The sequence below is a fragment of the Mustela erminea genome, chromosome 6, assembly GCF_009829155.1.
Source record: "Mustela erminea isolate mMusErm1 chromosome 6, mMusErm1.Pri, whole genome shotgun sequence".
Classification (NCBI taxonomy): Eukaryota; Metazoa; Chordata; class Mammalia; order Carnivora; family Mustelidae; genus Mustela; species Mustela erminea.
Genome location: NC_045619.1, coordinates 45,573,746 through 45,691,059, shown reverse-complemented (window position 1 = coordinate 45,691,059; position 117,314 = coordinate 45,573,746). Strand labels below are relative to the sequence as shown.

At 36.3% G+C, this 117,314-nt stretch overlaps 1 protein-coding gene and 1 non-coding gene across 3 annotated transcripts; one reads left to right on the top strand and one right to left on the bottom strand.

Moving 5' to 3' along the window:
• The first annotated feature begins 41,256 nt into the window (after positions 1-41,256).
• TBC1D15 (TBC1 domain family member 15) lies at positions 41,257-114,823 on the top strand. 2 transcript variants are annotated; one of them, XM_032347014.1, is made up of 18 exons: positions 41,257-41,383; positions 67,704-67,802; positions 68,398-68,472; positions 71,511-71,649; positions 76,649-76,859; positions 86,151-86,253; positions 87,212-87,262; positions 87,565-87,762; positions 88,813-88,941; positions 89,497-89,600; positions 90,834-90,928; positions 98,868-98,984; positions 104,900-105,000; positions 109,275-109,374; positions 109,762-109,859; positions 112,666-112,782; positions 113,308-113,394; positions 114,443-114,823. In XM_032347014.1, exons 1-18 carry the CDS (start codon positions 41,354-41,356, stop codon positions 114,659-114,661), a joined length of 2,073 nt encoding a protein of 690 aa, XP_032202905.1. In that variant the 5' UTR covers positions 41,257-41,353; the 3' UTR covers positions 114,662-114,823. The 2 variants fall into 2 exon arrangements, with proteins under 2 accessions (XP_032202905.1, XP_032202906.1); XM_032347015.1 differs by lacking the exon at positions 87,212-87,262.
• Positions 75,571-75,676, bottom strand: LOC116594566. The gene has a single exon (XR_004287281.1). It is a non-coding gene; the product is annotated as a U6 spliceosomal RNA (small nuclear RNA).
• Positions 114,824-117,314: the final 2,491 nt, after the last annotated feature.

The window sequence follows — 117,314 nt, the reverse complement described above, 5'->3', positions numbered from 1 at the left end:
TCTTTATAGATGCAGTTTGGCAAAGAGGGAATGCATACTCTGACCATTGAAGATGTTGAGCTCTTCTAGAAAAGTGTATGGATGGTGGCAATCATTAGGAGCCTTACAATAATGTCTGGAGATACAGAGACTAAGTAGATCTTTTTTCTTAATTACAAAATGTATTACCTAGATTTTAATAACTAAAAGTTGAATATATATTTACTTGACTTCACGATAGGTATTGATTCTAGTATGTTGCTGTTCCGTGATTTTCAGTTAACAAAAGCAATAATATATTTGGTGTTTGTGGACCAAAATTCATGTTACACATGTTTGGCTTTGATGGCGTTTCCCTTTTCAAAGGAAGCAAATTAGAATTCTGGGCAAATTTCCTAAATGCAAGTATTTTAGCATTAATCATACATAATGAAAAAAATCTAGAAATACTCTTAAGAGTTTCTAATTTCAAGCAACAATGCTTTTGCTTCTAAACAAATGCCACTTTAATTTGATAGACTTTTAGCACTGCTTGTGCTCTTTGGGATTCATATATCATCTCTTTTCTGAGAAGCTGAGTGTGCTTTTATATGTTAACTTTGCTACCACAACTTTTTCTCTGCAGTAGATAAATGAACACAGCAAGTTGATGTTACACGGCACTCCCAGTAAGAAACTTACTCTTAAAGCATCTTGTCCTCTTCAGAGGCCTGCTCATACTTCCAAATGTATAGCATTAAAGCCAAAAGATGAAACTGCTTACCTTTATTTTCACTGTATCAGTTCTCAAATACTCAAGAAAAAGCTAAAATTGACTTCCTTAAATTTGAGCTTGTGTAGAGCAATGAGAGGAAAGGTGAGGGAAGGCAGGGATAACGTATGGTAATAGTGAAATGTAGACAGCAGTGGCATTTGCTAAACTGTATTTTCAGTAGCAAACTATTTTAAGGAGATCATCATATGTAGTACTTCTAGAAATAGAAAAGTTCTTCACGTTGCATTTAATTATCTGAGAATATACTCCAGGAAAAAGAATAAAAAGTACTCCCCTCCCAGATGGAAAATAATTGCTCTGTAGTATATACTCTTCAATTACCTTTTTGCTGTGCATTTATATAAATATATTTACCTAGAGAAATACATAGTTTTATGGGTTTTAAATTTTTACATAAATGCTGTCTTACTATGCATATGTTTTGTAACTTGCTTTTTCTCTTACCATCGTGTCTAGGAACTGTTATGTCAGTATATGCAGACTTTCTTTTTATCTTCTCCCACATGTTTGGAGTGTTTGCCTTTCAAAATAACTTCTGACTCTCTATGAAACCTTCCCAAAAGGAATCTTGTCAATTAGATGGATTTCAGGAGAATCAGAATTTAAGTGCAAGCCAGTGATTAGACAGAATCAGGATATTAGAAAGACATCTGCTTATAATTCATTTGAAGTACATTACTTTTGGCCTACTGTTGACTGATTAACATGTAAAATTTAAGAATTCAGCAGGTTGTTTATTTAGAATAGGTTTTTATTTGAGGGAAGTAGAAAAAGGGGGAGGAATAGCTGATAAAGAGTACAGATAAACTAAAGTCTTTCTAGACCTAGTCCTTCTAGTCTTTCAAGTAGTTACATAACATAGGACTTTGTGTGGCCAAAAATTAAAACTTCTGTTTGGCTGGTGCCTTTAATGAAAAAATGAAAAGTCCCTTTTCAGATTTCCCTTCCCCAACATCCCACATCCCTATCCTTCTTAAGAGATATGGTTAACAGTGTGTGTCTCTATCTCTCATTTTTATTTATACTTGGCCTTTATGAATTTTTAGTGTTCCCTGAAATCAACTTCTACCCTATGTCAAATTCCATCTTCAGTCAACTGCTAAATTCACCAAGCGCAAACCAGAATCATACTTCTTTAAAGAAAGTTTACATCAGTGGTGACAGTTCTTGAACTGGAAATTAACTACTTGATTCTTAATATGTTTTATGTTTATCATAAATTAAGCTTAAAGAGAAACCATCATTCTGTGAAAGTCAAATCATTGGTTTCTGTACCCTGTGGAAATAGGGTAGGGAAAGAGAAGTGTGCTAGTACCTGTGTAATTCTGAGTTGGGCTCATTCTCGGCATATTCTCTTACTTGAGTGTGCAGTTGTCCCCCACAGTTACTTTACAGTTATTTCTCACTATTCAGGCTATAGCTTAGCCTGAGAGTGTCTTGACACAGAGTTAGCTGTACATGCCCCAGAACAACAAATTTGTTCATATTTGACTTCTAATGAAAATAATTCAGAGGCGGAAATTAAGTACAAGTGTACATGATTTTGTTAATTGTTTCTGGATGGTCTTTTAAAAAATTCAAAACACATTCCGCTCATCATGACTGTTTATCAGTTTCCCTCATTTATTGAGTACCTGTTCTGTGCCCAGTGAACATATAGCAGGGGAACCAGCTTCCTCTGTAGTTAGAACTTGGAGATGGGGAACAGATGACCATTGTCTATAGTCAAGGGTGTAAGTAGTTTATCTGTATATATGAGGTTGACTGAGCACATGTGTTCACATTCTCTATTTGATCAGATACATACACATCAGTTTTTGAGGTGAGGTAATTAGAATGATAGTAGTTGGAGCTGATCGTGAATTTGAGGTAAAGCTGGACAGTTTGATTTTTGAGTTTTGCAAATAATACATTTTCAAGCCAAATTAAAATAGAGTAACTTGGGACACCTGGTGGCTCAGTGGGTTAAAGCCTCTGCTTTCGGCTCAGGTCATGATCCCAGGGTTCTGGAATCGAGCCCCACATCAAGCTCTCTGCTCAGCAGGGAGCCTGCTTCCTCCTTTCTCTCTGCCTGCCTCTCTGCCTACTTGCGATCTCTCTCTGTCAAGTAAATAAATAAAATATTTAAAAAAAAATAGAGTAACTTGTTTTCTAGCTTCAGGGGCGACAATTAAATGATCCTTAAGTTCAAACTGCTTTTCCAGGTTTTGTAGGAGCAGTGAAGAAATAGATGCTTTTTGCTTATTTTGACAGCTGTTTTTTTTAAACCTAGAAAAAATACATTTAAAAAAGTAGTGGTATTATTTTCTTTGTTTTTGACAGATGTTATCTTGTCACCAGGTAATAACCCAGAACACAATCCAGTCCTAAGTCATAGGCCCATTTGGAGAATGTATCGTAGTGTAATTTGTATATATGTATACATTTTCTTTTTAAGTAGGCTCTACATGGGCTTGAACTGAGCCCCACGATCACGTGTCACATGCTCTACTGACTGGGCCCCTAATTTGTGTATTTCTAAAAACATTTTTCAAATGGGAAGTAAGTCCCTGTTTATCTACCTGAAGTTGAAGACAAAGACCAGAAGGATTAAGCTAGAAAGCTTAATGAATATCTGAATTTTCTGATAATCCTCCCAGTGCCCTTTAAGAATATTTTTTTTAAAGATTTTATTTATTTATTTGACAGAGATCACAAGTAGGCAGAGAGGCAGGCAGAGAGAAAGAGGAGGAAGCAGGCTCCCTGCTGAGCATAGAGCCCGATGCGGGACTCGATCCCAGGACTCCGAGATCATGACCTGAGCCGAAGGCAGCGGCCCAACCCACTGAGCCACCCAGGCACCCCAAGAATATTTTTGATATTACAGTGTATTGTTAAAATTAACTCAAATTATCAGGTCTCTTCTTGGCCTTTTTGGGAAAAAACAGAGTGAAATCAGTTTTTAAATAACTATTTCATAGTCCAGTTATCAAGAAGTAATTACATTCATGGGGCATCTACGTGGCTCAGTTGGTTAAGTGACTGCCTTTGGCTCAGGTCATGATCCCAGGGTCCTGGGATCGAGTTTTGCATCAGTCTCCCTGCTCAGCTGGGAACATGCTTCTCCCTCTGACCCTCTCCTCTCTTGTGGTCTCTCACACTCTCTCAAATAAATAAAAGAAAAGAAATAACACTCATCTGTATTAATTCATCTGCACTGACTTGCAAAAGATGAATTATTTTATTTTTCCAAGTTTGTTTTTATTCATTTGTCAGCACAAGCCGCAGTGGAGCGGCAGGCAGAGGGAGAAGCAGGATCCCTGCTGAGCAAGGATTCTGATGGCAGGAGTCGCTTCCAGGACCCCAGGATCATGACCTGAATGGAAGGCAGACGCTTAACCGACTGAGCCAACCAGGTGTCCCAAAAGGTGAACAGTTTTAATGACCTAGTGACAGTTCTTCAAAATGTAAAGTCCCATGAAAGAAAAACTATATAGCAAGGACAAGATACTTTGAGAACTTTTTACAGAATTATTCATCTTGTCCAAAGCTATCCAATAGTAGCTCCCCCCACCACAACTGAATCCTGTATTAGTATTTTTAAAAACCTGAAAAGTTTAAATGAAGAAGTGACGTGGGTGGTTTCTCCCCTTCAAAGATTTTAAAGCCAACATTAGTGACACAGAATTATTTAAGAAGGATGTAATTTTGGCAGAACCTTATTGAGGATGGTCAGGGTACTATTAATTCACTGATTATTTATCTTTGGAGTGTCACTTTGGGGCTGACATTTGGCAGTCCTAATTTCCCCAAAATTAGTCTACTGCTTTGCCAGAACTAAGGCCGGCCTGCTGCCTCTAACAATCAAACATTTAAAAGATTATTAACGTTATAGAATGATCTGCCAAATAATCACCATGTATAAGAAACTTTCACCTGTGGAATGTTTGACAAAGATATGATTCTAAAAAATGAGGAATTTCCTTAAATGCAGAATGAAGAGCTAAAGCTTAAGCGTGGTATTGATTGAGAGCTTCATTATATCTGGTAAGTGACTTATTTGTCCCTTTCTATTGACTGCATCATAGGGCTATGGGTGGCTTTAAGTAGAGAAAGAAAAATTGGCAACATTTGTGATTCAGAATATTAAGCGCCAAGAATCCAAAAACAGGCTTTTAAAAATATATTGTCAGGCGGCGGGGAGGCTCCTGGGTGGCTGAGTTGGTTAAGCCTCTGCCTTCGGCCCAGGTCATGATCCCAGAGTCCTGGGATTGAGTCCGGAATTGAGCTTCTTGGTCAGTGGGGAGCCTACTTCTCCCCCTGCCTGCTGCTCCCCCTGCTTGTGCGCTTGCTCACTCTCACTCACCCTCTTGCAAGTGAATGAATAAAATCTTAAAAAATAATATATATGTGGGACGCCTGGGTGGCTCAGTTGGTTAAGCAGCTGCCTTCGGCTCAGGTCATGATCCCAGCGTCCTGGGATCGAGTCCCACATCGGGCTCCTTGCTCTGCAGGGAGCCTGCTTCTCCCTCTGACTCTGCCTTCCACTCTGTCTGCCTGTGCTCGCTCTCGCTCACTCTCTCTGACAAATAAATAAAATGTTTAAAAAAAAAAAAAAAACCTTTAAAAAAAAATAATATATATGTATGTAGAGAGAGAAAATGAGAGTGTCAGGGTGTCTGGGTGGCTCAGTCAGTTGAGCATCTGACTCCTTTTTTTTTTAAGATTTTATTTATTTATTTGACAGAGATCACAAGTAAGCAGAGAGGCAGGCAGAGAAAGGGGGGGAAGCAGGCCCCCTGCCGAGCAGGGAGCCCCATGTGGATCTCAATGCAGGGCTCCATCCCAGGACGCTGGGATCATAACCAGAGCCAAAGGCAGAGGTTTTAACCCACTGAGCCACCCAGGCGCCTTGAGCATCTGACTCTTGATTTTGGCTCAGGCCATGATCTCAGGGTATGGGATCAAGGACGGGTCAGGCTCTGCACTCAGCATGGAGTCTGCTTGAGATTCTCTCCCTCTCCCTCTGTCTCTACCATCTCTCAAATAAATAAATCTTTTCAAAAGACACTCTAGAAAATACATATTGCCAAAGGGTCACAGTATTTTTAGTGGTGCTTAAAAAGAAGAAGGAAAGGAAGTGAGGAAGGAAGGAGGGACAGAAGGAAAAAGAAAAAGATAAAGAAGCTTTAAGCTAAGCACTGCTTTAAAAAAATGTATTTAATGATTATAGAGAAACTTGGGGATATCCCTAGCCTAATAATGACTTACGCTGACATTTTAAGGGAAGGTTTTTAAATTTTATTTATTTTTAATTGAATGTACTTAACATATGACATTAGTATTTAAGGTCAGTTTTAACATCACTAGGGAAGATTGAGATAGCTAAGGTTAACTAATAGCTTGTAAACCTCACCCTAAATTCTGCCTTTCTTTGTGCTTAAGTAAATTACTAATTACTTAGTATCTTCCAGATACTTGACATTTGTATGATGAATTCTAAATTTTTCATATGCCACAATTTTTGCTAAAGCTGTTCTTGAATTCCCTTACCATCTTTGCTCTTTTTTTTCCAATCTGACTTGGGCACTGCCTGTTATCTTCTAAAACTTGAACTAGAAAGCTTGAGCTGTTCACCATTTGGGGCTTAGTGTTGAAAACAATTTAAGTTACTGTCCCCAAATTCTTAATCTCTAATAGAAATTTTTAAAAAATATATATTAAGATTTTAGATTCAGTTTTTCAAGATGATTTCGGCTGTTTTGCTTTCTGGCTATTTTGCAATGAAAAATTACATGTGCCAGTTATTTATTAATTCACTATATTGAATGGGATATTCAAAGTAAATCATACTTACCGTATTAAGTCACGTGAATTTTTATGCCATCTTTAGTTACATACTCACTAAGAAACGCTAAAAGGAGTCTCTGCATGTCCTTAATGGGGGGCCCCAGGTGAGAACTAAGCAGTGAATGGACAGGAAAAGAGATAAAACGTAAAATAACCTTGAGTCATGATCTCAGGTTGTCACACTGATTAGCCTTGTAGGTAGACATTTATTTATCTGAAAAATAATTGAAACTAATTTCACTTATTTAAGTATTGTGGTCAGGATTCACATGCTGGTGTTACACAGTCATTGGTTAGATCTTTAATCTCTGCCTTTGATGGTCTTTGATGGTAGTCTTAAAAACTAGCACAATTTATGCCTCAGTTTTTGAAAATTGGGGTGCGGCAAATACAGTTAATAAAAGATTCAGGAGATATGAGGTCCAATATAAGGTATGAGGAAGATTTAGTTACTAGAGAAAGAACCTCATCATGATGTTTGAGAAAAGCTTTAGAGTTAGGCTGAGGGAGTGTCTCATAGCCCTGTGAGGAAAATCTACAAATATTTATCCATTTTGCTAGGTAGTTTTAAGAGCTGCTATTTATCTGTACTTTCCTGAATTTTCATCTTAATTCACTGTATCACACAGTTGTTTTCTGTACCCTATAAAAATTTAATGTAGAACTTTGAATTTTTACCATACTTGAAAATGGCCTAGGGAAGAAACATTTGCTTTATCAAATGGAATTTCTGTTCTTTTTCTTTTCATTTTTTAAGATTTTATTTGTTTATTAGAAAGCAGTGTGAGGAGCAGAGAGGGACGAGCAGACTCCATGCTGAGGTCGGAGGTCGGAGACCAGTGCAGGGCTCAATCTCATGACCCTGAGGTCATAACCTAAGCCAAAATCAAAAGTCAGATGTTTAACCAACTGAGCCACCCAGGAGCCTCAGGAACTTCTGTTCTGATGTAGTATTTTTAAGATGCACACATGAACGATTTACCCTTTCTATGTAAGTAACTAGTATAGTTTGGAAATATTTTAACATAAGATTCCTAGCTATAAAATAAGAAGACTAATTTTCTTTCTTTCTTTCTCCTTCCTTCCTTCCTTCCTTCCTTTCTCTCTCTCTCTCTCTTTCTTTCTTTCTTTTTTAGATTATTCAAGAGAGAGACAGACAGAGACCACGGGGAGAAGCAGAGGGAAATGGATAAACAGACTCTGCTGAGTGCAAAGCCTAATGCAGGGCTTGATTCCAGGACCCTGAGGTGATGACCTGACCCTAAGCCAAGAGCCAGCTGCTTTACTGACTGAGCCACCCAGGCACCAGAAGACGGATTTTCTTGTATAGTATATAGAATAAAATCTGTTTCATGCGTTTGCTTTTAAACCTTAATGTCCATGCTACCCCTCCTCACATTTCACCTAATATATGTAGTTTTTTTTAAAGGAAGATTTTATTTATTTCTTAATTTGAGACAGAGAGAGTAGTAGGAGTAGGGAGAAGGGCCAGGAAGGAGGAAGAGGGAGAGAATCTCAAGCAAACTCCCACAGAGCATGGAGCCCATGCAGGGCTTGATCCCACCACTCTGAGACGATCTCAGTGGAAACCAAGAGTGGGATGCTTAACCAACTGAGCCGCCCAAGGGCCCCTAATATATGACGTTTTTAAGTGAAATTATGCATGGCTTTAGGAAAACTGCTATAGACAATGTATAAATTTTACCAATAATGTTTAAGCAAAACTGAGACTAAACATTTTAGATTTTGCATGCAATTTCATACCTAAATCCAATTAAAAAAAAAAAAAAACCTTGTAGCTAAATGACCTACTTTGTTGCAAAACACTTCAAAAGGTTTTCAGTTTTTGGTTCATTTGGGAGTGGGGACCTGACAAAAGGATATGAATAAATAAATAGAGTCAGAATTTAGCAGGCACTGTGTGTTTCTGTTTTCCTACTGGTCTCTGAAAGATAAACAAAATGTACTACTATAACTCATGTCCTCAAGGAACTTAAAAACCTGGGGGAGAATTAACTAACAAATGGGAGAGAACTTAAGAGACATTAAAGATGGAGGAAGTAAAATTAGTACTTGTAGAAGATAGTGCAAAGCTTAAGAGTCAACCGAAAATATCTTAATAAAGTCAAAGTGTATAAAATTAGTCATACAAATCAAAAGTTTTTATTTATATAAACAATAGCCAATTAGAGGACACAATGGAAGACAAAGCTCCTTTTAAAGCAAGAACAAAGGGGATGCCTGGGTGGCTGAGTTGGTTAAGAGGCTTCTTTTGGCTCAGGTCATGATCCCAGAATTCTGGGATTGAGTCCCATATGGAGCTCCTTGCTCAGCAGGGAGTCTGCTTCTCCCTCTGCTGCTCTCCCTGCTTGTGCTCTTTCTCTCTCTCTCTCTGACAAATGAACAAATAAAATCCTTTTTTTTTTTTTTTTAAAGTATAGGAAGAACAAAGCAGGAGCACCTGGGTGGCTCAGGTGGTTAAGTGGTTTCACCTCAGGTTGATGATATCAGGGTCATGGGATCAAGTCCAGCGTGGGGCTCCATGCTCCGTACTGAGTCTTTTGAGATTCTCTTTCCCTCTGCCCCTCCCCCTGCTTGCTCTCTCTCCTCTCTCTCTCTCAAATAAAATAAATAAATAAGATCTTTTAAAAAAAAATAAAGAGCAAAGGAGAAAAGAATACCTAGGAATAGGCAGTATGCAAGATCACCAAAAAAAGCTTTGTTTCTCCTGAAAAGAAAGCACAAACACATAGAGAGGCACATCATATTCTTGGATAGGAAGACTTGCCAATATCTACATGTCAGTTCTTTTTAAGTTAATCTATAAATTTAATGCAATCTCAATAAAAATACCAGGATTTTCTAAAACTAGAATGCTGATTGTAAAGTTCCTATGAAAAAGAAATAAGACTAGCTAGGAAAGCTCTGAAAAAAGCAGTGAGGACAGACTAGTCTTATAAAATACTAAAAATAGAAAATGACAGTAATTAAAACAGTTTGGTACTGGCATATGACTAGAGATACCATTGGAATAAAGTAGGTCTAAAACAGACTCAGATATGGGAATCTAGCACAAGATAAAGAGGACATTTAATTCAGTGAGGAAAATACGGCTTGCTCAGTAAAAGGTGTTAGGACACCTGGGTAGCTATTTGCAGGAAAAAAAAAAGTTGGATTCATACCTCATACCAAAATAAAATCCAGTTTTGTTTTGTTTTTTTAAGATTTTTATTTATTTGTCAGAGAGAGGGAGAGAGAGCGAGTGAGCACAAGCAGAGTGGCAGGCAGAGGCAGAGGGAGAAGCAGGCTCCCCGCCAAGCAAGGAGCCTGATTTAGGACTCGATCCTAGGCCGCTGGGATCATGACCTGAGCCGAAGGCAGCCACCCAACCAACTGAGCCACCCAGGCATCCCTAAAATCCAGTTTTAAATGTGAAAACAAATATTTAAAATACTTGAAGAAATCATGGGAGAATCTTAAAAGATTTTAGTGTGGTGAAGACTTTTCTAAATTTGTTATAGAATCCAGAAACACTAAAAAAGTTTTCAGTATAAATTTATGATAATGTATGATATATATAATGATAATAATATAATTATATATGTGTATATATGTAATAAATTCTTCATCTCAAAAACCACCATAAGCAAAAAGAAACTACAGATTTGGAAAAAAAAATTTGCAAATCATATCATGCATTGCTTAATATATAAAGAAGTCCTAGAGTTTAATAAGAAAAAAAATTCAACAATCCAAAAGGAAAAAGATCCTAACCTATAAACAGTTTTCACAGAAAAGGATATAAATGACACAAATTGAAAATAAAATTCAATTTCACTGTTAAGTACAAAATAAAAACTATCCTGAGATACAAGTTTTTAACCTATTTGATCAGGAAGGATTTTTTTTTTAATTTTATAAAACATTGTGTTACATCCTAGATATTATTGATAAGAATTGGAGAACAAGTATTTTTGCTTGCAGAGGTGTAAATAATTAGAACAACCACTGAAAATGGTGTGCTATCTATTCTAGATTTACTCTTTCACCTACCAGTTTTCCTTCCTAGTCGGGTTGGAAAATACATTTCCCAGATTTGTTTGTACAGCTACTGTTCTGGAAGCTAATTAGATTTTCCCAATTATTTGTTCCCCGCATGATCTGAAAACAGACATGAGGCAGAGGCCCTCTTTTTGGGGTTTTTGAATGTTGCAAGATTTTGAGAAACATGTTCCCATGCAACAGTGATCAAAGGTCCATCCTCCAACTTCCTGGATATGGAGAAGCAGTGATGGTGGCAGAAGCTCCTTAAAATGATATTTTAATCCCTGGATTGTGGTATCAGATCTTCTTTCTCTAGTTTCCCAGGAGTGGGGAGAAGGTGATGGTAGTCTCTGGCTTCCAGCATGGCTTCACAACGACTCCAGAGGTAGTAGACCCCAGTAAGTCAGTTCTGTATCACGTTGGGATTCATTCTGGGAGGTTCAGCCTATATCCCTAAACTTTGCTCTTTCAACCCTTTCAATGACCTTTTAAGTACCAAAGTCCCTATGACAAGTGCCTTCCTGTTCAAAAATCTCTAGAATGACTTCTGTTTCCTGCACTGAAAACTGACTGATCCATTCGGCAATGGCAATCAGAACTGTAAATGTATTTCCTCTTGACCTCACAGTTTTACTTATAAGACTATATTCTACAGATATGCTTGTATCTGAAAGTAAAGAAGGTTTTTCAATGGATTGTAAACTGACATCAGTAGGGGAATCATAAAATGGATTATAGTACATGTATATAATAGAATCCTAAGGTAAAAAAAAGAATGAGAAAGCTTTATATATTTAAAAGAAACAATAAACAAGGCATATCAAGTTAAAAAAAAGAAGAAGAAGAAGAAAGAGGCCAGGGAGCAGAACAGTGTATACGTTTTAAAAGAAATTAATTAGCTTTGTTGAAGTATAATAGACATAAAATAAAGCTCATATTTAAAGTGTGCAGTTTGACAAATCTGACTCATGAAACTATCATCACAGTCAAAATAGTGAATATATTCTTCACCCCAGAAAGTCTTCTGTTGCTTCTTTGTAATCCCTTCCTCCCATTCCCTCTTTCCTTTACGGTGGTTTGAATTATCTAGAATTTTATATAAATGGACTCAGACAGTGTATATACTTTTGAGTCTGACTTCTTTCAGTCTACATAATTATGTTAAGATTCTTCCATGTTGTGTTTATTAACATCTCACTCCTTATTCTATCCCTTTGTATGGATATACTTCTTTTTGTTTATTCATTCACTTGTTGGTGGAATTTGGGTTGTTTTCCATTTGTGGCTATTACAAATAAAGCTTCTGTAGAGGTGGCTGGCTGACTCAGTAGGTGGAGAGTGCAACTCTTGATATTGGGGTTGTGAGTTTGGGCCTCACATTGGGTGTGGAGATTACTTAAAAATAAAATCTTTAAAAACAAAAAACAAATAAAGCTTTTGTGAACATTTGTATACAACTTTTTGTAAAGACAGATGCTTTTATTTCTCTTCCATTGGGTAACTACCTAGGAGTAAAATGGTTGAACTATTTGGTAGGTGTATGTTTAACTTTTCAAGAAACTGCCAAGGTGTTTTCCAAACTAGTTGTACCACTTTATATTTCCACCAGTATCAGTTCTTCCACATTCTGGCCAACACTTGATATGGGCATTTTTTAAAGTTACAGCCATCTTAATAGATGTATATATCATTGTGGGTTTTTTTTAATCATTGTGGCTTTAATTTGTATTTCCCTAAAGACAAATGATATTGAGCATTTTTTCATGTGCTTATTTGACTTCTGTATATCTTCTTAGTGACATGTCTGTTCAAATCATTTGTTCATATTTGTTGACTTTTTTGTTATTTAGTTTGAGACTTCTTTATATATTTTGGATACAGGCTCTTTATCAGATATGCAATTTGGAAATATTTCCTCCTGGTCTGACTTCTTTTTCTGTTCTCTAATATCTTTAAAAGAGAAATTTTAAATTCTGATGAAATCTGAGAGCTTTTCCTTTATGGATTGTGTTTTGGTGTTGTTTGTAAGAACTCTTTGCTTAGCTTATGGTCGCAACAATTTTCTCCTATGTATTCTACCAAAAATTCTACAGTTTTAGGTCCATGACTCATTTGGAGTTACTTTTTTGTATGATACAAGGTAAATATTGAAGTTAATTTTTTTCTTTTTGCTGTAGCACCATTTGTTTAAAAGACTATTTTCTCTTTATTGCTTTGTGTTTGCTTCTTTGTTGAAAATCAGTTGTCTACAGATGAGTGGTTCTACTTTTTAAAAAAATATTTTTCTTGTTTATTAGAGACAGAGAGCGAGTGAGAGAGCAGGAGCACGGGAGCAGAGGAAGAGGGAGAAGCAGGTTCCCCACTGAGCAGGGAGCACAGCACAGGGCTTGATCCCAGGACCCTGAGATCTTGACTGAGCCAAAGGTAGATGCTTAACTGACTAAGGCACCCAGGTGCCCCAGATGAGTGCTTCTATTTCTGAACACCATTCTATTCCATTGATTTGTCTACCTTGATACAATACCATACTGTACTGATTAGTGCAGTTGTATAGTTGGTGTTGATGTGTTGGTCCTTCACCTCTGTTTTTTTCCAAAATTGTTTTTGGCTATTTTAGACTCATTTATATGTGAATTTTAGAATCAGCTTGTTATGTCCATAAAAATAATTTTTAAATACTTTTCTAGAATGCTGATTGCAATTTCATTGAATCTATAGATCAATTTGGGAAGAGTTGACTAAACTATTGAATCTTTCAACCAATAAAAATAATATAGCTGTCCATTTACTTAGGTCTTCTTTATTTCTTTCAGCAGTGTTTTACAGTGTTTAGTTAGTTAGTTTAGTTTAGTGTACAGGTCTTTTGCCAGATGTTTTTCTAATTATTTCATGTGTTTGATGTTATTTTAAATGATGTTTTAAATTTCAATTTCTAATTATTTATTGCTAGCATATAGAAACAAATTATTTTTCTCTTGATCTTGCATTCTATAACTTTGCTGAACTTACTTATCAGTTCTAATACCTTCTTTGTAGATTATGTAAATTTTTTTTACATTATTACATCATCAGTCAGTAAACACAGATTTCTTTCTTTCTAATTTGGATGTGTTTTTCTTTTTTTTTTTTTAATTTTATTTATTTAACACACAGAGATCACAAGTAGGCATAGAGGCAGGCAGAGAGAGAGGGGGAGGCAGGCTCCCCGCGGAAAGCCCGATGCAGGGCTCGATCCCAGGACCCTGGGACCATGACCTGAGCCAAAGGCAGAGGCTTTAACCCACTGAGCCACCCAGGCGTCCCTGGATGTGTTTTTCTTTTTCTTGCCTTCTTGCACTGGCTATAACTCCCAGTACAATGTTGAATAGAAGTGGTTAGAATTGACATCTTTGCCTTCTTCCTGATATTTTTTGTTGTTGAAAAATAAAAAAAAAAGAGGGCACCTTGGTGGCTCAGTTGGTTAGACATCTGCCTTTGGCTAAGGTCATGATCCTGGGCATCCTGGGATTGAGCCCCACATTGGGCTCCCTGTTCAGTGGGGAGTCTGCTTCTGCTGCTCCCCCTGCTTCTGCTTTCTTTCTCTGTCTTTCTCTGTCATATAAATAAAGATAAAAAGAGTAACCATACACATTTTTGTCTCCATAGGCCTTGAATATCTCAAAAAAGATAAGTATTGGTTGTCTTTGAAGAGAGAAATAGGGTTGGATTGGAAAAGGGACAAGAAGCATACTTTTTGTTGTTGTTGTTAAGAACAGGGAGCAGGGACCCTGATGCGTGGCTCCATCCCTAGACCCTGGGATCATGACCTCGCCATTCTGAGGTACTTAACTGACTGAGCCACCCAGGCACCCCTGAGAAGCATACTTCTCACTGGATACCTTTTGGTATATTTTTTTTAAAAGTAGGAGTCATGTAAATATATTGCCTATTCCAGAAAATAAATAAAGCTTAAGAAAGAAAAATTAAGTGTATAAACAGAGAATTTGCTTAAAAAATGACTTTTTTTTTTGCAAAGAAACATCTTAAGAATGTGACACAAGGGATCATAAAGTTAAAAATTAACAAATGTAGATTTAATCATTTCTGAATACTTGAGAGTAGATAAATAATTTTTGCAGCAGACTTTGAAAGAGAGACATGAACAGAGGGTGAAGTAGACATTTTAAGAGGAAGATATATGCAATGGCATGAAAATGGGAAGTGGCAAGTTTTAGCAAACAAATTGACTTGGCTGGGGTGGGGAGGGCACGGGGCCTGGTACAAGAAATAGGAAGGAAAAGGTAAGTGCTTTGCAGAAGAATTAAGACTAATATAAATGGTAATTTTGAAACATTCAACCCAGTACCAACCTAACCAAGGCACATATTTAATGTCATTATCTTAATTCAGCTAACAGAAATTTTAATAAGTGCCTGCTGTTATTCACCGGGTCCAGAGCTAGGTGTTACATAGACATGATCCCTGTTCTAATAGAGTTTAGTCTAGTGGGCACCTCTGGGCTTCAACAGAGTAAACAACCTCCATGGTCCCCCAAATTCTGGCTATGTATTTAGTCTAACATTCTCTGAACACCCCTAACCCTTTGTCCATCCTTAGACATCTCCATCTCTGTAACAATTTAAGTCATTACTCCAATTGCTTGACCCTCCCTCCTCCTTTCTTTCCACATTTATCAGTATAGGATAAGGATTGAGACTGAAGACTGAGGCCAGATGCCTGGATTTGACATTTTATGTTGCATTTCCTGGTGAGACTTGGGCCATTTACTTAACTTTCTTTGCCCAGCTTCTTCATTTATAAAATAAAGATAATAATAGTTTGTACCTCATACGGATGCTGAGAATGTTAAATGAGTCATTACATATAAAGTGCTTAGAACACCCCCATGATGGTAAATTATTAATAAATATTAGCAGTTATTACTATTAGCAAAAGGTTTTGCTTGTGTCATTTCACCCAAGTGTGTCATGTCACTAATCCTTCCCACCAACTCGTTCCCACCTCCTCCCACCTGGTGATCTTTTAATAGATGATCTCATTTTCCCCACAGCATATTGAACAACATTCTCCCTACTCACCATTCTTCTAGAATTATAAACATGATCAAGAACCTCCCACTTAAAATCTATCCTTAATTGTGAGCATCTCTTTTTTTTAATTTTATAATCAAATTTATTAAAAGTCCATACTGGAACCTCCATGTTCTTCTATTTTCCCTTCATTCCTCAAACTACTACAGTCTTCTGCTTGACCCTAATGTCACAAAATTGCTTTTACCAAGTTCAACTATTTTCACAATGCCTCTCCTATGTTTTTCCATTGTATCCTAAGTGCTCCTGACTACCTTAAAATTATAACTTTTTCAACAGTTCATATCCCCTCTAACAGTATAATTTTTACTTCTTTATTTGGTTTATATCTGTTTTCCCTGGTTAGAATGTAAAATCAGGGAGAACAGGAATTTTGTCTCCTTTGTTTATTGTTATATCCGCAAGACCTAAAATAATGCTGGAGCATCATAGGCACTCACTAAATATGCATTGAATGAATGAACACTAAATTGTGATTATTTTTCTGTCTGCTACTTTAGGTCAGGAGCTACTTTGAAGACTGGAAGTGTTCCTCCTATCTCTTTACTGGCCGTTAACTTAGAGCCTGACCCAAATGAGAGTATGAATATGATGGGTTCATGGGGAGTCAGTATGGTTCCAGTATTTTTGGCAAACACTTCTGGAGGATACTCTAAGGCCTGAGAAAGTGTTTTTTAAATTCTTTTCTGCAATCCTCAGCTCTAATGAGCTAGTATGAAGATTTTGCAAATAATGGAGATTTAAGTTGCCTAAAGAAACTGCATTGGTCAGTGGTCTCCAGAAAGACAGGACCAATAGGAGATTATCTATCTATCTATCTATCTATCATCTATCATCTGTCTAGAGTTTTATTAAGACAAATTGGCTCGTGATTATGGAAACTGAGAAGGCTCACAATCTGGATAAGACAAACAAAAAACCATACAGTATAGAGAACAAATAGATGGTAACCAGAGGAGAGGTCGGTGGGAGGAGTGGGTGAAATAGTTAAAGGCATTAAGAGTGCACTTACTATCTGAGCACTGAGTATTATTATATGGTACTGTTGAGTCACTATCTTATATATCTGAAGCTAACATAACATTGTATATTAACTACACTGGAATTAAAATAAAAGCTTAATAAAAAAATAGTTCTCCTGCTAAAATAAGTTTGAAAATGGTAAGTTTAAACCAAAGACAGAGGAAGGAGGGGTACCTGGGTGGCTCAGTTGGTTGGGCTTCCAACTCTTGATTTTTGCCTCAGTAATGATCTCAGGGTCATAAGATGGAGTCCTACACTGGGCTTCATGCTGGCCATGGAACCTGCTCCCTCTGCGCCTACCCCTGCACTCTCTCTCTCTAAAAACAACAACAACAAACAGAGGAAGAAAGGAAGTACAAAGAAAGAACAGAGGACATAGAGCTCTCAGTGCACATTCAGATCACTTGGGGAATTTCCATACTGATACCTGGGCCCCATTCCCAGAAGTGTCAGTCAAGGCTAAGGATTGCGCATAGACAGTTTTAAAATTCTTCAGGTGATTCTAATTATCAGCCAGGGTTGAGAACCACTGGAATAGGTCATCCTTGAGAAATGGAACAAGGCAACAAGGGAAGATGTAGGTTAGTCTGTTGAGAGAGACAAAATGTCCCCAGTGGCTGCTTAAAGTCCTCTTTAGTAATACTGAACCATAGAGAGTCCTGTTACTGGCATTTTATAGGGATCACTAGTAATTGGATCCAGACACTCGAAGGGACATAAGAGCAAAACTAAGTAAGTACTTAATGGTTACTTTATGGGACACTAATAAGAGCTAAAAAATCAAAAAAACCATCCTTCTTCCTTGAAGCTTTCTAAAAGGTTAATTATCAACCAGTTCTTTCAACCCTTAAATTACTTTCTGAAAGTGAATTAGAGAGAGGAGCCTGAATTCTATTAGGAGATTGTGGTACTACCATAGATTAATTCTTCTTATTAAATGGTACTCTGTTGTTCATTTGTCACCATGAAGCAGCTAACTTAATCCTTGTTTTGAGCTTGCATATTGAACAATTCTGGATAATTGCATGTAGAATGATAACCTTTATAACAGGCACAATCCAATACAGAGGAAAATTCACTCTTGGAATGCAATTTCAAATTCATAAAATGAAATTTAACATCTTAGAAAGAGGTATATGAGTTTTATGTTGTAGTATTATTATTCCCAAGGGAAATTTCCAATATTCTGTGATTCGGTATAGACTCAGGATAAACATATGCTACTCACACTGCATGAGGCATTCTAACAACCACATTTGATTTATTAGTAGATAAGTATTATTAATCAAAGTTTACACAATGTTGATCACAGGTGCCTTGTTTTTGTTATTATCCTCGTTATGAAATACATTTCAATAATAGAAAAGCTCTCCATATAAAGAAGGACATATTATAATCCAGTTCTTTGTAAAGAATATTTTCATAAAATATATTGGACTTTTTTTCCTTTCAAATAACAGGTTCTTGTGAGCAAATCTGATGAAATGGTTTACCACGGGAATTGCCTTTTAAATTCCAAAATAAAAGTATTAAACAAGTTGACTTTAGCAGAAATGGATATTGCATTTTTTCTTCCACAAGTGCCAGTACTTTTTATTCTGCAATGATTTGTGTTCCCTGATATGCTTTATCTCATGCTTGACTGATTACAAGTGTGAAGGAGGGTTAAATGTATTTGCTATTGGCAATTTAGCATTAATTGTAATATGCTGTAATCCAAATTACAATCTGTCATTTCCAGTCAAATTGTGAAGCACTGTAATTGTATTTTAGAGTTCCACCGCCATTGATTATAGCTACCTCATTTGTGTTTTAATATACCATGACGAATTTGCAAATGGAAATACAATCTTGTAACAAGCCAGGAAACAAGTATTGTTCTTCCTATTATAACAGCTAGAAAATTATATCTTAACAAATAAAAAGAGAAGGAGATGGTAAGGCAGTAAAGAGAATTCATTTAAGGATGAAAAGGACACAAAACTACTTCAGTTTTCTAGCAGTGCAAAAAAATAACTGAGCCATAGATTTTTTGAAAAAAATTTTTTAACAAAACATTACAAAAATATTTTTAAAATTTTTGAAATCTACCCATACTAATACAGATCGCTCTAGTTTATTGATTTGAATTGGTGTACAATATTTTTTCCTTGGTGATCATTCACATTGTTTTTACTATTACAAATAATGCTGCAGTGAGCATTCTTATATAGGACTCCTCAACATGGGGAAGATCACTAGGGAATATACTTAGTAGTGGGATCTCTGGGTTGCAGAGTATGCCTATCTTCTATTTCACTTAAAAAAAATTCTGGTAGGGGGTCCCTGGGTCATTCAGTCAGTAAAGTGTCCAACTCTAGATTTCACCAAAGGTCATAATTGCAGGGTTGTGAGATCAAGCCCCTTGTCAGACTCCATCTCATCAGGGAGTCAGCCTGAGATCCTCTTTCTCCTCTTCCCTCTGCCCCCTCCCCCAGTCACACTCTCTCTTTAATGTAAATAAGTAAGTAAATAAATAAATACAATTTTGAAAAAATTCTGATAAGAACACTTAACAAGATATCTACCCTCCTGACAATTAAAAAAAAAAAAGATTCATTATTTGAGAGAGAGTATTTTGGGGAGAGGTTGAGGAAGAGGGAGAGAGAATCTTTTTTCCCTTCTCTCTTATAATAGTTTTTTATTTAAATTCAATTTACTTAACATGTAGTGTATTATCAGTTTCAGGGGTAGAATTTAGTGATTCATCAGTTGCATTTAATACCCAGTAGAAGGAGAGAGAATCTTAAGTACACTTTGCACTAAGTGAAGAGCCTATTTGGGGCTTGATGTCACAACCCTGAGATCACTGCCTGAGCCCAAAGCAAGAGTCAGGTGCTTAACTGGCTGTGGCAACCAGGTACTCCAAATTTTCAAGTATATATTATTGTTGACTAGAAGTATAATTGTACAACTAGATCTCTAGAGCCCATTCATCTTGTTTAGATGAAACTCTATGTATGTTGATTAGCATCTCCCCATTTACCCTTCCTCCCATTCCCTGGTAACCACTGTTCACTCTTTGGTTCTGTGAGTTTGACTGTTTTAGATAGCTCATGTAAGTAGAACCATGTAGTAGTTGTTTTTCCGTGACTGGCTTATTTCACTTGGCTTCACTTCACTTATTTTTCTGTTCTTAAATGTTCACTCATGTTGTCACATATTTCAGATTTCCTTCTTTTTTTAAGGCTGAATAGTATTCTTATAGGTATATGCCACATTCTTTATCCATTTATCCATCAATGTACATTTAGCTTGTTTCCACGTCTTGGTTATTGTGACTAATGCTGCAATGAACATAACAGTGTTAATATCTACTTAAGATTCTGATTGCATTTCTTTGGATAAATACCCAGAGTAGGATTGTTGGATCATATGATAGTTCTATTTTTTAATATTTTGAGGAATTTCCATACAGTTTCCCATGCATTGTTTTGCATTCCCACCAACACTGTGTAAGAGTTCAGTTTCCCCACATCCTCACCAACATTTTTTGTGTTTTTGTCTTTTTGATAATAGCCATCCTGACAGGTATGAGGTGATAACTCATTGTAGTTTTGATTTGCATTTCCCTGATGATTTGTAACAATGAGCATTTCATATGTCGGTTGGCATTTTGTATGTTTTGTTTGGAGAAATGTCTATTCAAGTTCTTATCCCATTGTTTTGTTTTGGGGTCTTTTTTTTTTTTGGCTTTTTACATTTTTATTTTATTTATTTATTTATTTATTTTCAAGATTTTATTTATCTGTCAGAGAGAGAGAGCATGCACAAGCAGGCAGAGGTAGAGAGAGAAGAAGGCTCACCGCCGAGCAAGGAGCCTGATGCGGAACTTTTTCCCAAAACCCTGGGATCATGACCTGAGCAGGAGACAGCAGCCTAATGGACTGAGCTACCCAGGTGTTCCTAAGTTTTAATTTTTATTCCAACTAATTAACATACAATGTTATATTAGTTTCAGGTGTACATTATAGTGATTCAACAATTCTATACACCACTCTTCATGACAAGTGCACTTCTTAATCCCTATCACTTATTTAACCCATTACTCTACCCACCTCCCCTCTGGTAACCATCAGTTTGTTCTCTATGATAGGGAACATTTCTGGATTTCTCACTTTCTCTCTTTTCCCTCTGCTCTTTTGATTTGTTTCTTAAATTCCATATATCAGTGAAATCATAGAGTATTTCTTAAATTCCATATATGAGTGAAATCATACAGTATTTGTCTTTCTCTGACTGACTTTTTTCACTTAGCATTATCCTCTCTAGCTTCATCCATGTTGTTGCAAATGGCAAGATTTCATTCTTTTTAATGGCTGAATAATATTCCACTGTAAATGAATAACACATCTTCTTCATCTATTCATCATTCAATGGATACTTGGGCTGCTTATATCTTGGCTATTATAAATAAGGCTGCTATAAACATAGGGATCCATGTATCCCTTTGAATTAGTGTTTTTGTATTCTTTGGGTAAAAATCTAGCAGTGTGATTGTTAGATCATAGGATAGATCTTTTTAACTTTTTAAGGAACCTCCACAGTGTTTTCTACAGTGGCTGCACAAGTTTGCATTCCCACCAACAGTAAATAAGGATTCCTTTTTCTCCACATCACCCCAAACTCTTGTTTTTTCTTGAGTTGTTGATTTTAGCCATTCTGACAGGTGTGAGGTGATATCTCATTGTAGTTTTGATGTGCATTTCCCTGATGGTCTAAGTGATGATGAACATTTTTTTATATGTCTGTTGGCCATCTTTTTTTTTTTTTAAAGATTTTATTTATTTATTTGACAGAGATCACAAGTAGGCAGAGAGGCAGGCAGAGAGAGAGGGGGAAGCAGGCTCCCCACTGGGCAGAGAGCCCCAGGTGGGGCTCAGTCCCAGGACCCTGGATCATGGCCTGAGCTGAAAGCAGAGGCTTAACCCACTGAGCACTTAACCCACTGAGCACCCACTGAGCACCCAGGGGCCCCTGGATGTCTTCTTTGGAGAAATGTCTGTTCATGTCTTTTGTCCATTTTTTAAATTGGTTTATTATTATTATTTTTGTATTGAGTTGCATAAGTTCTTTATATATTTTGAATTATTAACTCTTTATCAAATATGTCATTTGGGGAGTATAGCTCATATTTGCAGTCAAATATGTCATTTGCAGATATCTTCTCCCATTCCATAGGTTGCCTTTTAGTTTTGTTGATTATTTCCTTTGCTGTGCAGAAGCTTTTTATTTTGATGTAGTCTCAATAGTTTGTTTTTGTTTTTGTTTTCCTTGCCTCAAGGGACATATCTAAAATAGCTACTATCGCTGATGTCAGAGAGGTTACTGCCTGTGTTCTCCTCTAAGATTTTTATGATTTTAGGTCTCATATTTAGGTCTTTAATCCATTTTTAATTTATTTTTGTGTATGGTATAAGAAAGTGGTCTAGTTTCATTCTTTTGTTGTCCAGTTTTCCCAACACCATATGTTGAAGAGATTATCTTTTTCCCATTGGATATTCTTTCCTGCTTTATCTAAGACTAATTGGCCATAGAGTTGTGGTCAAGTTCTTAGCATTTTTAATTAATAATTAATAGTTCTTCTACTGTTGAGTTCCAGTACTTCCTTGGAGATTTTGGAGATGAGTCCCATTTCATATATATGATTTGCAAATATTTTCTTCTCTTTCGTAGATTGCCTTTTCACTCTGTTGTTGCTATTGCTGTTCAGAAGCTCTTAGTTTGATGAAGTCCCACTTACTTATTTTTGTTTATATTGCCTGTTCTTTTGATGTCATATCCATAAAAGCTATTTCCAAGACCAATGCCATGAAGATCTTCCCCTATGTGTTCTTCTAGAAATTTTAGTTTGGGGTAGTCTCTAATTCATTTTGAGTTGATTTTTGTGTATGGTGTAAGATAAGAGTCCAAAATGTCATTCTTTTGCGTGTGGATATCCAGTTTTCCATCACCATCTGTTTAAGAAACTACACTTTCTCAATTTTGTATTCTTGAGGCCCTTGTTGAAGATGAGTTGACCTTATAGGTGGTGATTTGTTTCCAAACTCTCTATTCTGTTCCATTGGTCTATATGACTGTCTTTATGTTAGTATCATACTGTTTTGATTACTGTAGCTTTGCAATACATTTTGAAATCAGAGAGTGTAAAGCCTCCCATTTTTTTTTTAAAAAAAATTTATTTGAGAGACTGACTGAGAAAGAGAGAAAGTATGAATGGGGCTAAGGGCCAGAGACCACCCATAGGGCTCGATCCCAGGACTCTGATATCATGACCTGAGCCAAAGGCAAATGCTTAACTGGTGCTCCAAGCCTCCAATTTTGTTGTTCTTTCTCAAGATTGATTTGATTATATGTGATGTAGTCTTTTGTGCTTTCATATGAATTTTAGAATTTTCTTCTATTCCTGTAAAAAAAAAAAGCCAATGAGGCTTTGAGCCTCATTAAAAAATATTACATGTTTTAATCCATGAACACAAGATTTTTTTCCATTTGTTTGTGTCTTGCTTGATTTCTTTCTTCAGTGTTTTGTAGTTGTCAGTGTACACGTTTTTCAGCTCTTTAGTTAAATTTATTGCTAGGTATTTTACTCATTTTGTTGCTATTATAAATGAGATTTTCCCCAAATTACCTTTCTGGAAAGTTTGTTGTTTGCATATTGAAATGCAACTGATGTATTAAAAAATTGTTTATTTAAGTAATCTCTATACCCAGTGTGGGGCTCAAACTCATGACCCCAAGATCAAGAGTCACATGCTCTTCTGAGCCAGCTAAGTACCCTAAAATACAACTGATTTTTGTGTGTTCAATTTGTATCTCATAATCTTAATGAATTTATTTAATCATTATAAGTTTTTTATGTAGTGTTTAGAGTTTTCTATATATAAGATCATATTGTCTGCAAACAGGGATAATTTTCTTTCTTTCTTTCTTTCCATTGTGGGTGCTTTTTATTTCTTTTCTTACCTAATTGCTCTGGCTAGGAGATTTAGTACTATGTCGAATAAAAGTGAACAGCCTTGCCTTGTTCCTGATCTTAGAGGAAAAGCTTTCAGTTTTTTGTTTTATTTTGTTTTGTTTTTTACCACTGAACATGATATTTAGTTGTGGCTTTTCATATATGGTCTTTAGTGTGTTAAGGTAATTTCCTTCTATTCCTAGTTTGTTGAAAGTTTTTGTTATGAAAAGGTATTGAATTTTGTTAAATTTTTTTTTCTACATCTACTGGGTGAATCATGTGCTTTTATTCTTTATTCTGTTTATTGTGGTGTATCACATTAGTTGATTTTCATGTTGAACCATCCTTACACACAAGGGATAAATCCCACTTGACCATGTTATATGATCCTTTTAATGTGATGTTAGTTTCTGTTGGATAGTATTTCATTGAGGATTTTTTCATGTATTTTCATCAGGGATATTGGCCTATAGTTTTCTTTTCTTGTGCTACTTTGTCTGGCTTTGGTATCAAGGTAATTGTGCCTTGTAAAATGAGTTTGGAAATGCTTCTTCATCTTCTACTTTTTGGAACTTTTTGAGATAAGTTGGCATTAATTCTTCTTTAAATATTATTAAAATATACCAGTGAAGCCATGTGGTCCTGGGCTTTTCTTTCTTGAGAGGTCCTTGATTAGTGATTCAGTCTTCTTACTAATAATCGGTATATTCAGACTTTCTCTTTCTTCATGATTAAATTATGGTATGTTATATGTTTCTAGGAATTTTTGATTACTAATTCAATCTTCTTATTAATTACAGGTCTCTTTAGACTTTCTATTTCTTCATGATTTAAATGGTATGTTGTATGTTTCTATGAATTTATCCATTTCTCCTAACTTATCCAATTTGTTGGCATGTAATTGTTCATAATTATCTTTGGTGAGCATTTTTATTTCTGTGCCATCAGTTATAACGTCTCTTACTTTTTATTTTGAGTCTTCTTTCTTTTTTTTTAGTCTAACTAAGAGTTTGTGAGTCTTTCCAAAAGCTAACTCCCAGTTTTGTTGATTTTTTTTTCTATTTTCTGTTTCATATATTTTTGTTCTGATTTATTTCCTTCCTTCTGCTAACTTTGGGTTTAGTTTGCTCTTCTATAAGATTTCGATGAAAGAAATTGAACAAGACACAAATAAATAGAAAGGTATACTATATTTATAGATTAGAAGAATTAGTATTGTTAGACTGTCCATACTATTCAAAGCTACCTATAGACTCAATGCAACCCTACCACAATTTCAATGGCATTTTGAAATAGAAAAAAGAAATCTTAAAATTTATATGGAACCAAAGAAGACCTTGATTAGCTAAAGTAATCCTAGAAAGAACAAAGCTAGAAGCACACTTTCTGATTCAAACTATACTACAAAGCTGTAATAATCAAAATATGATACTGGCAATAAAAACTGATATATAACTTAATGGAACAGAATTGAGAGCCCAGAAATAAACCCATGCATAATACAGTCAGCTACTATTTGAAAGGGAGTCAAGAATACTCAAGAGGGGGGCGCCTGGGTGGCTCAGTGGGTTAAGCCGCTGCCTTCGGCTCAGGTCATGATCTCAGGGTCCTGGGATTGAGCCCCGCATTGGGCTCTCTGCTCAGCAGGGAGCCTGCTTCCTCCTCTCTCTCTGCCTGCCTCTCTGCCTGCTTGTCATCTCTCTCTGTCAAATAAATAAATAAATCTTTAAAAAAATACTCAATAGGAGAAAAGATAGTCTATTTGATTTTTTTAAGATTTTACTTTTTTTTTTTTTTTAGATTTTACTTATTTATTTATTTGTCAGAGAGAGAGTGTGCTCACAGCAGGCAGAGTGGTAGGCAGAGGCAGAGAGAGAAGCCAGCTCCCCACCGAGCAAGGAGCCCAATGTGGGGCTCGATCCTAGGACCCTAGGATCATGACCTGAGCCCAAGGCAGATGCTTAACTGACTGAGCCACCCAGATGCCCCAAGACAGTCTATTTAATAAATGGTATTGAGAAAACTGAATAATCATATGCAGAATGACATTTAACCCCTATCTTATACCACTCACAAAAATTAACTTGAAATGGATTAAAGACTTATATGTAAGATTTGAAACTGTAAAACTCCTAGAAGAAAACATAGGCACAAATTTTCTTTGTGTAAGTCTCAGCAAGGATTTTAGGATATGGTAGCAAAAGAAACTAAATAAAGGAATTTATCAAACTAAAAATCTTCTGTACAGCAAAAGAAATAATCAACAAGATGCCCAACCTATTGAATGGGATAAAAAATGTGCAAATCATATATCTGGTAAAGGGTTAATATACAAAAGAGAGAGAAACTTATACAATTGTATGGGGGGTGCTCAATCTGATTAAAAGTTTTGGAGGGGAGGGGGTGAGGGTTGGGAGGACCTGGTGGTGGGTACTTTTTTTAAGATTTTATTTATTAATTTGACAGAGAGAAATCACAAGTAGTCAGAGAGGCAGGCAGAGGTGGGAGGTGGGGGGAAGCAGACTCCCTGCTGAGAGTAGAGTCCAGTGCGGGGCTTTATCCCAGGACCCTGAGATCATGACCTGAGCCAAAGGCAGAGGTTTAACCTACTGAGCCCCTCAGGTGTCCGTCCCTTGGTGGTGGGTATTAAGGAGGGCACATATTGCATGGAGCACTGGATGTGGTGCATAAACAATGAATATTGGAACGCTGAAAAAAAAGATAGGCTGAGGAACTGAGTAAACATTTTTCCAAAGAAGACATATAGATTGCCAACAGGTACATGAAAAGATATACAACATCACTGATGAAAGATGCTCAGCATCACTAATCATTAGGGAAATGCAAATCAAAAGCACAATGTGACATTACTTCACACCTGTTAGAATGGCTATCATCAAAATGATAAGATACCAAGTGTTGGTCAGGATGTGGAGAAAAGGCAACTCTTGTGCACTGCTGGTAGAATATAAATTCGTCCAGTTACTATGGAAAATAGTATGGAGCTTACTCAAAAATTAAACATAGGTCTATCATATGATCCAACAATCTCACTTCTGCATATATATCCAAAGGAAAGGAAATCAATACCTTGAAGAGATACATGCTCTCCCATTGGAGCATTATACATAATAGCTAAAATATGGAATCAAACCATGTGTCCATCTACAGATTAGTGGATAAATAAAATGTAGTATATGTATATATTTATATATGTAACACACAATATAAAATTGTTCAGCCACAATGAAGAAGGAAATGTTGCCATTTATGATAACATGGATGGAACTTGAAGACATTATGCTAAGTGAAATAAGTCAAACAGAGAAAGACAAATACTGTATGATATCACTTATATGGGGAATCTAAAATAGCTAAACTCTTAGAGACATTAGAATGGCAACCTGGCAACCGCCAGGGCCTGGATGTTGGGGGAAATGAATTGTTGATCAAAGGGTACAAACTTCCAGTTATAACTTATAATGAATAAGTTCTGTGAATCTAACGTATAACATGGTAGTTATAGTTAATAATACAATGTTACATACTTAAAGGTTGCTAAGAGGATAGATGTTGAATGATCTCACTACAAATAGAAATGGTAATTATGTGAGTTGATGGAGGTGTTATCTAATGCTACTGTGGTAATCATTTTTTTAAAAAGATTTTTATTTACTTATTTGACAGACAGATCACAAGTAGTGAGAGAGGCAGGCAGGGAGAGAGGAGGAAGCAGGCTCTCCACTGAGCAGAGAGCCCAATGTGGGGCTTGATCCCAGGACCCTGAGACCATGACCTGAGTGGAAGGCAGAGGTTTTAGCCCACTGAGCCACCCCGGCACCCCTGTGCTAATCATTTTGAATATATATTGTACCAAATCAATATGTTGTACATCTTAAACTTACACAATGTTTTATGCCAATTATATGTTAGTAGTACTAGAAGGAAGTAAAAATAAAAACAAATAACCCCCCCAATAATATAAAGCATTTAAAAACACATATAGGGGCGCCTGGGTGGCTCAGTGGGTTAAGCCACTGCCTTCGGCTCGGGTCATGATCTCAGGGTCCTGGGATCGAGTCCCGCATCGGCTCTCTGCTCATCGGGGAGCCTGCTTCCCTCTCTCTCTCTCTGCCTGCCTCTCCGTCTACTTGTGGTTTCTCTCTGTCAAATAAATAAATAAAATCTTAAAAAAAATAAAAAAAATAAAAACACATATAAAATAGCTTATGGGTCAAAAAAGAAATCATACAGAAAACTAAAAAAATACTTAGAATTGAATGATAAGTGAAAATGCTACATACTGTGGGATGCAGAAGAAGTGGTTCTCCTGGCACCAGATTTAAAGTTTGTATTAGAGATTTAAATCTGTCTTACAGATTTAAAGTTTGTATTAGAGAAGAAATAAGGCTGAATAATAAAGAGTTAACTTAAGAAATTAGAAAAGGGGGGTGCCTGGATGGCTCAGTCATCAAGCAGCTGCCTTTGGCTCAGGTCATGATCCCAGGGTCCTGGGATAGAGCCCACATCGGGCTCCCTGCTCAGCGGGAAGCCTGCTTCTCCCTCTCCAGCTCCCCGGTGCTTGTGTTCTCTCTCTTGCTATCTCTCTCTGCCAAATAAATAAAATATTTTTAAAAAATGAGAAAAAGAACAAAAGAATAAAATCCAAAGAAAACAGAAGGCAGAAGGAAGGAAATAATAAGAGCAGAATTCAATGAGAGAGAAAGCTGAAATATAATAAGGAGAAAAAATAAGTTCCGAAATTGGTTCTACGAAAATCTTAAAATACAAAACGTTTGGAAAATTTTTCAAAGAAGAGGAAAGCACACCCAAGCAATGTCAGGAATGAGAGAGAAAACATAACTATAGTTACATTAGAAATGTACAAGATAACAAGAAACTATTATCAGGGGTGCCTGGGTGGTTCAGAGGGTTAAAGCCTCTGCCTTCAGCTCAGGTCATGATCCCACCACAGTCCTGGGATCGAGCCCTGCATCGGGCTCTCTGCTCTGCACAGAGCCTGCTTCCTCCTTTCTCTTTCTACCTGCCTCTCTGCCTATGTGTGATCTCTCTCTATCAAATAAATAAAATCTTAAAAAAAATAAAAAAGAAACTATTATCAATAATTTTATGCCCATAAAGTTGAAATGCACTAAAAATTGAGAGTATGTGTGACAATATGACTTAAGTAAGACTGTAGACCACCTACGTCAACTTGACTTAGCTGGTTGTTCAAGGAAATTTTGCCTGAAATGGATGTTACTATAAACAGTAGTTAGTTTCACTTCTTTAGAAAATTCCCACAGATCAATTTATCTGAGATAGTAGACTATGCACTTCCACAATTAGCTTGCAGGCATCCACAACAATTTGTACTTGCAGCAAGTGACAACAAAAGTCACTTCAGGATCCTCTCTCTCTGTCACCAAATTTTAAATAATTATACCACATATTTGCCTGATCCCAATCATTTCCTTGCCTTGAAAGACCCATCTTAAACCAGTTGAACTCAGAACCCAAAACTCAGTAAGTATTCCATTTCTGAATTCTCCTTTCTGATACATTGCTAAGATCTGCCAAGTTGTGTTCTCTCTTACTGAAATAACTTTTGGTTAATGGCTTTGCTTTAATAGCAGGGCTAGTGATGTTTTGGGGAGCTCAAAAGGATTAATTCCTTCTTTTTAAAAAGTCTCTCTCTATGTATTAAAAAATTCTGGTGCTCTTCATTCTTTGCCAAAGCCACATCACAGGGATAGCTCAGGTCCACTGGGTAAGGAAATATATTTCACCTTTTGATTTAAGGAAATATAAAGTCACCTTGAGAAGAGGTGGGCATATGGAAGGGATAGGTAAGTTTGGCTGTTTTGGCAATCTACCACAAGGATGGAGAAATCCTTTACCTCCATCCCTGCATTTTACTAAAATCTCTAATTTAGAGATTGGTTGATTTGTCAACGGTTAAACACTAGTTAAGTGGTATCACCGTTCTTGAGTCCATTCCTAGATATTCCTCTTCAGGGCTTCTCCCATGTGTTCTTGATTCCCATAGTTCTTAGCACAGTGTACTGACACAGTAAGTACTCCAAGTACTAACTCAGTACTGACACAGTAAGCACACAGTAAGCACTCAGAAAACACGGGGGCTTCTCCCACGTGTTCTTGATTCCCATAGTTCTTAGCACAGTGTACTGACACAGTAAGCACTCAGAAAATGTAGAATTAGTGAGGGGCGCCTGGGTGACTCTGTTTGTTAAGCATCTGCCTTTGGCTCAGGTCATAATCCTGGAGTCCAGCATCGGGCTCCCTGCTCAGCAGGAAATCTGCTTCTCCTTCTCCCTCTTCTCTTCCTCTGCTCATGCTCTCTCTCTTTTGCTCATTCTGTTTCTGAAATAAAAATAAAATCCTGGGGGGTGGGTGGGACATAGAATTAGTGAATATCTACATTTTTTAAAAGATTTATTTATTTTTTAGAGAGACAGAGAGTGAGAGATGAGAGCACAAGCAGGGGGAGGGTCAGGCCAAGGGAGAGAGAGAAGTAGGTTCCCCACTGAGCAGAGAGCCCCAGGTAGGACTCGAGCCTAGGACCCTGGGATCATGACCTGAGCCAAAGGCGACGCTTAATTGACTGAGCCACCTAGGTATTCTGAATATTTACATTTTAAAGGAAGAGAACAAACTCAATTTAGAAATTCTTACTGATATCCCACCCTTCAAGTAAAACATTTATATTTGTATAGAATAAATGGAGGGAAGTTTTGTGGCTTGAATTCCTCAGTTTTCCTCATAAAAGAATAGATAGAATTATCAGGCATATCTTCAAAATATTCTTTTAAAAAAAGATTTTATTTATTTGAGAGAGAGAGAGAACACTAGCAGGGAGAGGGGCAGGAGGAGTGGGGGAGAGGGAGAAGCAGACTCCTCTCTGAGCAGGGAGCCCAAAGCAGGCTCCATCCCAGGATGCTGGCTGGGGTCATGACCTGAGCCATAGGCAGATGCTTAACCAACTGAGCCACCCTGGTACCCTCTTTAAAATATTCTGATTATAAAATATATAGATATATATTCTGATTATTAGATGATTTTGAAAGTAATATAGAGGCAGTGTTATGGATAGGGGGTGCTTTCCCTGGGTTCTTCCCACCCTCGAACATTATGAGAATCTGGCAGGGTTTCCAGAGGGAAAATTCAGTGGGAAGGTGGAAACACCCCCTACTCCCTGGCCCCAGAGCTATAGCCCCCGGAACTTCATATCTGCAGCTGGTCTATGCCTGGCCTCCAGCAATTCATACAGATTTCTAGTTTGGACTTCCTGCTCATTTGTGTGGTGCTTGATGACTTTTCCAGTTCAGTTGCCAAAACTTCTGACGCAAAAGAACATAAGTTCAGAACTTGCATGCCATAACATTTAAAGATTAAACCACTGATGGGTTGAGGAGATAAATTTCAGAAGATTAAACCATGGGCCCCACTGTATTGTGGGTAATACGGATTCACCCAAGACTGTCTCCAGATACCATATTCTCTACCACCCTCTACTGCCAAAAGGAAATCCAATTTCAGTATAAGAACTTTCTGGCAAGAGGGAAGAAAACCAATATAAAATTTCAGACAATAAAACCTCCTCAAAGTAAAGAATGGAATTCTTCATACAGTCTTAGCACTTTGGCATTTGGTATAGAATCTATACTGTAGATCCTTAGGGCTTTTTGTTTTTTCTCTTGTATTCTTTATGCCCTTAATAAATAAAGAAATCCGTGGGGCACCTGGGTGGCTCAGTGGGTTAAAGCCTCTGCCTTCGGCTCGGGTCATGATCCCAGAGTCCTGGGATCGAGCCCCACATCGGGCTCTCTGATCAGCAGGGAGCCTGCTTCCTCCTCTCTCTCTCTGCCTGCCTCTCTGCCTACTTGTGATCTCTGTCTGTCAAATAAATAAATAAAATCTTTAAAAAAAATAAATAAGGAAATCCAATAGTTCACTTAAAACATTCACTCTAAAATATTCTTAAATTTTAATAACAGGATTAGAAGATATGATTCTTGAGTCTATTTGTTAACTGAATTAGGTCCCATGTATACCATATGTCTTAATGTTTAATATTGACTCAAGGTTGGGGGCATGAAGTAAGAGAAAGTATGCTTACTATGCATGCATATGCTGTTATGTAGGAAATGTTCACATATAATGCTTAAAAAGCTTTTACACATAAACATACATTGAAATTTTGGATGGAGTAGTTAGATGGCAACAACTGTTACTTTCAAGTGTTCAGTTTATGTAGATATTTGAATTTGCTAGTTTTATTTTCCATTAGCTTCATCAGAGTATGGAAGAGAAATGTTGTAGATTCATGCTAATATAATTTTAAATGATTGTTACATTGATAATCCCTTTTCTTCCCAAGTAGCTTATAAATTTCCTGTTTTCTTTCTTCATTTTATAGACAGTAAAAAAAAAAAAAAGCATTTAACATAAAGTTTCATGACATATTAAAGGAGAGAAAAATGTGGCTGGGCAAGCAATGAAGCTGAGAAGGAAATATGTGATAGTGGGTAATATGTGCCTTGATAGAAGGAAACAAGAATACCTCCTCAGGCTTAAACAATAACTACATTTCTCAATAGTTAGCTCTGTTATGATTCAGAGATAAATGGAATGATACGCAGTTTGGGAAGCTATTTGTTATTATTTGCCTGCAGATCTTTTATTTCCAAAGCATCATAGTGCCAGAGAAGAAATATGGTATATTCAGGCTGTCACTGAGTCAATTGTCACAAACAATTGATGATTTTTCAGAAACTCTCTTCATATAGGCATGCCTCAGATTCAGAGTTTTTGTTGGTGTTTCAGTAGCTCTTTGCTTTTCCAGTTCACTCCTGCAATTCTATACAGACTCCTGACTATCACTGCTATCATGAAGAATTGTGGAGAAGACTTCCAGAGATTTGATGTCCAGGCTGATTCTTAAAAGGATGAGGGGCCATTTCCTGTTTGAAATGGGGAAAGCAAGGGCATGCCAGGCTAAAAGGGCTTCATAAGCAAAGGAAGAAATAGCATAGGAGTTCAGAGAACCATAAATGGTTTGGCGTCATGAATGGTAGAAAATAGGCTGAGGAGTTAAGTCAAGGAAGGGGCCTGGCTTTCACCTCATCAGATGTGGATGAAAAATTAACAAATGATTTTAAGGGGCCAATGACATTGTTATTTGAAAAAGAAAAAGATATTATCACTGTGTTTCATTGTAAAGAAAGGATTATAAGAGAGCAATACTTTAGGCAGGGAGTACAAGGAGGTTGGTATAGTCATTATGGGTGAGATGGCAGTGGCCTTAGATATAAGGATAACTAAAGCTATTACTTTTCTTTTTTATTTTTTTAAGATTTTTATTTATTGATTTGACAGAGAGAGATCACAAGTGGGCAAAGAGGCAGGCAGAGAGAGAGGGGGAAGCAGGCTCCCTGCTGAGCAGAGAGCCTGATGCGGGGCTCGATCCCAGGACCCTGAGATCATGACCTGAGCTGAAGGCAGAGGCTTAAACTACTGAGCCACCCAGGCGCCCCAAGCTATTACTTTTCAATTGCATTAAGGTTGAAGCAAACTTTTCAATTCCACCCCATTTTCCACCATTCTACAATGGTGGTGCAGACGTAGAGGCTGTTGACCCAATAAGCATCTTTCCCTTCTCTGTTAACTGCTTTCTGATATGAAGCAAATATACTTCAGTATATTCCCAGAGCCATACTAATCTATGAATGAGAATGAGATGCAATTCTGGCCAGTAAGATTTGAGAAAAAGAATCTTAAGGACTTTTCATTAGTCTTACCAAAGGAACCCACGAAAGCAAATATCTCTCTTCTGGCCTTTGCATGTTTTTGTAGAAGGATGTGATTAAGAGGGCTGCAGTAGCCATCCTGAGACCGAGTGAACAATTTTAAGACAAAAGACAACATTCTGCAAATGAAAGAGCAGAAATATGGCAAGAAATTTGATCTTTGATGGCTGTGTTGAAGTGGTGAATTAATCAGTCCTGAAACTACCCTATCTCTTGAATTTTTATGTAAGATAAATATCTACTAATTACAATTTTATTTGGATGTTCTGCTTCTTGCAGCCAAAGGCAGCCAAACTGACATGTATGTAAAAATATGTAACTGAATTAAGAAATACCCCAAATACAAACTTGAAATTTGCAAAAGAAGTATGGGTATGTCCATATACCTTTCACCCACTCTTCCCTAAAGGTAATGTCTCACACCAGGAAATTGATATTGGTACAATCCATAGAATCTACTCAGATTTCACATTTTATATGCACTTATTTATAACTGTATGTACATGGTGTATATAGTGTGCAACTTTATCATGTGTGGATTCATGTAGCCATCACTATGATCAAGATATAAAACTGTTTCATCACTATCAGCACCTCCACACTCACCCATTTTCCTTCCTCTCCAATCCCAAACTCCTGGAACCACTAATCTGTTCTCTGTATCTATAATTTTGCTATCTTGAGCATGTTATGTGAATGGAATCACACAGCATGTAACCATTTGACATTGTTTTCACTCAGCATCAGCATCTTGAGATCCATCCAAGTTGTTGCATATATCAATAGTTCATTCCTTTTTATTGCTATGTAGTATTCCATAGTATAGATGTACCACAGTGTTAAAGGACATTTGGTTTGTTTCCAGCTTTGGCTATTAAAAATAATGCTTCTATGAATATTAGTTTAAAGGTTTCTGTGTGTACCTAATTTTCATTTCTCTGGGTAAATGCTCAAGTGTACACTTAATTGCTGGGTCATATGGTGAGTACATGTTTAGTTTTAAGGAACTGTCAAACTGTTTTTCCCATAGTGGCTGCACAATTTTATATTCCCACCAGCAATGTATTAATGATTCCATTTCTCTACATCCTTACAAGGATTTGGTGTTACCACTATTTTTATTTTAGACACTCTAGTAAGTATGTTTTGATAACTCATTGTAGATTTAATGTGCATTTTCCTAATGACTAATGAAGTTGAACATCTTTTTTTTTTAAAAGAGATTTTATTTATTTATTTGACAGAGAGAGAGAGAATGCATAAGCAGCAAAGGGAGAGGAAGCAGCAGAATCCCCACTGAGCAGGGAGCCCAATGTGGGGCTTGATCCCTGGACCCCAGGACCATGACCGGAGTTGAAGGCAGATGCTCAATCGACTCAGCCACCCAGGCCCCCTGATGTTGAACATCTTTTATGTGCTTATTTTGTCAACTTTATGTCCTCTTTAATGAAATATCTGTTTATGTATATGATAGGCAAAATAATGGCCTACCAAAGATACCATGCCATAATCCCCAGAACCTCAGAATATTTATCTCATACAGCTAAGATACTTCACTGATGTGATTAAGGGTACAGTCCTTGAGATGAGGAGACTGTTGTGAATTATCCAAGTGGAACCAATCTAATCCCCTGAGTCTTTAAGTGGAAAAACTTTCAGGGAGAGATTTGACTAAGAAATAAAGATCAGAGGCAAAGATTGCAGAGAGATGGAATATTGCTAGCTTTGAGGAAAGTAGGTGACCTCTAGAAACTCAAATGTCAAGAAAATTGTTTTGTGCTGGTCTCAGCCTATCAATGATCAGTGTCGTAGTTGGACTGACCCTGTGGTTCTTATTATGATTGCAAGATGCCCCTTAGGAATAACCATCAGGAAACTTTGAAAGAATAAAGGTTTATTACTTACAAGATCTAGATATTACATAGCACACCTGGGGCCACACATCATGGATGAAAGGAGAGAGGGAGGAGAGAGTGCATGTCACATGCTAGCAAGAGAGAGCACATGAGTCCCAGGGGTTCATCCCTAGTATCAAGGATGAGAGTCAAGGGTTTTCCAGGCTCACTCTTTAGTAGTAAATTTAAAACAGAACAGTAGGAATTTAAAGTGCAGGAAGAGAAAAAAACAAGTGGCCCAAATTGTCAGTTATTAAATCAACCAAGATCTCTAAAACAAAGGAACCTTACTTAGTACAGGGAGTTAACTAGCTCTTTACCTAGTACCGTGGCTGGCCACGTGTTTATTTGAAATAGCCATCACTGAAGAGGATGTCTCTTTGCAGTGGATGCCTCTGCAGTCAAAGCTTAAGTCAGGCACCTGCATTACAAAAAGAAGAAAGAGAAAAGGAAAAACAACCCAACTGTCAAGGTTTATGCCAAGAAATAGAATGCCCTTGAAAGCTTCTAGAAAGAAATACTGTCCTGCTGACACTCTGATCTTAGGCCAATAAGACCTGTGTTTGATATCTGATGTGTTTTTTTCCAGCAACTAAATTTCTGGTAATATTTTAGAGCAGCAATGGAAAATTGATACACTTTCTTTTACCCATTTTCTAATTGGATTTTTTTTTTTTTAATGCTGAGTTTTGAGAGTTCCTTATAAAGGTTAGGTACTAGTCCTTTGTTGGGTTTGTGATTTGCAAATGTTTTACCCTACTCTATAGCTTTTTTTCATTCTTTTCATCTGAAGAGCAAAAGTTTTTAATTTTGATAAAGTCCAATCTTATCCACTATTCCTTTATGGATCAGGATTTTGATGTCAAGTCTCAGAATTCTGCTTAACCCTACGTTCTGAGTATTCTCCTCTATTTTTCCAATTATTTAAAAATTGTGGTAAAATATACATAAAATTTACCATTTCAGCCACTTTTTAAGTGTACAATTCGGTGGTATTTATTTATTTTTAAAGATGATATTTAAAATAAAAAAATTGAAAAAAAATTTAAAAAAATTAAAAAAATTTTATTTTTTAAATTTAAAAAGATGATATTTATTTGACAGAGAGCACAAGCAGGGGGATAGTGGCAGGCAGAGGGAGAAGCAGGCTCCCTACTGAGCTGGGGGAGCCCTATGTGGGACTTGATCTCAGGACCCCTGGATCATGACCTGAGCAGAAGGCAGTCACTTAACCAACTGAGCCACCCAGGCACCCTTCAGTGGTATTTATTGTAATTAAAATGTTTCCTTCTGTTCTTTGTACTGTTTGTATCAAATTAGTTTTTGTTTTGTTTTTTTGTTGTTGTTCATTTTGGTCTCTTGTCTTTCAACTTAAAGACTTTCTTCAAATGAGGACTGATCCATGGTTGTCTGTCCATATTTGAGGAACTAAAACCAAAAGCTGATTGGAAGTTTTAGGTATACAGGTGGGGTTTGTTGATTTTTGGTCTTCACTGTAGGATGATATGGTTGGTTATTTCAACGGAGATCACCGACTATCAGTACCTATCAGTCTGATTTCTTCAGCTGCTCAATTTATCCAGAGGGAAATCCTACAGTCTTCTGACCATCAGTTCTCTTCATGTTACTATTTTGCATAGTTAAGCACAGAAACAAAGTTTTTAGTTTGATTGTTCTTTTAAAAAAGTTTTAAAAAAGATTTTATTTATTTATTTGAGAGAGAGTGAAAGCGAGAGAGATCACAGAGCTCTGGAGAGGGAGAAGTAGACTTGCTGCTGAGCAGAGAGTGGGATGTGAGGCTTGGTCCCAGGGTCCTGGGATCAAGCCACCCAGGATGAGTCACCCCTTAGTCTGACCTAAGAATTCAGAAAATGTAGAGGTCAATGACAAGTGGCAAAGTTGGGAAGTCTTAAGAGATGATGTGTGACATGGGATGAGTCCTGAAAGACAAATAGTTTGGTCAGAATCTGAGTAAGAGGGAATCAAACTGAACGGGTAATTAATGTTGTAGTTTACAAGGGGAGTAAACTTTCAGCTGATAGTGTGGCACAGCAGACTAAGACGTATCAGTAATGAAGTCTAATTCAGTAATAAAGCAGCTTGTGACTTTGGCAAATCATTAATCTCTTAAGAGTCTCAGTTTCTTCAAATGAAAACCATGGGGAGACATGCTAAAGTTCTGCCTAGGTCTAGAGTTGTAAGTTCCTGGTTTAGGATTTATTAAGATTCTTTTACATCAGATGGCTTTTTGAGTGATAAGTTATAATTAGTGAATGACTACATAGTTCATGGGAGTGAACTCAGGAACTATAGAATTACTCCCATGAAAACAGTAATTATTTTAAGTGATAGAGAGCCCCATAACTTTATTAACATTAAATTTACATGATGCTGCTTTTAAAAACCTGTTCACTTATTTTGTGTAAGTGTACTATGATTTTTTCTTCCAACATAGTAAAAAACTAAAACATGAAACAAACTACACTGAAATCCTGACCTTGTCTCTTCCCTTTGCATATAGAGAATATCACTATAAATGGAATATGGTTTCTTTCTTCTTGAATGTAAAGCATAATTGTGCCATTTGTAGAGAATTGGTTTAATTTGTTAAACAAACCTTTATTTAGTATCTTCTGTGGGTCAGGCATTTGTGCCAGGAGTGATGATTCATAGCAATTAAAAGTATAGTTCCTACCCTCCATTAGTTCACAGCCTAGCAGGGAAAGGACGGCAGGTCAGTAAGCCAGTTATTTTACAGTCTGATACCATGGGAGTGCAAAGATGGATCCTCTGTAATTAATGTCTCCTTTGACCTGCCCAGAAACCACTCCTTCCTTCTAGAATGGTTCATGAATTTTTCACTTGGAATTACACCAAGTGAATTACACCATAGGGTGTAAGAAATGTCTGTTAAAAATCCCTCTAACCAGGGGTGCCTGGGTGGCTCTCTCCTATCATTCTCTGTACTTTGACTGGGGCTGTAGGGATATGAGTCAAATCTGGCCAATTAGAACATCTATATATTTTGGGTCACAGTGATTAGTTAAGGGACGGTCCCATGACCCAAGCCAATCTGTTACAGTTACAAGGACTCTTGGGACATGGCATGGTATATGCAAGGAAAAAGAGATATTTGGCTATGGTGGGCAGCTTGGGTCTGAGTGTGTAAGGTTGGGAGATAAAGCTAAAACAGGCAAGAAAAGTTTATGAAAGGAATTGTATGTTATGCTGGGGAATTTGGACTTTTTCCTTGAAGAGATGGAAAGCCATTAAAGGATTTTAAGCAGGGAGTTCACCTGATCAGATTTATGCTTTCAGAAGACAAATCTGGTGGGGTTATGAATTATTAGGGGGAAGTTGAAACAGAAAGGAGGAGAATGAATTAAGATGCCACAGTAGTTGTCCAAACCGGGGGTAACCAGAGACCTCAACTGGAGGAGTGGTAGTGGGGATAGGAAGGAGAGACACAGTGGGGATGTTTGCCATTTCTCCAGAAGACTCATGCCATGAGTTACCCAGAACTGAGTAACATGATAGCAACACTTTGGGGAAATTGTGCTCTGTCTGTATCTCTAATTCAGCAAATAGTAGTCAATTTCAGAGAACAAAAGCAAAATTTAAGGCTGCTTCTCAAAGTTTAACGTGCACAAAAATCACCTGGAGATCTTGTTAAAGTGCAGCTTTTGATTCAGTAGTTCTGGGACTCAAGATTCTGCATTTTTTTTTCTCTTTTAAAAAATTTAAATTCAATTAATTAACATACAATGTATTATTTATTTCATGGGTACAGGTCTGTGATTCATTAGTCTTATAGAATACCCACTGCTAACCCCAGTGTGAGATTCTGCATTTATAACAAGCTTCCAGATGCTACTGGTCTGCAGACTACATTTTGAGGAGCAAAGATTTAGGATTTTTTGGGGTGTGATGGCTCATTCAAGTAAAAAGTTACAGCAGACAACAGGTGTAGGCCCTATATTTTAGGAAAGAGAAGCTTGGGCTGGAGATATTTCAGTCATGAGTACATAGCAGGTAGTGATGTCAGAATATATAATGTCTAGGAATGTGCTTGGAAAAAAGTAAAAGAAACCCAAGAATAGCCTATGGGTAGTTAGTGCCAGCATTTAAGCGGCATCTGGAGGATGAGGCTTTAAAATATGGAACAAACAGATGAAACTAGGATGCCAAGTTTTCAGTGAGAAACTGTTAATTCCCAGACTTTATATAAATAATAGCTGCATTTACTGAGCATTTTATTCCAGACAGTGTACTAAGGGCTTCAACTTTTCTCCAAACCACAGGGTGTAAGAAATGTCTGTTAAAAATCGCTCTAACCGGGGGCGCCTGGGTGGCTCAGTGGGTTAAAGCCTCTGCCTTTGGCTATGTCATGATCCCAGGGTCCTGGGATCCAGCAGGGAGCCTGCTTCCTCCTCTCTCTCTGCCTGCCTCTCTGCCTACTTGTGATCAGTCTGTCAAATAAATAAGTAAAATATTTTAAAAAAAATCCTTTAACCACACCCAATTACTTTGAGCTGGTGGAGTGTTTAATGTGGGTCACTATTAAGGAGCTACACACCACATCTAGGGTTGTATGAAGGTTCTAGGGGGTCTTACTCCAACCAGTACTTTTGGGAAAGGTCTCAAGTCTTCACTCAATGCTGGTTACTATATGCTCACTTCTCCAGCTCATTTATCCTTTCAGGGTGACCTGCTTTGCTGATTCAGTGCCAAACTTGGACATGGGGTCCTGGCAGTGATTGGAATCTCTGATGCCTGGAGAGCGGCCTCCCTTACGGATACTACAAATCTATTCCCTTGGAAGGTCTTGCCACTTCCCTTACCCATTATGTTCCTGATATTCACAGAACTTTCAACCTTCCTTTTCTGTTACTCCCTTTGGTTGCCACTTAACCAACCTGAGAAGTCTCTAACCTCTCTCCTCGAAGTACCTCAGTGGGTACTGCAGTTTTAACACAAAGGGGCCATTTATTCTGCCCTGGGGCAAGGAAAGTCCCAGGGATCAGGATGGTATCCAATCATCCTCTGGCATACTGCTCCTCTGTACTCCCTCTCCCCCCTGCATTCTTTTACAGCCTTGAGAACAAAACAGTACCTTGGTATCTTGATAACTTATCACAAGCACACACCCGGCAGATCTCTACAACCAGTCCATGGGTAATCTTCATTTTACATCCTCAAGCTTGGATGAATTTAGAAACTTGTTTCAAGTCACGCAGCTATTAAGTAACTGTGTAGGAGCTGTGAGCTACGTGCTTCGGATTCTGGAGCAACGAAGGCGTGGTATTATCGCAGTTCCTATCGAAATACCTACTCAAGGTCATGTGTGAGTTGCAGTGATCAGACTCAAATTCAGAAACTTCACATACAGAAGGGGAAAGTCTCCGTGTGGGTGCTCAAATAGAGGGTTGGGATTCCTTTAACCTTCTCCATAGTCTTAAACCGATTTTCAGATGAGAAACAGAGGCTGAAGGTGTGACAAATATAACTACAAAGCTATAGCTACAAAGCCAGGACCATGTTTACTGGCTCCCAATATATGTTCTTCCCATCGTACCAAACAGAAACGGCCCGTGAGCGGCTCAAAATTTCGTCCCCAGGAAAACACAACGCAAAAACACTTTAATTCAGCTTGCCTCCACGGAAAAATTTGGCGCATGCGCGGTATGCACCAGAGCCTCCCTGGCGCCCTGAGTTCCATTCCACTACGCATGCGTTAGGCTACTCCTGTCACCCGCCCCTTCGCTCTGCGCAGTTCCCGCCGCTCACCGCCCCTTTTCCGCCCGGATATCAGCCTAGTTTTGGCGGATGTTGTTGTGAATCCGAGAGACACGTGAGGCGCTGCTACGTCATCACAGGCACGCGAAGGAAACATGGCGGCGGCGGGTGTTGTGAGCGGGAAGGTAAGTAACGGCCCCGGCGAACGTACCTGCTTTTCTCTGGGATGGGGTACTTCTGTTGCTTGGAGGCCGGTCGGGGAGGGACGTGAAGGCCATTCGCGATCACGAACAGCTTGTGGCGGATGTAAGACACGAAGACTTGGTCGTGTCACCTGTTCTCTGGAGATTGTCGGCTCAGTCTGGGAATTAAAGACCGGCTCCTTCTCCAAGACCAGCTAGGCCTCGGCGCTGTTCTGCTCTGCACTGCCCCGCAGTAGGGGGTCTTTATTTTTTATTGCTTTTTCTAAGAGACAGGTTGCCTAATTCCTTTCCTTTTGTGGTTCACTTTTTCCTGAATTTGGTTCTTTAGATCTACTCTGACTCCAGCGTCTTTTTTTTCTTTCCCCTTGGGGCGTTAATCTAACTTGGGTGTCTTTCTCTGCATCACTCTGGTGAAGGTATCTTTGCCCTCTTTGGAAGGAGCTGAAACAGGTGCTGTGCAGCTGAGCACTTAGAAGAAAAGAGTGTTTTGGATTCATTTTACCAGTCTGCCGAGTTGGCTGGTGCTTGTGAGCAGCAGGGCATGTTTCCACTCAGGGAGCAGGAGATTTACACCATCCCACGTTTGTCTAAGAAGGCGTTAGTTAAGGTATTTATTTCTTAGAGGTTTTTATGATGTTTTCTTGGGGAGTATCTGTGATGCTGTCATAACTTGCTCGTAGTTCGTTAGGAACTAGGATTACGTGCGGGGGAGATTTCGTTGTACATTGCCTGTATACGTGCCGAGGGCACATCTTAATGCGTGTTACTTAGGACTATCATGACATGCCACAGGCAGCATTTCCTAGTGCGGGAGTGTTTCGTAAACAGTTGGGTCTGGTGATGACTCATGGAAAACTAATGACTGCTTATTTACTTGTCACTGATAGCTTGCTCTGTGCCCCGAATTTTGGTCATTTTCTCTATGCTGCCCTCCTTAATGCACTTTGAATTATTTGACGATTGTGGTTTGGTGTATGGACCACTAGACTTGGCGGCAGAATAACACATATGGTCTTGGTTTTGCTGTTACTTTGAAGGGTGACCTTGGGAAACTGAGCAAGTATGACTTCCTTGTCCTTCATAAAATTTTTTCTCCAGAATAGTGGTGGTGCCAGTTATTATTTTTTTATTGGGGTTGTTAGGATTACATGAAATAATTAAAACATTAAGAAAGTTTTCATACTTCTACATATTGGCTGTCTTAAATGATAGATTGGTCATAGTTTTTTGGATTATTCATGCTCTTTGATTGTCTTAGTTTTTAAGTCTTCATAATGGATGCTGATTTTCTGTTTGAGTCATTACATATTTGAAAGTTACCCTGCTTGATTTTCTGCCTGGACCCATCCAATTTAGGTCTCTCTAAGGAGGGATCCTTTCCATTTGAGCTACGCTTCCCTCTTTCAGGTGTGGGCTGTTTTTGAGAGAATCCTTAAGATGATGAAGCTCAGTTGTGAAATGTAAGACTTTTTTCACTCTTTCCTTCCAGTCACTCTCTTTCATAATCTGACATTAAAAAAAAATATATATATTTATTTATTTATTTTAGAGAAAGGTAGCATGCACAGGGGGAGGGGGAGGACGAGAGGGAGAGAGAGAATCTCAAGCAGGATCCCGGCTGTGCATAGAGCCCCACACAGGGCTTGATGCCATGACTCAGAGATCAGGACCCAAGTCAGTATCAAGAGTTACACATTTAGCTGAGTGAACCACCCAGGAGCCCCCATAATCTGACTTCTTAAAATTAGTCTTTTGTTAGATAACTGTGCTTCATCATCTCATTTCTTCCCACTCATTGTAAATTGACACACGTTACCATCATACCACCTAAACTATTTTCCTATGCCAAAAGCTGCCCCTTTCCCAAATAATATTATCATGACCTGCAAAACTCATTTATTCTTCCCTCAGTAAGTTCACATCTAGTTTAATGGTATCATCATTCAGTGGTTGCGTGTAAAATAAACTTGGAGACATCCATTTCAATAAAAATTTATGAACAACCAAGTCCTACCAGTTTACCTCAAAGAACTTTCTTAAATTTCTTCATACTTTTCATTCTCTGTGTTTAGTACATTTAGGCTGTCATTAGTCTTGCGTTCTTAGCTGCTTTTTCTGATTTGTTGCAGTTTCTTTGCCCACAGTCCCCTCTTTCACTGCCACTGGAGGATTTTTGTTTTTTTTTGGTGATGAACATATCTGATTGTCTCTTCTTTTAAAAAATAACAAAATCTGGGGTGCCTGGGTAGCTTGGTCGATTAAGTATCAGATTCTTAATTTTGGCTCTGGTGGTGATCTCAGGATCATGTTGTAGAGCCCTGCATTGGCTCTGCACTCAGCATGGAGTCTGCTTCCGATTTTTTCTTCCCCCCTGCCCTTTCTCCACTTGTGCATGCTCGCTCCCTTCTCAAAATAAATAAAATTAAAGAAAAAAATCTTTATTTTGTTACTGTCACCATTAGAATAATATTACAGAAAAAAAAACTTAAATAAAAAAAAAAGAAAAAAAAGAATAATATTACAGGCTGCTTAACATGGCATTAAAGTCCATGTTTCCTTTCTGGCTTTATCTTACTCTTCCCTCCTTTCCATTTTTGTTTTTTTGGGAAAGGGGAATAAGGAAAAATATAGATGTGAGAGAGTGAGTGTGTGTGTATATGCATGTGTATTTCTTTGTCTCCACACCCTTCCCACCCAAAGGTTCAGCTAAGACCTATCTAGCTTAGAAATCTAGAGCAGTGGATGTTAACCAAGGCTCACAAGAACCACATGTGGTTCTTTTAAAAAAAAATGCAGATGATGGTGTATAGAATCAGTGTTGAGATCTAGGATGTAGAGTAATTTTTCTAACAATTGTGTTTTGCTTGCTTTGAACTTTGAGTGTAGGAAGTAATTGAGGAGTTAATCTCTGTCATATGGAGAAGCAGTGTAAGGTAACAGTTAAAAGAGTTTGGATTTTGGATCCAAACCAGTTTCAAAATTAACTTCTCACTTACTGGTGACTTCAAATTACTTAGTATTTCTGTGCTTCAGTCTCCTCATTTGTGATATGGGGATGATATAGTACCTACTTTATGAGATTGTGAAGAGAATAAATAAATAGAACAAAGCCTGGCATGTGGTAGATGCTGTGTAGGTGTTACTCATAATCTCAGTTTCTCTGCAAGTCACTATTATATGGTTTTGGTATGGGTATAAACTTCATTTGAAGTCAGTTCTAGCTCTAATTCTCATTGTTACTTTAGGAATTAAAAAATACCTTGTTTTAGAAATCACATAGTTTTGATGAATGAAAAATCATCACAGCTGGGCAGTGGTTAAGGAGATGGAACTTGATGGGTTCAAATTCTGACTCCTCTGCTTTATGGCTGTATACTTCGGGCACATTTCTTTCTTTCTTTTTTAAATTTTTTTAAATAAACATATAATGTATTTTTATCCCCAGGGGTACAGGTCTGTGAATTGCCAGGTTTACACACTTCACAGCATTCACCATAGCACATACCCTCCCCAATGTCCATAACCCCACCCCCCTCTCCCTCCCCGCCCCCGCCGCAGAAACCCTCAGTTTGTTTTGTGAGATTAAGAGTCACTTATAGTTTGTCTCCCTCCCGATCCCATCTTGTTTCGTTTATTCTTTTCCTACCCCCCTAACCCCCCATGTTGCATCTTTACTTCCTCATATCAGGGAGATCATATGATAGTTGTCTTTCTCCGATTGACTCATTTCACTAAGCATGATACCCTCTAGTTCCATCCACGTCATTGCAAATGGCAAGATTTCATTTCTTTTGATGGCTACATAGTATTCCTTGTGTATATATACCACATCTTTATCCATTCATCTGTTGTTGGACATCTAGGTTCTTTCCATAGCTTGGCTATTGTAAATATTGCTGCTATAAACATTTGGGTGCATGTGCCCCTTTGGATCACTACATTCCTATCTTTAGGGTAAATACCCAGTAGTGCAATTGCTGGGTCATAGGGTAGTTCTATTTTCAACTTTTTGAGGAACCTCCATGCTGTTTTCCAGAGTGGTTGCACCAGCTTGCATTCCCACCAACAGTGTAGGAGGGTTCCCCTTTCTCCACATCCTCGCCAGCATCTGTCATTTCCTGACTTGTTAATTTTAGCCATTTTGACTGGTGTGAGGTGATATCTCATTGTGGTTTTGATTTGTATTTCCCTGATGCCAAGTGATGTGGAGCAGTTTTTCATGTGTCTGTTGGCCATCTGGATGTCTTCTTTGCAGAAATGTCTGTTTATGTCTTCTGCCCATTTCTTGATTGGATTATTTGTTCTTTGGGTGTTGAGTTTGCTAAGTTCTTTATAGATTTTGGACACTAGCCCTTTATCTGATATGTCGTTTGCAAATATCTTCTCCCATTCTGTCAGTTGTCTTTTGGTTTTGTTAACTGTTTTGGGGCACATTTCTTAACTTCCTTGTGCCCAGTTTTCTCATTTGTAAATGAGGAATAATTATATTTCCATCATGGAATTGTAAAGAGGATTTATAAGTGAGTTAAATGTAAATGTAAGTTGTAAATGTAAAGTTGTAAATGAGTTAATATTTGCATAGCATTCAAAACAGTGCCTGGTGTCAACTAAGTGCCCAGTAAATGTTAGCTGCTGCTATAACTAAGGAAAATCTTTCAGACTTCCTAAACATTATAAGGTTATTATTGGTTAGGAAGTAGTTGAATGTTTATTTTTGCTGCCATTTTCCACAGATTTAAGCTGCTCACCTATATAAAAGTAGTATAGTTATGTAAAATATATTAGAAAAAAGGTAAAAGGAAAGTAGGGATAAAAAAGGTAAATGGTACTGGAAGTACGTTTATTAAATAAACTGTATGCTTTAAGGGGCCACAGTTCAGCTCTAAGTTTTTTACCAGCCTAAGAGGGTAACCTGATCCATTATAAGGATTATAGGACCCACTCTCAAATAAAACCCAAAAGCAAAACTCCAGAAAACTAGTTTCTTTTTTTTTTTTTTTTAAAGATTTTATTTATTTATTTGACAGAGAGACATCACAAGTAGGCAGAGAGGCAGGCAGAGAGAGAGAGAGAGAGGAGGAAGCAGGCTCCCTGCTGAGCAGAGAGCCCTATGTGGGACTCGATCCCAGGACCCTGAGATCATGACCTGAGCTGAAGGCAGCGGCTTAACCCACTGAGCCACCCAGGCGCCCCAGAAAACTAGTTTCTTTAGGGTAGACCAGAGAATAAAGTCTTGTCTAGGTTCTTTGTACTATATAATACAATGTACTTATGTGGCATAGTGCATCTTTTTTTTTTTTTTTTTTAAGAGATTTATTTATTTGAGGAAGAGGGGAAAGTGTGTGAGTGTTTTAGGGAGGGGCAGACGGAGAGAGAATCTCAAGCAGATGCCATGATGAATGCATAGCCTGATGTGGGACTCCATTCCATGGCCCCTGAGATGATGACCTGAGCAGAAACCAGAAGTTGGATGCTCAACCGACTGCACCACTAGGTGCCCCTGTATCCTTTTGGTAAGAAAAAGGACCCTCTAATACCTCTAGTATGCTGTTCGTTTTATGCCAGCAGGTAGTTAGTAAATACAGGATACCAATTTGATGCCCTCAGTTCTCTGATGATTTGACTTAATGAAGAGTAGGTTTTTGTTAGCATGAGTGGGTGAATTCAGTTTTGCATAAATACTGTTCTTAGCAGAGCTTTTGAAAGTAGATTTGAATTTGATTATAAACCCTGATTAGTTCTTAAGTTCAGCATTTTTTTTTCTTTAACTGTCTGTAGAACAATATTTTAACAGTCAACCAAACAGAAAGTGACATTCTATTGTGAATATTGTGGGGAGTTATAGGGACACTGCCTGTATGGACGATCTTTTGTTTTCTATAACTGGTGGACAGATTTGAGTCGAATTACATTAATAATTTAACAGAATGAGTTGAATTTACCTATCACAGAAAAGGCAGGAAAAAGGAGATAGCCTGAAGTAGGTTTTGGCCTTAGACACACTGCCCTGATTGTTTGTTTACTTTCATTCACTTATTCAGCAGATACTTACTAATCATCTGATTTGTTTCAGGCACCATAGTAGGCTTTGGGTGTATATTAGATAACCCTTACCTTCTATCTTAAAGACTTAAGTTCTTTAGGGGAAAAATACTCAGTAGCATCCACTTCTTTGCCTTGTCTAAATAAGAAATGCAAAATGAATTTCAAGTCCTTGAAGTAAGTGCTATTTTTCCTGACTGTATTCTGAAGACCAGTAAACTGACTCATCATGAGGGCAGGGCCTGACATGTTTCACCTGCATCTAGCCAAAATTCTGGCACATAGTATGTATTCAGTGAGTACGAATGATCAAGAAGGTTGAGAAAATGAGTGGGGATTGGAGTGGGAGAGATGGAGTCACTAAGAGTGCTCTTGTTTTGGAGTTAAAAAGTCCTATTTTAGTACACTTGGGTTTCACTCTGTTTTTACAGTGATTGTTTTAGAATTTAGTTCTGTTGGAAAAAAAACCATGAAACAATTAGGAAATCAGCTGTTACTTTTTAAGAGTTTGTTGTGATGACATTCTTAGTAGGAATTCATTTTGTAACTTAGATTTAGTCCCTTCTGATTCCCTTTAGATATGCTTATAATGCTGTGAAACCCTTCTGCTTAAGAAATGGAAAGGATATTCTAGTATCTAGATTTTCCTGGAGAACTTTTCTTTTCCTAGACTAGATTTTATAACATGGTAGTGTATTCCTGGTGTAAAATACAAAATGAGTGTGTCTTTTTTTTTTTTTTTTTTTTTTTAAAGATTTTGTTTATCAGAGAGAGAGAGAGAGGACATGCACAAATAGGGGCAGCTGCAGGCAGAGGACCAAGCAGGCTTCCTGCTGAGCAAGAAGAAGCCTGACGCAGGAGTCTCTCGCAGGACCCTGGAATCATGACCTGAGCCAAAGGCAGACATTTAACCCACTGAGCCACCCAGATGTCCCTTTTCTGGCATTCTTTAGCAGACATTTAAGTACCTGTTGTTTGTTCTTTGGATACTGAGTGGATAAGCATAGACTTTATTTTTGACACAGTACAGTAGTTTGCAAATTTAACAAGTTTATGAATTAATAAAAACATGGCTTTTATTGGGGAAAGAATTAAAATGTTAGGTCTTTGGTGGGACATAGCTGCTGGAATTAAATGAAAAATTATGACCCAGCTTTTTTATTTTTACTTTTTGGTGGAGGGTAATCCTTATGAGATCTATTTACTGTCTCAGTGTAGAATACTAAAATGTATATGTAGTCCTTACTATAAGAGAAGTAATTCATTTATTCCTCCTTGTACCTCCCCAGGCAGCTAAATTATTCCTGTTCTCTCGTCTGAGATTGTTTGGCATACTGTTGCCCTTAAGAAGCAATAATACGGGGTGCCTGGGTGGCTCAGTGGGTTAAGCCGCTGCCTTCGGCTCAGGTCATGATCTCAGGGTCCTGGGATCGAGTCCCGCATCGGGCTCTCTGCTCAGAGGGAGCCTGCTTCCCTCTCTCTCTCTCTGCCTGCCTCTCTGTCTACTTGTGATTTCTCTCTGTCAAATGGATAAATAAAATCTTTAAAAAAAAAAAGAAGCAATAATAGTTCTGCTGCCTGCCCTTTGAGACTTGTAACATCCTTAATATTTCAACATCTCTGTATCTTCGCTCTCAGAATTTCTGTGACTTGTTACTCTTAAAACCATTTATGTTCTACATTTCTTTAGTTCCGCAGTCATTACTGATTGACTTGTCCAAATAAAACTCACTGTTTACTTTTTTCCTTCTGTATTCCCTCTCTCAGTGAATAACCTCATCCACTCAGTTTGTCCCTGATTTCTCTTCCTCTCCCACGTCTTAGTCAGTCCTGAAGTCTTATCATTTTGACCTTCTAAATATTTTTCTGAGCCTCTGCCTTTCTTCATCCCCACTGCCACTGCTGTTCTTGCTACTGTGAATCTCTTCCTCCCTGGATTACTGCAGCTCTTCATTCTTGGCTCTGCAGCCAGTGTGTGTGCTTAGAAAAGGCAAGTCTGACCATGGCATCCCCCTGCTAGAACTTTTTAATGGCTTTCTAGTGGCAAATTCCAAACTTAAGGACAAATTCCAGACTCCCAGATTTTTGAGCATGGTTTATAAAACTCTTTGTGATCTCATATGGTCTCTACTCTTGTCTCTAAGCTCTTTTAAAAAAAAAAAAAAGATTTATTTATTTATTTATTTATTTATTTGACAGAGATCACAAGTAGGCAGAGAGACAGGCAGAGAGAAAGGAGGAAGCAGGCTCCCCGCTGAGCAGAAAGCCCGACTCGGGGTTCGATCCCAGGACCCCGGGATCATGACCTGATCCGAAGGCAGAGGCTTCACCCACTGAGCCACCCAGGTGCCCCTCTAAGGTCTTTAACCTCTACTCTCTGGTCTGCATGCTAGCCCTGCACTAAACTACTGTTGTCTGTATAGAATATACACTCTTTGCAAAGAGCATCAACCCCCTTCTAGTTAATATTGTCACTCTTCAGGTCTCAGCTTATATGTCCCTCTAGTTAAGTCTTTCTGATTTCTCATCTTGCTGAGTCCTTAGGTCTAGATTAGATATCATTTATTAGGTCCTACTGTGGTAGCCTATTCATGTTTGTATCATATATTGTAATTATTTGTTTTCTTATTCTAATCCCTTCTTAGATTGTAAGTGCTATGAAGTCAGTGACTGAATCTTACATATTTATACTAGAAACATGCGCTGTGCCTGGCACATTGTATGCATTCATTATATATTTTTTTGGAGAAGTAACTGAAAATGATCTCTCATTCAGGAGCCTGTGCATAGTTCCCTCACACTCTGCTGTGACCATTTATTTGCTGGTTTACATGACATGAGTAGTTTAGGCAGATCCTTCTTTTTTTTTGGTGTTTGGTTTTCCACCAAAATCTCTTTATTCCCAACATTTAGTTGAAGCTCAATAAATGTGTTGAGTGTATATGAGTAAAGAACTTTTAAATCAGATTAGGTGGAGTGGAGGTGGTGGGAATAGTTCATACGGGCTGTTGCTCTTTTGAAGGATTTAAGAAGTTATTTGCAGAGAGACTGTGTAATGAAGAGAACAGAGAGCACACATAAAAAGGCACAGGCTTTGAGGGAACAGGTGACTTAAGAGTGGCCCTAGGCAGGAAGTTTGTATGTATTGGGGAGTGTCAGGTGTTGATTAGCTGCAGAAAAATATAGTCAGAAGGATTTTTAAGCTCAGGCATGACATGGTCAGATGTATATTTTATAAAGACTAATTTTTGCAGTGTTTACAACATTATACACTTTACCAAATTATTGGAAGGTGACTTGATTGGGAGAAGAGAGACTAAAATGTTATTTTAGCAACTCATGATAGAAATGATGAGGGGTCAAGATCAGAGATGAAGGTTTGAGGAATTTAGGAGACAGGGTGGGGATGATGAAGAAAAAGTTAGGACAACTCAGTGGAGGGGATGTCTTTGATAGAGCTGGGAATATCAGAAGAGCAGATTTAGGGTAAAACATACTGAGTTTAAGAGGACTGGGTAATTCAGATGAAAATATCAAGGAGATGCTTAGATATTTGGGTGTGGAATTCATTAGAATTTCTGGGTTCAGGGGCACCTGGGTGGCTCAGTGGGTTAAAGCCTCTGCCTTTGGCTCAGGTCATGTTCCCAGGGTCCTGGGATTGAGCCGTACATTGGGTTCTCTGCTCAGCCGGGAGCCTGCATCCCCCCTCTCTGTCTGCCTGCTCTCTGCCTACTTGTGATCTCTGTCAAGTAAATAAATAAAATCTTAAAAAAAAACCTGTTTTAAAAAAAAAATTTCTGGGTTCACTCTGGTATTTTGTGGAGATACCTTCATTAACCAATGTTTAAAATTTCAATATGCTTAATGGTTTTAAAGAAACTGAATTTTTATAACTTTTCTTGTTAAATTTAAGTTGTAAAATTCACGTAGCTACTGCAGTTCAAGAATGTATATTAGGCATAGTAGGAGTTAGATTTACATATTCGAACAGATATTTAGGGCAAGAATTTTATCCGTAAGCTTAAAGTAAATTTAAAATATCTGGGTTGGGCGCCTGGGTGGCTCAGTGGGTTAAGCCGCTGCCTTCAGCTCAGGTCATGATCTCAGGGTCCTGGGATCGAGTCCCGCATCGGGCTCTCTGCTCAGCAGAGAGCCTGCTTCCTCCTCTCTCTCTCTCTGCCTGCCTCTCTGCCTACTTGTGATCTCTCTCTGTCAAATAAATAAATAAAATCTTTTGAAAAAAAAAAATCTGGGTTGAATTGTAAAATTTTGAAAATAAAGATTATGATAATCAAAATACAAATAAAAATCTAATCTCATGCAAGTGTAGGTACACTATAAACAATTACTTGCTGCTATATTGTGCAGCTTGCCTTTTCAGCTTTTTTTTTGGTCAGAAAGTAGCATGATCTTGAGTTGGATTGTCCCAAGTACATTTCTCTTTATCTAGAAAATTGAGTTTATTTGTTTGCTTGCCCCATTTTTGCCTTTTATTTTTTAACTTTTGCTAAATTAGAGGTTAGCAAGTTTATTCTAAAACATTTGCTGGGTGTAGAGTTCTTTTATTTATTTATTATTATTATTTTTTAAAGATTTTATTTATTTACTTGAGAGAGAGACAGTGAGAGAGAGCATGAACGAGGAGAAGGTCAGAGAGAGAAGCAGACTCTCCATGGAGCTGGGAACCCGATGCGGGACTCGATCCTGGGACTCCAGGATCATGACCTGAGCCGAAGGCAGTCGTCCAACCAACTGAGCCACCCAGGCATCCCTAGAGTTCTTTTAATAAGTTATATCTGGAAGAGTTCCTTTACTAAAGGAAAAAATTTGCAGCTTATTTTGCCGTCAGCAGGCCATCATCACTGAGAGTTTAATAAATATAGTTACCTCCTTAGGCATCTTAGCAGATATTAAAGAATAGATAACAGCTGGAGGGTATGAGGCAGTTTTATTCCACGTGGACTCTCCTTTTTTTTAGTACTTTAATACATTGTTCTTTTTTTACCCTTCCCAAGAAGGTGGGTAGCACTTAGAATATTCTAACTCAAGATTTTACCTTTTTTATAACATTGCCAGGTACATGCAAGGAGCTTTATCTTGTTTATTTTTCTGTTCTTCATGTTGTCTGGCACATAATAAGTGCCTTAAAAAAGTATCAGTTTGAATCAGTTTTATATAATTAGCCTAATACCACTAAGTCTTAATACCACAAATTTTTGTTGATAGTATTTTGCTCCCTATGGACACCTAATCTGCAGTGAAAACAGGTGTAATCTAAAAAATTTTTTTGAGGCCAGGATCAACTTCCCTTTATTTTCTTTCTTTCTTTTTTAAGAGTACTATCTTGACTTACGTATTTACTTTTATATGGAGTTTTAGAGTTTAAAACAACAGACCTTTCATGTAACTCATTTTTCATGCAGTTTTGAGGTACAATTGACAATAAGCTGTACATATACATTGTGTAATTTGATAACTTATGAGGTATATATAGACTGTGAACCCATCAACACAATCAAAATGATGATATTTTTGCCAGAGTGTCCTCTTGACTGTCAGTAATCTGTCACTACCTTTACCCTGTCCATAGGCAACCACTGAGCTTCTTTTTGTTACTGTAGATTCGTTTACATTTTCTAGAATTTTATATAAATGGAATTACATAGTTTGTACTCTGTTTTTGATTTTCATTCAGCATAATTAGTTTAAGATTCATTAGTGTTGCATGTATCATTAGTTTATTCATTTTAATTGCCAAATAGTATCCCATTGTGGATATACCAAGATTTATTCATTCATTAACCTGTTCATAGAGATTTGGATTTTTTCTGGTTTTGGTTGTTATAAATAGAGCTTCTGTGAAAATTGGTATAGTCTTTGTATGAACAGATGCTTCCTCTTTTCTTGGGCAAATACCAAAGGGTAGAACGGCTGGTCATAATGTTAGTTGCACGCTTAGCATTTTAAGAAACTTCCAAGCTGTTTTCTCAAGTAGATGTACCATTTTACATTCTCACTGTGCTGTATGAAAGTTCCAACTGTTCCACATCTCTGTCAAAATTGGGCATGTTAGTCTTTTTATTTATAGCCATTGTAATAAATGTGTTGTATTTCATTATGGTCTCTGTTTGCATTTCCCTAATAATTAATGATGTTGAGCATCTTTTCCTGTGATTACATGCCGTCCTATATTTTTCTTGGTGAAGTGTCTGTCTGTTCAAACCTTTTGCTCATTTTATTTTAAACTGTTACTAGTTTTCTTGTTCCTGAATTTTTTGAGAGTTTTTAATGTTCTGGATATAAGTCCTTTATTAGATACGTGATGTGATTTGCAAATGTATTTTCCCTGCCTGAACCTTGGCTTTTCATTTTCTTGATAATGTCTTTTAAAGAGCAGAAATGTTCAGTTTTGTTGATGTGTCAGTGTTTTTCTTTTATGCTTTTGTTGTCATTTCTAAAACATTCTTGCTGAACCAAGGGCCATATCTTTTTCTTCCTCAATTTTGTAGTTTTCATGTTTTTTTTTTTTTTTTTTTTTTTTTAAGATTTATTTCTTTGAGGGCGCCTGGGTGGCTCAGTGGGTTAAGCCGCTGCCTTCAGCTCAGGTCATGACCTCAGGGTCCTGGGATCGAGGCCCGCATCGGGCTCTCTGCTCAGCAGGGAGCCTGCTTCCCTCTCTCTCTCTCTGCCTGCCTCTCCGTCTACTTGTGATTTCTGTCTGTCAAATAAATAAATAAAATCTAAAAAAAAAAAAAAAAGATTTATTTCTTTGAAAGAGAGAACACATGCATGTAAGCACAGGGGAAGGGGCAGAGGGAGAGAGAGAATCTCAAGCAGACTCCCTGCTGAGTGTGGTGCCCAACATAGGGTTTGATCTTGCCACCCAGAGATCACAACCTGAGCCTAAACCATAAGTCATATGCTTAACTGACTGCCACCCAAGTGCCCCTGTATATTTACTTTTACACTTAAATCTGTGATCCATTTCAATTTAATTTGTGTATATGGTACAGTGTATGAAATTTATATTTTGCACACTGGTATGCAGTTTTTCAAGTGCTGTTTGTTGAAAAGACTATTGCTGAATTGCTTTTATACTCCTTTTTTTTTTTTTAAAGATTTGATTTATTTGACAGAGGGAGAGAGATTACAAGTAGGCAGAGAGAAAGGAAGGGAAGCAGGCTCCCCGCTGAGCAGAGAGCCTGTTGTGGGGCTCTATCCCAGGACTCTGGGATTATGACCTGAGTCGAAGGCAGAGGCTTTAACCCACTGAGCCACCCAGGCGCCCCTGCTTTTGTACTTCCATCAAAAATAAATTTACCGTGTGTGTGTGTGTGTGTGTGCGCGCGCTTATGTTGATTTTGGAACTCTTTATTCTGTACTGTTGGTCTATTTATTTCTCTTTACATCAATATTACATTTTCTTGTTTACTGTGAATTTATATTGAGTCTTATAGTGAGATATGTCTGTGCTCCACCATTATTCTCTTTCAAGGCTGATTTGATTATTCTGGGATATTTGACTTTCCACCAAATTTAGAATCAGCTTGTTAATATCTCCAGAAGATCCTGTGGGGATTTTGATAGGCATTGCAATCCATATAGGGGTCATTTTCGGGAAGAATGGACATCTTAACAGTATTTTGTATTTAATTTAGGTCTTCTTTCATTTCTCTCAAATACTTTTATAATCTTTAGAGGTCTTGCACATTTTCTTTTAAATTTATACCTGAGCAGAGAAAGACAATTACATGGTCTCATTCATATGTGGAGTAGAAGAAACAGCATAGAGGATCATAGGAGAGGGGAGGGAAAATGGAAAGAAATCAGAGAGGAAGACAAACCCTGAGAGGCTCGTAACTGTAGGAAACAAACAAGGTTGCTGGAGGGGAGATTGGTGGGGGATGGGGTAATTGGGTGATGGGCATTAAGGAGGGCATGTGATTTGATGAGCACTGGGTGTTATATGAAACTGGTAAGTTATTGAATACTACACATCTGAAACTAATGTATTATCATCTGAAACTAATGTACTATATGTTGACTAATTGCATTTATTTTTTTTTTAATTTTATTTTTAAATTTTATTTATTTATTTGACAGAGATCACAAGTAGACAGAGAGGCAGGCAGAGAGAGAGAGGGAAGTAGGCTCCCTGCTGAGCAGAGAGCCTGATGCGGGACTCGATCCCAGGACCCTGAGATCATGACCTGAGCCGAAGGCAGCGGCTTAACCCACTGAGTCACCCAGGCGCCCGACTAATTGCATTTAAATCAAAAAGGATTTATACCTGAGTATTTGATATTTTTTGATGTTGTTGTAAATGCTGTATTTAATATCTATTTTTATATAAATAAAATATATAATTGATTTTTGTATATTGATCTTGAGTCCTGGGTCTTTGTAAATAAATTCGCTTAGTTTTAATAGCTTTTATGTAGTCTACTGGATTTTCTACAAGGACAATCATATCATTTACAAATAAGTTGTTTTACCTCTTCGTCCTAGTCTAGATGCCTTTAATTTATTTTTTCTTTATTGTGATATCTAAAACCTTAAGTACAATGTTGAATATAGTAGTAAGGTTGGACATCCTTACCTTGTTCTTGATCTTAGGAAAAAAGCATTTAGTCTTTATACAGTATTTAGTATCAGCTGTAGTGTTTTATAGATGCTCCTTATCGGACTGAGAAGGGTTCCTTCTGTTCTTTATTTGCTGAGAGTTTGTTAGAGATGGATGTTGGATTTTGTTGAATGCTTTTCCTGCACTTTTTGAGATGATTGTATGGTTTTTCTTTAAAATTTTTTTTCACTATGATGATTTTACAGGGATTGACTTTTGAATATAAAACCAACCTCAAGTAGGGTGTAAACCCCATTTGGTCATGAAGTATTTTCTTTTTTACATATTGTTGGATTCAGTTTGCTAAATTTTGTTTAGAATTTTTTGCATCTAAGTTCATGAGATACATTGGTCTATAGTCTATATGGTCTATAGTTTTATATTTTTGTGATGCTTTAGTGTAATTTTGGTGTCAGGGTAATGCTGGCCTCATAGAATGAGTTGACAAGTTACTCTTTGTTTTTCTGGAAGAGTTTGTGTAGGATTGGTATATACTTCTTAAATATTTGGCAAGACTCATCAGTAGAAGTATCTGGGCCTGGAATTTTCTTTGAAGGTTTTTAACTACAAATTCAATTTCTTTCATTGATACTGAGCTACTCAGGTTACCTATTTCATCTTTTTTTCTTTTTTTTAAAGATTTTATTTATTCACTCGACAGAGAGAAATCACAAGTAGTCGGAGAGGCAGGCAGAGAGAGAGAGAGGGAAGCAGGCTCCCTGCTGAGCAGAGAGCCCAATGCGGGACTCGATCCCAGGACCCCGAGATCATGACCTGAGCCGAAGGCAGCGGCTCAACCCACTGAGCCACCCAGGCGCCCCTACCTATTTCATCTTGAGTGAGCTTTGACAGCTATGTTTCTTAGAAATTTATCTGTTTTGTCTGAGTTGTCTAATGTATTAGTCTAAGTTGTTTAAGAAATTTCTTAGTATCTTTTCCTCCATTTTTCCCTTAGTGTCTTTTTTCTATGTGTAAATCTGTATTTATGTTAATGCTCTAATTCTTAATATTGGTTAATTTGTGTCTTTTTTTTTTTTTTTCCTTACCAGTCTGGCTAGAGTTTTACCAAATTTATTCTTTTTTTTTTTTAAGATTTTATTTATTTATTGGCAGAGATCACAAGTAGGCAGAGATGCAGGCAGAGAGAGAAAGAGGGAAGCAGACTCCCTGCTGAGCAGAGAGCCGGATGTGGGGCCCCTGAGATCATGACCTGAGCCGAAGGCAGCAGCCTAACCCACTGAGCCACCCAGGCAGCCCTACCAAATTTATTCTTAACTCGTTTTTGGTTTCATTGATTTTTCCCTCCCACCATTTTTCTTTTTTTCTATTTTTATTGATTTCTACTCTGATTATTATTTCTTTCTGCTTACTTTGGGTTTAATTTACAATTCTTTTTCTAGTGTCTTAAGGTAGAAGCTGAGGTTATTAATTTGAGGCCTTTTTTTCTTTTCTAATAATGGCATGTAGTGCTATATATTTCCCACTCACTAAGCACTGCTTAGTGACATTGCATAAATTTTGATATGTGTTTGCATTTTCTTTTTTTTTTTTAAGATTTTATTTATTTTTTTGAGATAGAGAGCCAGAGAGAGTACAAGGGGTGGGAGGCCCAGAAGGAGAGGGAGAAGCAGGCTCCCCACTGAGCAGGGGAGCCTGAGTTGGGGCTCCATCCCAGGAAACCAGCTGAGCCACCCATGTGCCCCTGTGTTTGCATTTTCATTCAGTTCAAGTATTTCCTAATTTTCCTTTTGAATTTTTCTTTGGTCCTTGGATTATTTAGAAGTAGGTTATTAATTTCTAGATATGAGGGAATGTTCTGAAGATATTTTAATCACTGATTTATAATTTAATTCTGTTATTGTCACATAACAGATGTGTTAAATTTACCAAGATGGCCCAAAGTATGATTTTTTGGGTAAGTGTTTTGTATACACTTGAAAAGAATGTGTATTCTGTTGTTGGGTAGAGTGTTTTGTAAGTGCCAGTCAGGTCAAGTTGTTTGATATTGTTATTCAAGTCTTGCATTGAGACTGGTTTCTTAACTATTTTAGGAGTTATTGAAAGAGGTGTGTTGAAATCTGACTCTAATTGTGGAATGTTTATTTGTGCAATTCTATCAGTTTATGTTTAAAATTTTTGAAATTCTGTTATTAGGTGCATAAACATTTAGGTTTGTTAGATTGTCTTGAGATCAAGCTAATCTAATCTAGATGTTATTGACTACTTTATCATTGTGAAATTATCTTTGTACCTGCTAGTATTTCTTTTGCTGTGAAATTTACTTTTGTCTGATATTAATAAAGCCATTCTAGCTTTCTTTTCATTGTGTTCATATGATATATCTTTCTACCTTTTTTAAAAGCCTGTTTGTCTCTATATTTAAAATACTTTTAGGTAGGATAGAGTTTGGGCTTATTTTCTGTCCAGTCTGGCAACCTCTTTTTGGTTGGAGTCTTTAGATGATTTACATTTAATGAAGTTACTGATGTGGTTAAGTTTAAATCTGTCATTTGCTATTTGTTTCTATTTGTCCCATATTTGTTTCATTTTCTATTTCTGCCTTCTTTGTGGTTAACAAAGTAGTTTTAATTGTGTTAAAAAGTAATTTTTGTTAACTTTGTTGACTTATTAGCTATATCTTAGTGATTGCTTTAGGGTTTATAGTATATATCTTTTACTTTAACTTACCTTAATTTTTACATCTTTAACATTTATCTTTAAGAGTTCTACTACTTGGTGTAAAGGATAAGAACTTAGAATAATATGCTTCCATATCTCTTCTCCTGAACTTCCCAGCTCTGTGTCCTCAGTTCCAGGAGACTGCTAGGTATCTGTTGGGTTTTCTCTGTCTTTGCCAGCTAGAAACTCTCAAGATAGTAAGCTCTGACAGTGGCATGGCTCACCTCATTTGTTTCTTTGAGCAGTCATTGTCTTTTATTACCTGATTAAAAAAACATTGTTTCATAGGTTTGGCTGGTTTGCTTCCTTTTTTGTTTTTGTTTTTGTTTTCTGGTGAGAGGGTAAATCCAGTCTCTTTTACTCTATCTTGGCGGCATGTATATTATAGGGTTTTTTTTCCCCCTCTTTTTTTGGTGGGATTAATTCCTACTTCTGCTATCCATGTTTTTTTTTTTTCTCAATCTCAGGGTGAGTATTTGACTGTGTTCCAAATTTGTTTCATTGATTGTTAGGAACTCTGAGATGATCTTTTTCTTCCAGAGGTTTTTTTGTTTGTTTGTTTGTTTGTTTTTAGAGATTTATTTATTTGAGAGAGAGAGCTCGGGAGGGCACACACATGACCTGCGGGGAGGGGCAGAGGAAGAGGGAGAAGCAGACTCCTTTCTGAGCAGGGAGCCAGTCATTGGGCTCTATTCCAGGACCCTGAGATCATGACCCGGATGAAGGCAGACTCTTAACTGACTGCTACCCAGGCACCCCTCTTCCAGAGTTTTTATAATAGCCATTTCATTCTTGTTATTCTGTACTGGTTTTCTTCTGCTCTGTGTTTTCTGAGAGGTGATGTTGTCAATAATACATTTAAGAATTTTATCAGGTGCTAAGTATTTAGAGAATGTCAGTAGATATTTGGGTGGTTGAAGGTCATCATCACCTCTATAGAGTGGGTTATGCCAGTTTGTGATTTATATTAAAGTATGTTTTTTCCCCATTTCATTGGTAGTTTGTGTATCATCTCTGTAATGATAACATTCTTTCCCCTCCTCTGCTTCCTTTTATTTTGCTGGTATGCTTAGTGATAGGTGGTGCCGTTCCCTCAAATCTGCTAGATGTATCCTTTGGTTTAGTTTCTCAGTGTATGTCCTTTCATTGTTGAATTCATGTCATGATTTCCATCTGACAGTATTCCTTCACTGCCTGTGAGATTTGGCTTAAATTGTTTTTAAAACTACACATTTTGCTTTTATTGCCAATGATTTTTAGCATTTTGGTTGTAAAACAAAATGTACGTACAGAAAAATGGCACGTCTATAACTTCATACAGCAAATTTCTTTGTAACCACTGCTTCAGTCAAGAAATAGACCTTAACAGCCCCTCCAGGAGACCTTCCATGTACCATTTTCCCCCAGGTTAACCACTGTCGTAACTTTTATAGTACTTATTTTCTTGCATTTTGTAATTGGTACTAGTATTTTTAAAACACTTCTGTCTTGTCTTTTTTTGCTTGTATTTAAATTCTTCTTTTCTGTCCCCTACTTAGTATTACTGGATACTTCTTTCAGTTTTTTTTGTCTTAGTCTTGCACTTTTTATCTTTTATGGTATTTGATACTTATTTTCTTTAGGTAGTTTGTTTATTCTCCTGTTTCATTTTAAATTCCTCAGCAAACACAGTATTTGATTTCGAGAAATTGATCCACACAGGAATCATGGTCCTAAAACCAAAACCTCAAACCACCCAAATCCTGATTTTGACAACTATATATCCTGTTGCATACAGTTTTCATACTTCATTTTCCCTGCCAAATAAATTGGAAGATGAAGTGAAAACACCCTTTATATCTTCACTAGAGATGTATTGCAGATATGTTTTTGCCATATAATATGTTCTATTGTAGAATATCATAAATTAGTAAGTTATTAGGCTTGGAGACTCTGATACAGACTTTTTATAGTATCTCAGATATGTGTGCTAGAGAAATGATTAGGCTGTTATATTTTTACATTCAGTGCCTGTGTCCCTAGGGTAGCAATCATGGGATGTCTTTGTGCATTGTGTTCCTATTAGGGATGCTTGGTGCAGGTAACAGAGTTTCTCTTTGAAAGGAGTCTTAAACATGCTGTGCATGTCTAGTAGCACAGACTTTTGTCTCAGTCTTTTTCTTCTCCTGGCTTTCCATTTGCCAGCTTCCCATGCTTGCTTTGGCAGCACAAATACCATTTGCCAACTTCCTGATGTTAGTTTTCATTGCCTTTTACTTCATTGGAATATGATTTTTTTCTTGTTTTTCTTTCTGACTTGTTTGTTTTCCTATAAAGTGTAGAAATTCTTTCTCTTTCAAATTTAAGTAGTAGAAAGAGAGGCATTGCATTGCTGGTGTCCTTTCTTTACTTTCTGTAGCACAGAGGACCTACTAATGTTCACAGTATTGGAATTGCTGACTTCTTCAGATTGGAGTATGAGCATATAGTATACTAGAATAATTTTGTCGGTGTCTTTATATTATGCACCTTATGCTGATTGGCTTGTTATTGTATATCCTTTGATCAAATAAAACTTGTCAGAGCAGATCTTTGGATCTCAGCCCCAGACTAGTGTAAGAACCTTGATCAAATCACTTAACGTCCCTTGCATTTTTTTCTCAGTTACAAAGTGGGGATGGTAACACATATCTAATTGTGTTACAACATCAAATGTGATAATATACAAATGCTGTGTAAAGTAATGCTTAATGGAAACATTATGTGCTGATAATAGAATTTTAACTTTTCTTTTTATTTGGCACTAGAGATTATGAAGAAAACCCGAGGAAAGAAATTGGAAGCCTGTTTTACTAAATGTATTGCTTCAGATGAAATGCCTGATATCATAATTATCCCCTGTAACACAATAATTTTTCATATCAAACAAGCTTGGAGATAGCTTTTCAAATTCTAATTATTACTATTGATGGAGATAGGAAGCAGAATGTCCTATGGCAGAGATACTCCTCAGGAATCAATTCACTTACAGAGTCTAAGGAAGAAGAAATACTGTTTTTTATATTGTGTAAGATCAAAATTTTAGTTGGCCTTCTGTTTTTGTGTTTTGAGCTATTGAAGGTAGTTGATATCTGTAGAGTAGTGTTTTATTAGGCACATGTACCCGGAAGTTGGAGTGATGAGCAGGTATAGGCTGTAAAAAAAAAAAAAAAGTAAAATCACTCTCGCAAAAGTAGAGTGAAGTACTATATTAAAATCAGTGATTCAAATCAAGATGATATAAAGGGGAGTACTAAGCTTTTTATGTTTAATATTTAGAAGTACAGAAGGGAGAAAACCAAAGATTTTTGTTTGAAGATTATATTATTAAATAGTTAGCTGCTGCATTGGTTTATAAATTAAAGACATTTAAAAATTGTTTTTAGTCCTAAGCAGCATTATTTTCTACATCTGTGTCTATCAGAAACTGCTTTCCTCTAGGGAAGCCACATGGAATTTTTTTTAGTAGGTTCTTGAGGCAGTAACAGTTGAAATTTAATGGATAAAGGCATTGGGAAATCTCCACTCCTTCCTTTGGTATGCATATGGTCTTGAGTAAAGTCACTGAACAGCTTTGTGTCACAGTTTATTCTTCTGTAAGATAGAGATGGAAATAAGGTCTATTTCTGACACATTCAATTTTTTGAGGATTAAATCTTTGAGGATTAAATGAGATGAAAATGCTTTGAAAACAATAAATAGTTAAAACTGTTATTCAGTTGTTTCCTATTTGAAATAAATTTTGTACTGATGCAACTAGTTTGGTCCCTTTAAATCTCATAAGACTTCATAAGGTTTAGGAGCTCAGGAAGGTAAGTTTATTAATTTCATTCTATTTTTGTCAGAATTAGTAATTTGTATTGGTTAACATCACACCCTTCAAATGAGAAAGCTGAACATGACTGCTTTCTAAAGACAGTACCTAAGTCTGGGTTTGGAGTGGTGGATTTTTAGGCATGTAATTTGTGCTAAAGAGTTGAGGAACACAGAACCCAGAATGAGTGCAGCTTGGATTTTTTTTTTGAGATGCCTGGTACTTAAATGCTTTTAAATATTTTCTCAGCTGAATTACTTAGGAAACTCAACTTTTTCTTAAATGAAAAAGAGTAAGTAACACTTGACCAATATATGCATGGGAAAGAAAGTTCTTTAATGTGCTTCAGTTAGGTAAAGTGTTTTATTAATGGTCCTTTAGTATTCACTAACTGTATTAAAGTTCCAGAGTCTGTTAGTCTGTTTAGTGTTAATAGTAGCACAGAACCTTAGGTTGCATTGTTAATGATACCAAGCTTTTCTGGTCTAATGAGTCTCCCTCCTTCTGCTATGAGAACTTTGAAGCTCCTTTTTTTTTTTTTTTTTTTTTTAAAAACATTTATTTTTTTTATTTGAGAGAGAGTGTGTGTGTTGGGGGGAAGGAGTAGAGGGAAAGAATTTCAAGTAGACTCCCCACTGAGCGGGGAGCATGATGTGGGGCTTGATCCTATGACCCATAAGATCATGATCTCAGCTGAAACCAAGAATGGTGGCTTAACCAACTGAGCCACTCAGGAGACCTGAAAACTGTGAAGCTTTTAACTACTGTTTTAGCTGAGACTTAGGTGAAAGTATGCTAACCTGTGCTTTCCAGATATGTCTTTGATTTGTTTCTGTTTCAAGCTTGAAATTTTAATGGATTTCTTTCCCTTAACTATTCCATACTTCCATATTGTGGTCCCAGATATAATTATCTAGTTTAACCTCTTGTTTTAGAAATTGATAAAGTGAAGTCTGCAAAGGTTATAGTTTATACTGCTGCAATTTCCTTTTTTACTTATTAAAAATATTTTTTTTTCAAAAATTTTTAATGATTTTATTTATTTGAGAGAGAGAGAGAGAGCATGGGAGGAGTGAGGTCGGCGGGAGAAGCAGACTCCCAGCCAAGCAGGGAGCCCTATGTGGGACTCAATCCCAGGACTCCAGGATCATGACCTGAGCCGAAGGCAGTCGCTTAACCAACTGAGCCACCCAGGTGCCCCTAAAATTGTTTTTTATTACTAAGCAATGTGTAACTGTATTTTAACTTCGAAATAGTCAAGTAGGTTAGAGGCATTAACGTAGACAATTACAGTTTTTCTTTCAGTCTTTAAGTATCCCATTCTCTTTTACAAGTAATCTGTTAACATCTTAAAGTGTGTCCTTCCAGAACTTGTTCTGGGTATTTTACAGTGATTTAGAGAAGCTTTAAAAAAAAAATAAAAATGTCATCATACTATATATAACTGGCAGTTTTTTTCCATGTTTGATCATTTGATCTATCATTTCCTTTATTAATTTCCAAATAGTATTCCCCATAGAATGACTGTCCCAGGATATATTTCATCATTTCACTCTGTGTGGATTTTTAGATTCCTCACTTTCCTTTTTTCCTCCCTCCCTCACCCAACCTGATGCTATAAATAATAGTATTGTGAATAGTCTTAAGCATATCTTTATGCACATTTATGAGTAAATCTGTGTACTTTAAAGCTTTTTATTTTTATGCAAACAGTACAGAATTGTCTCTCACTGCTTCCCAACTCATACCATACCATCCCCAGTTTTTGCCTTCTGCTTAATGCTGGTCTGGTGCTTAACAACTATTTCATTGAAGGCTATCTTGGGTTTTTGAAATCAGAACTTCTCTGGTGAGCTTGTTTACTAGAAGGACTCTTTTCCTGACATATAACTTCATATCACAAGTGATAACATAACATGGGAATAACAGTAAAAGTAGTGTACTTTATAATGTAGTAGCAGAGTTCTCTGGTACGAGATTGCCTGGATTTTAACCTCCACTCATTAACAATCCCTTACTATTTGCATCAGTGATCTGAGGCATTTAACCTCTGTTTCAGTTTTCTCATTAACACAAATGGGCTTTCCATTCTAATGATAAAGTAGGATACAGTTATAGAGCCTGTGGTCTAGGGTTTTGGGAGTTAAACTATAACCTGTGGAGTTCCTGGTGCGTAAGTATTTCATAAATGTTAGTTAAAAACAGGAAGATGCATACCCATTTACATTGATAACTAGGGCATGATGGTGATGGGTTGTGATAGTGCTTGTCTTGCATGTCCATGGTATACTGAATAATGATGTGGTAAACATAAAATGTCCACACTACCCAAAGCAGTCTACAGATTTAATACAATCCCTGTCAAAATACCAACAGCATTTTTCATAGAACTAAAATAAATAATCCTAAAATTTGTATGGAATCACAAAAGACCCTGACTGGCCAAAGCAGTCTTGAAAAAGAACAGAATTGGAGATATCACTGTCCCAGGTTTCAAGATACACTGCAAAGCTGTTGTAATCAAAACAGTATGTTACTGGCACAAAAATAGACACACAGCTGGGTGGAACAGAACAGAAACCCTAGAAATAAACCCATGTCAATTAATCTTCAACAGAGGAGGCAAGAGTATGCATTGGGGGAAAGACAGTCTCTTCAGCAAGTAGTGTTGGGAAAATGGGCAGCTATATGTAGAAGAATGAAACTGGAGCATTTTCTTATACCATACACAAAAATAAGCCCCAAATGGATTAAAGACCTAAAGATGAGTCCTGAAACCATAGAAGTCCTAGAAGAAAGCATAGGTAATAATTTCTTTGACATCATTTATAACAACATTTTTCTAGACATGTCTCCTCAGGCAAGGAAAACAAAAGCAAAAATAAACTATTGGAACTGCATCAAGGTAAAAAGCTTCTGCACAGCAAAGGAAACAATCAATAACACTTAAAGGTAGCATATAGAATGGGAGAGGATTTTTGCAAATGAATATCTGATAAAGGGTTAGCACCCAAAATATATAAAGAACTTATGCAGCTCAATACCAAAGCAACCAAATAATCCAATTAAATGGGCAGAAGACAAGAACAGACATTTCTCCTAAGAAGATATACAGATGGCCAAAAGACACATGAAAAGATCTCATCATCACTTATCATCAGGGAAATGCAAATCAAAACCATGATGAGATACCATCTCATGCCTGTCAGAATGACTAATCAATACAAGAAACAACTGTTGGCAAGGATGTGGAGAAAAAGAACCTTTGTGCACTGTTGGTGGGAGTACAGACTGGTGCAGCCACCGTGGAAAACAGTATGGCGATTTCTCAAAACATTAATGGAATTACCATAAGCTCCAGTAATTCCACTACTGGGTATTTACCGAAAGAATACAGAAACACTAATTCAGAGAGATACATGCATCTCTATGTTTATAGCAGCATTATTTACAATAGCTAAAATATGGAAGCATCCCAAGTATCCATTCACAGATGAATGGATAAAGAAGATGTGATATACACCCCCCCATGCACAAATGCAAATATTACTCAGCTATAAAAAGATGAAGTTTTGCCATTTACAACAACATGCATGGATCTAGAGAGTGTAATGCTAAGTGAAATAAGTCATTCAGGGAAAGACACCATATGATTTCACTTATATGTGGTATTTGACAAACAAATGAACAAAGAAAAAGAGACAGACAAAAAAAGAAGGACCTTAAATATAGAGAACAAACTGGTGGCTACTAAAGAGCAGGTGCGTGGGGGATGGGTGAAATAGGTGAAGGGGATTAAGAGAGGGTATCTGTTGTAGTGGGCACTGGGTGTGATATAAGACTGATGAATCACAGACCTGTACCCCTGAAACAGATAAGATACTACATGTTAATTGAATTAATTAAAAAAAAATAAGAGTGCAGTTATCATGATGAGCACTGAGTTATGTATAGAATTGTTGAATCACTATGTTGTATACCTAAAACTAATATAATTGTATGTTAATTATACTAGAATTAAGAAAAAAAGAAAAAGGTTAACAGAAACAGAAATTTACACTCTATTCCAAACTTGTATATGTCAGAAGTACTTAGATCTCAAAGTGATGATTTTATTTCTCTTATTTCTGTCATAAAAAAAGTTCATTTTTGAAGTGGGTCCCAGAACTGGAATCTTAATTTATAATATTATGCTAATAGAAGATAAGTCTTAACTTGACATGGTTCAGTTTACTCAGGAGTTAAGTTCAGTCTCCCTTATATTTTTATAGAATATTATTGTTCAGGACCATGTTTTAATTATATCTAACTGTGGTCGCATGATTTTACATATATACGCACTCAGTAAATATTTGTGTGGATGAGCTACTTTAATCATTCCTAGAAATCCTCATCATTACTCTTTTTTTTTTAAATCTTTTTTTTTTTTAAAGATTTTATTTATTTATATGACAGAGATCACAGGTAGGCAGAGAGAGAGAGAGAGAGAGAGAGAGAGAGAGAGAGAGAAACAGGCTCCCTGCCGAGCAGAGAGCCTGATGTGGGACTCGATCCCAGGACCCTGAGATCATGACCTGAGCCGAAGGCAGAGGCTCAACCCACTGAGCCACCCAGGCGCCCCTCATCATTACTCTTGAAAACTCCCATATTATTCCCTGAGTTCTATGCTACTGTGCTACAAAACTCACTGAAATGATCTTAGTGTAAAACATGTGCTGTTCTAGGAATGGTTAGAAAGCATTGATTCCTTATTGTATTTCATCTGTTCTTATTTTTGAATATTTTCATGGCCTTTTTCAGTTTGAAACCAGTATCTTGCTTAACGTTAAGAATATATTTTAAGTGGAATTCACTTGAGACATGTATTAATTAATGTGACATCTTTGTTTATGGAGATGATCAAGATTGTGATTATCGCTAAACAAGCAAACTTCCGTACGGCAAACTTCCTTCCAATTTATCTTAGTTTGAAGTGCTCTTAAGCCTGAGTGGTATTTTTAAAATAATACGTTTGTATATGAAATAATCAGAATGTGGCTTTGTATGAAAACATCTAATTTTTTTTAAACAAATGTCAAAATATTACTGTATAATAATGGTGTGATTTTTTTTTGTTGTTGTTCCAGATTATATATGAACAGGAAGGGGTCTATATTCATTCATCTTGTGGAAAAACCAATGACCAAGACAGCTTGATCTCAGGAATATTACGTGTGTTAGAAAAGGTATGCTTTTAGTAAATTATTTTATTTAATAATTGTTTATGGCAATGGTTTATCTTCGGGGCATTATCAATAAGTTTGAATTTTATGTGTAAGGTAAATTTTGTAATTGAACAGCGATGAAAATGAAACATGAAAATGTTTGTTAAAATGAAAATGATGTTAACTTGGAAATGATGTTAAAAGGTGCTTTATTAAAAAAATTTTTTTTAAGGTTTTATTTTTAAGTAATTTCTACAGTCAGTGTGGGGCTTAAACTCACAAGCCTCTTATCAAGAGTCTTGTACTTCACTGACTGAGCCAGCCAGGCACCCAAGGAAAAAAATATTTCCAATAGACCCATAAAGTGGCATGGAATATTAAAAACTTATATAAAAGTTTCAGTATTATAAATTTTTTGTCATGAAAAATAAGCAGAATTTAAAAATATACATAACATTTATTGTCAAATAGTGGTTTAGTTATGATATTGCATATTTAAAATGCTAATATTTAAGGGTTTAATAATTTCATTTTGGGTTCAGGGAATTAAAAATAGGTAACTGAGAATGTAAGATGCTGCTGAATAGTAAATATAGTCCCTAATTTCTTTTTCCAGGATGCTGAAGTAATAGTGGACTGGAGACCATTGGACGATGCTTTAGATTCTTCTAGTATTCTCTATGCTGGAAAGGTACTTAAAGGGAGTGGCTAAAGGAAGTACCACTTTCATTTTTATTTTTTTGTTTTTGTGTTTATTCATCATTCACGTATTCATTTATTCATTCCAGTGTAAGGAATGCCATTTTTATTTTTATTTTTATTTTTATTTTTTTTTAAGATTTTATTTATTTATTTGACAGAAATCACAAGTAGGCAGAGTAGCAGGCAGAGAGAAAGGGGGAAGCAGGCTCCCTGCTGAGCAGAGAGCCCGATGCGGGTTTTGATCCCAGGGTCCTGTGACCATGACCTGAGCCGAAGGCAGAGGCTCAACCCACTGAGCCACCCAGGCACCCCAGGAATGCCATTTTTTTTTTTTAAACATTTTTATTTATTTATTTGATAGACAGAAATCACAAGTAGGCAGAGAGGCAGGCAGAGAGAGAGGGGGAAGCAGGCTCCCCGCTGGGCAGAGAGCCCAATGTGGGGCTCGATCCCAGGACCCTGAGATCATGACCTGAGCCGAAGGCAGAGGCCTAAACCACTGAGCCACCCAGGCGCCCCAGGAATGCCATTTTTAAAATAACTTTTTTGAACTGTAATTCATATGCCATAGTATTTCTCTTTTAAAGTGTGTAAATCACTGGTATTAATACATATAGAGTTGTGTAACCATTACCAGTATCTAATTTTAAAACACTTCCGTTCCTCCTTAAAAAAGAAACTCTACCTTTTAGTAGTATACCCCTCATTCCCACTTAACTCCAGCCTCTTGCAACCAGTAATCTACTTTTTGCTTCTGAGAATTTGTCTGTTGTGGACATTTCATGTAAATGGAATCATACAATATGTGATCTTTCATGACTGGCTTCTTTCTCTTAGCCTATTGTTTTCAGGGTTTATCCATGTTATAGCATATCTCAGTTCATTCTTTTCCTTTTCCTTTTTCTTTTTCCTTTCTTTCCTTTCTTTCTCTTTCTCTTTCACTCTCTCTCTTTCTTGCTTTCTTGCCCACCTGCCGAACAGCATTGCAATTATGGAAATACAGTAGTCTCCCCTTATCCATGGGGGTTGCATTCTAAGACCCCCCCGCATTGGATGCCTGAAACCACAGATAGTATTGAACTCTATACATACTGTCTTTTTTCCTGTGCATACCTATAATAAAGTTTATAAGTTAGGCAAATGACATAGGCATTGTGACGTGGTGTTAGGCTATTAAGTGTATGTACATACTGTCAGAAGGTAGATCATCTGCTTCTAGTTGGACCTTTCTGAGCACAGGTAACTCTTTGTGGAAGAGAGAAACCATGGATATGTGGTGGGAAGGACTACTATACCACATTTTGTTCATTCATCAGTTGATGGATTTTTGGTGGTTTTTTTTTAGTTTAAATAATGCTGACATGAACATTCACATACAAGTTTCTGTGGGGACATATATTTTTCTCTTAAAAACCTAGCAGTGGAATTGTCGGGTTATATGACAGCAGTGAGTTTGCAGTTTGTATTGTATATTGACTTACTGTGGAATGTAGAGATTTCTGTTTTATCTCTAATTCACCCTGAAACTCGGGCTTAGTTCTCTGCATATCTTCTCAAAAATATCTATTTTCTTATTTTTAAAAGATTTTATTTATTTATTTGTGAGAAAGGAAAAGAGAGAGGACAGGCAGGGGGATTCCCAGGCAGAGGGAGAAGCAGGCTCCCTACTGAGCAAGGAGTCCCATGCAGGACTCTGATCCCAGGACCCTGAGATCATGACCTGAGCCGAAGGCAGATGCTTGGCTGGCTGAGCCACCCAGACAACCCTCTTCTCAAAATACTTCAACATGTATATGATCTTTGGATTTCATTTTTTTTTTTTAAAGGATTAATTTATTTATTTGAGAGAGAGGAAGAGAGCCATTCACATGAGTTGGGGGAGATGGTCACAGACAGAGAGGGGGAGAAAGAGAATCCCAAGCAGACTCCCTGCTGAGTACAGAGCCTGACTGGCCCTGAGATCCATGACCTGAACCCAAATCAAGAGCTGGTTGCTCAGCCAGCTGAGCCACCCAGGTGCCTCCAGTTTTCACCTTCTAGAGACATTTCTTCCTGAACCGCCTTACAAGCTTGTTCTGAACTGGCTGCCCTTTCGGTTTGCTGTGTAGCAGTTGTCTTGAAGATTCTTTTTGCCTCTTCCTCATATTTTTATCCCCATTTCTTATATCCTGTGCTGTTTTTTATTTTGTTTTTTAAGATTTTATTTATTTGTGAGAGAGAGTGTGCATGTGCAGGGGGAGGGGCGGAGGAGGAAGGAGAGCAGACAGCCCGATGTGGGGCTCCATCCCAGGACCCTGGGATCATGACCTGAGCTGAAGGCAGAGGCTTTAACCCACTGAGCCACCCAGGCACCCTGGAATTAAATATTTTTATTTAAATTATTAATATTGAATTTTAGACTTTTGGTTTTATTCTCTTTTAAAATGTTAAGTTCTGTAGAACTATACATGTGGATATGTTATTTGTAGCTCTTAGCAAATTTTGACTGAGAGATATGCAACCAGTGGTGGCTTAAATAAAATTGCTACCTTGGTTATTTTTGTCAAATAACTACAGATCTACTGGTTTAGAGTGATTCTCCTGTTTTTTCTCTTGCAGTCATAACATGGCTGCCATATTTTTAGGCATCATAGCTACATTCAAAGTAGGGGAAAGTGGAAAAGGGTTGAGGCTTTTTTATTAGGAAAGCAAAAGCATTTCCAAAAGCCCTGCAGTTGACCTCTGCTTTTATTTCATTGGCAACACTAACTGCATGGGCAAGCTTTTCTTTCTTGGCGGGGGCGGGGCATGGGTGGGGGGGATGACCACGTGGTATGGGGTGGGGAAGCGGGGGTGGAGAAGTGGTGGGATGGAGTGGGTAGGTGAAGATAGAAAAGGATAGGAAATAGTGGTTGGTCCTCCCACCAGTGATGTCTGTCATAATCTCCAGACTTTATGGAGAAGTTGAGAATATGTTGTTAAATGAAATTAAATTCTAGTTTTAGTCCCTAAATATTTTATATGTTTTTTTTTTTTTTTTTTTTTTAGGATTCCAGTTCAGTTGTAGAGTGGACGCAGGCCCCAAAGGAAAGAGGTCATCGGGGGTCGGAACATCTGAACAGTTATGAAGCAGAGTGGGACATGGTCAGTACAGTTCCATCTAAAAAGAAACCACATACCACTGGAGGTATGAAGTAAATCTTTTGAAATCTTAAACTGATCTGCTACAATATAATAAAAATAAAAGTGCAGAGAAAATTCTTTAATGTTTCTCTTTCACAAGGATGATTTGGTTCTTTAATACATTGAACTCCTATTTTAGTTATATTCCCTCTTCATATCTTTTTGTTGGTTGTAACTTTGTAAAAAAAAAAAAAGTCCTTAAAAATACATATTCTGTTTTGTAGTTATTCATGGCAGAAAATAGAAACACTTTAAAAAATTGCTTTAGATTTCTCTCATGCACATTTTTCTAGCCTTAAAAAAAAAAAAAATCATGTTATTTCATCCTAAAGCACCAGGGGGAGATGGAGTATACCACTAAATCATACTGTTCTAACTTCAGTGCTTACTGAGACCTTGACAGCTCATTATAGTCTCCCATTTATGTATGTCCAGTGACTTTTTTCCTTTATGTATTACATGTGTATATTTAAATCTGTGTTGCTTTGTGGTGATAATTTACATGTAGATAACAAAAAAGAGCCAAGCTAACAGCCTGATAGAACATATATACTACACCAAATATGATTTAGATAGCCCATTTAATGATGTAGTCACATCTATTTGTGATTCCTTTAAAAATAGTAAATACTCATACAGAGTTAAAATGGTTTTTTTCCTTATTGATTAATTTGTGTTTTATAACTAAAAGGACATATAATCTCTTGCTGACTTTAGTCTGAGTTTATGATTTATCCACATTTCCCAATTCAGAAAACCTGGCCAAAATTGGCTAGAATGTGTAATGCTACATTTATACATCATTGTTACCCAGTGAATCTGATTTTTATGTATGGCCTGGGGAATCATTCTCATATACAATAGTTACACTTTGTACTATATCATTTCTTGGAAACAGTGGCAATTAAGAAGTTAATAGTAACTCATAAGCTTTTGGTGAATTAAAATCAGGTCATTCCGGTGTGTTGCTTTGGTTTTTGTTTTTTTCCTTTTTGGCATTCTTTTTCTATTGAAAGGGAAGGTTCTTACCAAAACAATACTAAGTGTTAAGATAAGACCACAGGGTTTTAGTATAGTTAGCATGTGAAGTGATTTTTAACTGCTCTACACTAGATTTTCAGGATTAAGTTATATGAATTGTTCCTTTTTTCTTTGTTGTTGCCTAATATTGTTGATTTCTTGAAAATGAAAATGTCAGGCAATTGGAAAGAGCAAGGGAGTGATTTTCAGAATTCCATAAAAGAAAGAAGCATTACGTGTATGAGAAAAGCATAATCTGACAATAAACATCTTTTTAGATTAGCAGTTTTCAGCTTTGGCTGCACATTGAAATAACCTGGGGAGGTTGATATTTTTTAAAAAGTACTAATGCCTTTGTTTCATCCCAATGAATTAAATCAGACTCTAGGGATGGAAACTGGGCATTTGTATTTTTTAAATGCTGTCCTGTTGATTTTAATGTGCAGAACCGAGAACCTGTGTGTAACTGTGTAGTTTAGCAAAAAAACCACAGATGTAAATACTGCTTATATGGCTTGGCCATGCACTGTGACTTATAAAGAGCCTTTATCAATTATTATAAAAGTTAAGGAGACATTTTCTTTTCTTAGTGTTGAAAAAAATTTATGAGTGTATACAGTAGTAGAAAATGGTATTGAACATAATATGGCCCAGTATGCATACATGGCACGTATTTGGCAGGAGTTATGAAGTAGAGTACATTCTATCCCATGCCATCCGTTCTTCCCCCAGACTATCTCATCCAATTATATCTCCTAAAAAGTTCTTCCTAAAGGAGATACTTTCTGAACTTGATGTTTCAGAGTTCAAATTTATGCCATTATGAAACATTTTTATATGTTTAAAAAGCATTTTTTCTAATTTTATTCATCATTGTATAGTTTTCCTATTTTATACTTTTTACTTTTTTGTGTGACAAAGGAAATTGGGACAAAACTTAAAAAATTGACTATTAAAAACTTAACTTTCTTTATATTTTTTAAGAGTTTCTATTACAGATTCTTTGTTTTCATATACCAGATTAAATGTTTTAAAAATGTTTCTTCCCAGAACAACAGACTCCCATCATATTCTGTACACCCATCCAAATAAAATGTCATGTCCTTGGTGTTAATTCTGTTCAAGACATATAGGGACTTACTGAACTGTTTTAGTTTTACTCTTCTTCTGTTATGGTTAGTTGTCCCATGTCATTGTGTTGGCAATACTTCTTAACATGTATTTGGTAACATCATTCATCAAAATAATTCATTTTTTTAAAGATTTTTATTAATTTGAGAGGGAGAGTATGCATTCAGGCACATGCATGGGAGGGAGAAGCAGACTCCCTGCTGAGCAGGGAGCCTGATGTGGGACTTGATCCCAGGACTCCAGGATCAGAAGCATGACCAAAGGCAGGTGCTTAACCAACTGAGCCACCCAGGTGCCACAGAACTAATTAGTTTTATTTACCTATTTAAGAGAGAAAAGGAAATTTTGAGTTAACTCGAATTTGTTTGTTTTCTTTTTGTAACCCTATTTTCGGTTAGCTATTGGTGGTAAACTAAATTGCAGGTTTCTTTTATGTTGACTTTGGTACTAGATTATTCATTTATTCATTGCATCTTTGAGTACCTGCTATGTGCTAGTTACTCTTCTAGGCATTGAGAATATAATTACGAACAAATTAAAGTTCTTATTCTCATGAAGCTTATTATGTTCAAGTACTAAAGAGGCTTCCAGAATTGACCTGTAATGTTTCTTTCATTGTTTATCAGAGCTTCAAGTGAGGAAATGTATAAGGCATTTCCTATTTCATATGTGATGTGTTTCTTCCATTAACATGGGAAAAATATGTGTAAAAGTTTTACTTTTGAATATGCACAAACTCCTGATAATTCATATAGCTTGCATGTATTTATATTTTTCATATGATTTTCTTGCATTAATTTATAGTCTTTCTATGTAATTTAAGAACTTAATTTTAAAAATTGTCTATATCTAGTTTTTCATTTGCTTTGAAAGTATTTTTAGTCTTTGAAAATAATCTAGTAGTCCTAAATACACTCACATGTAAATGATTCAGGAAGACATTGGAATTCTCTAATTTTCACTTTGATATTAGCTTGTAGTGGTGTTAAGAGCTCTGGTATAAATTCCAGTGAAATATGATGTAGTCAAGTGGGCACGTGGCACTTAATCTAGTATCAGACTTAGGTGTGAGTGCATCATCTGAACTGGTATGGAACCTAGGCAGGATACTGTAGAGATAAATCATTTTATAGTCTTTCTGGACTTCTTTCAAATGATACTTAAGTGTCCATGGAATAGTGATAATGCATGTATTTTTTGTAGGTAGAGTTTCTGTACGCTGTAGATTTCTTTGTGTCATATTAGGAGATCTGTTTGTTGGAGCTGATGGAGCTATGGTGTTCCTGACTATTATAGGAAGGTGACATATATGCAGGTCAACACTGATCTCCCCTTTTATTAAATTCTGTAAGCACATATCTTCTATGCAGTTTATGTTTGTGGAGCTGATAGTGTGAAGTTGAGTTAAGATCTTGAATAACAGGATAGTGTAACTGTTCTTAGGAAATAACATTACAGAAATGGATTTTTAAAATTTCAGAGATACGATATGCTTATGTCCAAGTTAAAATAGGTAAAAATGGCATTTTTGGATAGAAATTATAAGTAGTAGTGGGAAAGTAACATTTTTCCCCTAAGTTTTATTTATTTATGTATTTTTTAAGCTGCTTGTTATCAGGTATACTATTGTTCACAAACCTAAGTTTTTTTAATCTTCTGTAACTAGCCCTCAAACTCAGGAAATAATTTATGTTACTATAGTTTGGATTGAACTGAGGTCTTACTTTAGTAGATTGAATTTGTGGAAGATTGAATATATTCATTCTTTTTTCTTAAAAATATGGAATGATTCACAAATTCACGTGTCATCCTTGCATAGGAGCCATGCTAATCTTCTCTGTATCGTTCCAATTTTATATATGTGCTGCTGAAGCAAGCACTGTATTCATTCTCTTTGAAGCACTCACAACTTAGTTATATTTTCATCCTCAACTCCCCACTGCTCTTTGGGTTTTTGCAAATAAACTGTCTGTTGGTATATTTACTCCACTGTTATTATTTTTTTTGAAGATTTTATTTATTCATTTGACAGACAGAGATCAAAAATAGGCAGAGAGGCAGGCAGAGAGAGAGGAGGAAGCAGACTCCCTGCTGAGCAGAGAGCCTGATGTGAGGCTCGATCCCAGGACCCTGGGACCATGACCTAAGCTGAAGGCAGAGGCTTTAACCCATTGAGCCACCCAGGCACCCTCCAGTGTTATTTTTTTATACCAGTGTATTTACCTTCACTCAGTGTAGTCTAGTAAAAATAATTGTAAAAGGAAGTGAGGAAGTAAAGGGTTTTTGTTTTATTTTTAATGACTCTCCAGGAGCATCATGCCATTTGTATTTGGCAGGGGATGGGGGGAGTGGGCTGTGGAAAAGAGTAACATTTATTGAGTATTTGCTATATAATTGGCACTATACTAATTAGTGAAAGGTATGATCTCTTTTAATTCTTAGAGTAACATTGGGAGGTAAGTATAATTATCTCCATTTTTACAGATGAAGAAACCAAGGCTCAGAGATTTTCAGTTATTTGCTCCAGATCATTCAGTTAGTAAGATGGTGGTGCTATAATTTGAATCCAGCCCGCATACTTCCAAAGCCATAGTCATTTTTGGACAAGCTTTTACTTGAAATAGAGATAATGTTTTTTTCACTTTGTATTGCAGTAAGATGATTATTTTCAGAACTATTCTTTTAAGAAAATGTATGTTCCCATTTCTAATACAGGTAGAAGCCATAGTAACGTGAATGCTATAGTCATTCTCTAGGTTCAACTATTATCTGTTAGGCCGTCATGAAGAGCGCTGTCAGTACCTTTTGAAAGGGTGAACAAAAATATTTTGCCCCACTTTCTTGTTTTTAAGATGCTCCAAGTCATAGAAATGGGAAAAGCAAATGGTCATTCCTGTTCAGTTTGACAGACCTGAAATCAATCAAGCAAAACAAAGAGGGTATGGGCTGGTCGTATTTGGTATTCTGTCTAAAGGATGACGTCGTTCTCCCTGCTCTGCACTTTCATCAAGGAGATAGCAAACTACTGATTGACTCTCTTGAAAAATATGTGGTATTGTGTGAGTAAGTATCAAATTATTTTCTACTTATTGAAACTGGATTGTTGTATTGGTCCCAAGACAGACAGTTTTTACTTGTCATTGGGCATCAGTGACCTGTGTGCAGACAAGGGCACAAGCAGCATTGTTCTTTCTTGGATATTGACTTCTTTGGATGAGTGGTTGAATAAAATTTTGCCATTTTGGTGCTTTGGATCTGCAACTTATCACCTTATTACTGTTCTAAAGAAAAGAGTGGTCCCATATTTTTTATACACATTTAAATGAATGATGATGCATCAGTAACTTATGGATTATATATTTAGGCAATTAACCTTTTATTACATATTGTCTGTTAAAGATAGAATTTTATTTGTAATGTTGTATATTTAAATACAGCAAGTCTAAGGCCTTTATAAAATTTTTATAGGTGTGGAAGATAGGGCTTTCTCACTTTCCAAAAATCTGGAGTATATTTATATATATTTTATATATATTTTTGTGTGTGTATGTGTGTATACATATATATTTATTTATATATTTTATCCATTCATTCATTCATTCATTCATTCATTCACCTGTGTGCATTTGTACTCTCATATTCTTTCTTGCTTTCACTTCCTACAAATATATATTGAGTATCAAAGCTCTGAGCACTGTGCTAGTTGCTTGATAGTTAGTAGTGAACATAACAGGCTGTTCCTGGATATCTCAGAGTTTATGGTTTTGTGAAGGATGCCAACCAGTAAATGGCAATAAAACTCAAGATGAAGTACAAGGTGCTTTGCGAGATCCTAGGAAGTGAAGAAGGTCCCTCATTCAGACTAGGGTTTGGGTGGGATTCAGGGAAGACTTTCTGGAGGAAGTAGTATCTGTGTTAGACCTGACAAATGAGTAAATGTTAGCACAAAAGAGAAGGAAATTAATTTAGAGGAAGAGATGTTTTAGATAGAGGGAAGAATATAAAACATGATGTAATCACAGAACAGAGTAGTTGAATAACAGGTCTGCATACTGGGGGACAGAGGGTACCAAATTTAAAGATGAAGCTGGAGAGCTGAGTAAATGTCAGAGCATGAGGATCTTGTAAATCATTTTAGCTGTTTGTTCCAGTCATCTAGGTGAGATTATAGTAGCATGAATTAGGGGAGTGACAAGAAAGATAGATGTATTGGAGAAAAATATTTAGGGTTTGATTTTGTGATTGAGTGGTATGTGGACGTGAGAAGAAGGGAGAAGTTGAGGATTTTAGCTTGGGGAACTGTAGGGATGAGTGTTAACCTTATTAATAATGTCACTTTATAATAGTGTAATATATCTAAATTTAGATTATATAAATATAGTGGTCATCCAAAAGTTGGAAAATACTGGCTGTGTTTTCTGATATGAAATTTTCCCTCCTGCCATCTTGAACATCTCTGGCTGGCACTAGGTGTAGATTAGTACCAATATCCGTAAGAAAGTTAGGCCTGGTTGGCAGCATGTGGGTCTTGAATCTTGAAGTGGGAAGCTTTGAATAGGTTACCCCCCGGGGGTGGTGGTAGGGGGTTTAAGTAGATTTTAAGAGGGGCATGATTAGAGCAAAAGGTTTGGTTGTTGAATAGCAGGTGTTAAAGGCTTGGGGGGTTTAGTACTATAGCAAGTTCTGTATCGGTCAGTGTTGTGTTGTAACTGTCAGAAAAGAGTTCATTCAATTTGAGACCATTGATGAAAGCATAATGTTGAGGATGAAATGGTAGTTCCTCTCTACCCTTTACTGGTGTTTACCTTGGAGAACCAGGGTTGGTGTTAAATGTACTAGACTATACTGTATAGAAAAGATGACCAGTGTGTATTGAGAGGGATCAGAGTGGTATGAAGAACATTAGAAGGATGTGGAGATTTAACTTACAGAGGAGGAGTTTTGGTGCAACATTAAATAAAATCCAAACTTACTAGGGTTGATGGAGTCCTGCACTGCCTTATTAACTCTGTTTATCTCTTAAGTCTCACCTCATGCTGTTCTCTTTTATATTCTAGCCATATAGTTTCTTTCCGTTCCTGAAACATACCAGACTCTTGAGTTAGGGTCCTGTATGTAGGCTGTGTTCTTTTTGTTTGTTTTATTTGTTGCCTGGACTATTTTTCTCCCTTTCTGATCCTGACATCTCAGTTTAATGTCACTTCCTCAGAGAGGCTTATCTGGATACCCCTCCCATGTAATGTAGGTTCCCACCCCAATTTCTTTTTCATTGTCTCATTTCCTTGTTTGCATCATAATTCTTAATAGAATAATGTTAACTCTTTACTTTTTAAGTATTCTACTCTAGAATGTATGCCCACAAAAGCAGAGATTACATCTGTTTTGTTTACATTTTAGGTTCCTAGCCACAGTACCTGGCACATAATATCTGCACAATAAATTTTAGTGGAATGAATAAATGGCATAGTACTTAACCAGTTCTACAAATAATTTTGAAAGAGTTGTTATAAGAACTATACCATGGATTTGTTTTGTATGACTTCAAAGAGCAATTAGAAGAAACAGGTTGTAGCTCAGGGATTAGAGAGTTTTGTATCCTGGATGGGTTCAGTGATAGACTCTGCAATCACTTAGGTGCTTTTGAGAGTATGTGTACCTTGAATGTGTGTTGGTGGTGTTTTAATGAGGGTTGTAAATGAAACTTCTTTACAAATGCAGAAAAGGAAACAAAAGTAAGGAACAAATATAGGAATCAGATGATGGTAAAAATACCATTATTGGTGAGGTTTAGATGTGCAGCGTCATAATAATTCACTCCAATGTAATTTTGAAGTCACTCGGTTATCATTTTTGAACAACTACAGGTCTTCCTATTGAGGATAGACCAAGAGATGTGAATGAAAGCAGACTGGAAAGCCCCTTCTATGTTGGTAGGCAAATCCAAGAGAGAGAGAGAGAGAGATGCGTGCGCACCTGGAAAGGATAATTTATGCCAAGCATGCACCTAACTCTCTGCTGATCTCAGTATCAGATATATCCTAGCAAAAAGGAGAGTTTAATAGAAGTTCCTCTTTCCATTTAAATACAGGAAGCCATGGGAATGGTGTTACTCCATATATATATAAATATTACATATATACATTTAATTTTTTATTCAACAGGTTTATTTTTGAGGACCTCTTAGTTCTAGACAGTCTGTGCTAACTTGCTGGAAAAAGCAATAAAAAAAAAATAGGGGCTCTGCCTTCATGAAGTCTGTACTATTGTGGGAGAAACAGACATTACTTATGCAAATAAATTTAGCATTTTAGCTGCAATAAATACTCCAAATAAGAGATGTGTAGAACTTTAACAGCATAGAATAGGATATTTTTAAAGTTGTTTTGTGTGTCAGTAGTAATTGAACTCTGAGAGAGAATGAAATTAAGGGGAGGATAAAATGGGACATGATGTCCGCATCAGTGATTAACTGCAACCTTTAATGACCTGGTCAAAGAGAAGAACTAACAAAGGAGAATGAACTCCCCCCCCCCCCATACTTGTTCTTTTGTCTTTTCCTTTTGGGCTTTGTTGTTCAATTTATGGTCAACCAGGGTTATGGCCATTCTTGGTGGGCGGGGGTGGGGTGGGGTGGTTGTCGGGGTGGTGGTAGAGAGAAATGGCCTAAAGTGAGTTCTTCAAAAACCACTGCTAATACCAGCCACTTTTCCACTGTGTATTTTTCTTTGATACTGGGGGCTAATTTATTCTTTGTCCCCTAGATGGTCTGAAATATATAAAAATAATTTATCAGATATTTTATCTCCAAGGCCCCTCTGTACCCTAAGCTGAAAATAAACTCTTCCTCTTCTCTTTCCCATCATAAACTATACCCAATTATATTGCACGATAGAACTCACCAGAGATCATATGTTGAGCCTAAGTGGTAGAATATAGATACTCCAAATAAATTGTCATTGACATTAAGAAAATTCCCTATTTGTGTAAGCCATCTCTGTCAAATTCTTAGGGAAATATTAAAGATCCTTATTCTTTATTTCCTTAGTTGTGATCTAAGTAAATGGAATTCTCGATTAAGTTGAACTCCAAAGAAATGAAAATTCCCAAGTATTCTTGGTTTTTCACTCTATTAGATGTCAGCCACGGCAATCTCATTTCCTGTTCCCAGAGCAGTTATTTCAAGCAAAATCATGTTTCCAGAGTCACATTCCTGAGGCCAGAGATTGTTGTAGAGACTAGAAGGAAGAAGAATAGTGCCAGAAAACCTTGGTTTCTGCAGCCTGACTGGGGTGCCAAGCAGTCTAAGCCAGGGTCACCCTTCTTGTCTTCTTTTCAATTCAGAACCAACAGAGAGAGTCAGACCATATTCTCATTTGTCTCTGGTTAACTTAGATTGCATAATGCGTTTGCATTTGTGACCGTCTTCTCTTCCTAATACTGCCCTAACGAATTAAGGGCCTTAGCATACAGATTAATGAAGTCACGAAGTCCTAGGGATGTGCAGCCTTATAAGAGAGAGAATGAGGCTGGGCCAGCTGTGCACACATAGTTCCTTCTTTCATTCTCATCAGCTGGATCAGGGAGTGCAAAATAGGCTAGCTTCTTGAGACCTGTTATTTCTCAAATGGTTCTTTTATCTCCTGGGAAAAACATGTTGTCCTTTTTATTCATGTTTGTTAGTGTTCTTTGATTTATCACCATTTAAAACATGATACTTGGGTAAAGAATGAATCATAAATTTATGTTAACCTTTCTGGAACCAAGTTGGTTGCTAGGATATGAATGAAGGTTGTGATATGAAGGTTCCATTAAAATTATTTTATATATTGGGCTATTTTTACGTTAATGTATAAGCAGTAGGATATTTCCTAAAAAGCCAGATTGGTTGTAACACCATTTATAAGATTAGGTTATAAACCTCATTTATTCCCTTTGGATTATATGGATAAAATGAGTAAGAATATATATATATATAGTTTTGTTGTGAATATTCTGTACTTTTTAATTTTATCATCTTTTTTGATTGATAATAGCCTTTGCAGTGATATTTTTATTTCTTTAGTTTTCCATATTGGTCATTCTCAGTAGCAATGGAAAATAGTTAACCACTACGTCTCAGCACACAAAATATTCTTTAACTGTTATCATTCCTGAATTTATTCTGAGGTCTTTGAGAGAGGCTCACTCCAGAGTCTGGGAAATACTTCTCAGTTTTCAGTGGATATATTTCTATAGTTGTGATATTAGACAATGGTTTTCTTTAAGCTCTTTAGTAAGCTCTAATAGAATTATTGATGTTAACATCATTAAAAGTTCTGTCTTGGGCGCCTGGGTGGCTCAGTGGGTTAAGCCGCTGCCTTCGGCTCAGGTCACGATCTCAGGGTCCTGGGATCGAGGCCCGCATCGGGCTCTCTGCTCAGCAGGGAGCCTGCTTCTCTCTCTCTCTGCTTGCCTCTCTCTCTACTTGTGATCTCTCTCTGTCAAATAAATAAATAAAATCTTAAAAAAAAAAAAAAAAAAAAAAAAAAGTTCTGTCTTGCTGCTGCGATGAGTTTGAAAGTCTTGAATAATGTCATAAGATATCAACTTCCAGAATCCGTTATATTTCCAGAATATGTACATATAAATCCATAATATTTGTGATCTTTCCAAATTAAATCAGTGTGATACCCTGGCAGGTGGAAACATAACAATATTCTGGAATACCACCCCTCCTTTTGATGAGCTGTGCAATTGCCTAGCAATATACAGCTTGTTCTTTGACTCATGTACTTTTTTTTTTTTTTAAGATTTTATTTATTTATTTGACAGAGAGCGATCACAAGTAGGCAGAGAGGCAAGCAGAGAGAGAGGAAGGGAAGCAGGCTCCCTGCTGAACAGGGAACCGGATGCGGAGCTCGATCCCAGGACCCTGAGACTATGACCCGAGCTGAAGGCAGAGGCCTAACCCACTGAGCCACCCTGGCGCCCCGACTCATGTACTTTTTAAAAATGTTTTTGTTGACTTCCTAAGCTAAGGGCAACTAAGTCTTAAATTTCTTATATCTTTTTCTCCTAGAGCTTTCCCAGCCCCTCATTAAAGAGCATTGGGTATAAAAAGTGAAATACTTTCTTTTTATTAATTTTTAATTTTTAAAAAAATTTTCCTTTTATTTATTTGAGAGGTAGCACGAGCAGGGGGAGGGGCAGAAGGAAAAGGAGGAGAAGGACAAGCAGATTCCCTGCTGAGTGCAGAGCCCAATGCGGGGCTTGATCCCAGGATCCCAAGATCATGACCTGAGCCGAAGTTGGACACTTAATCAGATGAGCCACCCAGGCATCCCTAAATACTTTCTTCTTAAAAGAGTATCTGTGAGAAGATGTAGTATATATACATATACAATGGAATACTATGCAGCCATCAAAAGAAATGAAATCTTGACATTTGCAACAATGTGGATAGAACTAGAGGGTATTATGCTGAGCGAAATAAGTCAAACAGAGAAAGATAATTATAAGATTCCCTAATATGAGAAATTTGAGAGGCAAAGTGGGGAGTTTGGGGAGTAGGGAAGGAAAAAATGAAACAAGATGGGATTGAGAGGGAGACAAATCATAGGAGACCCTTTTTTTTTTTGTAGGATCTTTATTTATTTATTTGAGAGAGAAACAGTGAGAGAGAGCATGAGCGAGAAGAAGGTCAGAGAGAGAAGCAGACTCCCCGTGGAGCTGGGAGCCTGATGCGGGACTCGATCCTGGGACTCCGGGATCATGACCTGAGCCGAAGGCAATTGTCCAACCAACTGAGCCACCCAGGCGTCCCAGAGACTCTTAATTTCACAAAACAAACTGAAGGTTACTGGTGTCGGGGGGAGTAGGTTGGGTTATGTACACTGGGGAGGATATGTGCTATGGTGAGTGCTGTGAAGTGTGTAAGCCTGACGATTCACAGACCTGTACCCCTGGGGCTAATAATACATTATATGTTAATTTAAAAAAAAAAAAAAAACTAAAAAGCAACACATGGAATGGGAGAAGATATTTGCAAATGACAGATCAGATAAAGGGCCAGTATTCAAGATCCATAAAGAATGTATTAAATTCAACATCCAAAAAACAAATAATCCAGTCAAAAAATGGAGAGGAGACATGAACAAACATTTCTCCAAAGAAGACATACAAATGGCCAACAGACATATGAAAAAAATGCTGAACATCATTCAGCATCAGGGAAATAAAAATCAAAACAGTGAAATGTATGGAACTGTTGAAATACTATCTTGTGGGGGCACCTGGGTGGCTCAGTGGGTTAAAGTTCTCCCTTCAGCTTAGGTCATGATCCCAGCATCCTGGAATCTAGCCCCGCATCTGGCTCTCTGCTCAGCAGGAAGCCTGCTTCCCTTTGTCTCTCTTTCTGCGTACCTCTCTGCCTGCTTGTGATCTCTGTCTGTCAAATAAATAAATAAAATCTTAAAAAAAAAAAAAAGGAAATACTATCTTGTACACTTGAAACTAATATAACACTGTTAACCAGATGGAAGAAGACATCCAGATGGCCAACAGACACATGAAAACTTTTATTAAAAAAAAAAAAGTATCTGTGGTTGCTTCTTTCCATCACTAGTTTGTTTAATGAGTACGGTTTTAAATCTGGAGCCATAATAACTATCTGAGCCCAGATTGCTGAAGGTTGCATATTTGTTCCCTTCCTTTTTTTTTTTTTTCCTTTCCTTTCCTTTTCTTCTTTCTTTCTTTCTAAAGATTTTATTTATTTCACAGAGAGAGAGTACAAGCAGGGGGAGTGGCAGGGAGAGAGAGAAGCAGGCTCCCACAGAGCAGGAAGCCTGATGTGGGGCTCGATCCCAGGACCCTGGGATCATGACCTGAGCTAAAGGCAGGTGCTTAACTGACTGAGCCACCCAGGCATCCCATTTGTTCCCCTTCTCTATGCATAGCCAGTGTTTTGACTTTGATGACCAATTTTTATTTGGATTTTAAATAAATAATTTGACTTAATTTATTAAAATAATAACCATAGTGCCAGCTGTACTGTGCTAGGAAAATGTATCTTGCTATATTAGTTACTTTTTCTGGTGCTATATTTAAAGGATTTATTAAAAAATGCCTTGTGGAAGGGGTGGGAGGTTGGGGTACCAGGTGGTGGGTATTATAGAGGGCACGGATTGCATGGAGCACGGGGTGTGGTGCAAAAATAATGAATACTGTTATGCTGGAAATAAAAAAAAAAAATGCCTTGTGGAACTATATAAGTCTTCATATTGAGCACAACCCCAGTATTCAGTGTTCAGAAAAATGACATTTGATGAAAATTGAACATTTTAAAAGTCATTATTTTTTTCTTACCTCAAATGACTCAACCTCATCTCCTTTTAAAAAGCCAAGGGGCTTATTAAGCTACCGTTGTCTCTGAAGATCAAGCGTTGTTCTGAATGTGTAAGAGTAAGATCCTGCTTTGGAGTTCATATCCCCTCCAGCATTGCTGTTGCTTCCTCTTATGCTAGAATTGAGAAGAGATAACTGTTATTAAAGTTCTTATCTCAAACATTTATAATAAACTAGAAGTAGATAGCCACAACATAACACATTTAAGCTCTATTTTAAACACAGAAAAGTTGTGTGAACTTACTAAGTTATAAAACTTATTGAATAGAAAAAAGACTGGATAATTCATCTGATTACTTGAAATTCAGTGTCTATTTAGAAAACATTTATTCTGCAGTTATTAAGAAATGTGAAGAAAAACTTGCTTCTAGAGCTTAATAAGCAAGAAATAAAAACATAGTTACCTTAACAGCATTTATAATTTATAACCTTGTTAAATATGTTCGTGTGTGTGTGTTTATAATTATGGTTAGCATAATTATTATAAAGATCATTATCTTTAAAAAAATATCTGTTTTATCTTGTGGTTTTAAAATATGTTATATTGCAGTACTATCAAGCTGTGGAATGAGGTTGGAAACCCTTTCAAAATAGGACATTAAAGTGTGCTTTAACTTTCTTTAATTTTTACGATAATAAAGACATAATGATTGTAAGGTTTCCTACTATAAGTATAAACAAAAACTTGGGTTCATTACAATTTAGTCCTCTTGGCTTTACCCAGAATAAAATTACACTTCAACTCTTTTATATTTGTTAATTTAATATTTCATGTTTCATGTAGTTTTAGAGCCTCTTTAAGGTAGTTACTAAGTACTTGCTAATATTGTATTAATGGGAAACAGTTCCAGAATTGGACATTTGAGTTTTGGGATTTTTGTTGTTAAGGAAAAGTAACTAGGCATTAATAATTCTTCAGGTAGTAATTAATGCAGTGCTAGTATTTTCTACAGATCCGTTCTTTTATTACAGATCTCCACAGGATAAAAGAACACTTCTTGTGAATTGTCAGAGTAAAAGTCTTTCACAGTCTTTTGAAAATCTTCTTGATGAACCTGCATATGGTTTGATACAAGTATGTTTCTTAATCTGTTTTGTATTTATCTGTTAATCTGACATTTCATATACCTCCTACCTCTCACTTTCTTGTTTATACTTCGTTGTTTATACAGAACAACTATGTGTAACATTTATGGAAATATTCTCTAATTTTTATAGAAATAATACGCTTCATATTATTTACAAGACTCAGGAACTTCCTTGGTTCTTAGTTACGCTTAAGGCAATTTCCCTCCTTATTGTAATACTGAAATTGGACATTAGTAGATTTTTATTATCATAGCTTTTACTGACTAGGTGCACTGTCACTTGGTAAGCCAGTTTGAATTCATTAATGATAAACTTGGTAAAAAATATGGTTTGAATTTTTATTTTCAAATTTAAATAGGTTCATTTGGGGTAATGATAAACTAATTCCCCCTTAAGTATTTGAGTATATTCTTACATTTGGCTAAAAATATGCACTTAACACAGAGAGAAGTAAAGTTAATTTGTTTTTCACTCAAATTTTTATGTAAACTAATGAAATGGTTGTTTATTTATTCACTCAACAATGAGTGCTTACTCTGTCCCAGGTATCTTCTTGCTTCTGAAGATAACAGGATAAAAGGGGAACTTCTGAGGAAGGAGAACAAGATAGATAAACACTGATTAAAGTAAAAAATTAGGGAACAGTTTTTGTTGTGAAAATAATCATTAGAAGACCTTTAAAAAGTAGCTGTTTTTGATAAATATGAATAAATAGGCAGTTTGGGATTTAGAAGGAACCCTAGCAACAGAAAAATCTTTTGCTGTTTTCCGGGGCAGCACTGTCCAGAGCAGATTACACTCATTGGCATGATTTATTAATCATATCATTAGATTAAAATGTCAGCTAATATTTAAATATTGTGAACTTTAAAACTTAGCTGTTGATTATTTTCTGGTGGACTAGTGTGGTTCTGCACACTTTAAGAAATACTTTTTTTGTAAAGGCAGGACTACTAGACAGAAGAAAGCTGTTGTGGGCCATTCATCAATGGAAAGTAAGCACTGCATATTTGTGATGTATGCAGATTGAATAAAGCCTGCAAATCATTTGTTCATCTGCAATTCGATCAGTAGCATTACCTTGCTGTGTAATACTCTGTTTTAACCAAATGAGAAGATTGGCTTAGAAAATATAAATTCTTCCCAGAAAAAAAAAATTTTTTAAAATAATCCTAGAACGCTCTGTTTTAGTTCTGATTTCCCCCCTTTTAAAAAATGTGGCCTTTTTGCCTACTGTAAGATATTTTTATTCTTCATTTGAATTAATGGTGCTAATATTTTTCTTCTTACTACATAGAAAATTAAAAAGGATCCTTATACAGCAACTATGGTAGGATTTTCCAAAGTCACAAACTACATTTTTGATAGTTTGAGAGGCAGTGATCCCTCTACACATCAACGACCGCCTTCAGAAATGGCAGATTTTCTTAGTGATGCTATTCCAGGTTTAAAGATAAATCAACAAGAAGAACCAGGATTTGAAGTCATCACGAGAGTGAGTGAAGATTTTTATTAATATATTATTATAACTCTTAGATTTTTAACAGGAGATTTTAAACATGTACTGAATGTGATAAGAATAGAAAACTCAATTTTGGTTATATCTGCCTCTTATAATCCTTATAACTTTTTTGCTAACTGATATATCTAACACCTAACACTTGTTCTGCCACCAAATTCTTGGGTTGTTCATCGATTACTGCTTATACTTTCTGTTTGTTAAGTTGGATCTCTTTTCTTTGATTACTTTTTGATAATAGTGAGCAGATTGTTTCATTGAGTGCATAGCAGTGAGTGAATAGTGAGCATTACATATTGTTCCTAGTTCTGTTCCTAATTTATGTTTTCTCAGTAGGGATCAGCAACAGATAGAACTCTATTCTAGGGCTTTTATGCTCAGGTGAATCTTTTCTTTTTTTAAGTAAGATGGATCTTGGCCCTGAATTATGGCAAACCTTTATATGCTCAACAAAACTTTTGTATTTGCTACAACTCTAGGCTCTACATAGTTAGAACATTATAAATATCTAAATTGTAATATTTAAAGGCTTATCTTGCAAATGGCATTTTAAATTACCAACATCTGTTAATTGAATTAAAAAAACTGTAGAAAATACCAAGTGGAGCTAATGGACCATAACTCAGTTCTGAGAGCTACAAATTTTAGTTTGGAAGAAAAGCTAATTTTAGAATATTAAGAGTGGAATAATACTGTCTTTTTAAATAATACAGCATAGCATTTAATTTGAAGGGTCTCTTATGGAATTTACATGTTGAATGTTTTGTACTTAAATAATTAAAACTCAAAATAGCAAATGTATTCTGGTCTCTGAATTTATAACCCTGTTATTTGTATGTTTTGTAGGAAGGAAAATGTATGAGATGCTATTAAAGTTCTTAAACTAGACATTGGAAAATAAGGGAAGATACTAGAATGTTAGAACTTATGCCTGAGTAATAAATAGTATTTTAGTTATGGTTTCCATGTACCTTGATATAATTTCACTGTTTAAAACTGTACTCCTTATTGCTTATCTTCTATTAGATTGATTTGGGAGAACGACCTGTTGTTCAAAGGAGAGAGCCAGTATCACTGGAAGAATGGTCCCAGAACATTGATTCTGAAGGAAGAATTTTAAATGTAGATAATATGAAGCAGATGATATTCAGAGGAGTAAGTATCTTAATGAGGATATTTGAAACTGCTTATATTTAATTTTTCTTTTTTTATGGGAAGTGTGGAGGTAGTCAAGGAATGAACTCCCTTTTTCGGGAATGAACTCCTTTTTGATGAATGATGCCTTAAAATCCCTGTAGGACAGTGTGAGATCCTTGTGATGCCCCTTAAAGGTTGGGTGGGAGTTGAGAACAAGATACCATTAAATCTTAGGGAGGAAGAGTCTTCCTTACTTGAAGTTCTGTGGGTAAGACGAAGAAGGAATGTATACCCAGTGGTCATTGCCTTATCTAATAAGTATCGAATTTAGAAAGACTAATCAGTCCTGCTGCCTTCTGTATAATCTGTATACTCTGCAAAGCTTTCTGGCAGCTGCTTACATCTTCAGCGTCTAGAGATGAAAAACAGGTTAGTATTCACTGAAATGAGCTATTTTATTTGTAAAACGCTCTCTCAAATATTAGTCTCCCTATATATTTATATGCAAGTTTTATGAACTTAAAGTATTGCGTTCTTTTTTACAAATGTGCTTAATATGCATGTTTTCTTTAGGGACTGAGTCATGCGTTGAGAAAGCAAGCATGGAAATTTCTTTTGGGTTATTTTCCTTGGGACAGTACCAAGGAGGAAAGAATTCAATTACAAAAACAAAAAACGTAAGTAAGATCTTCTGTGTGTTGATCAAAGAAATTCAGATAACTCACCCATACAAATTAGTATAGAGCTTCTAGATGATTATTTTAAACAGATGAGGGTATGGGAAAATAATTTTATTTTCATCTATTTATTTGAAAAATCATGAGCTCTGTACTTACTCAATCTAGTCATTTCAAACACTCACTGCAGTTGTGTTGGTGAATACATGGAAAGATGGTAAAAAAATTCCATTTCCCTTGTGAAAACATTTTTGCATACTTGAAAAATAATTAGATAGGGATTTTTAAATGTCATTCATACTTATTTTTATAATTTATTATGAAATTATAAAAATGTTCCATAAGAAGTATGTTTACTATTTAGGTTAATTAGCTTTAAATTATTTTCCTGGTACTCTTGTAGCATAAACTAGTCTTTCGGGTTTTTTTTTGAAGACTTTTCTATTTTTACGTAATTCCTCAGACTTGAAACTTGGACAAACTTCCCAGGTTTTAATTCCCAGTTCATTAGTCTAGCCTATGATTTAAAGCACACCCTGAATCATTATGTGCATATTTAAACTTTCAGACAATCCTTTCTCTTTCAGCACATTTGCCAGTTCTTTTTTATTTTATTTATATGAGAGAAAGAGAGTGAGAGAGAGAGAGAGAGAGCACCGACCAGGGCGGGGAGACAGAGGGAGAAGCAGACTCTCCACTGAGCAGGGAGCTGGCCTCGATCCCAGGACCCTGGGACCGTGATCTGAGCTGAAGGCAGACACTTAATTGACTGAGCCACCCAGTTGCCCCAATTGCCAGTTCTAAGACATTTCATATTAACAAGCTTGTGAATAAACTGGCTAGAAAATGGAAATCTTATGGCATATTAAAAACCCCCAGCAATTTGTAGATTTGTATTTGTAATTATTCAGAAACTTTAGTCATTAAAATAGTTAATAACTAGAATAATTTTAGGAATCATTTTAAGGACTGAGGTAAATGTTTTCTTAAAATCATATCCAAATAAATTATTCTGGTAGTTTAAGCAAAGTTTATAGTATGTATAAGGTTATTTAATTTTTCCTTTGTTTTCACATACATATTGTAACTTTAAACATTTTACTATCATATTTATAACCTCACAGCTCACTAGCATCATAAATGCTTTGATACATTGTTAATAGGAAAACCCAGTCACAATTTTTAAAAATACCGTGTTCATAGCTTTTTTTGGTATAAAATTGTTTTCGGTAGTGATGAATACTTCAGGATGAAACTACAGTGGAAATCTGTCAGCGAAGAACAAGAGAAGAGAAATTCGAGGTTAAGAGATTATAGAAGTCTTATCGGTAATTTTTTTATACTTTTGGAAATGCCTGAGGGGGGTTTATAATGAAGTCTTGTTAAGATTTAAGAAGTGAAGATATATGTGAGATAGGGCTCAAAAGAGATATTGCCATTGGAGAGTACATTAGAATGTGTGTTGGATGTTCTTGGTTGTTCATTTTCCAATAGGAATATGAAGTCGGTCAGTGTAAGTGCGGATATATTTCGTTTCCAGTTCCAAATGTGAATTTAAAAAAGGTTTATTTGCTTATGGAATTAATTTAATTAAAACATTATTATCTCTCTTATTACAGTAAGTTTGTGTTTATTGATTGAAAAATTAGGAACTATAGACCAGCAAAAAGAAGAAAATAAAGTTTAGTTTTGTTTCTGTCATCCAGAGATAACTATAGTTAATAGACATTGGTTTATATCCCTCCAAACCATCTCTAAATATACGCATATATTTCATTTTTTTAATAAATGACTTCAGATAACAAATTTTTGTTAGTGTTTGAGAATTGTATAACTATTATATGGGAGTAACTATTTAATAAGAAAGAGATGCTTGACAGAATTTTACATTGAAAGAATTAGACTTATTTCCAAAGAGTGAGTACTGGGTTACCTAGCTGTTATGATAAAAGCGAGGTTGGTATAAGTTATTTAGAGAATGCATATTTACTGCTGTACATGTCTCTAAGTTTTTGCCCATAATCTCCATTTTACAAAAGAAAACTGAACCATTGAAAGCATAAATGACTTGTTCAGGATCACATAGTGGCAGTACCCAATTTTAATACTCTTAACTATCTTGTTAGCTAGTAGCCTCTATATAGTTTTAGCATAACTTTGGATAGTAGTAGCGGAACTTATTTTTAAAATTCTGATAATTGCTTTTGGATTTATTTATAGCTTCATAAATAAAAATGGGGGATGTTTTTACCACCATGGTCAATACTACCTTCCCATGGAAGAAGAAAAATCTCTGAATTATGGTTAGAAAGTGCAACATAACCAGTTTGGTAGCTTTTTTTCCCTGTTTTTTAAAGATTTTACTTAGGGGTACCTGGATAGCTCAGTCATTAGGCATCTGCCTTTAGCTTAGGTCATGATCCCAGAGTCCTGTCGTTGAGCCCGTATCAGGCTTCCTGCTCAACGGGGAACCTGCTTCTCCCTCTCCCCCAACTTGTGTTCTCTCTCTCTTCCCTCTCTCACTCTTTCTTTGTCAAATAAATAAAATCTTTAAAAAAAAATTATTTATTATAAAGTTGGGGGGATGGGGGAGGAGGCAGAGGGAGAAGCAGACTCCCCACTGAGCAGGGAGCCCAATGATGAGCTCAGTCCCAGGACCCTGGGATCATGACCGGAGCTGAAGGTAGACACTTAACTGATTGAGCCACGCAGGCACACACACCCCCTTTTAAAAATGATTATTTTAGAGAGAATGTGAACAGGTGAGAGGAAGGGCAGGGGGAGAGAGAGAATCCTGAAGCAGATTCCCTGCTGAGCTCAGGGCCATTGTGGGGCTTTCCCAGGACGCTGAGATCATGACCTAAGCCAAAATCAAGAGTCAGCTGCTTAATTGACAGAGCCATCCAGGCACCCCAATTTGGTTTCATTTGTAGACATAAAGACAAATGATGAGTTTTTTTAAATTTAAATTCAATTAATTAACATACAGTATATTATTTTCAGAGGTAGAATTCAATGATTCGTCTGTCTTTATAACACCCAGTGCTCATTATATCACTTGCCCTCCTTAATGCCCATCAGCCAGTTACCCATCCCTCTGCGTCCCTCCCCTCCAGCAACCCTCAGTTTGTTTCCTGTGATTAAGAGTCTCTGATGGTTTGTCTCCCTTTCTGATGTCTTGTTTTTTTCCCCCTCCCAGTGAGATCTTTTTGGTGATAGTACTTTTGAATGTAAAGTTTTATTCGTGTAAGTAATCTCTACACCCAGTGTGAGGCTTGAACTCATAACCTTGAGATCAAGAGTTGGATGATCCTCTTACTGAGCCTTCCAAGTGCCCCAGTACTTTTGATTGTAAAATAACTTTATTTTTCTAAAAAATAAATTATACCAGAATAAACTGTGTCTTTCCTCGGGTTAAGGCAAAAGGTTGGGAGTCTTAAGGCATGGGGCTATATGAGGTTTTCAGTTGAAGTCTCCTGCTGTTTTCACTTTTAGTAGGGAAAATGGTAATGAACTGTTTTTTCCTGTTTGAACATAAAATATTTGAGCTGGAAGTGATCTTACAGATTAGTAATTCAATATTTTAAGCCTTTTCTTTTTCCTTTTTTAAAGTTTTAATTTATTTATTCATTTAAGTAATCTCTACACCCAGCAGGGGGCTCGAACTCATGACCCAGAGATCAAGAGTTGCATGCTTCTGCTGACTGTGAGCCAGCCAGGCACCCCTCAAGCCTTTTCTTCCCACATGTCATATCATCTTCCCTTCTTTATCAGGCCGCAGTGATAAAGGCTCTGATATTCTCTGTCTTGTGTCTTATTCTCACTTTTACAGGAACTTGGAAGAAAAATGTAGATGTTTTAAATCCCCATAGTATAATTTAAATTGGGCCATACTTTAGTCCAATTCTTTCATTTTTAGCAGATAACAAAAGCCCAGAAAAGGTTAGTAAATTGTCATCTGTGGAGTTAGTTTCATTGCCCAGACTCATTCATAATCAGGTCTAATTCCTAATTCAGTAGCCTTTCAACTGTACCATGCTTTTCTACCAGTAGAAGTGTATATAATAAGTTGGTTTTAAAGCATTCTTTTTCTAAAATGAAACAAGATGGGATCGGGAGGGAAACAAACTGTTTGAGACTCTTAACCTCACAAAACAAACTAAGGGTTGCTGGGGGAAGAGGCAGTATGGAGAGGGTGGTTAGGTTATGGACATAGGGAGGGTATGTGCTATGGTGAGTGCTGTGAAGTGTGTAAACCTGATGAGTCACAGACCTGTACCCCTGGGGCACATAATACATTATATATGTTAGTAAAAATAATAATAAAAAAAATTTTTAAAAAACTACTAGAGTAGTTTTTCTCAAAAGTATTTTTAAGGAAAGATTACCAAAAGCTTTTTTTTCCGTTTGTTTTCTTTGGTATAAATTTGCTTTATTAGAAAATACACAGGTAAACTGCAGATTTTGCGGTTAGTGCCAAGAAGGTGGATTTTACTTTGAGTGTGAAGAGAAACTATTGGAGCATTTTAAGCAAGACCATTTTATTTATATTTTAAAATCAGTATTTCTGCTGTATGGAAAGTGGGTTGAATCAAGGTAAGAATAGGAACAAGGAGACCAATTAAGTGGGAACAACTATAAGCAATAGGTGATAGTAATGGAGATGTAGAGAAATAAATGCATTCAGCTTATATTTTGGTGATAAAATTGATAAGACTTTCTGATGTATTGAATGTAGGATATGAAGAGGAAAGAGAGAATTTAGGATTGGACTATATTTCTCGACTTGAGAAATTGGGCATTTGGTGTTCCACTAATGGAGATGAGGAGATAGGGGTATGGTGAAATTGAATTAAGTGTTACTTACATATTGCTTAAGGTGAGACATAGAAATGTAAAGTCAAGTGGCTAGTTGAATAATCTGGAGTAATCTAGTTAGGAGATATAAATTTGGGTATTATCAGTATAAGTATCCATGGAAATAGATAATGTCACCTGGGGGAGAAAAAGAGGCAGATAAGAAGGCCTGGGAATCCTAGTCTTTATCCCTAACTTCGACTGTATGCTAGAATCACCAAGAATTTTTTGAAAATCACGTTCATTATTTTAAACATTAGTACATTGATTCAGTAAATATTTACTTACTGCCTCTTATGTGGCTTTTATATAGCTCTCCCCTAGGCTCTGGGGATTTATTAGTGAACAAAACAGATAAAATACTTACCTTCGAGGACCTTCTATTCTTGTGGGGAAGAACAGACAGTAAACAAGATAAGTAACATATGTGGTACGTTAGTGATAAGTGCTAAATAGAAAATGAGGCAGCCAAAATGGTTGGGAAGTTTATGTGTGATATTGCACTTTTAACTTGGGTGACCCGAGATTGCTTTTACTGAAAAGGTGTATTTGAGTAGAAACTTAAAGGGGGAAGGGTGAGATGCCAATATCTAAGTGAAGGGCATTCCAAGTAGAAAAGAACAACAGATGTTAGACTTATTTTTCACCCCAGGCTCTCTGCATGTTTGAAGTAAAGCAGAGAGGTAAATGTGGTTAGAGCAAGGTGGCATAGGATATAGAAACTAATGAGATCAGAGAAATAGTGGAGGAATAGGTACAAATCACAGAGGACCTTATAGTTCATTGTAAAGACTTGAGCTTTTCTTCTGAGTGTGGGGGGAAGCCGCTAGAGGATTTTCAGCAGGAGAGTGATAGGATCTGACTTTTGAACAAATCACTCTCTGGCTCTTGTCTGGAGAATACCTGGTGGGGGCAAGGGAGGAGATAAAAAGATCATGTGAGGCTATTCCTGTAATTCAGGCGAGAGATGATGATGGTTGCTTGATACGAAGGCCTAGCAATTGAGTGAATGAGATTTGAATAGAGACTTGAAGAAACAATATATGCCGTGCAACTCTCTGGACGAAGGGCATTCTGAACACAGGGGGACCACATGGTCTAGCCTTGTTTCTGCCTCAGGGCCTCCATATGTTTGAAGAAGAACAAGGAGGAGACTGGTGTGGCTAGAATTAGTTTGGCTTTGGGAGGGGTGGCATGGAGTGAGTAGTTGGGAGAGTTCAGTGTTGGTTTCTATACGTATTTTCAAAGTTTAATATGTGTGTGTCTGTGTGTGTAAATGTTGGGCAAGAAGAACAAAGAGTCAAGAGTGATCCCCCAGAATTTTTAAGGTGAGTAACTAGAGGAATGGAGGTTTGGGTTTTTTATTAAGACACAGAAAACTATGAGAGAAGCAAGTTTGGAAGGGCATATTTGGAACTTAGTTTTGGACATGTTTAAGTGTGAGAATGTCTCGTGGATGTTCCTATATTAATTTGTACAGTAGAAGGTAGATAGGGCTGAAATTCACTGGAGATAGAGATTTAGAGGTCTTAAACATTTAGATGGTGGGGGACTAGATGACATTGCCAAAGGAGTGATATATTTAAAAATGTAGGGGTCCAAGAACTGAGCACTGAGATACTTTAACTGATAAGTAGGAACATTTAGGAGAAATCTACAAAAGAGACTCAAAAGAGAGCCAGAGAAAAGAAGAAATTCTGAGAGTTTGTCCTGGAAATCAAGTGAAGAAAGTGAGGTTAAGTAAGGCTTTGATGAAGATAAGAGAAATAACAGTATGGTTAAAAGCTAGGTGAGAATGGACCAGGTAGGGAGAAAAACAAACGAGAGGGAGACAAGAATTAACTAGGGCATTATCTTTGGGTAGCCACTAGAGGGTGGATTTCATGCAGTAGAGGAGGGGTTGGACTTAACCACCATCCTGGAAGCTCCTTTAGAGTGATAGGAGAGGAGTCTGAATACAAATGCAGTTACGTGGTTAAAATAGCAGGATTCTGTGGATGTTCTCTTTGGATAACTTCCGTTTTCTCAGAAATAGGAAGTAAGGGCCTCATCTGACAGCTTGAGTTGGGAGGGGATAACATGTTGGAGGCTTGAGGACAAAGAAGATACGAAATAGTTATGTGAATGGGGACAAGGAATGGATGAATGAAATAAAGCATGTTGCCAGGCAGCATTAGGGGCCCACTTCAGATTAGTGATGGCGATTGTAAAATGGGGATGTTGATACGGTTGTGTTTTCTTCAGTCTTCTTTAGCTATATCAATTTAGAGGGACAGTTGGATTTAATGAGGGCTCTTTTTTTTTTTTTTTTTCTAAATTTAAGTACTAATTTTCTTTCTAGAAATAGTTTCTAGAAGTACTTTCTTTATAAAATATTTTTATATATCATTTTGATCCCTTTTTGTTTTCTGCCTGGCATGTCACTTCTAAATATACAAGAAGAAAGAAATGCAGATAGTTCACGAGGGTACAAATAATTTTTACCATGTTTAAGAACCCCTGTTAAGGCAGATACTCTGTATTGTCATGACTGTGTAAATTGTGCTTGAGTTAATAAAACATAAACTTATGTACCCATTTATCAACACTGATTTGAGAGCGAAACAATTTGATGTTTTTTATTTTTATTTTTTAAAGATCTTATTTGAGAAAGAGAATGAGTGGGGGGGAAGCACGGGGGGAGGGGGAGAAGCCAACTCCTCATTGAGCAGGGAGCCCGACACCAGCCTTATCCTAGGACCCTGAGATCATGACCTGAGCCAGAAGGCAGATGTTTAACTGACTGAGCCGCCCAGGTGCTGCCATTTTGATGTTTTTAAATGAAATTTTACATTCATTATGCTTTTTTTTGGTATTGCTTTTCTTTGAAAAATGTATCCACAATTCTATACATATGTACTTGCTTTTATTAAATCTAATATAGTGTATTTTGATAGAAAGCTATGATATTTGTCTCCTGTTTTCTTAAAATGCCCTTACAGAATCTAAACTCATGTCGGCTTCTATTGTTAGATTCTACTCTGTTGTAAAATACCTCCCTATTTCTTCACAAGTGTAGATTTACCCTGCTATCTGAAAGTAGAGTGTTCCTGTGAGAACTTTCATAAGTCTGAATGGCATAAAGCAGAGAAATAATTACTATTAACTTACATGGAAGATTTTTTAAGCATTCCCAGACCAAAAAAATAACCTCTTTTAGGCTCTTTGCTAACAGATACACAAAATCAATCAAGATACAGCACAGATGCCCACAGACACAGTTCAGAGCTGTGGTGGCATGATGCTGAGATGTTGAGTGTAGGTCCTGGGAAAGGAGTGTGGTGGGGCCACTCTTGCTACCCAGGGCAAGTGCTGCCTCAGTAACCAGTTTTATGCAAAACAAATCCTGAAAGTTTTTTTCACTTTTCGTTGTTTTTTCATAAAAGTAAAAATCTTTGAATTTCTTTTGGTTAGTGAAAACAGGTACTAATGTAGATCTTTTGTAAAAGTGAAGTGGTGTAATGCAGACTTTTGAAAAACAGCAGGAGTACCTATATTGAGAATGTTTTCTATTTATTCATTTTAAGGGGGTAGAGGGGAGGTCATAAAAGTCATATTATAATTTTTAAACAGAATTGATTATAGAGTAGTTAATTAAACACTGCGTTTCTGTAAATTATTTCTTCCTAATTTACTAAGGGATTCGTTTGGGGAATACCTTTTAGTTGTAAAGTCTTCCACAATAAGCTGCATTTAATAGTTATCAGTGTTTGTGAATTGAATTGTCAGTACAACTTGGGGATACACTCATGGTGATGTTTCCAAATCTGTTTTTAATGTCATGAAATCATTGCTAGCACAATGTGGGTTTTCATTTTCTCAAAATAAAAATAAATTGTTTAACTAATATGTAAACTGAATAATGTATATATGAGAAATAATTTGTCCTGAAGATGTTTGTGGAACTTGATAAAGAAGTTGATAATGAATGAAGCAAATATGAATGAAACAAATCTCTTTGACTATAGTTGATTGCATAGTAGCTTTTTAAATTACTATTTTCAAGTAACCCTGCCTATCACCTGCATCCATGACTGGCATTTTTATTGCTAACTAATATGAATTATTGGTGTTACTTTTAATTAATTAAAATTGTTTTCTGCTATTGAAAAATTTCTGTGTTTAGATAAGAATTGAGAAATATTTGAAAATATACCCATGAGGAAGTGGACTGATTTTTGGAAAATATTCTAGAATCTTACTTTATTGCATGTCTGAAATGGAATTTGATGAATTTTTTCATTAAGTAAAAGGTCAGCAAGAGAGTGAAATTTATAGCAAGAAAAATAATTTTGTTCTTATAAGATAATAAGCTTTATAAAAATCTGTTTTTTGAAAAGTTTTCAAATATATGATGATTTTCATCCGCAGAAAAAGATGTTAACAGAACAGATCGAACAAACAAGTTTTATGAAGGCCAAGATAATCCAGGGTTGATTTTGCTTCATGACATTTTGATGACCTACTGTATGTATGATTTTGATTTAGGTAAGTTCTCTTCTAATATTCTAATTTTAAAAGATTTATATATGCTTATTTTAGAATTTAAAGTTATGCCTGCTAGACATATGCAACAGCTCCGTGTGCTAGTTTCTAAAGGGATTGTTCTGTTGGTCTGGAAGGCAGTGAAGTTATGCCTGTTGGCATATGCAACAGCTCTGTGTGCTAGTTTCTAAAGGGATTGTTCTATTGGACTGGAAGGCAGTGATTCCCAGATTGTGCACGAAGAGCACTGAGTTTGCACAGCATACTTATGGGGCAATATGGGATATTTTAAATTTTTGAGGAGGATAGTGACATCTGTAAGGATACTGCTCTGAGTCCTCGCTGATGGTAGTTCAGAGTTTCAAAATTTGATTTCCACATTCCTTCTAATGAAGTTATAGTTTTGCAAAGCAGGGCTTTTGGCCTTGTTGTGTTAAGCAAGTATTGTGTGAAAATAGATGAAGGGCAGGAAATGAGGATGGTGGTATCCAGTTGGATTCCAAGATTTGAGAAGTATTACAGTGCCCAACAGGTGCTAAGTTCATAGGACATAAATAGTTATTAAGTTGTTTGGATCTAAATACTTAATAAATAGAAATGTTAGTTACTTCTTTGAACCTAGGTGTGCCTTGGAAAAAATTACTAAAACATTATGGCATCTGAAATGAGAAAGTTTGGTAAACTTTGTATGAAATGCTTTCCTCCCTTATGAAGGAAAATACTGGTGTGATGATACCTTTAAGGACAAGCCAGGCAGATAAAATTCTCCAGGCCATGTAGAACTTTACTCTGTTTTCTTGGTATGTGTGTTTCCTATGAAAATGGGTTAGCAAGATGGGCTGGTAGGGGTAGTAGCGGATTGTATGAGGAAGGGTTAAGGGGGAAGAAAATACAAGGAATTAATATTTTAAGGAGTACGAACTTGAGCTGTTTCTTTAAAAATCGACCTTTAGGTAAGTGTAAGTAATGGTAAAGTCTCTGAGTTATCTACCGTATGAGTGATTCCCAAGTGGAGAATAATGGAAGTAGATGTTTTCCAGATTTTTTTTAAAGATTTTATTTATTTATTTGACACATAGAGTACAAGCAAGCGGAGAAGCAGGCAGAGAGAGAGGAGGGGAAGCAGGCTCCCTGCTGAGCAGAGAGCCTGATGTGGGGCTCGATCTCAGGATCCTGGGATCATGACCTGCCAAAGGCAGAGGCTTTAACCCACTGAGCCACCCAGGCGCCCCTTCCAGATTATTTTAATAGAGCTTGATATAGCTTTTGGAGAAGGTAATTGGATATTTAGCATATTAAACCTAAATGAACCTTGAATTATGGTACATTTTCCTCACCTTATGTGAATTCCTCTTCTTTTATATGTTAGGGGAGGATGTAAACTCTTTTGTGGATCTTGAGGCATTAGCCTCTTTGGTGACAGTAAGTTGAAAATCACAGATTTCTCTCGATCTCTTTTTTTTTTTTTTTTAAGATTTTATTTATTTATTTGTCAGAGAGAGAGAGGGAGAGAGAGTGAGCACAGGCAGACAGAATGGCAGGCAGAGGCAGAGGGAGAAGCAGGCTCCCTGCTGAGCAAGGAGCTCGATGTGGGACTTGATCCCAGGACTCTGGGATCATGACCTGAGCCGAAGGCAGCCGCCTAACCAACTGAGCCACCCAGGCGTCCCCACAGATTTCTCTTTAAAACGTAAAATTTAACCAGTGCTATCTATCACACCTCGTATTGGATCATGGAAAACATATTGGTAGAGTGCTTTTCAGGTTAAAGTGTTGTCATACTTGGTTTTGACTCCTTACCAATAGCAGCCTTTTGAAGAAGTGGGGAAATAATCCCAATAATATGAGTCAGGCTTTATTGTTTGAGAGAGTGACTCAAGGTTGCAGAAGTAGTAAATATTGGACTGCGGGTAGAGACCCAGGTCTTTATTTCAGGCTGGCATTTTTACCTCTACTCATCTACCACGCTGACCCATTGCCATTTTACTATAGGGACTAGGATTGTTGTCTTAGGGAACAGGAGGCATTGTCTTATACTCTCAGGTGATAATTTTGAAATAGGAATTCGTGCGTTTTCTTAGGAGTTCCTGAATACTCAGTTTTTTCAGGGTGTAGTCCCAGACCAGCTAACTGGGTAGATTGCTGTCTTCATTTTTCGGTATCAATCCCTCATTCTTTCTAGTCAAATACTTAAGTTATCCGAAACATAGCCAAGGTTCCTGTTAAGAACTCTGGCTTTGTGAGGTGCCAAGGTAGTTTTCATAAAGCAGTGCACCAAATTTCTCATCTTTTACCGTGGCAAAGTAACCTTGACTGTAAATTTACACTCGTAGGTAATTCTATCATAGTGAGTTGTTTGGCTTCATAGACCAACTAAATGAGGTATAGGTGTATTTACACTGAATACAATCTCATTAATAGTGAGGAAGGAGACAGAAATTACCAAAAGCAGATGGAAGAACTCAAGGAAGAATAATTTTTAGTTAGTGCAAAGACATTACGCTTAGGATGTTTCTATGGGAGGTAATCTTTTTAAATGGTGTATGTACATAATGATGATCCTAAAAAACCACTAAAACATTAAATTTTAGTCAAAATACTGTATGTAAGAAGGCAGAGTGTCTAATTAAAAAAAAATGATTTCCAGCTCCTAAGATTACTATTTTTTATTTGATACTCTAAGGACTAAGCTTCAGTTAACCTGAAAATTAACCTATATGTGTGAAATTTTTCTTTTCAGTGGAAGAAAGTGTACACTAGGATGATAAGAAGTTCATTTCTCATACCTCCCTGCTGAAACAAATTTGCTCTGAAAATAATTTTAGGGAACTCCTTGAGAAATTGTAGTAGTGCTGGTTAAGATGTGCATCAGTCAGCACTGCTGCAGGATCTTAGTGTCACCGAATGCTAATTTAAACAGCTTTAATCTTTCTTTAATTAAAAGGAATTTGTACATTAATTCCACCCCCGCAACTCATGACATACCCCAAAGAACATAATGTGTAAAATAAAATAGATTAAAAGCAACTAGAGTATGAAGATTAATTTGACTACTTGCTTCAGCTAAGACTTGTATAAGAAATATGGTAGTGATCCCATATGAAAGCTGAAGACTTAAATGATTAAATTAGCTTCTTAGAAATTTTTATTCATTATAACTTTATAATAAAGCACTTTTATTCCCAGATGAAAGATGCTTTGTAAATCTTTTGAATAGCACACTTTGAAATACTTTTATTATAGAATGTATGCAGTCAGACCCAGTAAAGTAGTACTCCTTTGCACTCTGTTGAATTCAGATCATGTTTCTCTCATGCTTTAATTGGTTTAGGCTTTATATGTCTTTGCTTTCTCTGTGTCATTGCCATGTAGAAAAGTGCTGATAACAATTTAGTCTTCCTTCCAACGTATTTATTCTTTTTTTAAAGGGTTTTATTTATATATTTGAGAGAGAGAGAGTTATCACAGAGGGAGAGAGAAAAGCAGAGAAGGAACGTAGGGCTCCATCCCAGGACCCTGGGATCGTGACCTGAACCTAAGGCAGATTGCTCAACCAACTGAGCCTCTCAGGCGCCCCTATTCTTTTCTTCAAAGTGTTTTTTTTTTTTTTTTTAATTACAGTTTTCCTGGGGAACAGAACCATTAAGGTTATATATGTTTATATATTTTCATTTCTGTTTGCATATATTTATTATATCTTTTGACATATATACACAGAGAAAGAAAAAGGTGCTTTTAAGGTGTTGGCTCACACGATTTTGGAGACTGAGAAGTCTCGTAAACTGTTATCTGCAAATTGGAGACCCAGGAAAACCCAAGAGCAGGAGAGCCAGTGGTGTAGATGCCGGTTCAGGTCTGTAGGCATGAGAAACGTGGCAGAAGATCAGTGCCCCAGCGCAGAAAGCCGGGCAGAGCGCATTCACCCTTCCTCCATCTTTTTATTCTGTTCAGGGCTTCCATGGACTGTGTGGTGCCCACCATATCTGGGAGGGCCATCTGCTTTCATCATTTCATCATTCAAATACTAATCTTGTCTAGAAACACCTTCAGGACTCTCATAGAAGTAATGCTTAATCAGGCTTCTGAGCATCCTGAGGCCTTCTCAAGTTGACAAATCTAATCATCACAAGCGTGCATGACTTTTTAAAAAGTCTGTGATAAATTTATAGAAATACTTATATTTAGCTATTGTGTCATACGCCACTTTTTTCTGGCATTGTCTTCAAATGTTATTCCTGGTTCTGTAATAATTGGATACCCACCATGGCAACCCAAGTGTTTTTTCATGCTAATGTGAGTAGAGCCATACTTTTTCGCAGGGTGTCCTATAGACATAGGTTGATAGGAACACAGCAGTAGATGTTGGGAAGCTCAGAACAGATAGAGAGAAATTCATTTGTAGGGAGTTCCTGAGGTGATCTGAATTGTCTCTGTGTTATACCTCTAATCTGAGGTTTCTCAAAAAACTGGCCTGCATGCTTCCTGAGATCGTTTGTTAACACTTCATGCCAAAATAGGAAGAGAGATGTAGAATTGTGTATCATTTCTCGCAGAAATATCCTCTTCCCCTTTAAAATATATACTCTTTTAATGGCTTCAGTGCACATCAATTTTCGTGAATGAGAAGAATGTAAGCTTTAGACTTACACATGAAAGACTGTATTTTCTGTTACTTCAAGCTGCCTTGGAATTAAAAAAAAAAAAAAATCTCTGTGTAACTTTAACGCATGTATAATAGTTACCGAAGTTGAATAATAATTTGTGTGTAAAATGGCATACTATGAACTTCTGCCCCTTTGTTGGTTCAAGAATGTTTGTCTTAAATCTGAAATCAATTGTTAAAGAGTTGAAAGAATTGAGAGTTTTATAAGGTGGAACTAAAAATTACAGGAGTGTTAAGCATCTGCCTTTGGCTCAGGTCTCAATTCCAGTGGGATCACCCGCATCAGGCAGGCTCCCTGTTCAGCGGGAGGCCTGCTTCTCCCTCTCCCACTCCCCCTGCATTTATTCCCTCTCTCACTGTCAAATAAATAAAATTTTTAAAAAAAAAGAAGAAGAAGAAGAAGAAGCTTGACATGTTCAGATGGAAAGCAAAGCCAAGACTTTTTGTTTAAGTGAAGGGCCTGATTCTTTAACTTTCGAGTTTTTCCTTTTAATCATGGCCTATAATTGTCATGACTGAGAAATTACAACAGTGTCAAGAGAAAGGTCACCTTTCTCTTGTGATGGTTTCAGGTACAGAGTATTAATCAGATTAAACCCAGGTGCTAGCATTAGTTATCCATAGAGTAACAAGAAAAGAAAAACAAGAACATAGATATGAGTACTTAAAAGAAAGTACATAATTTTGTTATGACTTCTTTTGGTTTAGATTACCAATGACCTGGTGGCTAAAGCAGTTCAGCCACTTTTTTCATTCTTGTTTAGCTTGTTCATGGCAGTTAGTGCTGTTGGCTGCTTAGGTCCTGAAATTTTTTTTCCATTGACTTTTATAACACTTCCTCCCTTGACTTTTTTCCCTTCCTCTTTACTTCTGACTACTCCTTCTCAAATGTCCTTTGAGTATATACTCTTTTACCTTTGATGTTCTTCTGGGTTTTCTCTTCACCCCTCCTCTTTATCATAATAATTTTGCACATTTTTTAATAACATTATCCTCTCTTGATAATGATATCTACACCAAGACATATAATAGCAGCTATCTGTCTACTTGACATCTCAGTCTAAACTCATTTTTCTTACTCATTGCTAGACTTCCGCCTTGTTTATTTTCTTTTCTTGGTAAATGCCATTATCTACCAGTTTCTGAAAGCAAAGAACAGGTGAAATTTTAAGTGAAGTCATGGTGATATGCACAGAAGGATACATAAAGCTTAGGTTTTTCAGAGACATGATTTTTTTTTTTTCTCTATTCTTAGGGTATGTTCAGGGAATGAGTGACTTACTTTCCCCTCTTTTATATGTGATGGAAAATGAAGTGGATGCCTTTTGGTGCTTTGCCTCCTATATGGACCAGATGGTAAGAATAGGGGCTCCTTACTTTAACCAAACTAATTTTGAAAGTTTTAGTTGTATAATCTTATTATATAAGATTGATGTTTATATTTAGAAATTATGGTGGAACTTAAAAGAATTACTCCTTGTTATTTGTTTCTTTTTTAAATAGCCTTTCCAAGGGACTTGAAAATATGAACATTGCTTTTAATACAAAAAGTAGATAGTAAATGCCTATAGCATAGGAACAATCGGGTTTAGTATCAGTAAATGCTTATGTTCTGCAGAAGAGCTATGAGTCATAGAATATTGATGGAATAAATGAATTCAGTGCTTGTGAAGTAATTGAACTTTCATATTATCTGCTTTGGAGATAAAGCTTAGTCATGCCTAGTAATATCCTTACTTTTTGTGAACATTTTGGATTTTGTTATTACAGTATCTGATTTTTCTTCTAGATCTGTTTGAACTATTTGTAACAGTGACACTTTTATAGTGATTCATTATTTTCTCAGAAGCACGTGAATATTAGAGTTGAACTGTGTTTATATATACATACTACTACAAAGAATATTGTATCTATTGATAATAGCTTGGAGACAGAATTCTGGGACAATAGCACAGAGAATATTAATAGGGAAACAAAATAGGCCTCTCAAGTAGTCTATTAGAAAAAACAGCAGAGAGCTAAGAGTAGATAAAGGCATATGAAATCCAAAGACCTGACTACAAAGGTCACTGTAGTGTTTCAGAGAAAAACTAATATACTTGATGCTGGACTTTGATGTTGGGTATTCAAATGGCTTGCTTGCAAGGGGATAAAGATTTTGAATATGTAGTCATATATAGCGTTTCCCTATAATATAAGGTTTAATTCATTTTCTGGGATATAAACATGGAGTTTAGAAGTACCCTTCTCTTTTTTCCATACTTCTGTTCTTCCCCTCTTGCTTGCCAATTTTTCTTTCCCCTTCCAGTTTCTCCCATTTGTATCTATTTCCTCAAGTCTCTTATATCCATGGTTCCATCTCATCCTCACTTCTCTTACTTCTTTTCAAATGCATATTTGATAAGATTTGATAGTTTTAAAAATAACTTTTTACTCTTAAATTAATAAGTACTCAGAGTATCTAGTCATGAACATGAATTAATGTTTTGGATTATTTGGAAAGATTTTTAATTGCAGTAATCTGCTAATATCATAGTTTGTCTTCCTTACCTTTTTGATTGATTGATTTTACCTGCCTTCTTAGTTCCAATTACTCCCAAGTGCTCTAGAAACCTGAGGCATTTGTTATAAAGGTCTGTACAACTGATACTAATTGTATAAAAACTGTTGTCTGCCTTTCTTGTGTTTTTGTTGTTTATCCTCTTTTTGCTAGAGCTAGTATGTTCCTTGATAAAAGGGTCATGTCTTTATTTAACTAGTTTTCCAGTATGCTTCCAGAATTTTCCTAATGCCAACATGAGGTTTTTGTAGAATAAACACATGAATATTTCCCCAGTGCTTAGTTTAGACCTTATATTAAGTATTCCAAAAGTATTAACATGAACATACTGTATTTAGATTTTTACTGTAATAATGTTGATAAAATTGATACAGTATTGACATGTTAAAAATTGGTTTATGATGCCATATATATATATATATATATATACACACACATACATGCATGTGTATGTATATACATGCATGTATCTAGGTCTCAAATGTAAAGACTTTTCTGAGCATCTGTAATACATACTTTACACTCTTTGTCATTTTTGTGTATGAAGGTTCAGATTCTTTCTTCTTTTTCATAGTGAATGTTTTCTGTGTTTGCCTTTTCATTGAGGATGGTCTGGGGATTTTTCTAGTCTTTATTCTAAAAAAAATCTCTTAATATATTGTCTACTAACATTTGTTTTTCGATTTGAATAAAAGGGTAATATTTTGCAATCAAAATAATCTGCATGATTATTTTTTACTGCATTGCTATTGGTTTGATGTCCTTAAATCCATACCGCCATTTGACTCCTTCTTTTTGTTTTACAGCTTTATTTCATGTAAGTTTTTATTTCTTTTGTGATGGCTGAACCTAATGTCCATAGATTTATTATATTTACTCATATCTAATATAGGTGTAGGCGTAGGCTATGTGTCTGTTATAGAAATACTGTGGAAAGATTAGCAAAATGATCTAATGAACTTTCTTATACCCACTGTTCATTTTGCCATACAGTTTAGTTCTTCCCTTCTCCTTACCTCCCTCCCCATATATATGTGTGTGTATATATAGGCATATGTATACACATACATATCCACATGTGTACATATATGTATAGATACACAGATAAATATAAAGATATATAGATAAACAGATATACATACATATGTATGTGCACACATACATACGTATTTGTATGCACACATGTACATATTTTACAGATTCAGTTGAAGCCATTTGTATATCCGTTGTTGATCTCATTTTCTTTTCTGCCAGAGTAGCTACTTTTCCAAAGTAGCTGTCATTTTGGGAGTGGTCTTTTTTTATAGCAGATTTGCCATGTTGGTACTGCCAGACCAACTCTGGCCTTTGGCTGTCATATAAAAATGATGCTGTTAATCAAAGAGTTGATTCTGTCTTTCCCTTACAGGTCCGTGTGGTAAATGTGAAGAAATAATATCCCAAAGGCTTGTGTCAGTCTAATAAACTAGTTCTTTAAGCATAAAGGAGAAATCAGTTTTTTTAGAAAGATTTATTTATTTTAGAGCAAGTGTGTGTGCAGGGGGAGGGGCAGAGGGAGAGCAAATCTCAAGCATATTCCCTTCTGTGCTGGGCTTGATCCCATGACCCTGAGACCATGACCTAAACCGAAATCAAGAGTCAGGTGCTTAACCGACTAAGCCTCCTAGGTGCCCCAAGAAATCAGGTTTTTTTGAGAATCAATAGCTTTAAAATTTTACTTTACTTTATCTTTACCAAGAATGATGCTTTGTCCCCAAAACTTGAATAGAACTTTGAGGGAAGAGAAGTTGTCTTTAGGCTTTTTCTAAGCATTAGGACAATAGGTCACCATAGAAGGATTGGGACACATGGATAAAAGAGATTGGAATGATCTAAGGAGACTTCCAGTTATTTTGATCTCCCTTCCCAGCTTCCAAACCTTGACTAAAGTTTTGGTGGGGAGTGTACTAAACTTTGCAGAGTGTTTAAAATTATATAAACCATAGCAATTCTCATACTTCATGATCTTAGGAACCCTTCACAATCTTAGATACTATTGAGGACTCTGAGAACATTTGTTTATGTAGGTTATATCTCTTAATGTTTACCTATATGAAAAATCAATACTGAGAAGTGTATATTTATTAGTTGTTTAAAAAACAATAAACCTTTTAAACTTTACCAACGTAATACTATTTTTTAATGAAAAGTAACTTTTCCAGAACAGTTTACTGAGAAGACGGATTGTTTTCCATTTTCTTTGATGTCTAGTTTAATGGAAGACATCTGAATTTTCATATCTGATCATGTATTCAGTCTACTGCAATATCACTCCTCGTATAGCCTTTAACCTTGTGGGAGAATTTAAAATCCAAAATGCACATAGGATTTTAGAATTGTCATGAAAATGATTTTGACTTCACACATTACCTAATGTCATCAAATTTAAGAAACAATTAAAATGATTAGTTCTTCAAAATAAGATATATGTTACAGCTAAAATTTATTTTATTTTATATGACAGTTTGAAGAAATATTTAACAATCAAGTGATTTGATAAAAGTTTATTGCCCAGGTGTGTGTTTCTTTCACCAAGTTTCTTTCTTTCTTTCTTTTTTCTTAAAGATTTTATTTATTGATTTGACATAGAGAGCAAGGGAAGAGGCAGAGGGAGAGGGAGAAGCAGGCTCCCTGCAGAGCAGGGGAAGCCCGATATGGAACTTGATCCCAGAACTCTGGGATCATGAGCTGACCTGAAGGCAGTGGCTTAATCCACTGAGCCACCCAGGCACCCTGTTTCACCAAGTTTCTTATTTGATGTAAGAAATAGGTGTATCAGTCTATAGCTCTGCATTTTTCTTTATCTAAGTGAAATGAATAGAGGAAAAGAAATAATCCTTAGTTTGAGACCAAAGTGTCTCTTTCCCTCCTTTTTAATGTGTTAATTTTTTAATTTGTTGTGATTTTTAAAGATATAACCAGTGTGGTATAAGTCCAGCATTTGTCCTTAAACTCATGGTTTAGTTATCAGTGATTTTGTGACATATTTATTAAGTATTATTTATGTGGTGACATTTATTTCCCTTTAAAGCATCAGAATTTTGAAGAACAAATGCAAGGCATGAAGACCCAACTAATTCAACTAAGTACCTTACTTCGATTGTTGGACAGTGGATTTTGCAGTTACTTAGGTAAGCTTAGTAAATCAAAATACATACCCAGCAAACTCTAGAGTAATATACAGAGAGGAAAAAAAGTAAAGAACTGCTTAAAGATACTTATACCCTGTCACTGTTGCCCGAGTTCCTTTGACAAATAAAAGTGTGGGACCAAACTTTCTTTGTATAATTATGCCTTAAAACAGTTTATTCATAAAATGAATTATTTGTTGTTATTTTATGGTTTTCTTTTAAACAAATTTGAACTGTTTCCTTGAATTAGTAGAAGGCAATTAAATTTTAGGACTTCTAATAGTCTAAGCTGCATAGTAAAATTTGAGGTTGGAATAGGTTACTGTATTGTGAGATAATTAGCATAAGAGTAAGCTATATATATATATATTTTTTCTTTCTGTATAGAATCTCAGGACTCTGGATACCTTTATTTTTGCTTCAGATGGCTTTTAATCAGATTTAAAAGGGAATTTAGCTTTCTAGATATTCTTCGATTATGGGAGGTAAGTTCTTAAATAATTATACAAGTGTAATTATACAAGTGTAATATTATTATGGAAGGAAACACTTTATTCTGTAGAGTATAAATGGATTATAATAGCCTAACTGAAAGTTCTAAAGCATGTATCTTACGAAATTCTGATAGTTTTTGTGGTCTTTCCTTAATGATCTTGAATTGAATACCTGGTCTTTGGAGCATTTTTAATAAATCACAATCCTCATGAGATTTGGGACCATTAGATTTCCTAGAAACACTTTTCTAGACTGTTGGTAATTGTGTTCTTTCCTTGAGAGGCTTGACTTTATATGAGGCTCTTCCACATTCTGGTATAGATTTGTGTAGAGTTCAGGGAAGTTTTGACAGGCAGGCAGTTGAGATGGCACTTTGTAGTCTGAAGTATTGGGAGGGAGCTGATCTGTGTTTTGCTTTTTTAAAGAACTTTAAGGTAAAGAAAAACACTAATAATAGTACAGCAAACATCTTGTGAATATACAATCATTTACTTAGTTTCTACCTGATAGATATTTTGCTTGATTGCACCAATAGTGTTGCAACGAACATCATATTTAACACTAGGGCACATATCTTAATATTCAAATTTTCATGTGTACCTCTGAATATATCCTTAGAATAAATTTCTGGATACCTCTGAATCAAAAACCTAGTCAGTTTTTAAGGCTGTTGATAGATTTTGCCAAATTACTCTCAAGAAGAGGTGAAAGGTGATTATTTTTCAGAATGGGCAACCAAAGGTAGGAAAGGCCACCACATTTAATCACTCGCAGTCAACTTGAACTCTGATCTAATTACCTTAGCTAATTACTTGAGGTTGAGAAGGTGGGATGGTGGATTAAAAAACCTCCCACCATCCATATTTAACATATGTAAACATCTTGCCATATTTAGTTCTAGTTTTTCTCTTTTTCTCCAAGAAAAAGAACTAAAGATATAAGTAACATTTTCTTTAATCTCCACCCCAAGTCCCATTTCCCCGCCCCCGACTCTAGACCGTATTGATGAGTGTATATCCTTTTATTCATTTTGGACCCAGGGTAACTTGAAAAATAAAATTATTATTTTCTTTTAAGGTATGTTAATTATTAACAGATCAGTATATTTTTAAAATAGAATGTTCATGTAATGACTAATTTCTCCCTTATCCTTATAAAGGCAAGGGATTACAGAAATTCTCCCAAGGAAGGGATGGGGGAAGTAATCCATTGGGATAATAAATAGGTGTGTATATATAGTGGAACCCCTGTGTCCTCTAAGGCTTTTATAGCTGGAAATTGGTTCCCATACTTTTGGCCACCATGCTACCATTAGAGAAGGGGATGTGCTAATTGAAAGGATCATTGCTTTGTGTGGGATGACTTATTCTGTTTGAAATTTGAAGTAAAACTTACATGTTCTTGAGCTGGAATCATATTTAATTTAATATAATTATTTTTGAGGGTCATTATGGAATTTAATCTCAGTGGTTTGATAATTAAGCAAGAAACCACAATAATTATCACATCCTAATTTTCCAGTAAATATGTTGCTGACAACATATTTTTTTAAAAAGTTTATTTATTTATAAACTGGAGTATAGTTGACATACAGTATTATGAGTTTGATATACAACATAGTGATCTAACATTTATATACATCATGAGATGCTCTCCCTTTATATGTAATTACCATCTGTCACCATGCAAAGTTAATGACAATACTATTGACCATATTCCCTGTGTTGTATTTTACATCCCCATGACTTCTTTATTTTACAACTGGCATTTTGTACCTTTTAATCCCTTTCAGTTTTCCTACCTTCCTGCTCCCCTTCTCCCTTTGACAGCTACTAGTTTGTTCTCTGTATGGAATCACAGTTTAAAGTTATCAGTTTGGTTAAATAAGTATCTCAACTTCTTTTTTAAAGGATGACCTGAGAATATTATTACTGTATAGATAGAATAATCCTCTGTCTGTTTACCAAATAAATTGAACCTTTAATGAAAATTTTGAGGTTAATTGCATTGTAAATCAAACTTCTAAAAATGGGATTTAGTCTGCAAATTATTCAGTTTGATTTATTCTTGATGAAATAAGTAAAAACATTTTAGGTATGCTTTAGTAGTATTATTTGTGTGGTCTTTTTCACTTTCCAGATAAGATATTGTCATGTATATTAATAGGAAATTAAGGCTTTAAGTTTGAGGGCATTATCTATATTTAAGAAGTACGGCTATTGAGCAAATGTTTTACACATTTGGTATAAATGTTGGCTAGTTGATTCGGTTTTTGTCACAATCAGAGATACTCTGTGTTATGTAATATAGTGTAGAGCTGTCTCTGGGAGGTTTTGATCCCATGCACTATTTCACTGAATTTTTTTTCTTTTATATCCATGATTTAGCTTTTTCTTTTTTACCCTCCAGAGATCGAAGGTGATTTATAAGTGAGAAACTTAAAGGGTCAGAAAAGTACTGAAGAGGCTTCTACCTTATACCTTAGACTTATATTCGTGGATGTAGCTTCTTAATTAATATCATTTATCATATAAATTAGGCTCAGTGATATGCTTATTATAGTTACCTAAAGGGCCACATTTGGAATTCATCATATTCAAATAATGTTAAACCTGATGTTACTACGTAGGTGAAGGTAAGACTTCTCCACTCCTCATTTCCTAACTAGAAAAACAGTGGTCTCTCCTCTCTATGCAACTTCTGCTTTGCATAGAAGTCATTCAGAGTTCAGCATTGTTTCTGTGAGGAAAATATTTTAGAATTGATAGTTTACTAAATAGTTCTATTTTTTTATAGGTAATGTGGACCGACCTGCCATGTAAAAATTTTCATCTTCTTCTCTGCTGTGCTATTCTGGAATCAGAAAAGCAGCAAATAATGGAAAAGCATTATGGCTTTAATGAAATACTAAAGGTAGTTACTACTTTAATTTAGATTTTAATATTTCGGTACTTTCCTTTGTTTGGTGGTACCAGTATACAAAACATTTCCCTGGAGCTTTATTGAATCCTTTGAGTAAAACTTAAATTATATCAATAACACTTAATATGAAACTGACTCTGAGAACGGCAGTTCACTGAATACATACTGGCCAGTTATTTTTACCTGGCTAACTAGGAAGAAAAGGAAATTTAGCAAATGCTCTTTTATGTAGTTTAGTTTTCTTAAAAAAAAAAAAAAAAAGTCTTTTGCTTATAACTTTAAGATAACAGACTTGGGACAGCAGCTGGTTTTAATGTTCCATATGCTTATTAGCTATTCTTTAACTTTAAAACTGAAATATGTCTTGAATTTGCTGCTTATTTGTAGTATGTGAATACTTTTATTTTAAGGTTTTTTATCTGCAGTGAAATATAACTGGTAATAAATTGTTTAAATAGTAGAATATAATAGTGCTTTTAGTTTCAATTATCATTTTATTTTATGGATTCATTTTAGCATATCAATGAATTGTCCATGAAAATTGATGTGGAAGATGTACTATGCAAGGCAGAAGCAATTTCTCTACAGATGGTAAAATGCAAGGTATGCAGTGTTTTCAATAATTGTAAGGTTTTTTATTTGTATGCTTTTGGTGGGCTGAAGTCAAGAAAGAATTTTTCTTTGTAGAAGTAAGATAAATGGCAGTTTTAGCAAGTTGAAGGCAGGCATCAAGCATTAGCTAGGATTCTACCATTATGAATTTATCACACTTAATTGAAAACAGTCGATTAATTATGCTAGATAAGAAACACAGTACAGCAAAATGGCAAAAATAATGAAAACATTTCTGCAACAGCTAAAAGAGGCTGTAGAATTTAAGTATTGATGATGTATTATCCAGTCTGGATACAGACTAGGACCTTAATATTAAATGTGATATCCCCAGTAAAGAGAGATGCTAATCAGAAATAATTAAATGAATAGTATTTAATCTGTGTCTTTACAACTGTATCAGTCAGGCTCTTAGTACTTTCTAAAAACAAAGCAAATTTGGTATATTATGATCTGAATTCAAACCAAATCATTCTTCTGATGTATTTTGGCTTTTGCATTTTTATGAGCTTTCCTATTTGGTCTGTGTCATTTGTTCATGGTTCCAACTACTTATTTTCTTATTTTGGTTCACTTCTACAAACATTTATTTGATAATTATTCTATTCAAAATAGGTCAGTGAGACACATTTCTTTAAGGAACTTGTGCATTAAGGGAAAAAGATGGTGTAAATAAGATCTCGTTTAATAGCTAAGATTCTATAATAACAGGGAAAATGAAATGAAATAAATGCTAAATTTATTTTCATGAAATGAAAATGAAATAAATGCTGAATATTAGAACACCTATGTTTGTGGGAGTGGTAGGGTGGGGTGGAGAGTGACTGACTTGGGAAAGATCACAGAACTGCTTATGAATGAAGGGGTTAGGATTGCATTTGGAGTGGAGAAGGAAGTTGTAAGAAGATATATAACAATCATACTCTTAGAATAAATGTTCAGACTCTGGAACCAGTGTAGTCTTAAGGAGAAGTGTTATTTTGTGATTACTTTTCCTCAATAGTGAAGGATGATGTTGTGTTTCATTTTGCATATTCAGGAATTACCACAAGCAGTTTCTGAGATCCTGGGACTTCAGGACAGTGAAGTTACAACACCAGATTCAGACACTGGTGAAGATGAAAATGTTGGCATGACTAGTCCTACATCTACATTTCAGAGTGACTCCTTGCCTGTACTTGCTACCAGTGGAGCCAGAGATGACAACCCAACACAGACATCAGTGTCCCCAAATGTTAGCAGATTAACACCTGCATGATCATTCTTCTTGCTTAGTTTTCGAAGAGACATTCTGTTGCAACCTTTTTCAAGTACTTGAAAGGTGGAAATTTAAAATCTTGGTATTGATCATGCTTTAAGGTTTGTGGAAAGAAAGTGTACTGATGTTCTTGCATTAAAGCTTTACAAAGATTTAAACTAATTATTTTTGTAGTTACTTCTACCAAATAGCCTTTCCTTTTCAATAACATTCCTTAGTATTTTTATAGCCAAGTACATTTTATTTTCTTGCTGATGAACTGGAATTGGATAAATATTACAAGTGGATGAGTTGGAAATTATGCACTTTGAAAAACATTCACTTTGTTTACTCTAAGTTTAGTGGGTTTTGGATTTGATTAAATTAAATGTTGGGCCTTTCTATAGCATTCTAAGCTGAGATGTAGTTTGTGTTACCCACGTGATATGATAAAAGAATTTGTTTTTCTCTATTGTTTACAACAATACTCAGCTTAAATATTTATGCTGGTTGAATGTGATTTAAATTGGATATTTTCATCAATGCAATTTAATGTGTAGATAAAAAGAGCTATTTCAACCATAATAAGTGGATTGGCAGTATATTTTTTACATTGACGTTTTCTTCACTTGTATATAAAAACTATATAAGTACTTATTTATGAGTATAAGAAAGGATAGGCATATTTTCGTTAACTGAATAAACTTGACTATTGATTTGTATAACCTGATTTGACAAAAGTAATGCATAGCTTCAGTATGAGATCTTTTTCAAAACTATTTTCTTAACCAAACATTTATTTCATGGGACTATATTCAACCCTGGTATCTGGTGTAATTTTAAAATTAATTGCTTGTAATCCTCACTTTACTAATAATGTGTTTATTATCTTTCCTAATAATGCATTAACTGATTAATCAGGTCTTTAAATTTTTATAAAATGCTCTTTGCAAAAAGCTTATGTCAGAAATTTCAGTATACTATCACGAGTCTCAAAATAATACTTTTTTGTATATGAATGAAGCTGTTTTTACCATGCAGTGTTGCATGATTTTAAGTTATGTGGAATTAACATAACTGATTCCGTTTTAATTGTAATTTGTTAACTCCTGTACATATCATTAAAATAAATTTGAAGTTAAAATAGTGTTTTCAGTTAAATTATACTTAGAAGTAGTCTGATAGTCCTTCATTGGAAGAAAAAAATCCAAGATGGTCCCCAGCACATTTTCTATTTTTATATGGTTGAAACAATCACTGGAATGAGTTATGGACATGAGAAAGAAACACGACCCTTTTACAACTAAAAGCAAATTTTCATCACCGTGGGCTTGGGCATAGTGTTGTCTTGGAGGATATAATTGTCTGACTTGGGAAAGCAACTTCCTACAATTGATGTTAATAATATAAAATAAAAGTTACACAGTTCTGAAATGGTCCAGGAGACAGATTTTTTTTTTTTCCTCCAGAAAACTGGGGAACCAAATAAACTTTTTTCTTACTTGAGTAGGAATCTGACAATCACGACAGTCGAACCATTAGATTTTAGTTTTTTAATATCATATGTGTGTTATCTTTCATCAGTTAATAATGAGTAAGCCTGTTTAGACAAAAACATAAACTGATCAGACACTCGGCATCTCCAGTCTTTCATTTCCTGCTGTTCAGGAAATTGCTTAGAACATCTTGATGTCCTTCTTGTTCTTCCTGGACAGGGGCTTTGGAGGAGTTTTTTCCCCACTATGTAATGTCATATCTACTTCAGAGTTTAAAAAAATCTTAACATATTTAGTAACTTGAACTTTTGTCAAGTTTTATTATAAAACTACTTGTTAAAACATACTGAAGAGTCTGAATTTCTGTCTAGCTCATTTTTGATGGGGAAGTAATAATACAGCACAGTGCTAGATAAAGTCTTAATGAGAGTCTACAAAATCCAGTTAGCAAATTCTATATAAACTTGAGTTACTGAGATTGCTAAAACAGGTAGGTCAGGTAAATTGGTTAGTCTAACTTCTTAAAGATTTATTTATTTCAGTTTTCACAAGATGTTCTGTTTGTACCCTGATAGCGTGTATAATATATGCTTTATAATGTGATATTTAATGTTAAAATTTAAGTAATTCCTAATTTAACAGAGTCTGTGGGAAGCCTCTTTGCATTTAAGAACATCCCTATCTCAATTGTCTCATGGGCCTAGGACTCTTCTATCTTTGTATGTTAGGAACTTTAGTCTTGGTGATGACTAGAGCTTTTTGTGAATAAGGAAAAGAGCATTTTGGGATACATAGTTATTCTTGCTGAGCCTGACCTTTCCAAAGATTTTGTAGATGCCAACTAATTCTTATGGGATATTCATATAATTATGTCCATCACTAAAGGTAGTTTATATAAAGTAACCCAGAATGTTTGTTGAAGAACTTAAAACTTTACCCGACTTGTACACAGTGTTACTGTGTAACCAGGTAATACCCTTCTAGCTTGGATTTCTTTACTTTCAGAGAAGTATGAACCTCTTAATATATTTGAAGTTTTGTATGCCTATTTTTGCAGACAGGTCACATAGTTTTCTCCAAGCATCGAGATGGTTCCTGAGCCTCCCTGAAGTTAGAGAACTGCCATTATATATTGTATTTCATAAGGTAACATTTTGACTTACTGTCAGGTAGACAAG

Coding starts and splice junctions, on each gene's coding strand:
- TBC1D15 (XM_032347014.1), top strand. CDS start 41,354: ATGGCGGCGGCGGGTGTTGTGAGCGGGAAG. Junction 90,929..98,867: donor AGATTATAGAAGTCTTATCG/GTAATTTTTTTA, acceptor TTTCATCCGCAG/AAAAAGATGTTAACAGAACA. Junction 98,985..104,899: donor TATGTATGATTTTGATTTAG/GTAAGTTCTCTT, acceptor CTCTATTCTTAG/GGTATGTTCAGGGAATGAGT.